This window comes from Serpula lacrymans (assembly GCF_000218685.1).
Source record: "Serpula lacrymans var. lacrymans S7.9 unplaced genomic scaffold SERLAscaffold_8, whole genome shotgun sequence".
Classification (NCBI taxonomy): domain Eukaryota; kingdom Fungi; phylum Basidiomycota; class Agaricomycetes; order Boletales; family Serpulaceae; genus Serpula; species Serpula lacrymans.
The window spans coordinates 2,160,618-2,295,972 of record NW_006763297.1 but is presented as its reverse complement, the minus strand read 5'-3'; the positions used below and the strand labels follow the sequence as shown (position 1 = coordinate 2,295,972).

At 45.4% G+C, this 135,355-nt stretch overlaps 42 protein-coding genes across 42 annotated transcripts; 22 read left to right on the top strand and 20 right to left on the bottom strand.

Annotated features, from left to right (window-relative positions):
* Positions 1-397: 397 nt before the first annotated feature.
* On the top strand, positions 398-1,712 carry SERLADRAFT_470781 (uncharacterized protein; the record flags this gene model as incomplete). Its single annotated transcript, XM_007319775.1, has 5 exons — positions 398-601; positions 659-894; positions 961-1,054; positions 1,116-1,243; positions 1,305-1,712. The coding sequence occupies 5 exons, from the start codon at positions 579-581 to the stop codon at positions 1,574-1,576; spliced, it is 753 nt and encodes a 250-aa protein (XP_007319837.1).
* A 108-nt stretch (positions 1,713-1,820) lies between these two features.
* On the top strand, positions 1,821-3,590 carry SERLADRAFT_470778 (uncharacterized protein; the record flags this gene model as incomplete). The annotated part of the gene is made up of 7 exons (XM_007319774.1): positions 1,821-2,025; positions 2,081-2,194; positions 2,253-2,381; positions 2,439-2,610; positions 2,667-2,976; positions 3,032-3,341; positions 3,412-3,590. 5 exons carry the CDS (start codon positions 1,903-1,905, stop codon positions 2,750-2,752), a joined length of 624 nt encoding a protein of 207 aa, XP_007319836.1.
* Positions 3,591-4,197: 607 nt separating this feature from the next.
* Positions 4,198-5,604, top strand: SERLADRAFT_470775 (uncharacterized protein; the record flags this gene model as incomplete). The annotated part of the gene is made up of 5 exons (XM_007319773.1): positions 4,198-4,462; positions 4,519-4,570; positions 4,632-4,740; positions 4,793-4,849; positions 4,903-5,604. The coding sequence occupies 5 exons, from the start codon at positions 4,284-4,286 to the stop codon at positions 5,565-5,567; spliced, it is 1,062 nt and encodes a 353-aa protein (XP_007319835.1).
* On the bottom strand, positions 5,568-7,021 carry SERLADRAFT_450362 (uncharacterized protein; the record flags this gene model as incomplete). The annotated part of the gene is made up of 2 exons (XM_007319772.1): positions 5,568-6,771; positions 6,830-7,021. The coding sequence occupies 2 exons, from the start codon at positions 7,019-7,021 to the stop codon at positions 5,770-5,772; spliced, it is 1,194 nt and encodes a 397-aa protein (XP_007319834.1).
* Positions 7,022-23,440: 16,419 nt separating this feature from the next.
* SERLADRAFT_470763 (uncharacterized protein) lies at positions 23,441-24,761 on the bottom strand (the record flags this gene model as incomplete). Its single annotated transcript, XM_007319771.1, has 6 exons — positions 23,441-23,779; positions 23,833-23,953; positions 24,008-24,112; positions 24,169-24,285; positions 24,335-24,477; positions 24,545-24,761. 6 exons carry the CDS (start codon positions 24,734-24,736, stop codon positions 23,645-23,647), a joined length of 813 nt encoding a protein of 270 aa, XP_007319833.1.
* Positions 24,762-24,920: 159 nt separating this feature from the next.
* SERLADRAFT_409226 (uncharacterized protein) lies at positions 24,921-27,111 on the top strand (the record flags this gene model as incomplete). Its single annotated transcript, XM_007319770.1, has 13 exons — positions 24,921-25,261; positions 25,314-25,404; positions 25,456-25,469; positions 25,528-25,545; positions 25,604-25,643; positions 25,700-25,786; positions 25,846-25,895; positions 25,947-26,004; positions 26,059-26,143; positions 26,199-26,260; positions 26,319-26,505; positions 26,558-26,793; positions 26,851-27,111. The coding sequence occupies 13 exons, from the start codon at positions 24,921-24,923 to the stop codon at positions 27,109-27,111; spliced, it is 1,530 nt and encodes a 509-aa protein (XP_007319832.1).
* A 70-nt stretch (positions 27,112-27,181) lies between these two features.
* SERLADRAFT_470759 (uncharacterized protein) lies at positions 27,182-28,476 on the bottom strand (the record flags this gene model as incomplete). The annotated part of the gene is made up of 4 exons (XM_007319769.1): positions 27,182-27,691; positions 27,752-28,084; positions 28,142-28,207; positions 28,266-28,476. The coding sequence occupies 4 exons, from the start codon at positions 28,435-28,437 to the stop codon at positions 27,411-27,413; spliced, it is 852 nt and encodes a 283-aa protein (XP_007319831.1).
* A 22,448-nt stretch (positions 28,477-50,924) lies between these two features.
* Positions 50,925-51,374, top strand: SERLADRAFT_392923 (uncharacterized protein; the record flags this gene model as incomplete). Its single annotated transcript, XM_007319768.1, has 2 exons — positions 50,925-51,031; positions 51,108-51,374. A coding segment is annotated over one exon (185 nt), but the record flags the coding sequence as incomplete, so codon positions are not given.
* Positions 51,375-55,292: 3,918 nt separating this feature from the next.
* On the bottom strand, positions 55,293-55,741 carry SERLADRAFT_392921 (uncharacterized protein; the record flags this gene model as incomplete). Its single annotated transcript, XM_007319767.1, has 1 exon — positions 55,293-55,741. The coding sequence occupies one exon, from the start codon at positions 55,704-55,706 to the stop codon at positions 55,536-55,538; it is 171 nt and encodes a 56-aa protein (XP_007319829.1).
* A 2,644-nt stretch (positions 55,742-58,385) lies between these two features.
* Positions 58,386-59,756, top strand: SERLADRAFT_349434 (uncharacterized protein; the record flags this gene model as incomplete). The annotated part of the gene is made up of 7 exons (XM_007319766.1): positions 58,386-58,611; positions 58,694-58,762; positions 58,828-58,897; positions 58,955-59,138; positions 59,205-59,351; positions 59,435-59,564; positions 59,632-59,756. 7 exons carry the CDS (start codon positions 58,386-58,388, stop codon positions 59,754-59,756), a joined length of 951 nt encoding a protein of 316 aa, XP_007319828.1.
* Positions 59,757-59,949: 193 nt separating this feature from the next.
* On the bottom strand, positions 59,950-62,106 carry SERLADRAFT_470753 (uncharacterized protein; the record flags this gene model as incomplete). The annotated part of the gene is made up of 7 exons (XM_007319765.1): positions 59,950-60,176; positions 60,260-60,819; positions 60,935-61,098; positions 61,188-61,348; positions 61,436-61,476; positions 61,535-61,766; positions 61,846-62,106. The coding sequence occupies 7 exons, from the start codon at positions 61,882-61,884 to the stop codon at positions 60,123-60,125; spliced, it is 1,251 nt and encodes a 416-aa protein (XP_007319827.1).
* Positions 62,107-64,548: 2,442 nt separating this feature from the next.
* On the bottom strand, positions 64,549-66,363 carry SERLADRAFT_470750 (uncharacterized protein; the record flags this gene model as incomplete). The annotated part of the gene is made up of 6 exons (XM_007319764.1): positions 64,549-64,682; positions 64,741-65,215; positions 65,288-65,347; positions 65,491-65,677; positions 65,753-65,920; positions 65,997-66,363. 5 exons carry the CDS (start codon positions 66,267-66,269, stop codon positions 64,839-64,841), a joined length of 1,065 nt encoding a protein of 354 aa, XP_007319826.1.
* Positions 66,364-66,455: 92 nt separating this feature from the next.
* On the top strand, positions 66,456-67,264 carry SERLADRAFT_470746 (uncharacterized protein; the record flags this gene model as incomplete). The annotated part of the gene is made up of 3 exons (XM_007319763.1): positions 66,456-66,988; positions 67,057-67,145; positions 67,213-67,264. The coding sequence occupies 2 exons, from the start codon at positions 66,547-66,549 to the stop codon at positions 67,101-67,103; spliced, it is 489 nt and encodes a 162-aa protein (XP_007319825.1).
* A 432-nt stretch (positions 67,265-67,696) lies between these two features.
* SERLADRAFT_450352 (uncharacterized protein) lies at positions 67,697-69,022 on the top strand (the record flags this gene model as incomplete). Its single annotated transcript, XM_007319762.1, has 4 exons — positions 67,697-67,727; positions 67,792-67,988; positions 68,039-68,206; positions 68,254-69,022. The coding sequence occupies 4 exons, from the start codon at positions 67,697-67,699 to the stop codon at positions 68,869-68,871; spliced, it is 1,014 nt and encodes a 337-aa protein (XP_007319824.1).
* A 913-nt stretch (positions 69,023-69,935) lies between these two features.
* On the top strand, positions 69,936-71,137 carry SERLADRAFT_439364 (uncharacterized protein; the record flags this gene model as incomplete). Its single annotated transcript, XM_007319761.1, has 4 exons — positions 69,936-69,963; positions 70,022-70,224; positions 70,285-70,455; positions 70,514-71,137. The coding sequence occupies 4 exons, from the start codon at positions 69,936-69,938 to the stop codon at positions 71,135-71,137; spliced, it is 1,026 nt and encodes a 341-aa protein (XP_007319823.1).
* Positions 71,138-71,886: 749 nt separating this feature from the next.
* SERLADRAFT_470743 (uncharacterized protein) lies at positions 71,887-73,378 on the top strand (the record flags this gene model as incomplete). Its single annotated transcript, XM_007319760.1, has 4 exons — positions 71,887-72,051; positions 72,107-72,309; positions 72,355-72,525; positions 72,578-73,378. 4 exons carry the CDS (start codon positions 72,024-72,026, stop codon positions 73,199-73,201), a joined length of 1,026 nt encoding a protein of 341 aa, XP_007319822.1.
* SERLADRAFT_450350 (uncharacterized protein) lies at positions 73,377-74,932 on the top strand (the record flags this gene model as incomplete). Its single annotated transcript, XM_007319759.1, has 5 exons — positions 73,377-73,770; positions 73,827-73,902; positions 73,959-74,359; positions 74,419-74,603; positions 74,664-74,932. 5 exons carry the CDS (start codon positions 73,671-73,673, stop codon positions 74,826-74,828), a joined length of 927 nt encoding a protein of 308 aa, XP_007319821.1.
* A 316-nt stretch (positions 74,933-75,248) lies between these two features.
* On the top strand, positions 75,249-77,147 carry SERLADRAFT_470739 (uncharacterized protein; the record flags this gene model as incomplete). Its single annotated transcript, XM_007319758.1, has 6 exons — positions 75,249-75,408; positions 75,432-75,649; positions 75,700-75,749; positions 75,807-76,083; positions 76,137-76,255; positions 76,323-77,147. 5 exons carry the CDS (start codon positions 75,433-75,435, stop codon positions 76,512-76,514), a joined length of 855 nt encoding a protein of 284 aa, XP_007319820.1.
* A 644-nt stretch (positions 77,148-77,791) lies between these two features.
* Positions 77,792-78,207, bottom strand: SERLADRAFT_392899 (uncharacterized protein; the record flags this gene model as incomplete). The annotated part of the gene is made up of 2 exons (XM_007319757.1): positions 77,792-77,880; positions 78,044-78,207. Coding segments are annotated over 2 exons (253 nt in total), but the record flags the coding sequence as incomplete, so codon positions are not given.
* Positions 78,208-78,575: 368 nt separating this feature from the next.
* SERLADRAFT_370890 (uncharacterized protein) lies at positions 78,576-81,499 on the top strand (the record flags this gene model as incomplete). The annotated part of the gene is made up of 11 exons (XM_007319756.1): positions 78,576-78,779; positions 78,832-78,905; positions 78,971-79,170; positions 79,218-79,412; positions 79,475-79,583; positions 79,638-79,756; positions 79,817-80,064; positions 80,119-80,673; positions 80,727-80,990; positions 81,040-81,325; positions 81,387-81,499. The coding sequence occupies 11 exons, from the start codon at positions 78,576-78,578 to the stop codon at positions 81,497-81,499; spliced, it is 2,367 nt and encodes a 788-aa protein (XP_007319818.1).
* A 1,584-nt stretch (positions 81,500-83,083) lies between these two features.
* On the top strand, positions 83,084-85,077 carry SERLADRAFT_470729 (major intrinsic protein superfamily membrane channel protein; the record flags this gene model as incomplete). The annotated part of the gene is made up of 10 exons (XM_007319755.1): positions 83,084-83,343; positions 83,412-83,607; positions 83,667-83,790; positions 83,847-83,880; positions 83,934-83,992; positions 84,048-84,242; positions 84,297-84,335; positions 84,387-84,597; positions 84,646-84,772; positions 84,828-85,077. 9 exons carry the CDS (start codon positions 83,459-83,461, stop codon positions 84,907-84,909), a joined length of 1,020 nt encoding a protein of 339 aa, XP_007319817.1.
* A 65-nt stretch (positions 85,078-85,142) lies between these two features.
* On the bottom strand, positions 85,143-87,235 carry SERLADRAFT_450345 (uncharacterized protein; the record flags this gene model as incomplete). The annotated part of the gene is made up of 5 exons (XM_007319754.1): positions 85,143-85,648; positions 85,715-85,973; positions 86,032-86,222; positions 86,279-86,539; positions 86,601-87,235. 5 exons carry the CDS (start codon positions 87,145-87,147, stop codon positions 85,383-85,385), a joined length of 1,524 nt encoding a protein of 507 aa, XP_007319816.1.
* A 1,059-nt stretch (positions 87,236-88,294) lies between these two features.
* On the top strand, positions 88,295-88,717 carry SERLADRAFT_392888 (uncharacterized protein; the record flags this gene model as incomplete). Its single annotated transcript, XM_007319753.1, has 1 exon — positions 88,295-88,717. A coding segment is annotated over one exon (187 nt), but the record flags the coding sequence as incomplete, so codon positions are not given.
* A 78-nt stretch (positions 88,718-88,795) lies between these two features.
* Positions 88,796-90,738, bottom strand: SERLADRAFT_439356 (uncharacterized protein; the record flags this gene model as incomplete). The annotated part of the gene is made up of 10 exons (XM_007319752.1): positions 88,796-88,856; positions 88,924-89,159; positions 89,218-89,538; positions 89,594-89,694; positions 89,758-89,837; positions 89,896-89,952; positions 90,010-90,044; positions 90,115-90,258; positions 90,323-90,413; positions 90,491-90,738. The coding sequence occupies 10 exons, from the start codon at positions 90,736-90,738 to the stop codon at positions 88,796-88,798; spliced, it is 1,374 nt and encodes a 457-aa protein (XP_007319814.1).
* A 32-nt stretch (positions 90,739-90,770) lies between these two features.
* Positions 90,771-92,109, bottom strand: SERLADRAFT_470720 (uncharacterized protein; the record flags this gene model as incomplete). The annotated part of the gene is made up of 4 exons (XM_007319751.1): positions 90,771-91,113; positions 91,199-91,346; positions 91,400-91,640; positions 91,703-92,109. 2 exons carry the CDS (start codon positions 91,476-91,478, stop codon positions 91,216-91,218), a joined length of 210 nt encoding a protein of 69 aa, XP_007319813.1.
* A 2,071-nt stretch (positions 92,110-94,180) lies between these two features.
* On the bottom strand, positions 94,181-98,834 carry SERLADRAFT_450341 (uncharacterized protein; the record flags this gene model as incomplete). The annotated part of the gene is made up of 12 exons (XM_007319750.1): positions 94,181-95,376; positions 95,435-95,553; positions 95,611-95,733; positions 95,789-95,995; positions 96,047-96,928; positions 96,995-97,431; positions 97,484-97,606; positions 97,665-97,768; positions 97,830-98,326; positions 98,394-98,499; positions 98,554-98,729; positions 98,783-98,834. The coding sequence occupies 8 exons, from the start codon at positions 98,832-98,834 to the stop codon at positions 96,492-96,494; spliced, it is 1,932 nt and encodes a 643-aa protein (XP_007319812.1).
* Positions 98,835-98,935: 101 nt separating this feature from the next.
* SERLADRAFT_470713 (uncharacterized protein) lies at positions 98,936-102,114 on the top strand (the record flags this gene model as incomplete). Its single annotated transcript, XM_007319749.1, has 17 exons — positions 98,936-99,212; positions 99,292-99,383; positions 99,505-99,639; positions 99,695-99,773; positions 99,843-99,959; positions 100,020-100,077; positions 100,130-100,192; positions 100,248-100,347; positions 100,412-100,509; positions 100,568-100,798; positions 100,856-100,932; positions 100,992-101,097; positions 101,155-101,361; positions 101,423-101,569; positions 101,629-101,709; positions 101,757-101,828; positions 101,885-102,114. 17 exons carry the CDS (start codon positions 99,178-99,180, stop codon positions 102,029-102,031), a joined length of 1,845 nt encoding a protein of 614 aa, XP_007319811.1.
* A 131-nt stretch (positions 102,115-102,245) lies between these two features.
* Positions 102,246-103,276, top strand: SERLADRAFT_392869 (uncharacterized protein; the record flags this gene model as incomplete). Its single annotated transcript, XM_007319748.1, has 4 exons — positions 102,246-102,343; positions 102,394-102,644; positions 102,762-102,892; positions 102,955-103,276. 4 exons carry the CDS (start codon positions 102,341-102,343, stop codon positions 102,978-102,980), a joined length of 411 nt encoding a protein of 136 aa, XP_007319810.1.
* Positions 103,277-103,385: 109 nt separating this feature from the next.
* On the bottom strand, positions 103,386-104,675 carry SERLADRAFT_392868 (uncharacterized protein; the record flags this gene model as incomplete). Its single annotated transcript, XM_007319747.1, has 6 exons — positions 103,386-103,501; positions 103,559-103,659; positions 103,711-103,772; positions 103,826-104,106; positions 104,167-104,541; positions 104,611-104,675. The coding sequence occupies 6 exons, from the start codon at positions 104,644-104,646 to the stop codon at positions 103,472-103,474; spliced, it is 885 nt and encodes a 294-aa protein (XP_007319809.1).
* Positions 104,676-104,875: 200 nt separating this feature from the next.
* Positions 104,876-105,266, bottom strand: SERLADRAFT_470702 (uncharacterized protein; the record flags this gene model as incomplete). The annotated part of the gene is made up of 2 exons (XM_007319746.1): positions 104,876-105,019; positions 105,083-105,266. The coding sequence occupies 2 exons, from the start codon at positions 105,264-105,266 to the stop codon at positions 104,994-104,996; spliced, it is 210 nt and encodes a 69-aa protein (XP_007319808.1).
* A 505-nt stretch (positions 105,267-105,771) lies between these two features.
* SERLADRAFT_470701 (uncharacterized protein) lies at positions 105,772-106,328 on the bottom strand (the record flags this gene model as incomplete). The annotated part of the gene is made up of 2 exons (XM_007319745.1): positions 105,772-106,217; positions 106,275-106,328. A coding segment is annotated over one exon (264 nt), but the record flags the coding sequence as incomplete, so codon positions are not given.
* Positions 106,329-106,401: 73 nt separating this feature from the next.
* SERLADRAFT_470699 (uncharacterized protein) lies at positions 106,402-107,578 on the bottom strand (the record flags this gene model as incomplete). The annotated part of the gene is made up of 4 exons (XM_007319744.1): positions 106,402-106,597; positions 106,667-107,063; positions 107,116-107,213; positions 107,277-107,578. The coding sequence occupies 4 exons, from the start codon at positions 107,563-107,565 to the stop codon at positions 106,572-106,574; spliced, it is 810 nt and encodes a 269-aa protein (XP_007319806.1).
* A 128-nt stretch (positions 107,579-107,706) lies between these two features.
* On the top strand, positions 107,707-109,090 carry SERLADRAFT_392855 (uncharacterized protein; the record flags this gene model as incomplete). The annotated part of the gene is made up of 8 exons (XM_007319743.1): positions 107,707-107,762; positions 107,822-108,027; positions 108,084-108,102; positions 108,155-108,259; positions 108,313-108,603; positions 108,652-108,712; positions 108,768-108,885; positions 108,941-109,090. 5 exons carry the CDS (start codon positions 107,739-107,741, stop codon positions 108,370-108,372), a joined length of 414 nt encoding a protein of 137 aa, XP_007319805.1.
* Positions 109,091-109,152: 62 nt separating this feature from the next.
* Positions 109,153-110,555, bottom strand: SERLADRAFT_470687 (uncharacterized protein; the record flags this gene model as incomplete). Its single annotated transcript, XM_007319742.1, has 7 exons — positions 109,153-109,380; positions 109,476-109,628; positions 109,679-109,762; positions 109,821-109,859; positions 109,926-110,048; positions 110,202-110,231; positions 110,316-110,555. The coding sequence occupies 7 exons, from the start codon at positions 110,478-110,480 to the stop codon at positions 109,336-109,338; spliced, it is 639 nt and encodes a 212-aa protein (XP_007319804.1).
* A 148-nt stretch (positions 110,556-110,703) lies between these two features.
* SERLADRAFT_470686 (uncharacterized protein) lies at positions 110,704-111,178 on the top strand (the record flags this gene model as incomplete). Its single annotated transcript, XM_007319741.1, has 1 exon — positions 110,704-111,178. One exon carries the CDS (start codon positions 110,816-110,818, stop codon positions 110,990-110,992), a length of 177 nt encoding a protein of 58 aa, XP_007319803.1.
* Positions 111,179-111,763: 585 nt separating this feature from the next.
* On the bottom strand, positions 111,764-112,159 carry SERLADRAFT_470684 (uncharacterized protein; the record flags this gene model as incomplete). Its single annotated transcript, XM_007319740.1, has 1 exon — positions 111,764-112,159. A coding segment is annotated over one exon (206 nt), but the record flags the coding sequence as incomplete, so codon positions are not given.
* Positions 112,160-112,436: 277 nt separating this feature from the next.
* On the bottom strand, positions 112,437-113,642 carry SERLADRAFT_416268 (uncharacterized protein; the record flags this gene model as incomplete). The annotated part of the gene is made up of 5 exons (XM_007319739.1): positions 112,437-112,637; positions 112,693-113,015; positions 113,092-113,167; positions 113,225-113,514; positions 113,573-113,642. The coding sequence occupies 5 exons, from the start codon at positions 113,640-113,642 to the stop codon at positions 112,437-112,439; spliced, it is 960 nt and encodes a 319-aa protein (XP_007319801.1).
* SERLADRAFT_392844 (uncharacterized protein) lies at positions 113,631-114,066 on the bottom strand (the record flags this gene model as incomplete). The annotated part of the gene is made up of 2 exons (XM_007319738.1): positions 113,631-113,730; positions 113,790-114,066. The coding sequence occupies 2 exons, from the start codon at positions 113,999-114,001 to the stop codon at positions 113,670-113,672; spliced, it is 273 nt and encodes a 90-aa protein (XP_007319800.1).
* Positions 114,067-114,867: 801 nt separating this feature from the next.
* On the top strand, positions 114,868-115,255 carry SERLADRAFT_470683 (uncharacterized protein; the record flags this gene model as incomplete). Its single annotated transcript, XM_007319737.1, has 2 exons — positions 114,868-114,995; positions 115,058-115,255. 2 exons carry the CDS (start codon positions 114,919-114,921, stop codon positions 115,200-115,202), a joined length of 222 nt encoding a protein of 73 aa, XP_007319799.1.
* A 203-nt stretch (positions 115,256-115,458) lies between these two features.
* On the top strand, positions 115,459-116,332 carry SERLADRAFT_470681 (uncharacterized protein; the record flags this gene model as incomplete). The annotated part of the gene is made up of 2 exons (XM_007319736.1): positions 115,459-115,688; positions 115,760-116,332. The coding sequence occupies 2 exons, from the start codon at positions 115,640-115,642 to the stop codon at positions 115,999-116,001; spliced, it is 291 nt and encodes a 96-aa protein (XP_007319798.1).
* Positions 116,333-117,249: 917 nt separating this feature from the next.
* SERLADRAFT_356705 (uncharacterized protein) lies at positions 117,250-126,421 on the bottom strand (the record flags this gene model as incomplete). Its single annotated transcript, XM_007319735.1, has 39 exons — positions 117,250-117,399; positions 117,453-117,656; positions 117,715-118,032; positions 118,092-118,351; positions 118,405-118,448; positions 118,505-118,668; positions 118,720-118,925; positions 118,979-119,018; positions 119,071-119,183; positions 119,236-119,433; positions 119,494-119,571; positions 119,622-119,892; positions 119,942-120,061; positions 120,112-120,144; positions 120,196-120,324; positions 120,378-120,403; positions 120,460-120,527; positions 120,580-120,915; positions 120,964-121,026; positions 121,076-121,313; positions 121,368-121,455; positions 121,509-121,762; positions 121,813-122,460; positions 122,514-122,528; positions 122,582-122,765; positions 122,818-122,850; positions 122,904-122,946; positions 122,996-123,021; positions 123,077-123,207; positions 123,261-123,329; positions 123,381-123,457; positions 123,510-123,651; positions 123,711-123,796; positions 123,849-124,151; positions 124,204-124,364; positions 124,433-124,640; positions 124,691-124,740; positions 124,796-126,181; positions 126,236-126,421. The coding sequence occupies 39 exons, from the start codon at positions 126,401-126,403 to the stop codon at positions 117,346-117,348; spliced, it is 7,035 nt and encodes a 2,344-aa protein (XP_007319797.1).
* Positions 126,422-126,568: 147 nt separating this feature from the next.
* Positions 126,569-127,149, top strand: SERLADRAFT_470677 (uncharacterized protein; the record flags this gene model as incomplete). The annotated part of the gene is made up of 4 exons (XM_007319734.1): positions 126,569-126,638; positions 126,707-126,914; positions 126,976-127,058; positions 127,081-127,149. 3 exons carry the CDS (start codon positions 126,911-126,913, stop codon positions 127,147-127,149), a joined length of 156 nt encoding a protein of 51 aa, XP_007319796.1.
* Between the last annotated feature and the right edge of the window lie 8,206 nt (positions 127,150-135,355).

Below are 135,355 nucleotides of genomic sequence, written 5' to 3'. Positions count from 1 at the left end.
GTTAATATAACATTGTGGATACCGTATCAGTAAAACAAATGGACCAACTATGCCTGTCAACATACTTGGATCACTACACAAAGGCCTTATGCAACCCTTCTGTACTACTGTGTGGGATGCATTATTAATACCTATTTTACTGTTGTAGGTCATATGTCGACGAATCATGTCTTACAAATAGCTCCGCAGACCTTTGCGAGAGGTTGTGCTCGTTTACCCTTTCGGAGAGGTTGGACCGGATTAGCGGTGTATAAAGTGAAGCCTTGAACGTTTGAACCCCGGGGCTGACGCTGTTTTCGTGTTGTATTGTGCTATCTAGTGCACTTACCATAGTCGTCGCTGAGTTTGATATCCATTAGCCATAGAAAGCAAACATGGCACGCGTAACGGAATATGCCGGTAATTCAAAGACCTGGTTTCGCTGATCACTTTCGTTGCCTTGTCAAGCAAGGTAACTTGTTTTTGCACCCAATTTTTCAATTATCTTCTCTTCACTTTTTTCTTCCATTCGACATATTCCCTAACAGTCCACATACCGCTCACGTTCTCTCTCACATATCTGTTTGTTAGGATCCAAAATGTCTTTCTTCAACTCTATAGGGTACTTTTTCCTATTATCGGCCAATTTTAACCATGTTGTTCACGAGTTGTCATATAGGCGGTCAATGACCAGGGCACCTCGCGGCCCAAAGCGATCTCCTACCCCAACCTCTTCAACATTCGCCGCAGCAGACATGCCTCCTCCTGCAGTGCCTTCATCTCCGGTCACGTCATCGCCAAAGCCTTTGTATCTCTGCAGTCCTTTCGTTGAAGCAGCTTTGGTTAAAGGCAATTTCAAGACAATCGTAGTTCTACCGAAGTATGTGGATATTATGGAGTGGGTTGCTGTGAACGGTGTGTACCCTCAAGCTGAATCAGTGCTCTATCTAAATACATTATCTACGTCGTGCTTGGTCTTAGTATTCGATTTTTACACAAATTTGAACGAATTTTACGGGGTTATTGCGGAATGTTGCACTCAGCAGTCTTGCCCGACGATGTCTGCTGGTTCTGCGTAAGTCTTTATCTCCTCGTCGGCTTTGCTTTGTTGATTAATCGTGTTTCTGTTTGTGTAGACTTAATTACACGTGGATCAACCAAGATCGTAAAAGTGTTCATTTACCGGCGCCAACCTACATAGATTACGTCATGACCTGGGTGCAGAACTTGTTAGACGACGAGAATGTTTTCCCAACAAAGTCTGGTGAGTCTACATTGAAACGCGTGTGTTTACGAGATGACCATTGACTGATTATTTCTTATAGGCCACGATTTCCCACAATCGTTCCCCTCGACTGTCAAGCATGTATACCGTCAGCTTTTACGCGTCTTTGCACACATATACCACGCGCACTATCCCCAGATTCTTCATCTCCGATCTGAGCCGCATTTCAATTCACTATTCGCCCACTTCTTAGCATTCGGGCGTGAATATGAACTTTTGGATATCAAAGATGTGAAGGGTGCAGCAAATGCTCCGGTAGGTGCTGGAATGTTATGGGAGAAGTGGAAGGAGGTAGGAATCTTGGAAGGATAAAGATTCTTTCTGACATTGATTATGACGCTGATATTTGCGATGCTTGGGTATTGGATGACTTAACATCAGTCTGCGACTGTATCGGATGATTTTTTTTGTACTGTGTATAATGATACCACTGTCTATGTTCGTTAAATTTTGTCTTCAGCATAAAGTCAGTCAGCTCAACCAAGGACTCGGCTATATGCCATTAAAGGCGAATTATTTGCTAATATTTGTATCTATTGCTCAAAGGCCTTAGAATCAAACAGCCTTGTCGTCATCACCATCATTCTACCATTGCATCATTTGAGTGTTATTCAGTACTGTTACCAGTATTCTACAACATGGATAGGAGGAGTTTTATATCTGAAGAAGAAAGGATCCCGGATCATTCCCATATATTGCTCATCACAACAGGGAGTGTAGCATCAATCAAAGCTCCCCTCATTGTCTCAGAACTTCTACAAGTTCGTCGTAACCGCTGAGCTCCGTCTCTTCAGCTTCTCATGAGGGATTATGTAGTATGCAAACGTAAAGGTTGAGGTTGTCTCGACAACGAAGTCACTTTCATTCTTTAAAGCTGCAGATGTAATCGAGGCAGGCTCGAGGGTATGGACTGACGAGGATGAGTGGTCGGTTCGTTTCTTTCCTTCCGCCCAGACCCGCGAGCTACATACCTGACTTTCTCTTTCAGGATGACTACAAAATTGGAGATCCTATCTTACACATTGAACTCAGACGATGGGCTGATCTTGTGCTGGTCGCACCGTGCTCAGCCAATACGCTGTCGAAAATCGCACACGGCACATGTGATAACCTCGTTGTACGTATTTGTCTTCTTCTAAAGTAATACAAGTATGAGCTTATTCGTCTACTCTAGACATCTCTTCTACGGGCTCTGGCTCCAACAACTCCCACGTACATATTTCCAGCTATGAACACTCTTATGTACGAACATCCACTCACTGCAGAGCACGTTCGTATCATCCGCGATATAGTGCGCTATAAAGTCGTGGGACCGATAGGTAAAGGATTAGCATGCGGAGATATTGGTATGTCTCCTTACCAGACAGCTTCTTAGCAATTCAAATCTCATGCGCACACACAGGCCTTGGTGCTATGACAGAATGGCGGGATATTATTAGAATTGCCGTTGATAAGCTGCAGTTGATTCGAAAAAGCTCTCAAGTTTAAATACAGCATATTCAATGATGCGAAAGCATTGTAACATTTAATTTAGTAATCCTATCAGCCTGCTAACTCTAAGGAAATGTTGTGGAGATCACTTCTTTTTCTTTTCATCCTACAATCTAGAAATGGACCTTGCTTCAATCAGACACCCATTTCTTAACTTCTTCAGGTGATTTTTTCCTTGCAAATACATGGATATGGGCTAATCCAGGAACACTTTGAAGCCTCTGATGGACCCTTCATTATTCGAAGAGAATGATAAAGAACCGATGAAAGACTTACCGGAGGATTAACAAACCAGGCTGTCTCCCACTCTCCCTCGATCCACCTCCGTTTTATGAAATTATTCACTTCTAAGCCAGCTCGCTTGACCTTCTCTTCCTCTTCGTCGCTCCCTCTCGGCGACGTCACCAATTTGTCGATTGTGACTCCCCAATCTGTCAGAGCCGGGAGGCATTGCGGCAGTGTAGATGGCGAGGGAGGAGGATCGATGGAGCCAGTGAAGCCCCACAAGCCATCCTGCTGGATACGTGCATCTATAGAATCGGATACAAATTTTGGATGAAAAATGGGCACACGAGTCCAAACTAAGGTATGTTCGATCTCTGGAGGTACTGTTAACACATTCTTGATCAGAAAGTATGCACGATTTACAAGGACAGAATACTACCTGAATATGGCCAGTCGTTTTGGATGATGCTGATAAGTTCGGAATCAAAGGGTATACCAGCATGGAAGTACTCTGGAGCATCTTTCGGTAAAGTGGGGAGTGATTGTATATTTTTCGACGAGGCGCTCTGTGCTTCTGCTACTAGTATCATTTGTCCAATAGCTTGCTTGTCCACTGGCAGTACTGACTGAAGGAGTGAGAGCGTGTCTGGTTTGCCCCATTGCAGCCGATGGTTAAGAAGGTAGTCAACTATTCAGGTTGAATTTTCCCGTTGAATACTATGGTGTTCTTCAGAACATATATACAAGAAATAACCCACCCACGGAACCATACTGTTCTTTGATGCCCTTCACCCATAAATTGTATCTTTTTTGTAGGGATTTGTCCCGTTTTAGAAGGCCGAGATCCCTTCGCAAAGAGTTACAACAAATTCCAGAGAAGTCATAGATCCAGAAACCTACCCAGAATTCACAAAAGTCTTCAGCTGATGCCAGGTGAACTTTGCGGGATAATGATATAGCAGTTCCTCTTTCGTTGGTGGTCCAGAGCGGAGAGGAATGTCGCTATGCGATGGGGTATTATCTGGAAGATCGGTCCCGTTTCGTTCCATCTCTTATTGAGATACGCTCTATCTTTCTATAATTTCAAGGTGAAGGGCAAGCGTTCCAAGCGCCTGTGAGCTAAATTCGTTATCTAATCTTATCGCGCACAGGTTCCAGAAACTCCGAAATAGCTCCGAGTTCGATCCTGCTCACCGAGCGTTCAATTGTAACCTCCCGCTGCTCAAATAGTATCCTAGCAAAAAATCTCTGCATCTATTATAACCATCACTTAAAACCATTTGCATATCGGTGGAATCGCAATATGTCTCGTCCATATGGTTCATCTGCGCAACCTTCGCGAGGGGCAAAACCTCGAGGACGTGGAAGGGGTCGAGGGGCTGGATTGGCAAGTAGCGATACATGGCGCAAAGGAAATACGCGGCCTATGGAATACATCGCTTCAGTTAGTCGAAGTAGCGGCTTAGAGAAAGATGGAAATGCGTAAGTGCGCTGATGTTGATATCCTGGCTGGTCCCCTAAGGAAGCTCAGCATACAGTCTAAAAAACTTCAAAGTACAAGAAGAATATAGACAATTCATCGATGAGAAGGTCGCTTTCAAGCATGGATCGAAGAAGACATATTCTAACGTATTCTGTTGTAATCCATTAGCTAGGCGCGTTTTGGACCGAGTATGTCAACGATAGCGGAAAAGCTAAACAGGATGTCAATCGTTCACGACTTCGCAAAAGCAGCGAGGAAAATATATTGATATTATTTCGTGAGCATTAATGGAGCTACTAGAGATGGTGTTTTTCACAGCATGATTCTAGGCAAGCTGAGAGAAGGTATATTTTCCTCAAAGCGAACCGATCGTTTTGCGTTGGAAGGTAAGCCCCAGAGATGTTTCCTCCTTGCTCCACTGATGGAGTCTTATAAATAGCCTACGAGACGTCGTTATTCTTATCAGTCATATTTGCTTCGCCCATACAGACGACCGCAGTTATCTCGCATCTAGTTCCAGACTTATACCTCTCTTCCCGTCCCCCGCATCAACACCGCCAGTCGGTGACATTAATCTCTCTCTTGCATAGTCTTGTTGTTTCCTATCCATCACAGCGCCATTTTAATCAGTGTCTAGTTCGCCTTGTCCCAAATTTTCTTGAACGACCCTCTGATGCACATACCTGGATAACCTCACTAGCTCAGAGTCTACGGTCGCTAAACTATGTCAGGTTCGAGGGATTAACAAGCTCATCTGTCTTGTCCCAGTTTCTCGATCGCCCTCTAAGCAACAAAACAGGACTTACATCCGATCCTGTTGGCAGTGGTATGCCTGATCTAGCCCTGTTGACACTCGTCGATCATCTTCGCAAGAGAGCTCGTGACAAGACATGGACAATGATTCGCAGTTCTTATCGAGAGCTGTCCTTACACAAGGAAGGGGGCGAATGGCTGTCCAAATCCTTAGCACTACCACCGACATTGCCTAGGGATACTGAAATCACTTTAGAGGAGTGGATGAAGGGCAGGTATAAAGATGGTCATGTAAAACCAAAAGAGGGTGCTGAAGGGAAGTGGATCGTTTGCAACTTGCAGGTACGGTAGAACACTTCAAACATGTATTTTGTAACATGGTAATATTCAATGGCGACAAATGATAAACCCCTGCAAAAAGAAATTCGCGTGTATGTAGGTAAGGTATACGCTTATAGGTATATGTAATTTCTTGGTACAACATCATAAATGTACAAATGTACAACACTCTTCACCCAAGTCACCCAAGAATTCTCCTTATAAAAATGGCCTTTCAACCGATGCTAACTTTATTCAAAAGGTCCGCGAGAGCGTCTGCTGCCTTATCTGCTGCACTTGGGATGACATCCGATTTTGAAGGCGCTGTAACGTCTGCCTCTTTTTCTTCCTCTTCTTCCTCTTTTGCGGCCTCCTCATCCTCTTCGTCCTCGTCGGATATAAATAATTTCCCTCCTCGTTGCTTTAGGGTATCGGCTATTGTATCAAGATTTTCATCGTCCTCTTCCGCGTCATTCCATTGCAACTCCAGAGTTTTGATGCTGGATAAATGGGTAGAGATGGCATCGGCGAGTAACGCAAACGTTTGCGCCTCCAGGTTATTGTTCTGGAGCTGCAGAGACTGTAGTTTTATATTGGAACCAGTGGTAAGAGCTTTCAACAGAAGAGGTATTTCGCCTTCGTTCGAGAGCACGCAATCAGAGAGGTTGAGAGTTGTAAGATCTGGCCATGAGGACAATGCATCGGCCCAAGCTTTAACACCCATCTCCGAGCCGTCTTCGGTGAATGTATTATCTTGAAAATCGATATGTTGCAAAGCAGGACACTTGGATAAGCCATTAGCAAGAGCTGTCATCCCCTCCATCCTGATACCATTCTGCGGCATCCGTACATCTGTCAAAGTGCCATGTGCAGCGAATGCTTCCGCCCAGGCTGTCGCTGAGCCATTTTCCAGACGATTCCGTCCACAGATAACAGTGTGCAACTTCGATGTTTTCCCTTCTGCTTTACTCAGTCTCGCAGACTCGTGTAACGCGTCCGCAATGACAGCTCCTCCAGCAGGGCCGAGTCCATTGTTGGTAAGTCGTAAGATTTGGAAGCTGTGGTTGTGGGTGAGGAATGGGACCATGGGGTCGACAGATCGACCTCCAAAAGCATTATCGCTAAGGTTGATTTCTACCAACGATGTCTTGTCTTTGAGAGCATCGCAGATCGCAGACAATGCGAGGGGTATTTCTGAGATCAGACGACCGGTAAAGATATCAGCAAAGTCCGCGACCTGGTCGCGTTACCCGGCCATTAGCAAACTAATGTTATCTAGATCGCGAGACACTCACCTTAAGGACAGAGGTCTTTTCGAGAAATTCTGCAAGAGCTTTAGACGCGTCGACACCAATTGTGTTTCCACCTAGATGAATCCCTTCAATAACTGCAGGATCTACGTCCTTTATCCATGGTTCGATATCTGCGCGAGTATCTAGCTTGAGCCCCTTGCCATGGAGAGATAAGATTGTGGATGCAGTGGCCATAGCTCAGTGGTGTAAGTAATGGTTCTAAGAGAAGATAGCTGCAATTGCAAGGTCCTACTGAAAATTGATAACCAGACAATCTGATCGAGTGTCAAGGTGTAGTCCTCTTTGGGAACTATATTCCCACGCATGCCTTACGCCAAAATGCTGGATCCTCCTGTTCGTAAACTTTTTGTAAAGGCTCCGAGGCCTTGCACCTCAATTTTCTAATCTACTCGAGTGCCCAAACTCAGAGTAAATCTACGACATGGCTTTCACCAATACCGTCCATGATCCACTTACGATAAATCTCGCAAAGCAAACCCGAGCATTGCTTTGTTGTATCCCCGCAGAATCAATCTATGCACAAAATGTTATACAAGCTTCGTCTCCAAAAGATCTCTTGTCTACGCTTTCTCGCCTTCTGGCTGTCCCTGCTCTTACTTTGCTTGTTGCAAAAACCTTCAGACCACTCCTCCTTGATCTTTGCGTCAGATGGTTGCATGACGACGATGATTTGGAAAATAGGTTTGCTGCTCTCTGTCTGCTCATAGAACCTCACGAAGAGATCTTCCCGTACGTCCCATTACTATTTTTGCTCCCCTTTTACTGGACTGAAGTTCCATTTTTTCGCAGTGTATTTTCAGTATTTCTGCGAAAACCATTTTTTGAGAATGGACCATTGGATTTTGTTATGGCCTCACTGGCCCCTGGCACTCTTGACAGTGCTCGCTTACACAGAGTATTACTCGCATATTATCGACTTTTGCAGGCAAATCGCTTGCTACCTCATCATCGGATTTGGTCATTATCCCCTTTGTCAGCTCTTATCTGGACGCCTCACCCCGATACAGGTGTACGTTGGCTTGCCATCCGGTGTTACTCGCTGCAGTCAGGTATGGGTGAGGCAGAGAGAGAGAAAATTGAAACTTGTGTATTGGGGGAGATTTGTGGCGTCGATTGCCCCATTACATATGAACAGAACACTGACGGAATTGTAAAAGAACTCGATGGTTGGTTGTTGCCGACATTGGAGACCAAGAGGATTATAGATGCTAGAAATGCCCTCATAGAAGACGACCAAAACTTTTACACATACGAAGATGGCGATATATGCCAACCCTTACTTGATTCTGACTTGAGGTAAGGTAATGTGTATGTCAATTTGCTTTCGCTAATACGGGTCACTTCAGTCGTTCTACGGCGAATATACATGGTGTATTTCTCCTCAGGTCTTCAGTTCCATCCGAAGTATCCCCAACTGTGGTTGCTACGCCTTCGGCCATTGAATCTTTACGCGTAATTGCACTGCATATTTCATCATGTCTTCCTATTTTGTTAACTTCCGCCCCATCCTCCGGAAAGTCGCTATTCCTATCTTACCTCGCGTCTGCGTTATATCCTAGTACGAAAAACAAGATAGTGACCGTGCACTTGGCTGATACCTCCCTTGATCCTCGTTCTCTCCTCGGCTCTTACGTGTCGTCACCCACTCAGCTTGGAACCTTCGAATGGAAAGATGGTATTCTAGTTCGCGCGATGAAGGAAGGAAGATGGGTCGTGTTTGAGGATATAGACCGAGGCAGTAGTGAAGTGCTAGGTCTTATCAAGCCCTTGGTGGAATCACTTGGTCTCGGGAATTGGATTGGGTGTCGCGCAGCAATGGAGGTGCCTCATCGTGGACGAGTAGAAGCAGAAGAAGGTTTTGCTATATTTGCCACCCGATCGGTCATGTCCTCCAGAAACGACAGTTTCCCGAGCCCCTCATTTTTTGGTGCACATAAATTCCACGAAATTAATGTTTCTTCGCCTACCGCCACCGAGGTGAAGGCGATAATTGATGCCCAATTTCCCAAGTTGGCTGGATCTACTGCACAGGCATTAATTGAACTGTGGGGATCTGTTAGGTCCCTAGGTTCGACGGCATCTGTCCGTTCTGTGGGCTTGCGTGAGCTAGAAAAATTTTGTCATCGCATTGAGACCCTCCTACCACCAAACCACCAGCCCATGGACATCGAATTCACTCCGGGAGGCCCCGCTATACTAACTTCTGTCTTTCCTAATCCGACAATCCGAGAGGATATCTATCTTGAAGCGCGCGACGTGTTTTTCGGTGCCGGGACTTTGACAGCATCAGCCCGTGCACACTGTGATCGCATGGCTGATGTTGTTGCTGAGCATCTTGGACTTGATTCTGATCGGCGTCGCTGGGTCCTTACTGGTCGAACACCTGACTTTGAAGTTGAGAAAGATGTAAATGGCCAATCGGTTTCTGTTCGCGTAGGGCGAACGCGCTTGCTAGCAAGGTCTACTAGAGCATCCATTATGCCTGCTTTGGAGAGACCTTTTGCTATGCATAAGCCAGCTGTGTGTTTGCTGTCTCGCATTGCCACAGCTGTATCACTGGCAGAACCTGTCCTTCTAACAGGAGAGACAGGTACAGGAAAAACAAGTGTTGTGACCCATCTTGCCTCTCTCTTGCGTCGTCCACTCATCTCTCTTAACTTGTCTCACCAAACTGAGTCTTCAGACCTATTGGGTGGATTCAAACCTATCGATGCAAGAATACCTGGGGCTATCTTACAAGAACGTTTCTTAGAACTCTTTGGTCGAACATTCAGCTGGAAAAAGAACGCCAAGTTCTCAGACACTGTTCGGAAGGCCGTGGCTGATGCCAAATGGAAGAGGGTGGTAGGACTTTGGAAAGAATCTGTCAGACTAGCAAGAGACAGAATACATGCCAGACAAAATGAAAATGCTGCGTAGGTTTCATTCACATAATTAAAAGGGCAAGATGGCTAATGAGGGGTTTATTACAGCGATGATGTTCATAAGAATGTAGATGCAGATGCTCCACGCAAAAGGCGCAAGGTAGAGGCAACGTCTCTTCAGGAATCAGAGGTCGCTTGGTCCGCATTTCAGGAGGATGTAGAAGAGTTTGAAGTTCAGCATACACAAGGCAAAGGTAAATTTGCATTTGATTTTGTTGAGGGGCCCTTAGTGAGGGCTCTACGGTCCGGTGATTGGTAAGACAATTTTTTGAGTTTATGTGTGTCATGTAATTGACGGTCGGTGACTTCGGGGTAGGATTCTACTGGATGAAATCAATCTCGCTAGTCCCGAAACTTTAGAATGTATAACCGGACTTCTTCGTGGACCAACGGCCTCCATCACTCTAACTGAACAAGGCTCTCTGGAACCCGTCCCTCGGCATCCCGATTTTCGACTTTTCGCCTGTATGAATCCAGCTACAGATGTTGGCAAAAAGGATCTTCCTCCAAACATTCGATCACGCTTCACGGAGATCGACGTTCCTCCACCTGATGCTGATCGTGAAACCCTGTTGAGTATTGTTGCACAGTACATAGGTCCAAGTGCAGTGGGCGATAAGGCTGCCATCATGAACGTCGCTGAATTCTATTCTGCTGTGAAGAAGCTCGCAGAGGATCGTCAAATTGCCGATGGGTCAAACCACAGACCCCATTACAGCATGCGCACTCTTGCACGTGCTTTGACTTTCGCAGCTGATATAGCCAGCGCATATAGCTTGCGCAGAGCGTTGTGGGAAGGATGTTTGATGGCTTTTACCATGGTGCTTGACCAGCCCAGCTCGGAAATTGTAACTAATTTGGCACAGAAACACGTACTCGCTGGTGTGCGTAATCCACGATCGTTGCTGTCGAAGGAGCCATCTGTTCCGAAAACGCGCCCCCCAGAAGATTTCGTTAAATTTGGCCCATTCTACCTGGAAAAAGGTGGACTGACCATTGATCCCTTCGACGACTACATTATCACGCCTTCTGTCGAGAAGAAACTCGTAGATTTAGCTAGGATTATCATCACTAGGCGATTTCCCGTGTTGATCGAAGGTCCGACATCAAGTGGGAAAACGAGTTCGATCGAGTATCTGGCGAGAAGGACAGGCCATCGATTCATTCGTATAAACAATCATGATCACACGGATATTCAAGAATACCTAGGTTCCTACGTCTCCGATCCAAATACTGGAAAGCTTGTTTTCAAGGATGGCCTACTTGTCCGTGCTCTGCGCAATGGAGATTGGATAGTCCTTGATGAACTTAACTTGGCGCCTACTGACGTTTTGGAAGCTTTGAATCGCTTGCTAGACGATAATCGGGAACTCATTATACCCGAAACTCAAGAGGTAATTCGCCCCCACCCACACTTCATGCTTTTCGCCACCCAAAATCCCCCTGGGGTATATGCCGGAAGGAAGGTTTTGTCACGTGCATTTCGCAACCGCTTCCTGGAAGTTCATTTTGAGGACGTTCCACAAGTAGAGTTGGAAACCATTCTATGCCAAAGATGTCGAATCGCACCGTCGTACAGTCAACGGATCGTTAGTGTATTTCGAGAACTTCAGAAGCGTCGCCAATCTGGCCGTGTTTTTGAGAGCAAGCAGGGATTTGCAACCCTGCGGGACCTCTTCCGGTGGGCAGGGAGAGACGCTATAGGGTATCAGGAGTTGGCTGAGAATGGATACATGCTGTTAGCCGAACGTGCACGCAGAGACGACGACAAAGTTGTGGTGAAAGAAGTAATCGAATCTGTCATGAAGGTTCGAATCGACGAGAAGGAGATGTACAACTTTCGGGATGGGATGGACCATTTTGTGGACTGTCCTATTCCCTCAAAGTCTCAAATAGTCTGGACAGCAGCAATGCGGCGCCTGTTTGTGCTGGTTGCTCGGGCTTTGCGTTTTAATGAGCCTGTACTCCTGGTTGGAGAGACAGGCTCAGGCAAAACTTCAGTTTGCCAGATATTCGCAGAGATCACTTCCAAGCAGCTCTACGCTGTAAACTGTCATCAAAATACAGAAACTGCAGACCTTATAGGCGGTTTGAGACCCATTCGCAACCGATCGGGAGCACAGGCCGAAATTCTCCGCGAAGTTTCCGTCATCCTAGAACGCCTCGGTTTGACCAATATGGAGACGGATGTCCGTGGCTTGATAGAGCGGATCGCTGGTTTACTGAATACAGACCTCGACGCTACGGTGATCTCGTCTTTAAAAGATCTGCACCATAGACTCCTCCAGACCACCTCTATCTTTGAATGGAATGATGGTCCTTTAGTCGATGCTATGCGCAATGGTGATGTTTTCTTGCTCGACGAGATTTCATTAGCAGATGATTCGGTATTGGAGCGTCTCAATAGTGTGCTTGAACCAGGACGCACTATTGTTCTTGCCGAACGAGGGGGCGACAATATTGACTATTCGTCTATCCATGCTGCTGAAGGTTTCAAACTTATGGCGACTATGAATCCTGGAGGTGATTACGGAAAGAAGGAGCTGTCACCTGCTCTGCGCAATCGCTTCACCGAAATATGGGTGCCCCCAGTAGACAACCGATCTGATCTTCACTTGATTGTGGAGAGTTCTTGGGGTTATGACATCTTTAAGCCTTACACGAATCACCTCCTAGACTTTACAGAATGGTTGCAAGAAAAAATCGATCGTTCTGTCTGCAGTTTGCGTGATATATTGGTTTGTCGCTTCACCTTCATAATTCTGGTGGTGACTCATTCGGCTGTAGGCTTGGGTAAACTTTTCAAACGCTGTGTATTCCACTGAAATCACAGGGCATATTCAAATGGATGCAATATTTGTGAGTACGATTTAATTACTATTGATTATTCCTCATCTCAGTCCCCGGACGGACAGCATCACGCAGCTCACATGACATTCATCGATGGCTTCGGTTCTCTGCCACAGCTTAGTGGCTATTCGTCAGACGCACTTCGTGAGCTAGAAGCAGAAACCATATGCAAGCTGCAAGAGCTCGTACCGTCTTCAGATCATGATGGATCGCTGACCTTTGCGCGCGATTCTTCAAAACTGGTCCAACTGGGATCTTTTGCTATATCGAAGGGACCAGAAGAGCCTAGTGTACACAATTTCAGCCTTCAAGCTCCTACAACAAGAGAAAATGCATCACGGGTATTAAGGGCGTGTCAGGTGCCGAAGCCTATCCTCTTGGAAGGTAGCCCAGGAGTAGGTAAAACGGCTTTGATTACTGCCCTCGCCAATATAACTGGTCACCATTTGTGCCGAATCAATTTGTCGGATCAAACGGACTTAATTGATCTCTTTGGTTCAGACCTTCCAGTAGAGGATGGCCAACCAGGGGAATTTGCCTGGAAGGATGCTGAATTCTTGCGAGCAGTTCAGGAAGGTTACTGGGTTTTACTTGATGAAATGAATTTAGCCCCGCAAGCCGTACTCGAGGGTCTTAACGCGATCTTAGACCATCGTGGATCTGTCTACATCCCAGAGCTCGGTCGCTCTTTCAACCGTCATCCTGCTTTTCGTGTCTTTGCAGCTCAAAATCCTTTGCATCAGGGCGGTGGTCGTAAGGGTCTTCCCAAATCATTTGTCAATCGGTTCACGAAGGTATATATGGAAGACCTCTCGGCCGATGATTTGCTCCTTATTTCCCAGCAACTTTTCCCGGAGAGGAATGCCGACATTCTGCGCGCCATGATTACATATAACACTCGTCTTAATCAAGAGGTCGTTATCAAGCGTTCTTTTGGCCGAGATGGTAGTCCGTGGGAGTTTAATCTGCGCGATGTCATTCGATGGGGTGAACTTCTTCGATCATATGGCTTTTCCGGACAGCCTATCGACTGCCTTCGTAACATCTACCTTAATCGTTTTAGGCTTCCAGCTGATCGCGAGAGCGCGAGGTTACTTTTCGAGGACATATTCTCAGTATCAACCTCACATCTTACCTACGCACCATATCCATTTTTGTCTCCCTCGCATTTCCGAATTGGTCGATTCGAGATGGCTCGAAAGAATACTACTTTACTTGCCCGCCCTAGGTGCGTGCTGCAAAGTCATCTGTCTGCGCTCGAATCTATTGGTACCTGTATTTCGCAATCTTGGTTAGTCATACTCACAGGCCGGCATAGCACCGGTAAAACCGAGTTATTGAGAGTTATGGCTAACCTTACAGGAAACCATCTTCACGAGCTATCCATCAACAGTGCTACCGATACCATGGATATCCTAGGGAGCTTCGAACAGGTCGACCATCATGCGCGTGTGTATCGACTTGCCGAGCAGGTACTCCTGTTGGTCGAACAAACTGCACGATACTCCTCAGGGTCGGCGGTGAGCTATACAAGTTACTATGAGCTTCGAAAAACTATCCAGTTTTCCTCCTCCAATTTCGTCCCGGTGCATCGCATTCTTCAGTCAGTCGCAAGCGTCCTTCATGACTTCGATCTGTGCGTATCAGGCGACAGAGCTGGGCCCTGGACTTCCAAAAAGGCGGAACTGGAATTGCAAATGCAATGTTTAACTGCAATGCCCAATGCCATTGGTCGATTCGAATGGGTTGATGGTCCTCTCGTTCAAGCCATGAAGGAAGGTTTTTGGCTTGTACTTGACGGGGCTAATTTATGTAACCCTTCAGTCCTCGATCGACTCAATTCTCTTTGCGAATTAGACGGTGTCCTGGCACTGAGTGAAAGAGGTTATGTTGATGGTAAAGTACCAATGTTGAGACCTCATCCCAATTTCCGGCTTTTCATGACTGTTGATCCTCATCATGGAGAGCTATCGCGAGCCATGCGCAATCGTGGTATTGAGACTGCAGTGCTAGGGGACTTCACCGAGGAAGACGAGAGACGGCTGTGTGATTACTTACGTTTCCCTCAAACTCAACGGATGAATTCTCCTATTGCCTTTGCGATGTATGAAAGCGTTCGGAGAGGAATATACTCTCAAACACCTTTCCAGGTAGTAGGGAACGGATGGCCTTCAGGAAGTTCTGTGGATCAAGATGTCGCATCCTCATTTTTGGGCTCACATGCATCTTTCTTTGCTTCGTTGCCATCACCACCACCATCATCAGTCGAGAAAGAGGCGTTACCTCACTTTCTTGTCCGCGCTGTTGCTCCCAACTTCATCCCCATCTGGCTTCGTTTCTTGCATAGCCTCGATTTGAAGATGCAGGCCGATCTTGCGCTCACGCAGACCATGCTACGCGATTTCCTAACCTCTGGTTTATCCCAAGTAATATCATCTATGAGCAGAAGTTATGTTTCTTTGACCGGCATGTCACCTAGTCTGGCCGAATATCAGGTCAGTATCAGACGTCTAGTAGTTGTTTAGCTCGTTCTTCGAAGTGGAGTACTGATTATGTATTTACGAGGAATTAGCCCATGGACATCCACATGTTTTGCGGTGAGCCATGCGCTGTAGGGAATCTAGAGAACGAGCCAACTACACATCGCAAAATTCTACGAATGATGGGGCTTTTTGTGGCACTAGTCGCTGAACAGTTCGAGGTTACAGAAACTTCAAAAAATCGAGGCATTGCATCGCAGGAGGTGGAGTCCTTGCCAAAGAAAGATAAAGGTGCTTCGCAACGGTTACATGATGCATTAGGACTGGTCCTGCAAGAATTGCAGACGACAGCAAGCGTGGTTCTCCGCGACTTAAGTCATGATACGCAACTAGACATGGTGAGTTCGTCATGAAGCCCACTGAATATGTTGCTCACAACTCCTCAGGAAAATTGCGAACTTTCAATAAAACTTCTCCCATACGCCAGATATTTACGTAGCGCGATGTTTCAAGAGTCTTTCGATCACTCAGCTGTACAAGTGATATCAAAATGGATGGATGATGCACTACGAGGGTCTCGACCAGCATTTTCTCGCTTAGCTCATGCTGCTCGCCTACTTGAGGATGCCGTCTCCCTTACGTCTGGGCAGGGTATTTCTCAGATCTGGTCGACCTTTTTCAATCGGAAAGCGTCAAGTATACCTTCAAGTGACCTTAAGCGATTAGAGAACGCTGCTTGTTGTTTAACAGAGACTCGCGACAACGGTAAGTCATTCATAAGAGAGTGATCATATTGGTTAATTTGAATGTTTTAGATATTCGCCGTGAAGTTCTTCACCTGATGGCCGCAAGCACCGTTGATACCATACCACTATCCAAGGAGCAATCGATCATCACAGACTTGGTGGATAGACTCGGCCAGGTCAGTAAAGTCATCATATCCTTTCTCTGTCACTGACATCAGGAGTACAGCACCTGTCAGATGATCGGAACGACAGATCACGACAATGTCACGATGATCCCTGCTTACTCATAATAGAGCTCTTTGTACTATCTCAAGCAAATAGCGATTTATCTAGCGTAACGATATATTAACTCTTTGCCGTGGAAGAGATGCTCATCAACCAAATATATAGCTGATGGTGTCGTCAACGCGTCGCCTCGTAGACAGCGCCTGTCAAGACAACCGAGCACATCTTGTCCGTTTCATCGAGTATCAGCAATTGCTTTGGAGCAGCGACGCAGAGGGTATGTATTCTACTGCTGGCGTAACAATAATAAAGCTTACCCCTTTTAAAAGTTCCACCATCACTATTTGCTCGATTGTATGTTCAATGGCTTGGAGCCATTTGGGTTGACCGTGCCGCAGAAAATGTGGGTAGCTAGCTTTTTATTATGGATGGGATAATGATCTTGCTACAGGCTACATTTGCCGCACCGGATTTTCTCTTGTATCCAATGCATCTCCTAAATACGCATAGCAAATGGCAAGTTCTGATTTTCAGCTTTACTTATAACGACACTGAGATTTTTGAGCAGTTGCTCGAAAGATACACCATTGTCGTCAATGAAGGAGTATGAGGCATCTCTTCAACACCACCTGGAACAGACGTTAATGCACTGCAGTATCTCTACCACTCGCATCCAGCAGCTGTCTATGCTATTTTTTTCCTGTGTACTGCTGGTGAGCCTTCAATCTGCGTGGTTTCCGAAATGTCTTCTCAAGTCATGGGTAGATTTCTTCTTGTTTCAAGGAATCTTTTCCTGGTGTAGTCTTCTCAGGAGTGCATCAGCAGGGAGAAGAAGGATACATAGCTCCCTTGACAACTTTGCTCTCTTTTTGCGAACAAGCGACAAACAGTGCTTTTTTGCGAGCCTTTCAACGTTTTCTCAAGCCAGCGCTTTACCATATGGCTACTCAGCATCAGTCAGCCTCGAACGAACTGTCTGCATTGGGACGATGTTGGATTGCACTGAGCAGGTTCATTCTGGAATTATTTGTTCCAAACGTTCCTGTTGACCCTTCATCATTCATACGCTGTTCCTCTGACTTCTGGCGACATGAAGAAGCTCTATTGCTGCACCAACTGAACCTGCACTTTGACTTAGAACGGCAGACCACCTCCAACGGATCGAACAGTGTTATTCGTCATTTGAATGACAGCCTCGCAGAAGTCCGCGAACGGCTAGATAACTATTCTACGGACATTCCTCATAGGCCTGATATAGCGCGATTGCATATGTTTTGGTCCGAGGTTCAGCAGTTTCTTGCTCACGTATTATCTCCGCCAAAAATTGACGCATTACTTCTTCACTTGGAATCCGGCGACCCATCTACATTTGTTCGGGAAGAAGTGGTCCAAGAATCCATTTCCGCGTTCTGTCAACGGCTAGACATGATCTACCCTGATTTTCAAGACATCGCCATCGTTATTCAACTGGCCTTGCTGCACATGCGCCTTGGTCTACGGCTCGCTCGTTGTTCAGCTCAATTGAGCGCTGACACTGCTGCAGAACCCTCAGCGAAGCTTGCAAAAGCTCTGATCTCCTTCCCTTCCGTTCAAAGTGCTGATATGCTCCGTACTCTAGGAGAGAGCACTCCACACACTTGCATGAGTGCCCTTGAGCATATCCTCTTGAATCTCAGTGCTACTGCTGTCAAGACCTCCTTAGAGGATATCACAGAGTACACGGATGATATAGAGCTTGCATACGAACAAATATTCAGATTGTGGAGGATCGATCGTACTCGTGCCGATGGACTGGATAGAGAATCACAGTCTTTATATCGCCGCAGTGGCCTTGATCACGATGCCACCGCTGAGGCAGTAGCAGAAGAACAAGATTTTTTAGAGTTGTTCCCTACCTTCGAGGATGTGCTAGAAGAAGAGAACCAATCTCGCTCCCAAATCAATTATAAAGAGAACTCTTGCCTAGTCAATGTCCTCCAAGTGGAACAACTGTTAGGAATTCACTACACTCTCTTTGAGCTTCCCCCTGTCTTCGACGTAGGTTTTATGTCTAGCACGTCTGTCAAATTTCGTCAGGCACGGAGAGTTGCATTGTCGTCATTGCTAGAAACGAGCTCTTCATCTCTCCCTGACATATTGGACAGCATGAGTTTACCGTTACAGTTCATGCTTCTCCAAGACCAGCTTTCGGAGCTTAAGGAAGCGCCGATCCCTTCCAAAGCCTTCAATTTCTATACGGATGCCAACTTGATCGAGGCGCAAAAAGCTACACTTGTTCTTGAAGCGCTTCGTACACGTCTGACCGTGCTGGGTGAAGATTGGCCTGACCAGATGGTATTACAGCACTTGAAAAGTCGCTGCGAAACCATTTTGGCTTTTGATTTTAGGTGCCCCATAGCAAAGATCTTGTCTGCTCTGGAGCAGCTACTTGTGCAGACCAACGACTGGGAAATGTACGCGCACCGGGAAAACAATCTAAAATCTCATCAGCATGCCCTGACCTCGCTTATCATCGACTGGAGACGTTTAGAGCTTTCGTGCTGGCAGACGCTTTTGCGCTCACATTCAGATTCTTTTGCGAGTACTGTATCTGAATATTGGTTCCATCTGTATGAAGTCACTGTCCAAGGAACTCTGGCGGCCGTGGACGAGGGTTCAGAGGTGTCTGCTGACTATCTTCGTCAACTTACCAATTTGTTGGATGATTTCATTTGCTCAAGCCCAATAGGTCAATTTCAACCAAGGATGCGGCTTTTGGCATCATTTGGTTCCTTCGTTAGCAAACTCATGGTTACGAAAGCGAAAATGTATGGATCAGCCTTGGAGCGTGTTCAGCTCATATTGAAGTCGACATGGAGGTACTACCAGCTCTTCTCGTTACGTTTGTCAACGTATTTGGAGGACCAGCGATCCACCCTCGAAAAGGAGGTAGAAGGATTCATCAAACTTGCAAGCTGGAAGGATGTCAATGTGCAGGCCTTGAAACAGAGTGCTCAGAGGACGCATCACAATTTATACAAGATTATTCGCAAATACAGAGATACACTTAGACAGCCCATTGCCGATCGACTGTTACCCGTGTTCGCAGGAGATGGCGAATGTCAACTCATGGAGACTACGAGGACTCGTCAATCCTCACCACCCCCTTTACTCTCGACTTCGTTGTCAATTTCCGGCAAGCCAGCGCTACTGGGACCAGCTTATTTGACTAATCTGGCTGGGACTCTCCAAAAATTCGAAACGTTTATTGAGAGTCGTGTCCAGACCTTCTTACAGCAATACCAGGCCCAGGTTGTCGATCAAATGGCTGTGGACGTTATCGTGACCTCCCAGAACTTGGCCAATGAAGTTGTTCCACCAAGTTTGTCCCAAGAGAAAAGGAGGAAATACGGTAAAACAATACTCGTTCGGAAGAGGAGAGCTTGGAGTGATCTTTTGAAGGAGCTGAAGCGAATGGGACTTTCTGCCAATCTCAAACCTGAAATGCTCTGCCTGCTTAGGGATGATAGCTGGATTCGCCAGCAACCGATTATGGCCACAGCTTCAGATTCTATTTTCGTAGAAAAAGGGGAGGTGTATTTCGATCGCCTACGTGGGGCTCTTCCTAGCCTTAGAGCTCTGCTTCCAAATCACCATTCAGATATAGCTACACGCGATTTACTGAGAGGCATAACCTTATTGGAATCGGGCTACTCTTTAGCTTTAGACGGTAGAAATCGGTATGTGCTCTTTTTTAGCTATAGAAAAGCTCTAATCTTGTCCTTAAGGTTGGCACGAACACTGGCCAGTTTCCAAGAGCTCCATAAAATCTCAAAGCGTCTTGAAATCCTTGCGCAAGCTCCCAAGTTCACCAAGTTTGGCCATTCGTTGTTCGCTGAATTAAGATCTATTTTGAACACATTAAACAAGGCAAGTCATGCTCTGGATGAACTTGCTGAAGGCGTAGAGACATTCGATAATCTCAACACGGAGTGTACTGTCACTGCGCTTGCAAAGAAGGCCAAGTCAATTTGCATATGCACAACCGCATTTCGTGAGCGCTTCAAGGCAATCATGTGTGACATAGAGTTGTCGCCCTGTCCCATTTTACTAGAAGGTGCATTTCTATACCCTCTTCATCCCCTTCAATGCTAATCAGCTCTGGTAGACGAGCACATGTTCGTTCTGGATGTAGTGCGACATCTTCGTGGTCTGCCTATCCAACTCAACGAAATGTTAGCAGCAGAGCCAAGATTACATTACCTTTTACATCCCGTGGAGAACTGGATCAGCGAGCAGGGTATTCCAACACTCCTTCCCTCGGATCTATCCAGAACCCTTGAAGGCAATGAGACCAACGTATTCATCGACGTCCTATTAATCAACGTGCAGACGATGTTGTCACATTGCCCCACCACTTGTGAGGTCAAGCCTTCTGAGCCGACTCCAGACGGTTTCATTCGCAATGGCTTACGCATCATGTCACAATTTACGAGCCTTTTGGACGTCAACGGTGTGGTAGAGAAAGTGCGTACCGCCGCTGACCAGCTTTCAGGCAGTTCGCAGTCAGACACCCAGGAACGGCTTAAATACATACTTCCTTTCTTACGTCGTTACACGGACTTTGCTCAGGAACAACTCATGGCTCTTGCTGAATGGATCAAAGCGCTCTTTAAGCTTTGTTTTGTGTTGTGTTCTGTCATGCATAACGTAGCAAAACAAGGGTTTTGTACACCTCCTGACGTAGAAGACTCTGGCTCGGGTCCTGACTCGGGAGAAGCTACTGGTGGAGTAGGATTGGGAGAAGGAGCAGGGTCGGAAAATGTTAGCAAGGAAATTGAAGACGAAAGTCAAGTAGAGGGACTCAAAGGTGATGATGCAGAAGATGCTGCGCAAAAGGAGCACGGCGATGACAAGGATGCCATTGAGATGGGGGATGACTTTGGAGGAGAAATGGAAGACGTACCGGACACTGGCTCCCAAGACGAGGGCTCAGACAGCGAGAGTGACCAAGAATTGGATGAACAGATCGAAGATTTAGGTCCATCAGACCCTTCTGCTGTTGACGAGAAGCTTTGGGGAGACGAGTCAGGCCCCGATTCCAACGAGATGGATCAAACACAACAAGATCGTTCCACTGCAAATGAGGACAATTCCGATGTAGTAGCAAAGGAGGAAAAGGAGGAAAAGCAGCGCGATAAGCCAATAGACAGCAAGAAGGAAGAGGAGACTCGGGAAGGTGATTCCATGGACGATGTTGGTGACGACGCCGCTAACTCGGAACACGACCAAGAAGATAAGGATAGCGATTTTCCTAATGCCAATGGGGCGCCCATCGACAATCACATTCCGGATGCTGACACACTGGATCTCCCTGAAGATATGAAACTGGAAGATGATCTGCAAGGACCACCGGATGCCGAGGATATTGCTAGTGAAGACGAAGGCCAGCTAGATGAAAATACCGACGTGCCTATGAAGGATGATACTCCTCATGATGGCTCAGAACCGCTGGATGAGGATGATGTCATGGAGCCACCACACAACATGGAAGGAGACGATACTCGAGATGAGGGTGACAATGAGATGGACGCCGGTGCCGTTGCTCAACCTGACTTGTCAGCAGGCGAAGGGGAATCAGGAATGGATGATCCCACGCAAGGTCAGGATGGTTCAACCGAACCCCAAACGTCTGGATCTTCTGGAGAGATGAAACCTGACGACATGGAGCCGAAGGCATCTGAAAACGCGCTTGAACAAACTGGGTAAGTCAGGACTAGCCAGGCCTACAATATTTGCTTATTATTACTTTAGGCAAATGGAACCAAGTGGACCCGAGGAGCAATCTCGGAACGATCTACTTGATGCGTCCCAGGCAGTTGAAACGTCCACATCGGCTACTCAGCGTGGCGAAGGATCTTCTCAGGAAAGCAACGACCTTGCAAATAACCCTATGCGGAATCTTGGCGATGCACTCAAAGAAATTCAGCAGAGATTCCAAGAAATATTTGATGGCGATGCTTCCGTCAAAGAGCCAATTAAACAATCTGATAAACCTCCTGACCAGGTGGAATATGATTACTCCGAAAATGTCGACCACGATATGCAGGCGCTGGGACCTGCAGGGGAGGAGCAGGTTGCTAAATTAAATGATCTGAAATTAGTGGACCATGATCAGCCAAAAGATGAAGCCGGTGCAGCGATGGATATGGATATCTCTCCCACAGAACAGCAGGAAAAGATACAACCAATTTCCTCGCTTCACGCCAAACCTTCAACGGAGGGAGTGCAGGACGATGTGGAAGGAGCTATTGCTCAGATAGAGTCACGCAGTAATGGCTCCAAAGAACCTCTCCCTTCCGTACCGGACGCGTCTCTAATGAAAGCCGAATCGGACATGGATGACTCAGAGGAGGTCACCTTTGATCGTGCTGAAGCCGAGCTCAGGACGTGGCAAGCACAGAGTTACTCTGAAGACGGAGCTGAGCGTATCTGGCGGTTATACGAAACGCTTACCCATGATTTATCCTACGCCTTGTGCGAGCAATTGCGACTAATCCTCGAACCAACAATGGCAACAAGACTCAAGGGTGATTACCGTACGGGCAAGCGGCTTAATATGAAAAAAATCATACCATACATTGCTAGTGATTATACAAAGGACAAGATATGGCTCCGACGAACGCGACCAAGCCAACGGGAGTATCAGATCCTCATTGCACTTGATGACTCTCGTTCTATGGCTGAGTCCCACTCAGTTCATCTAGCTTATGAGACTTTAGCGCTCGTGTCGAAGGCCCTCAGCCGGTTGGAGGTGGGCGACATTGCGATTGCCAAGTTCGGGGAAGCAGTAGATATCATCCACGGATTTGATGAAGGTCCTTTTACCGACCAAGCAGGAACAAAAGTCGTCAACGCATTCCGGTTTGATCAAAAAGCCACGAATGTTCTGTCTCTCGTGGAGACCAGTCTGAAGGTTCTTGAAGTCGCGAGAGAGGGTCGCTCCATGCGCTCTGCCTCTGCTGCCGATTTATGGCAACTAGAAATAATAATATCCGATGGTATTTGTCAGGACCATGATCGACTACGTGCTATGCTCAGAAGAGCCGCAGGACAGCGGGTTATGATTGTCTTCATCGTGATCGACTCCCTTCATTCTGCTGCTGGTTCGACTGACAATCGCACATCCAGCGAGTTAGCTGGTTCACAGAATTCGATACTTTCCATGAATCAAGTGGCATACAAGATGGTTGACGGGAGGATGGAGCTGCAAATGGAGCGTTATATGGATTCTTTCCCCTTTGATTACTATGTCGTTTTACGCAGCGTCGAGGCATTACCGGAGGTCTTGTCGGGTACATTGAGACAGTTCTTCGAGCGGATTTCAGAAGAGTAGAAAATGTTTTTTTTTTGCGTGCCTGTGAACAGTGTTTTTCAGTTTATGTACCTCTATAGAATGTCTAAAACTACGTATATATGCTATTGTTAATTATCACTATAGTTCTTGAAATGAGCAGCTGTGCCGGAGCGTGTCCCAATGCAATTGAGGTGGGGTGATAAGGTTAAAGAGTGTACAGAGAGAATTATAAAGAACTATAGCTTTTTTTTCGTTGTCCGTTCTTGAGCCCATATTTTTTGCTGGAATTCAAGTAAAATAGGAATGAAATCCCACAAACCAAAGTCAGGCCAATATGTGTCTACGAAGTGTATTTGTGTATTTTCGCAGCACTAAACGCAAAAGTCAGTTTTATGGCGGACGAGCGGTATAAGTGGATGCATACCTGCCACAGTAGGTAGTCACTCAGTCTCTTGACACCACTCGTTCTAACTAGGATGTCCAAAGGAGGACTACCCACGCGAGATGTCATTAACTGATCCTCAATGTCCTGTTCGGTGATTTGGCTTTGTATAAATGCATGAGATTAAGTACGGAGAACAAATAACATGAAGACTTACGGGTCATCACCTTCACCAGCGTCCAGCGATTTGTTAACAGCTGCCTGTACTGCCATTGTTATCTCGTGCCGCGAGGCATATGGCATGTGGATATTTAGAATTGCTCTATAATAACCGCATGATCACCTTCAGAATTGATCAAAGAAAAAAGTAGTATTCACTTGTCGTTTTGTCGCGTCATATTCTCCGCCTTCGTTACGATGTCCTGTACATGAGCAGGCAAAAGGGCTGTATCACCCAGTACGTTAAGCCGTACGCCGTATTCATCCAACAGCTCTCTTTACACCGTTGATCACCCAACATGAAGCTTTCAGGGAGTGGACATACCCATGTTCACATATTTTTACAAGTTTTTCCTCCGCCAAAGCCATTAGCGCGTCTACTTCTTCCTTGGGACGCTTAAAGTTGTTTATGGCAAATGCATATACGCTTACGCAGCGAACATTGAGCTTTAAACATATTCCGAGAATCTGGCAAACGTATTTAAATCCATATGAGATAATTTGATCCCGCGTCTGAACACGACAACCAACCTACTTTTTGTAGAGTAGTAAAGCCCTCAGCGTGTCCAACCTGAACCTTGTAACCCTTCTGCCTAGCATAGCGTCTGTTTCCATCCATCACGAATGCGATATGGCGTGGAATGGGACCTGCAGCGAGGACGGCAAGGATAACATTCTGCAGCTGGAGCCATAACCACGAAAGCCACGTCTGCAGGAACGCGAACATGGTGGACTCGATCTAGTATGTGATCGTGGGAATTTACACGAATAGGATGCTTATGTAACGAATACAGACCAAAAGCAGTCAAGTCTAAAGCGATACCATACTCGTATTCCTCGGTTCTTCTTCACGTCCTCTGCCTTTTACCTCTACAGTGGCCCGCACAGCTCCCCATTGTGTAGCAGAAGAAATGTCTCACCCAAATACCAAGAAAGCGAAAGCGAACTCACCGGCGACTGAAGACGAGCTCGTAGGTCTTCTGGAAGATGCAAACCTACCAGAATACGTGCAAGGTCAACCATGCGACCTGGAGGACCAGGACAAGCCCCAGCCCACTAGATCTTCTCGCGAAAAGAAATACGCAACTATCGCAGGTGTTCTCATAGCACTCATATTTGGTGGCGCTCTGGCCAAGGTTCTGTCCACTTTACGTGCGGCATCTCCCGCTCCTGGTGCAGACGACACACTCTATTCGAATGGGACTCACGAGTTCAAGAAAACTGTGCTCATCGTATCCATAGATGGCTTACGGTACACTTAGCTCTTAATACCATTGATGATGCCTTTTAAAGTTATCTTTTAGGGCAGACTATCTGGACCGAGGCTTTACACCCCACTTGCTCGATATCAGTAAGAAAGGCCTCAGAGCTAAATACATGAAACCTATCTTCCCAGTAAGTTTGAGCCGTCAGTATCTTGTGAGACGTGGTGCTAAATTGCAATAGACTTTGACGTTCCCGTGAGTATCTTATCTTTCACACACACGCAGAGGATTGACATAAAGTTATCGTGCTAAGCAATCACTGGGCATTGATGTAAGTCAGGAACAATATTTTATCAATTCTTCATTACTTATATACTATTTTTGCGCAGGACTGGGCTATATGCGGAATCCCATGGTATCATTGCCAACGTAAGTTCTGCAGCATATGGGGCGACTGTTGAACTCAATCATTTGACTCCGTACAGAACTTCTGGGATCCTGTAATTCGCAGTGAATTTGCATACAATCGTCCCGAGGCGTCTTGGAATTCCTCCTGGTGGTTCGGCGAACCAGTGGGTGCCCCGAGAGCTGAATATTCAACCTAGTTTTTTGATTGCAGCAATTTTTTTAGATGTGGGAGACAGCAGAGAAATCTGGTGCGATAACAGCTAATTTAATGTGGTTAGTGGATTCGCCAGAACTACCTGCGCATATACTTATCGGTTTACGCAGGCCTGGTCCTCCAGTGACAACATCGGGGTGTTCACCTACGTACTATATTCCTTGGAGGGTAATTATACCTTTTGCTGATATATTGAAGTTGTTTCTGAAAACCTGTATGAAGAACCTAGTCCCTCTTCAGGAGAAGCTCGATCAAATTATGACCTGGATAGATTTTCCTCTTGAAACAAGGCCTCAGCTCATCATGGGTATGTTTGATTTTCATGCGCAATCTAACTTGTTTGATTAGCTTATTGCACTTAGCATACGACCCTTCTCTGGACCAAGCTGGTCATCTCACTGGTCCTATGTCGGCTTTGACTAACGTTAGTTGCTACTCTTTAACTTTGAGATTATTTTTCTCATTCAAATTTCATAATAAAGAAAACGTTAGCGGAAGTAGACATTTTCGCGAAAGATCTTCACAACTCACTAGAGGAACGAAACCTCACGGATATAGTCGACATTATTTTCGTCAGTGATCATGGTATGACTGACACCAGCCACCCCGAGTGGGTCTATCTTGATGATATTCTTGGAGAAGGTTATGACCTAATTGAGCACAGTGATGGTGCGCTGCATTCCTTCCGTAATAACTTATATCTGTTTAATGGCTTATCCAGGTTGGCCATCTGCCGGATTGCGCTTCAAACCCGGAACTAACGAATCTAAATACCTTGATATACTCCTTAATGAAGCAGGTTTGAACCCCGGACGGTTTGACGTGTTCACCCACGAAACGATGCCAGAGCGGTATCACTTTGCCAATCACTATCGTATCGCCCCTATCTACGTCGTGCCAAACATGCATTATGCTCTGACAAACAGAGTGGAAGGAGAGAGCGGTGTCTCCAAAGGGGTAAGTAGAATCCTGTTTCAGCCTGAAGTCACCTATACATATTTTGCTGCTTTACAGAACCATGGTTATGACAACGATGAGCCATCTATGCGAGCCATGTTTGTCGCGCACGGTCCATTCTCCCATGGGGCAAAGTCATCCCTTTCTTCTCTGTCCGAGTCTGTGGAAGCATGGGACTCTACGTCTGACGATCACTACATCATGAAAGGGTTTGATAACGTGCAAATCTACAGTCTCGTGATGAGGTTGCTTGGTATCGAGAACACGGCAAGCACGAATGGGACCAGGAGTTTCTGGGACCCCTACTTCAAGTTTTAACATATTCACCATGAGCCTATGTTATGATACCATCTAGATGTTCTTACAGTAATTGGATATCCAGTTTATGAAGCAACGGCTACATTTATTGGCTATCGGAGATATGTACTTGGTCTCACAGAAGAGAATGGGGGCATTGAGTCCCAGTCATAGGTGAATCTGAACTTTCTTACTACAGTAAAAGATTTAAGGAAATATGCAAACAATGAAAAACATCACTAGACGTTAGGACTTTCGTTATCGTATACAGCAGCCAACTTGTCATGTCTTCCTCTCCAAAGCCTCCTGAAAACTAGCATTTACTGCCCCTCAGCGTCGAATACAGTGTGATGGCCCCCCATGCCTCCTACTCCCATGTGTTCACCGGTGGCAGTGGGAACGTACGCAGCTTCCGGAACTCCAGATTCGTCTAAGCCTTCTGCAGCCTCTATGATTTCATAAAGCCGGGAAGCTACTTCAGGTGGAGGTACTCGGCCACCAAGAATATCGCGGGCAGGGACATTGGATCCATAGAACTCGCGGTTAGCATCTGCCCTTTGAATCAAAACTGTTCCTTCCAAAGACAGGCCAGCAAAGAGACCTGCAAGGTGAAAATATTCCTAGTTTGCGTTTTACTAACTTTGGATCGTACGCCACTTACCCTTTGATTTGGAATAAGAGAACATTGGTGCTGGGTGCGCCAAGCTTGCCTGTACACTTCCTCCTGTACCAATAGGGCCCGCAGCAGCGCTGATATTCCCGCCAATCGTGACATTACCGCCGATTGAGAACGCCCTGACTGCATCCTCGCTATTGAGCACAACCACAAAATCCGTTATATCTGCGCCAATTTGTAAACCCCAGCCAAGACCTCCTGTAGCTATGCATGAAGGGGCCGACCAAGAGCCATCGGGAAGTCGTGCAATGACGATTCCCGAGCCAGCTTTACCAGAGAAAACAAATCCAGCCTTGATGACTTGGAACACGGCAAGTCCTGTTACACCTCTGTTGAAAACTGCTGCACTGCATTTATCTGGCGGTTACTGCTCACCTCGCGCACGCTGTAAGACAGCCTTTGGGATAGAGTTCAACGCAGATTCAGGGTGATCAGGGTCAGCTGCGATAGGTCGAAGTAAATACTCGCACTGTAAGTGCTGTAAGGACCACAAACGTACCCAAGAAGCTGTCTAGGATCTTAGCCGCCTTCTCTGCTTCTCCTGGCAAACCGAATCCTTGTACAAAGTCTCTTGATCCAGTGGCGACTTTTGACGAGCTATCCATGACGAAGCTCGTCGCTTGAAGGCCAGCTTTCTGCGCACCTTTCTTGAACTTGTCAAACATAGACATTGTGGACAGTAAGTACTGGACTATGATCAGGAATTGCCCACAGCCCTCAGGCTCGCTCTATGACACGGATTACATAAGCGTACAGCACAGATTAGCGTCATTTTCGGGGTTCCTATATTCTATTTATTGAAGGATGATCTTGTGAAACCATATAATCTAAATATACTAAAGTATGGTCCTATGAAACTATAGTGTGTATTATTGTATGGTTTTAATATACTGTTTACTGAAGTATGGTCCCATACACCCATATTATTATACTATAGTATTAGTATGGTTCTGATACACTGTTTACCCAGATACAGTTATGAAACCATAGCAGCGTATTACAGTGTGGTTTTACCACGCCATTTATCAAAGTATAGTTGTATGTATCCATATCACTATGATATGGCTTTAATACCCTATTTCCATGGTATAGTTTTGGAAAACCAGATGGTTAAATTCCAGTATAGTTCAAGTAAACTATTTATCTAAGTACAGTTTTGTGCAACTATATTATTACATTTGGATATAATTTTCACAGCCCATATCAGGTAGCATTCATATGGTGTGTATAAGCCAAAGTATATAAGTTTGGTTTGTCTGAACCATAAGAATTAATTCCAGCGGTGGTGATGATGAAGACTATTGTTGCTAGAAAACCATACACAAAACATACTAACAAACAATCTCCCAGATCCCATGGAACTTGTTTATGGGCTTTGCCTCCTAGAACGATGGGTGCTCTGGTTGTTCATGGGGTGGTGAGTGTTATGATCCTTCAAAGCAAAACCCAGAGATGTGTGGGTTTGGAGGAGGAGAGATAGATGGAAGTTGGTAGATAGGGCCTTTTTGCTGAATATGGGGCTGAGATGGATATAGGCAAACACTACCTTGCTAATTGTAGCACAAGATAGGTTTGAGAATGACAAGCATCAAGAAAAGCACTTTGGCTATATAGCAGAGGCAATACTATATATGCTATTATAGCTCTTATAGTACTATAGCATCAGAAAAAACATTTTGGCAATATAGCAGAGGCAATACTATTTATACTATTATAGCTCTAATAGCACTATATAGAAAAGGTGATACTATTTATGCTATTATAGCTCTCATAGTACTATAAGTTTGAGCACACATAGCACCAGTATAATATTATATAGCTAGCCAAGGCATTATAATGGCTCTTATAGCAATAATAGCCTATATAGCTGTTGAGACCATAGTACATATTTATAGTAATGTTTTGTCCAAGTATAAGTTGTGGCAGTGTGTGAGAAAAATGACAAGTCCATGAAGGTCAATATATTGCACATGTATAGTATATTTTGTAAGCCTATACAGTGTAGTGGATAAATGTGTGGTATGTGGTTGTAGATTGATTGGTCAGCAAAAAAGCGGACCAACAGGTTGAGAGTTCAAATCTTGGGTGTGTGATTATTTTTTTAAATCAGCCACAAGTTCTCTCATAGCTCATATAGTCAGCCATATGCTATAAGTGCTATAAGTGCTATAAGAGGCTATAGCCAACTATAAGAGTACTATAAGAGCACATTGTTCCTGAACAGATGTTGGGGTTTCTATTGTAGCTATGATCACTATGACAGCTATATTTGCAACTATAGTACTATTAGAGTCTATATAGCCAAAGTGTTTTTCCTGATGAGATGACAAGATTCCCAGTGATAGCAGGCTCCTGATGCACAAATTTTTGTGCTCAAAAAGACTCTAATCAAAAGGGATGATAGTGACTTCAACAGTGGAGAGTGATGATGACAGCAGTTAACAGTAGTAGCAGTGGAAAGTGTTGTGACCACACTGGATCACAAGTTGCAGTAGAGTAGTGGACTTGAGATTAGAGGACAAGTCTAGTTTTGATTTTCTTTTGCCATAAGGTAGAATACAGGGGTTTATATAGTAAAAGAAAAGAAGGCTATACTGTGCAAAAAGAATGAGAAAGAACATGAAGGAAGGAATATGTGCTGACAAATCTTGTGCAGGTAGTACAGGATAAGATTGTTAAAATAAGGAAAAGAAGAGAATAAAACAGTAAATGCTGTGTATAGCGTTATAGTTTTGTACAGCCATAAAATAAAGTCTAATAGCAAAAGAGAGCAAGAAAATCATGATGTTATAGAAATATGCAGTAAAAAAAAGCAAGATAAAAATATCACCAGTATCAACACAGTTCCCTTGTTATCAGTTCGGCATTCTGAAAAAATATGTGTCCATAAAAATGATTCAAAAATCAAGAATAATTGCACTGCAAATTGTGAGGCAACGTTAAACTATAACAAAATCAATACCCATCTCCGACTGCGCTTGCAGGGAGTAAGAGGTCCGATGAGCTTGAGGTCAACAGATACTAGTAAATATAGCAAGTAGAGGACTTGGGAGTAAACTCAAGGATTTCGGTTGAGGAGTAAAGCGGGTAAATCAAGTAATAGAAAGCTAAAGAACTATACATGAGATGTGTAGGGTTTATATAGCTAACTGTCCGTCCCTCAGATTGAAAGAGGAATAAACAAAAAGTGGTCTGAGGAATAAATCGACCAATAAGAAAAAGGAATAACTATTGTATGACTTTGAATGATTAATCAGCAGGTGAGAGAGTTGTACTAATAATAGGTGTTGTCACGCATGTTCAGGAACCGTATCCTCATGATGAGGTACGATCCTGACTAAAGCGTCTATTAGTATATCCAGGCACTGATGGGGCTTGGAGCTGGTTGGCGAAATGCCTACTACCAGTCCTTACTCAGTGTGCTGGCTGGCTGGGAGTGATACCCAGTCTCTGATCTGTGATATAAAGTGGTAGTGATGGTTGAGAAAGCCTGTAAGGGCTATGAGAAGTAAAATAGCAAACAATACCTCTAGCCCTAGAGCTAGAGGTGTAATGGGAAAAGTGTTCGAGAACCAAGACATAGAGAAGATAAGAAAATAATAAAATGGTCCTTACACAAATGAATGTCCTACCAAAAAAAAGGAACTGGAGCCACCAGTTCACCACCTAGTCCAAATCCAACAGTTCCATGGCCTTACCAATGGTCTGGTTGTAGTGGACCACCTGGTCAAATGAGGGAGGCAGTGGAGTAGTTCCAATCTGGAACAGGTGTGTCCCAGGCAGCATGTGACAACCCTAGCTGTAGCAGGGGCAATGGACAAAAAATAAGTGTACCCAAGCAAATGGGGCAGCAATGTACATGGGCGACGCAAGAGGATGGACTGTTTCCAGCTCAAAAACTACCTAGCCGTGTTCTAGCCAGGCAAGATAAGTTACTAATGATTTGATAGTATGTGGTGGCAGATCAATGTTGTGGGGGTGGATCAGCTGCCAAATTTGGACCGGCCGCTGAGGCTTTGCTGAAATCAGTAGTGGCATGTGGTGGTTGACAGATTGGCGACAGAAGTGGATGGAAAGAGGTGTCAGATGTGGAGGAGGTGCGAGGAGGACAAGTAGGAGGAGTGTGGAGGTGACAAAAAAGTGGACAATGGTGGGGAACCAAAAATGACTGTCTCATGAGAAAAGAACAGATAGAAGAGGAGGGTACATAGTGGCACCAAGTAAGGGAAGGAGAGTAAGGGAGGCAACAAAAGTGAGGGCACAACTGTAAGGACCATTTTATTATTTTCTTATCTTCACTATGTCTTGGTTATCGAACACTTTTCCCATTACACCTCTGGCTCTAGGGCTAGAGGTATCGTTTGCCGTCTTACTTCTCATAGCCCTCACAGGCTTTCTTAACCATCGCTACCATTTTATATCACAGATCAGAGACTGGGTATCACTCCCAGCCAGCCAGCACACTGAGTAAGGACTGGTAGTAGGCATTTCGCCAACCAGCTCCAAGCTTCAATAAAGCCTGGTTATACTAATAAACACCTTATTCAGGATTGTACCTCATTATGAGGATACGGTTCCTGAACACGCGTGACAATCCTCTATTATTAGTACAAGTCTCTCACCTGCTGATTAATCAAGTTAAAAGTTGTACAATAGTTGCTCTCCCACTTCAGTCACCCCCAAAACATAAGCATTTAGCTTCAACTATCTGTGTAAATGTATAAAGCTAAGAGCTTGTTTTTCCTGGTATCATCCCAAGTGCTCCAGCAAGGATGGGATCATCCCAGAAGTGGGATAATACCACCCTTCTGGGATTTTCCCATGGTATCAGACCATTTGTTATGGTGGGATAATCCCAGACATTTGCCACATGTCACATGGTGTCAGGGGGGCTTTACTGCAAAAATAGTTCCTGCATAAATGTAGCCAACATCAATACATTATCAATAGTACTAATAGCCATGAAGCAGAATACAATACTACCTGCTTTCATCATTTATAACATATATACAAATTTCAAATGGTGTTTACTCTCAATTGAACCTTAATTTGTCCAGCTTCTAGTGTAATATCATATACTATAGATTGATGGAGGAGACTTTGACCAAAGGTTAGTGTAACTAATTGTGACATATAACCATTTACAAATTAACCTGATTTAATTCAGTTGATTAGGAGATAATTCAACCATATCTCTTTTCCTTAACTGACTATATAACTTTGTCATTCCTACTTATCATATAATTTACTGCATATCACAAAGTAGATTTATCTACCCTGGATTTCTATCAATGTTACTTAAAATGGCTTATAGTCAAAGGAATACAAGATGTTTGACAATACCAAGCATATACATCTGCAGGATTACAATACCTCTCATTCAGGCTCATCCAACTTTAAATAATGTAACACTCTTGCAACCAGGCAAAGATATGTCACAAATCCATTTAATGTGCTGATCCAAAAGATATGATATTTTTTTGAATTGTGCAGCTTTATCCAAGTGCCTGAACTGAAAAATGCACAAAGATACCAGTCCGAGTAAGTACTACATATTCATTATCCTTCCCTCTGCTGCATCATTGTCAAAGGCAGAACATGTCTTGCATGAGACAAATTGCTGGCTCTTTGTGGCAGCCCAGCATCCACAAGCCAACACCCATTTTATCCACTATATGTCCCCACGCATACAATTGATTATAAATTTTTGTGAAAACAAAAATGGCTGAAAGGTGTGCTCTGCATGCTGATGCAATTTCATGTGACTTGGGATGAACCTACGTGAGGGCTACTCTGAATCACTGTCCCAGTTCAACCTTAGGTTCATCCAGGTCCTACCATAACATAATAGTTGGTTTACAAACAAAATACTGCAACATGTAAAAAATAGAAACTGCTGGAAAAGGACAATAATATTTTAAGCTGCTGGGAACTTACCTATGATTATATGTTACAGAATAACCTTAGTGCATTTCAGGAGTATTTTCCCCTGTCATGCTGAGTCACCAGCAGCCTAAGCATGCTATTCGATAATTCTGTTCCTGTTGTGGGATCTCCCTGTCCTATTCTGACTCAGGGTGATCTTGTCCCCTGCTTGGATTTGTCTGTGATGTAGTGAGATGATCCTATGTAATTTGGAGATTTTTCTAGATCAGATTGAACTGGAATGATCCCATCTCTTTCCAAGACTTTCCTTGGCTGGTTTGGGATGATGCTTTACCCTTCAGGCATTGGTCCATATCAAATTGTGATGATCCCATCCCATTTGGTATTTGTCCACATTTAACTGGGATCATCCCCTTTTTTGCTGGGATTTTCCCAGATTGGTTTGAGATGACCCTATCCCCCTTGGTATTTGTCCATGTTGAACTGAGATTTTCCCAGATTGATTTGGGATCATCCCATCCTCTTTTGGTATTTGTCCATGTTGAGCTGGGATCATTGTAAAACCCTTATCCCCTATACCGAGTTAACGGAGGGACGAAGGCTTAAATCAGACAAGTAGCGTTTCAAGTAGCGATTGAGAATTAATCAACAACTGAGGAGAGTATGTACATGATGGTCTACTATATATATGTTTCTGAAAGTCAGCCATGAGGCGCTGACTGAGCTAACATGCAGTAGCCATGAGGCGCTGACTGATGTTCTTTGTAATAATTCTAGACTCCTGTCACGTGGTGGTCACGTGATCTGATATAACTACGTATTATGTTATCCGCGCTAAAGCAGCAGCTTAACATATCTTATCTGTCATGTGATCAGATATAAAAGAAAAGGAAAAAGAAACGAGCGCTTAGACTAGCGCTTCTGGTTCAAGTCGTGACATTACCCCCTCCTTAGGACTTTCGTCTCGAAAGTAGGGGTCCATCTTTCCGTTTTCCCAATTAAACAATTGTTTCCGGACTCTAGTCGTTGTGAAGTTTTCAAAGGGTTGGAAGTGTAATTGAAATCGGATTCGTCGAGGTGCACTAGGGTTGTTATCGTGGAACGTTTTTACTTTATCGGGTGAGTTGTTTAGATGTTGTTCGGGTTCCCACGTGCGTTCCTCTTTTGGATAGTTCTTCCAGTGTACTAAGTATTCCAATTTCCCTCGTTTTAGACGTGAGTCTAGAACTTCTTCGACTTCGTATTCTTCTTGTCCGTCCACTATTACCGGCGGTATTGGTTTAGGTTTCTGTTGGGAAGGGAACTGTGCTTCTCTGTACGGTGTAAGCTTTATCTCGTTGAAAACTGGATGAATAGGCCGCCATGTCGGTGGTAGCGCTAATTTATATGCCGATTCGCCTATCTTTTCCAGTATTTCAAACGGACCGTGTCTCTTGTCGTCCAGTTTCTTAGCTGGTCGATCTGTTGAGATATTGGTCGCTTCTACGTACACCTTATCTCCTGCTCTATATTCTACCGCTTCTCTTTTCTTCTTATCATACTGCTTCTTCATCTGTTCAGCTGCCTTTTGCAGCGATTTTTCTGCTCTCTTCCTTGTTTCTGTCATTCTCTTTACGAAATCTTCTGCGTTTTCGTTCTTTACCCCCACTTTCACTACTTCCTGTGTTCTTGGATGATGTCCATGATTCAGGTAGAACTGGCTGTATCCCGTCGCAGAATGTTGTTTGTTATTGTAAGAGAATTCTGCTAGGGTAAGCCATTCTGCCCAATCATCTTGTTTGTGGTTTACGAAGATTCTGAGATACTGTTCTATCTCTTGATTGATCCTCTCCGTCTGTCCATCCGTTTGTGGATGCCAAGCCGTTGATGGGTTCGCTTTTATCTGAAGAAGCGTATGTAGATCCTTCATGAATTTCGAAACGAATTGCGGTCCCCGATCTGAGATGATCTTTTCGGGTATGCCATGGTTCCTGAATACATGATCTCTAAATAGTCGTGCCACTCCTTCTGATGTGATCTCCATCTGCGTGGGAATTACCTTGATCATTTTTGTAAACCGATCTACTACTACCATTATCATGTTATATCCATTTGATTCTGGTAGCGGTCCGATCAGATCTACTGATATGATCTGCCAAGGTTTATCCGGGATCTCATTTGGATGAAGCGGTGCTGCTTTCTTTTTATGGTCTGTTTTGGTTCTTTGGCAGACTTCGCATCCATCTACGTATCTCGTGATATCTCTGTCCATATAGGGCCACCAGTATTGTCGAGTAATCAGCTCCTTTGTCTTATATCTTCCTGGATGGCCTGCAATAACAGAGTCGTGGTTTCGTCGGATAATTTCTTCCCTTAACGCGGCATCCTTCGGTACATAGATCCTGCCTTTGAATACTATGCAACCGTCTTCGTCTAGCCAACCATCCTCTCTCCTTTCTATCTTTCCTTTCATCTTTTTTATCAATTCATCTACATTTCCTTTTCTCTTTGTAATCCACTTTGAAATCTCTAATTCTTCCTCTTGACTATCTGCGATCTTTTGTCTTTGTTCCGGAGAGAGAGTCATTCTTACAAATAGTTTCTCATCCAGTAGTATGACGTCTTCGTTGTCGTTTTCTCCTTTGTTATGATCTGATCGCCTTGAGAGAAGATCTGCTTTTATATGCTTCCTTCCTGGCATATGATGTATCGTGAAATGATACTGGCTCAACTCTGTCATCCACCGCGCCTGTCTCCTGTTCAACTTCTTGGGTTCTTTGAAATACAGCAGATTTTGATGATCTGTCCATATTTCAAATTCCTCTTCTGCGTCTATTAAGTAATGCCTCCATTCGTTAAGTGCCGTCATGATGGCAAGAAGTTCTTTGTCATAGATCTCGTAATTGCGTTCTGTGGGGTTTAACGCTTTGGAGAGGTATGCAATTGGCTTCCAGTCATCTTTTTGTCTTTGTGATAAGACAGCACCCATAGCGAAGTCACTACTATCTGCTTCTACTTTGTATTGGCCATGTGGTACTGGGAGAGCTAACACCGGGGCTGAAGCTACACGTTGTTTTAATGTGTTAAATGCTTCTTGTTGTTCATTTCCCCAAATGAAGTCCTCTTTTCCCGTTAACTTGGTCAATGGTTTGGCTACTTCCCCGAAGCCCTCTATGAACCTTCGATAGAAATTTACAAATCCCAAGAATGCTTGTATGTCTTTCTTGTTTTTGCATTCTGGCCATTTGCTGATTCCTTCTACTTTCACCGGATCCATGCGAATTTCGTTTTCTGAGATGATCAGTCCCAGGTATTCCACTTCTGTCTGTTCGAAATCGCATTTTTCTGGTTTAAGATAGAGATGATTTTTTCTCAGGATTTCTAACACACGTCGCGTCGTTGCTCGGTGCGTTTCTATATCCTTTGTGAATATCATGATATCATCTAGATATATGATTACTAATCCTTCATCTATCAACTCTCTAAAAAGCGTGTTCATCATCATTTGGAACGTGGCGGGGGAGTTTGTCAGTCCGAAGAACATGACTAGTGGTTCGAATAATCCCCGATTTGTCCTAAACACCGCTTTATGCTCATCTCCTTCTCTCATTCGGATGTTATTATATCCCCATCTTACATCCAACTTTGTGAAGTATTTGGCCCCACTCAATTTGTCTACTAGTTCTCCGATCAACGGAAGTGGATATCTATTTTTGATGGTGATATCGTTTAGCTTCCTATAATCTTGAACTGGTCTCAACTTCCCGTCTTTCTTTTTAATGAAGAAGAACGGTGATGCGAATGGGGACTTCGATGGTCTTATCCGTCCCGATTCTAGATTTTCTTTTAGGAATGCATCTAGTTCTTCTTGCTCTCCTCTTGCCAATGGATAGATCTTGCAATCTAGGGAGTGATCTCCCGGTATTAGTTCGATTGCGTGATCCCATTGTCTTCTTTCAGGTAGTGTGTCAAACTCCTTTTTATCAAATACGTCTTTGTATTGATGAAGGTGTTTTGGCACTATCTTTTCGAATCCTCCTTCTTTTCGATCTTTACCTGCGGCTTCTGCTAGCTTCTGTGCCATTGTGCCTTGGGCTCTGATATGGTAATATTGATTGTCGATCGTGGCATCCTCGAAATTATGGAGATTCACCTGTATCATCTTCTCATCTTCTCGTAGTTCCTCAAAGAATACTTCCGGATCCTCCTCTGGATCAGAGATTCGGATCCTTGGTCTGCATTCTTCAGGACACCTTTCAAAGGTCAACTTCGATTCTTTCCAGTCTATTTTAGGATTATGTTTGTTCAACCATTCATGTCCTAGAAACATTTTTCCGTTACCCAGATTGGTTACGGCAAGATGTATCTTCTCGACGTGTCCGTCGATTTCCATGAGCAGTATTACAAATTCATTGATGGCTCCGTTTTTATTAAGAGTTCCATCTGCATTATAGACTGGAATAGGTCTCGGTATCTTCCTTGTCTCATATCTTTTGTCTTTCACAAATTGGGAGTCGATGCAACTCCCCGTGCATCCACTGTCCAATAGTGCTTCGACTATTTCTGATTGGAGAGTATCTAATGTAGTAAGCTTACATTTTACGTTCATTTGATTGCCTTGGGTGCCCCTAATGTATTTTTTTGGGGAGGCAATTTCTATGATCGCTTGTATAGCTTCTACCTTTGGTAACCGGTTGATTTCTTTTATCGTTTCCCGGGTTACTTCTCTTGCTCTCTTTTTATGTGTCCAGGCACTTAGAATCCCAATGGATCTTTCTTCCTTTTGGTCTCTTAGCCTATCTACTACCCACTCTGGGGTCCAAACTTCTGTTCTAGGTTTTTTTAAAGGGGTTCCTGACCTTTCTTCTACAGTCTCTGCTGCGTTTTCCTCCATAGAGTTCGCCGCATCGGGTGTAGGAATCTTAGGTTCTATCGTAAATGCTGCGCTTTTTAGTGATTCGCCCGCCGTCGGAACTGCGGATGTCTTATCACTCTGCGCCGCTTTTACTCTAGTTGCATCTTTTTCGTTTCGGATTTCTTTCTTTGTCTGAGTGGAAATAATTTTATTGTCATCCGCGCTAAAGCTGCAGCGTAACAATTCTGAGTCACATGTATCTACAGTCAAAGGAAGAAACCGATTCGAAACATCTTTAGGCTCAGTCGGTCGATGCGGTACCGCTGGCCTCTTTAAAAACCCTCAAGGAGTTTTTCCCTTTCTTCTTTCGTCATCTTTTCTAAGAACTCTCGGACATTAAATTGTGGCTTCCTTTTTTGTGCGTCTTTGCACTCGAAGCTTCTATGTCCCTTTTCTCCGCATCGGTAGCATCGTCCCTCCGTGCGGAATTTTGCCTTGTCGACTTCCATTCTTTCTCCGCTACCGGTATAGGTATATCCGGTTCCGTCTTTCTTCTTCTCTCCTTCTTTCTTTTGTTCCGAATAGGGTTTCTTCCCAGTATCGGAACCTTTCTTCTCTTTTTCTCTCTCTCTCCAAATATAGTCTATCCTGATGAGTTCCCTTTTCCACTCTTGGTAATCTCTTGGAATGTGCCCGCCGTAGATCACCCTATCCACTAGCGGCTTGTTCATATTCCTTCTGAGTAGAGATACTAGGAACTCTTCATTTATTCTATTTGTGTATCCCGCCCATCTTTTCTTCTCCTCAAACCTTTCAAAGAAGGCTTGGGCGGTTTCATTGCCCTGTCTCAGGGTCAATATTTCGTTCTTGGCAGTTTCTTTTTCAAAACTGTCCTTGAACCTTTCTTCCATTTTGTCCGCAAAATACGGCCAACTTCCGTACGTGTTTGTAATATCGAGCCCCAGCTGTTGGGCATCGACTCGGTTCTCTAGCCAATCGGTCCGGAAGGCCGCGGCTTCTCCTTCTTTCATGAAAGATAGCACAAAGCTTATCTTCTTTCGATCATCTTCGAAATGTAGTAATAAGGACTCTCTAAAGGCCCTATACTTTTTCTTATCTCCGGAGAAGTTCTCGGGTTTCTCCAGTGCCGTTCTACTTCTTTCCACCTTTTCTGGAGGTGGCGGTATCTGTTTCTTTAATTTTCTTTGCAAGACGCTCACTTCTTCGAGTGCCTCGTCTAGCTGCGATTGGTAATGCATTTGTGTTTGTCTTATCGCCTTTTCTACTTCTTGTTTTACGTATGCTTCCAATCGCGCTTCTTTCGGGGGGGGAGTGTCTATTCTGGGTAATGCGTCCATCATTTCTCTGGTAAATGCGCTGTCCGTGCTGTTGGATGGCTCGGGCAGATCGCGATATTCTAGATTGGACATTGAACGTGAGTTGGGGAGGAGGGGGAGTTTCGGATTTGATTAAAGGGGATGGTATTCTGATGGGTTCTATTTCTGGTAAAGGGAATTTCCCTTTGAATACGTAATCTTGAGAGTAAATGTGTTGCTCTCCGATCCAAATGTAAAAATCTCTACTAAGCATAGAAAGGAGTTCACCAGTGATAAGCTGGATCGATACACCGCTTTCTAAGATCCTAGTAGTCTATCTATTCTCTTTGAGTCAAAGTGGTCCTCTTCAGCCCACTACTGACTATGTAGGTATGGTAACTATTTTTGTATTTTACGAATTTTATGTAAAAAGTATAGTGATAAATTGGGGTCCGAACGGTTGTCCCAATGTGACCAGCTTATTAAGCTTTCAGTCCTTCTCCCGACTGGCGGACGCAAATGCGCGGCCTGGTCAGAGGAAATTGAAAATGAAACTAGGTAAAACCGAGAAAATCCCAATGGTTCCACACCAAAGAGATTATAGTGATATAAATGTATTTATAGGGGGATGGTTACAAAGGAGTCTTGGGATGAGGAAGGTGATATGTTGGCGGGAAAGAAAGATAAGATGGTGTTGGGGCGAGCGGGGATGTGATGGAGTGGAAGAGTAGTGGTAGTTTGGGTTGAGTGTTTGAGTAGAGTTAGGATGAGTAAGATGATGATGATGGTGACGATGATGGTGGTTAGGATTGTTGCTGTTATATTCATAAACGGTACTTGTGGCAGTTGTTGATTGTGTAAAACCCTTATCCCCTATACCGAGTTAACGGAGGGACGAAGGCTTAAATCAGACAAGTAGCGTTTCAAGTAGCGATTGAGAATTAATCAACAACTGAGGAGAGTATGTACATGATGGTCTACTATATATATGTTTCTGAAAGTCAGCCATGAGGCGCTGACTGAGCTAACATGCAGTAGCCATGAGGCGCTGACTGATGTTCTTTGTAATAATTCTAGACTCCTGTCACGTGGTGGTCACGTGATCTGATATAACTACGTATTATGTTATCCGCGCTAAAGCAGCAGCTTAACATATCTTATCTGTCATGTGATCAGATATAAAAGAAAAGGAAAAGGAAACGAGCGCTTAGACTAGCGCTTCTGGTTCAAGTCGTGACAATCATCCCATCTCTGGCTGGGATTTTCCCAGAGTAGATTGGGATCATCCCATCCTCTTTTGGTATCTGTCCATGTTGAGCTGGGATTGTCCCATCTCATTTGGTATTTGTCCATGTTTAACTGGGATCATCCTATCTCTTGTTGGGATTTTCCCAGATTGGTTTGGGATCATCCCATCCTCTTTTGGTATCTGTCCATGTTGAGCTGGGATTGTCCCATCTCATTTGGTATTTGTCCATGTTTAACTGGGATCATCCTATCTCTTGTTGGGATTTTCCCAGATTGGTTTGGGATCATCCCGTCCTCTTTTGGTATTTGTCCATGTTGAGCTGGGATCATCCCATCTCTGGCTGGGATTTTCCCAGAGTGGATTGGGATCATCCCATCCTCTTTGGTATTTGTCCATGTTAAGCTGGGATTTTCCCAGATTCAATTGGGATCATCCCATCCTATTTTGGTATTTGTCCATGTTAAACTGGTATCATCCCATCTCTTGCTGGGATTTTCCCAGATTCAATTGGGATCATCCCATCCTATTTTGGTATTTGTCCATGTTCAACTGGGATCATCCCATCTCTTACTGGGATTTTCCCAGATTCAATTGGGATCATCCCATCCTCTTTTGGTATTTGTCCATGTTAAACTGGTATCATCCCATCTCTTGCTGGGATTTTCCCAGATTCAATTGGGATCATCCCATCCTATTTTGGTATTTGTCCATGTTCAACTGGGATCATCCCATCTCTTACTGGGATTTTCCCAGATTCAATTGGGATCATCCCATCCTATTTTGGTATTTGTCCATGTTCAACTGGGATCATCCCATCTCTTACTGGGATTTTCCCAGATTCAATTGGGATCATCCCATCCTCTTTTGGTATTTGTCCATGTTAAACTGGTATCATCCCATCTCTTGCTGGGATTTTCCCAGATTCAATTGGGATCATCCCATCCTCTTTTGGTATTTGTCCATGCTTAACTGGGATTTTCCCAGATTGGTTTGGGATCATCCCAGATTGGCTTGGGATTATCCCATCCTCTTGTGGTATTTGTCCACATTGAGCTGGGATCATCCCATCCCTTTATGGTATTTGTCCATATTGAACTGGGATGATCCCACCCCCTTCTGGTATTTGTCCATGTGAGAAGTGGGTAACCCCATGTTACGTGGGGACATGTACAGATTTAACTGGGATGATCACACCCTATTTCAGGGATTTGTCCAGATCAGTGTGGGATGATCCTCAGTAAAAAAAATCAAAAGTTGGGCAATGTCAATGGTCAGAATCAGTTTTGAAGGAAATTACCTGAGTTCTACATATTGCCATAAAAATGATAATCCAAAAAGAGTGGTGTGAGACAGCATCACTATCATATGAGAGACAGAGAATGTTGGCAGAAACCTTACTTGGCATGAAAAAATATTTTCCGGATTCATTTCAATTTCTCAAGAATCTAAAAAAAGAATACCTTTACAGCACTCAGATTCTTTGTGGACTTAGATACTGTACTATACACAGTCAGCATATAGGCACCAGTCACCCCTTAGACCTTCAGCTGGTAGCTCCCAGAAATGGCACAACTCAAGGTATTAAATACCTAAGCAGTGCCTAATTAATCCTCACACTCAAGTCATCTAGTGTAGGAGTATCAAAATGGAGATCTTGTGTATTATACTGTACATAGCAAGCATCCCCGTCTCCCCATAGACCTTCAGCCAGCAGCCCCCAGGAACCACTCTCAGAGAATGTACAATATAAGGTATCAAATACCTTGGTAGTGCCACAAAAGTGGTAAATTCATGTTTTTGCAAGAACATGACTTTATGTTTCTTTTTACTATGTTTTACTTTCTACAAGGTCAGGATTTTCCTCACAGAATATGCCAGATCTAGTGTAAATCTAATATTCGATGTCCTTCTGCAGATTACTTTGTTGTCACAGCATTTGTGTTGTGTTTCCTAGTTTTTACTTCAGTTAAGGGTATAATAAACCTTGCAAAAAAGCAGAACTCACATATCACATCTATCAGCAAGGACAACAGCATCTTTCTAGTGTATGGTTCCTGCAATTGATTATATCTAGAAATTGATAATGTTCCACATTTAAAAAAAAGGGAATGCTTCTCCCCAAATTTGCAGTAAGCTACAATGAGGAACTTGTAACTCATATATTTCAAACTAGTCTTGATTATATTGGGCTAAAGTACCATTATTCAGGTGGAAAAGACTGGAAATATCTTCACTAGTTGGCCCAGCATTCTCACATGTTAGTATTAGCACCAATCCCCCTGATACCATGTGACATGTGACAGGTTATTGGGATTATCCCATCTGAGGGATAATCCCACTATGGTACATGGTCTGATACCATGGGAAAATCCCAGAAGGGTGGTATTATTCCGCTTCTGGGATGATCCCATCCTTGCTGGAGCACTTGGGATGATACCAGGAAAAACAAGCTCTTAGCTTTATACATTTACACAGATAGTTGAAGCTAAATGCTTATGTTTTGGGGGTGACTGAAGTGTGCTCTCCCCTTTTTCTTATTGGTCGATTCATTCCTCAGACCACTTTTCGTATATTCTCCTTTCGGTCTGAGGAACGAACAGTTCACTATATAAAGCCTTACCTATTCATGTATGGCTCTTTAGTTTTCTATTACTGAATTTACCCGCTTTACTCCTCAACAAGAACCTTTGAAGCTTACCTCTCAAATCCTCTACTCGCTATATTTACTAGTGTCTGTCAACCTCAAGCTCATCGAACCCCTTACTCCCTGCAAGTGCAGAAGGAGACAGGTTTCGTTTTTGTTATAGTTTATCGTTGACTCACAGCAACTCAACCCTTATCTTATCCTTCCATATCTAATCAAATAGTAGTAATATTTACCTTATCCTATCATGTGACCTTAAGTCATGTGATTACTTACAAAGCACCTCATGAAAAGCTCATATTCATCAGTCAGCACCTCAAGGCTGACATGTGTCCTCATATATATAAACAGTAGCTACTCAATGTACATACCCCAGCTTTTGATTTATTCTAAATACTATTTGCTCAACCACTTGCTGCAATTTAGTGTTAACTCTTCTGTTTGCTTGGTATAGAGAGTCAGCATTATAAATGTGTAGCTAGTGGCAACACAAAAAATTAATGCTGAAACATGGAAAGTACCAGATAGAAAGCAAAGGTAGGTGTGACTTGATTGCCTGATAGGGTGGGTGCTGATCAGCCACAAGTTCAAAAAAGGCAATATTAATTACTATTCCACGTGGCACTGTGCCTGTGTGGTGCAAAGATGAGTCTTTTTAATATTCACTTTGTTAATGACACCTGTCCATGCTACCAATCAAATTTGGTGCATAACTCTGTGAAGAATATAAATGTGAGGCAACGATAAACTATAACAAAAACGAAACCTGTCTCTGTAAGGACCATTTTATTATTTTCTTATCTTCGCTATGTCTTGGTTCTTGAACACTTTTCCCATTACACCTCTGGCTCTAGGGCTAGAGGTATCGTTTGCCGTTCTACTTCTCATAGCCCTCACAGGCTTTCTTAACCATCACTACCATTTTATATCACAGATCAGGGACTGGGTATCGCTCCCAGCCAGCCAGCACACTGGGTAGGGACTGGTAGTAGGCATCTCGCCAACCAGCTCCAAGCCCCAGTAAAGCCTGGTTATACTAATAACACCTTATTTAGGATCGTACCTCATCATGAGGATATGGTTCCTGAACACGCATGACAATCCTCTATTATTAGTACAAGTCTCTCACCTGCTGATTAATCAAGTTAAAAGTTGTACAATAGTTACTCTCCCTTTTTCTTATTGGTCAATTGATTCCTCAGACCATTTTTCGTATATTAATTCTCCTTTCGGTCTGAGGAACGGACAGTTCACTATATAAAGCCTTACCTATTCATGTATGGCTCCTTAGTTTTCTATTACTGAATTTACCCGCTTTACTCCTCAACAAGAACCTTTGAAGCTTACCTCTCAAAAGTCCTCTACTCGCTATATTTACTAGCGTCTGTCGACCTCAAGCTTATTGAACCCCTTACTCCCTGCAAGTGCAGAAGGAGACAGGTTTTGTTTTTGTTATAGTTTATCATTGCCTCACAGTCTCCTTCTGCACTTGCAGGGAGTAAGGGGTTCGATGAGCTTGAGATCGACAGACGCTAGTGAATATAGCGAGTAGAGGATTTGAGAGGTAAGCTCAAAGGTTTTCGTTGAGGAGTAAAGCAGGTAAATTCAGTAATAGAAAACTAAGGAACTATACATGAATAGATAAGGCTTTATATAGTGAACTGTTCGTCCCTCAGACCAAAAGGAGAATAAACGAAAAGTGGTCTGAGGAATAAATCGTCCAATAAGAAAAAGAGAACAACTATCGTACAACTTTAACTTGATTAATCAGCGGGTGAGAGATTTGTACTAATAATAGATGTTTGTTACGCGTGTTCAGGAACCGTATCCTCATGATGAGGTACAATCCTGATCAAAGTGTTTATTAGTATATCCAGGCCTTAATGGGGCTTGGAGCTGGTTGGCGAGATGCCTACTACCAGTCCCTACTCATTGTGCTGGCTGGCTGGGAGTGATACCCAGTCTCTGATCTGTGATATAAAGTGGTAATGGTGGTTAAGAAAGCCTGTGAGGGCTATGAGAAGTAATATGGCAAATGATACCTCTAGCCCTAGAGCCAGAGGCGTAATGGGAAAAGTGTTCGAGAACCAAGACATAGAGAAGATAAGAAAATAATAAAATGGTCCTTACAATGAACTGGAAAAGAGTGTTTGGCAAGCAGTTAGCAAATTATTGTCTAAATCAGGGGAAACCATATCTTTAGCCTTTGTAGTATGCCTATCAAACCTTGCAAGTGATTGCTTGAATTGTACGGCAGATTTGTGGTTGTTTTGGGCTCTGTGTGTTGATGTCATATCCATACCAGAGAACAGGACTCTAGCATCTCCAAAGGAGATATTTCCTCAAGTCCAAACCTCCCAAATCTTTGGTATTCTCGGGATTACACTTCTTATGGCCTGCCAGTCAGCATAGCCCCGTGCCCCATATGGTACTCCAGACTCCCATTCCAATACTCCTACACTGGACTTCTAGTCCGCCATACACTTTCCTGTGCACGTTCTTGTACTCTTTATGGACTCTGTAGTTTAGACCTTATGATACACTCCTTGCACATATGTTTCTCTCTTGCTAGATAATTGTCCGCATGGAACTCTATACCTACATTACCAGTTACTCCTTATGAGCCCCTACTCCTCCAACAGTATATAAGTTGTAGCTCCTGTACTCCATTTCTGCAGTTTGAATATCAACTAGATTCCCTTGCCTTTTTACAAGTCCCTTTCTAAGTCTCCCGATCCTTCTCCGAATGATCTTTACTCTGCTCCCTTTTTATCCTCTACTCTCCTCCGTCCATTCTGTCAAGTTAGGGATTAAGGTCCACAGAAGCGCCTAGTGCATGAGCTAAGCCAATTCCCCACCTTGTACTCCATTACCCCCTACTCCATCTCCATACTCCATAACTCCAACACTCTGTAAGGTCACAGTTCTGACAGTTAATCCAGTTCTGCTTCACTGAAATTTTTAAAAGTGCAAATACCATGATCACTTTGTCCAGCTTGTAAAATTGCTTCACATATGTTTACAGTTTGAATTATCAGGGGACAATTTTGCAACCATTCATGCTGGATTTGAGACCTGGGTAGAGAAATATGAGAAGTATATTATGACATTGTAGCAATATTTTCTAATATGGGATATTGATATTAGGGCCCATCAATTAGATATCACTATCAGTACTCCCCTCAACACCTCAGTACATGTCCCATCACTATTCATATGTTATCACATATTGCCAACAGTATTGAAGCTTCAGGACCGGTGTGGATGTCTTGGGCTTTCCCAATGGAAAGATTCTGTGGATGTATCCTACCTTCCATCAAAAGTCACCAGCATCCATACCCATCTATTGCTCACTTTATAGTCAATGATGCAATGCTCACTCAAATCCAGCTCAGGTACAATTTTGGAAGAGTTATAATGCTGATGTTGCAGGCCAGTTTCACCATGCATCCTGCAAGTAAACATCTCTTGTTCAAGTAGTACTTGATCAGACTATATTTTCCCTTAGCTCCCACCTGCATTCTTCTTCCCTTGAGCTCAAAAATTCAGCTAGATACTGTCTATAATAAGGTTGTTGCAGCACCTACAACTTGCTTTGACAAAAATGTCTCAGTCATCAAGCTACATCTCCCAATCAATCACATTGAACAGTGGGGCAAAGTAAAACACCTAGAAGAAGGGGATACAATGATTTCAAGTGCTTTTTTCAGGCCATACTTTGACACACACAATGTGACATTTGTTAGAGTGAGTGACTACCTTCTGTGAGAAATTGATTCTTCTAATTGTATTCCTGCTATGTTTTGGTTCTCTCAATCCTTTCCGGTTACTTTTTGAGCTATCAGATTAGAAGTCACTACTGGAACCCTTTTACTCATTTCATTTCATTTTATTTTTCCTTTTCTTTTCATACTTGTGTTTTATCATACTGACAACATAGGAGACCCTTCTCTTGTTCACAAGAAGACATCCCAATGGCATAACTCCAATCAAGAGCTGTGTGCAGGAATACTTTGGTGAGAGACTAATTAGCAATACAGACTGTAGGACCGAGTTAGTTGTGGGTAAACAACAGGAGGACTCGCTGAGGAGTCTCCTTGATCTATTTGGGTATTTATACTACTACAGACTATCTGTACATGTATACTATACAGTTGATAAAGGCAGTGGCTGATGATGTCATAGGGTGCAGCCCATGTGACCAGCTCCACTATGTGAGAGATTTGTAGCTAAGAATAAAAAAAAGTAGTGCAGTGCGAGAAAGTGTTGTTTGAACAAAATGGAAAGTGCCGCATGGCACAGCGTGCAAAAACTACAGAAGAAAGTTGAAGTGGAGAATAAAATTTAAAGGTCCAAAAATTGTGCATTGTAACAGACTGTGACTCAGCACCTTCCCATGAGGTTACTGGTACAGCCAATTGCACATCCCTTACTAAGGACTTTTCCCACATGACCAGTAATTACAAATAAGTTGTATCACTTCTTTCTCTTTTCTTTTTGGTTAGTTGCCTGGTTAGGCTATTTTCTTAATTTTTTTCCTCTTTTGGTCTGGCCCTTGTTATCCACTATATAAGGAGTAGATATTTGATGTATTATTTCCTTAGTTCAATATTGGTTTGGATTCACACTCATATTGATACTCTTCAAACATTATACTCAGCTCCATCACCTTATCACAAGAACTTGGCCTGACATTGGCTTTGTTATATAGCTTCATACTAGTTGCCTGACACCTTTGATCTTGCAATTTAAGTGCCAACTTGGTGAAAAGTGTGAACACCCCGCAGATAAGTACACTCACTAACACCGTTGAATGCTTGTCTACAAGAAGAAGACCTATCTTGGTCGATTACAACATATATTAGTTGTTTCTCTCCCCACAATGCCAATTCTCAAGGTTTGCAAGTCTAAAACCATAATCTTGGCCACTATTACTGTTAGTTTTGGTGATTCTGCACCTTTGTGCTACCTATATATTTTCATTCCTTTCTCTATCTATTCTTCTATCATTCACTATTGATTGTGTTCTCTATTATTTCGCCTTTATGGCTGCTTTGTTTACCTTTGTTTACAAAACTTCGGACAGTACTGCAGAGTCCAATGCTTCCTATTCTCTAGTTACTCACATTGGACTCTAGGTACTGTATACCTGTCATACTCTCTAATAATATAGTTACTCACATTGGACTCTAGTTCCAGTCCCTGATTGCTCTCAGCAAGTGGCTAGACACTTCCTTCAAGCTTTGTTCTTAATAGGTTATGAGCCCTGTGCTCTAGCCATCTTCCTGACCTCATATCTCACCATCCAAGTGTCCTACTGCTTATCCATCGTAACCATTGTCTTCTGGGACTCTTATTATCTCATCCATCACCTCAGATTACTCTGATCTCATCTTGATCTCCAACAACAACTCCTTGTTGCAAGTTACCCCCATTTTGGACGTTTTTTTGGTCTTATCTGCACCATATCCATATCTCGCCCAATCCTTATCTGATCGTCCTGTAACTTCTACCATCGTCTTCTACGGCCTAAATAACCCTAGGAGACCTGTCAGAGCGGTTGGATTTGAGCTGGATCTTTCTGTGAGCCTTCATCATCATTTGATCACCTTTTGGCCCCCTATTCCATATCTCCACATCCTGTGCTCGGATCTTGGCCCTATTTGAGCCATCTACTACCCTATACTATTGCACTTTACACCGTCAATTTGGGGGCAATCCATCCACTCCATCATCCTCTGTGAAGTTTGCATTTTTGGCACTTTCACCCCTATTGGACTCCTATTGCATATCTCCACATCCTGTGCTTCACTTCTTGTGATATTTGGGCCATCTATTACTCTATAAAGACGTTCCCTATACCTCTGATTTGGTGGCAATCCATCCATCTTATCTGTCTCTGCATCAATTTCGACTTTTTGCCCTATTTTTCGCTTTTTGGCATATCTGGTGTGTGCATAAAGCTCCAATCTTCTCTACTCTGTCCATTATCAGATAGAACAAGCCTATAGACTGTGAAGCTCGCCTGCATTGCCTCAGTTTGCTGTTGCCTAGAGCCTCTCTCAGTCTGCGGTGTTTGGGGAGCTTAAGTCACTTTGTTGACTCATATACAAGCCCTATTAACCAACACTGTCTCGAGGCGATTTCTCTGTTAATATCAGTGTGGAATTGAAAGGGGAACACAGGCGTAACCCTGTAGCAGCACTAGGAAGCCTTAGCACCCTCCTGGATCGCTTTTGGACGCTTTTTGGACCCTATTTGGACCTATCCTTGCACTTTCTGACCCTCTCCATATCCTCTCTCTACCGCCTCACCATCTTATCTGCTCGCCTCCTACTGTTGCCCATTGTCTTTGCCACTATTCCATCGCCTATAGCCGTCTCCTACATCATTTATCATTGCTCTATTGTCTTATACAACACCCATCATGTCTGACTCTGATCCCAAGTTCCATCCCTTGTCTGGCACTAACTACTCCCAGTGGAGTGGTGAAATGCAAGCTTGGTTGATGACCAAGGGACTGTGGAGGATCGTCTCTGGCGCTGAAAAGTGTCCTGGGACTGACGCTGAAGCAATGGAGAAATGGGAGTTGAGAGCTGAAAAGGCTGCTGGTGCATTATATCTCAATGTCACCAAAGAGCAGCGCATCCATCTTGATGGCATCATTGATGATCCTGTCAAGATCTGGGAGAAACTGGCAATTGTGCACGTCTTTAAGAAGCCTGGGATGAGATTTAATGCCTATGATGACTTCTTCTCTATCAGAAAGAAGGAGGACGAGTCCCTGCAGTCTCTTATGACCAGAATTGACGAAGGCATGCATCAGATTCAAAATCTTCGTCCTACTGGCTTCTCATTGTCTGAATTGGACGATGAATTGACATACATGGCCATGATTAGGGCGCTTCCTGATCAATATGCCCACTTCACTTCATCTCTACTACTTTTGGGCACCTTGGACAAGACCCAGCTCAGGGATGCTTTCCTTGCTGAAGAGGTCAATCGCCGTCGTCGTGCTGAAGTCGATTCTGCCTTGCATTCTTCGTCTACCACTGCCAATAGCACCTGCACCCATCCTAACTGCCATCATTGCAACCAATCCACCACCTCTACTCGCGTTCAGTGTGATTTCTGTGGTTTACTTGGTCATACCCAAGACAAATGCCACAGATACATTGCTAGTCGCCAACAGGCAGTGGAGGGTGCTAAGAATCGCTACAAGCGTGGCAATAAGGCTCAGGCAGGCTCCAGCAACTCTCAGAATACCTCTCAGCAGCCCAAATCTTCGCCCAACAATGCCAATTCATCTACTGTGGTCACTGAATCAGCTGGGAATGCAAGTCTTCGTTCCATTCATCCCTCTGATCCTCATTGCCCTCTCCAACTTGATGCTGACATTGATTGGAATGCAGACACAGGCGCCACTTCTCATATGACACCTCATCGTCATTGGATGCACCACTATACCCCATATCGTGTGCCAATCAAGCTGGCTGATCACACTGTTGTCTATTCAGCTGGTGTTGGTACTGTGGTGTTTAATCCTGTGATGAATGGCAAAGTGGCTAGGGCTGTGGAATTCTCTAGAGTGCTCCATGTACCAGATCTTCGAAATAATCTCCTCTCAGTCTTGTATTTAACTCGTCAAAGTGGTTTCAATGTCACTATTTCGTCTCATTCCATGTCCTTTATGCGTGACAACACTCTCTTGTTCACTGCAACTATCAATGACAACAGTGCAGCATTCCTTGATGGATCTACTGCTGCTTGTGTTGAATTAGGACATTTTACTGCGACTATACCACTTGATTTGATGCTCTGGCATCGCAGATTGGCTCACCACCATCATGCTGATGTCAAGAGACTGATACAGAGAGATCTGGTCACTGGGCTTACACTGGAATCCAAGGCTGCTCCTGATCCTGTCTGTGAACCGTGCTTGTCTGGCAAGATGCATGCCAATCCATTCCCCTCATCTGATACTCGCTCTGCTCATCCTTTGGACCTCATCCATTCTGATGTACACCAAGTCTCTTCCCCCACATTCTCTGGTTATCGCTACTGGGTCACCTTCATTGACGATCACAGTCGATTCCGTGTTGTTGTGCCTCTCAAGGCCAAGTCAGGTGTCTTTGATGCTTTCAAGAGATTCAAGGCTTATGCTGAGACTCAATTGGAGCGTAAAATCAAGGCTCTGAGCGATGACAAAGGGGGAGAGTACATGTCCAAGGAATTTGAGCAATTCACAGATGACCATGGGATTGTCAGACAGCATACCACCAGGAATCATCCTCAGCAGAATGGTGTGGCAGAGCGAGCAAACAGACTTCTGACTGAGCGTATCACTGCCATGTTATCAGAGTCTGCATTGCCTAACAGCTTCTGGGGTGAATGTCTGTCCGCTTTGGTGCATGTCTGGAACAGGTGTCCCACTGATGCAGTGGCCCATGCCACTCCATTTGAGTTGTGGTATGGACGCAAGCCTGACATGTCTCACCTTCGCGTTTGGGGCTGCACTGCCTATGTGCATGTGCAAAAGGACAAAAGAGGCGTCTTTGGCTCTCATATGGAGAAATGTGTGTTCATTGGTTACCCTGAGGGATACAAGGGATGGAAATTCTACAATCCTACCACCAAGCACACTGTTATCTCTGAGAGAGCTGATTTTGATGAGCGCTACTTCCCTGGCTTGAAGAGGTCTTCTGACAATGTCCCACCTCCACCTCCCACTCCACCTTCGCTATCCATGCCATTGGGCCTGATTGAGGATGTCCCTGCACCAGGTCCAGGGGGCAATATGGGCCCACCAGCTGCGCTTCAGCAGCCTCAACCATTGCCTGACAATGGGCCTCATTTGGACCTTGATGCAAAACCACCTGTGAATCAACCTCCTGAGCTTCCAAATCACCCTCCTCATCGCTCACCTTCTCCTGACTTGCCTATTGCACTGAGACACCCTGTAAGGGCTAGGAGACCACCTAGACCATGGTGGCTTCAACACAGACAACCTACTCCTGCCATTGAGAGTGATGACAGTGATTCTGAGGCAGTTGATGATGAAGTGGCACACTTTGGAGACTCTGCTGAGCCTAGGTCATTTGCAGATGCAATGAAGCGTCCTGATGCAGATAAATGGAGAGAGGCAGCCATGGAAGAGCTTCAAGCTCATGAGCACAATGGTACTTGGTCACTAGTGGAACTACCTCCTGGAGTCAAGGCTATTGGTGGCAAGTGGGTCTTCAAGATCAAGCGCAACTCAGATGGCACTGTTGAGCGCTACAAGGCCAGATATGTGGCCAAATGTTATAACCAGCGCCCTGGCTTTGATTTCCTCGAAATATTTGCACCTACTGTCCGCATATCATCCATCAGAGTTGTCCTTGCCATTGCAGCCATCCACAACCTCCATTTGCGCTCCATTGACATTTCCCATGCATTCCTGAATGGAGTCATGGATGTCAAGGTCTACATGCATCAGCCAGAGGGATTCCATCAGGGTCCTCGCAATCTTGTTTGCCAGTTGGACAAGGCCATCTATGGGACAAAGCAGGGAGGCAGAATGTGGAACCAGAAGATGCACACTGTGCTTGAAAAACTCGGATTCAAGCGTACTTATTCAGACTCTGCCATCTATGTCTTTAACAGAGCTGATGTGCACATTATCCTGCCTGTCTTTGTTGAGGACATGACACTGGCATCCACTTCTACTTCTGCACTTGACCAAGCTGTCAAGGACCTCTCCCTGCACTTTAAGCTTCGTGATCTTGGCCCTACTTCTTACCTACTTGGCATTTCCATCACTAGAGACCTAAGTAATCGCACCATCTCCCTCTCCCAACATCAGTACACTCTGGACATTCTGGAGCGCTTTGGCATGAAGGACTGCAAGCCTGTGTCCACTCCCATGGATCCTGGTTTGCGCCTCACCAAGGACATGTCTCCCAAAACATCCAGTGATGCTGCTTTGATGAAGGACATTCCCTACCTTGCTGCTGTTGGTGCTCTGATGTATCTGGCCACTACCACTCGTCCTGACATTGCCTACACTGTTGGAGTCCTTTCCAGATATAACTCTAATCCTGGTCTTACTCACTGGAGCGCTGTCACGCACTTGTTCCGCTACTTGCAAGGCACCCTTGATCATTCCCTTGTCCTTGGTCCTGATCCCAATTCCACTGAACTCTTCACCACTTTCTCTGATGCTGATCATGGTGGTGACAAGGACTCTGGTCGTTCTACTGGTGCCTATATTGTCAAGATGGGATCTGGTGCTGTCTCCTGGAGCTCCAAGCTTCAGAACATTGTTGCTCTGTCCACCACTGAAGCAGAATACATTGCTGCTGTTGAGGCTGGCAAAGAGATTTTCTGGATGCGAAATTTGTTGAAGGAAATGGGCTATCCTATCACCTCTCCTTCCACCCTTTATATTGACAACCAATCTGCCATCTCTGTATCCAAGAACCCTGAGCACCATGGTCGGATGAAACACCTTGATCTGCGATGGCATTGGTTGAGAGATGTTGTTGACTCTGGGCAGATTGCTCCTACCTTTGTTCCCACTGCTGAAATGCCTGCAGACTTGTTGACCAAGGCTCTTGCCAAGCCTAAAGTGGAAGTGTTCAGGAAGATGATGGGACTTATTAGATCAGGGGGGAGCTGATGCTTGGGAGGTGCAGCATCAGGGGGGAGTGTTAGTTTTGGTGATTCTGCACCTTTGTGCTACCTATATATTTTCATTCCTTTCTCTATCTATTCTTCTATCATTCACTATTGATTGTGTTCTCTATTATTTCGCCTTTATGGCTGCTTTGTTTACCTTTGTTTACAAAACTTCGGACAGTACTGCAGAGTCCAATGCTTCCTATTCTCTAGTTACTCACATTGGACTCTAGGTACTGTATACCTGTCATACTCTCTAATAATATAGTTACTCACATTGGACTCTAGTTCCAGTCCCTGATTGCTCTCAGCAAGTGGCTAGACACTTCCTTCAAGCTTTGTTCTTAATAATTACTATGTGTAGCATCGAAGCAGTAGATCCCCTTGATGTACACTATTACACCAAACTCAGCCCGCTAGAGGTAGAGGATATAACCTGTTTACAGTGTGTTGTTGGTAGGGTATCTGTTGGCCAGAAGTGGGCCATTACCAACAGGAGGGGTGGTCTTGCTCATGCATTATACTGTACACCAGTGATGACAAAGATGAAGGCCCTTGATACATATTTTTGATACAGGTAACTGTATACTACACATACATAAACATATACACTACTCATTTTTCAGTTACAGGCTTGGGTACTATTAGAACCATGACCTTACGGAGTACGGAGATGGAGTAGGGGGTAACTGTGAGGCAACGATAAACTATAACAAGAACTAAACCTATCTCCTTCTGCACTTGCAGGGAGTAAGGGTCCAGTGAGCTTGAGGTCGACAGACGCTAGCAAATATAGCGAGTAGAGGACTTTGAGAGGTAGGCTTCAAAGGTTCTTGTTGAGGAGTAAAGCGGGTAAATTCAGTAATAGAAAGCTAAGGAGCTATACATGAATAGGTACGTCTTTATATAGAGAACTTGTCCGTTCCTCAGACCGAAAGGAGAATATACGAAAAGTGGTCTGAGGAATTAATCAACCAATAAGAAAAATGGGGAGTAATTATCGTACGACTTCTGGCTTGATTAATCAGCAGGTGAGAGACTTGTACTAATAATAGAAGATTGTCACGCGTGGTCAGGAACCGTATCCTCATGATGAGGTACGATTCTAGATAAGGCGTTATTAGTATCACCAGGCTTTACTGGGGCTTGGAGCTGGTTGGCGAGATGCCTACTACCAGTCCCTACCCAGTGTGCTGGCTGGCTGGGAGCGATGCCCAGTCTCTGATCTGTGATATAAAGTGGTAGCGATGGTTAAGAAAGCCTGTGAGGGCTATGAGAAGTAAGATGGCAAAGGATACCTCTAGCCCTAGAGCCAGAGGTGTAACGGGAAAAGTGTTCGAGAACCAAGACATAACAAAGATAAGAAAATAGTAAAACGGTCCTTACAGTAACAGAGTATGAGGTGGGGAATTGGCTTAGCTCATGCACTAGGCCCTTCTGCGGACCTTGGTCCCTAACTCATAGGAATGGATGGAGAAGAGTAGAGGATAAAACGGGAGCAGAGTAAAGATCTTTCAGATAAGAACTGGAAAGACTTAGAAAGGGACTTATAAAAAAGCAAGGGAATCTAGTTGATATTCAAACTGCAGGAATGGAGTACAGGAGCTACAACTTATATACTGTTGGAGGAGTAGGAGCTTGTAAAAAGTAACTCCATGCAGACATTTATCTAGCAAGGGAGAAACATTTATCATAAGGTCTAAACTACAGAGTCCATGAGGAGTACAAGAACATACGTAGGAAAGCATATGGTGAACTAGAAGTCTGGTGCAGGAGTATTGGAATGGGAGTCTGGGGTATCATGTGGGGGTGGGGTACAGGATTATGCCAACTGGTAGGTTATGAGGAGCATAATTCTGAGGATTTCAAAGATTCAGGAGGTTTGGACTTGAGGAAATATCTCCTTTGGAGACGCCAAAGTCCTGGTCTCTGGTATGGAAATGATAGGTACACATATATATGCATAAACCCCAGCATATAGGCATATAGCTAGCCCTGTATATCTTAGCGGACACTTTAAATTTTGTAATTGCGAATGGGTGGGAATTAAAGGTTTCATACAAGGTCTGGCATAGACATTGTCATCCTGCCAGCATCTGCTGGTGCTGTTGGCTCCTGCTGAGGCATTACATGACCTTGGCAGAATTTTGTTTTGTTTTCATGACGACCAGGACAAGGGGACTGATATTCTGGATGGGTTTGATCAAATTGTGCACACTTCTGCTCAAGGTCATGGCATTGTTGCCAATTATCCTCCTCTTCAAACAGGCCTACAAACAAAACTGTTGGGTGGATACAAGTGTCCTGTGTGAACACCTATATATAAGATCTGTATATAGTACATTAGGGAAAATGAATAATGAACATACCCTCAGTTGTAGAAGAACCAACTGAGGGAAAGAAAGAGATAGCAAAGATGAATATGAACTATGGCGGTACAGTCACCTGACCTGATGGCATAAGGATTGGAATACATTTCTTTGAACATTAACATCCTGTTGTCCCCCCATCCTCTGTTTCTGGGCCAAGCAATCTGACAAAGTCAGATATTCACAGCTTTAAACACTTCATTGCATGGAAAAAGTCAAATGGCACTACAGCACGAGCAACTGTGCAGAGCATGACGAGCCCGAAATCAAACAAGGTCTGCATGATGTTTTTTTTTGGAGATTTGTTTTCTATCAACTTTTAAGAATTTCCCGATTTTTCTACATTTCTCACGTTATTTGTACTAATTTGTCGATCTTTCAAAATTTCTCTCGATTTTTGAAATGCGACTTTTCACCAGGAGTTAAGTCGCATAGGTGCAGGCGACAAAGCTTTTAGAGAATCGTTAGCTCTCCTAGATCCTGTTAATGCTACCCTCTAGGCATTCATGGTGTGATAGTCTGATCTTCGCTTTCCTAGCCCATTTGACACCAGGCGCATAGTACATAGGTATCTATTCTGTACATTTGGCACCTCGTAACGGTCCTCGTTACATCCTAACACATGTCGCAATTTGAAGGATTCAGTGAAGTATCTCAAGAAAACCTTGTCTGGAAGTTGCTTGACGGCGTTGACGCAATATGACAGATAGGACCGTGTTGGATAAGCGTGGCACTTGCGACGTACCGTTGTAGGCATGCATTGAATTGAGTATAAAATACTTGTGATGGGATCAGATAGATCAACATTGACATCATTTCCGACAAGTTTGTAACTACAGACTCTCAAGGTTCTCCAAATCAAAGCTGCAGCCACTTCGTAGTCGGTCGCGGCGTCTGCCGAGTCAGCTTCGGATTCGTTCGAATGTTCAGTACTGTCAATGGCCATTGGCTATTCAGTGTACCACGTTAGCGAATGGGTGCGCTTCCAATTCACATCATCGTTGCTGGCACTCTATCAAAAGCAGCGAATAAGCTTAGAGCCGACCATACAAAAATATCTGTAGTCTTCATCATCATCATCAGTGATCAGGTCGGATTAGGAATTGCGGGGTCACTTGACCACTGTCCCCAGGACATCTGCCTGCATCACCCGTTCTCAGGTGCCTCTGAGTCCCCCGCGTCGCGTGGTCCAATGTTCTTTATGGGTTTCCCCAGGCTTCTTTTCGACGTATTTGAACTATACAATGCTTGTGATTCTATCCTCCAGTCCGACCGTTCATTTGCCAGCCCGAGACGGTGAGTTGTTTACGCCAAAATACAGGTCAAGCCTTGCTAAGGCTCGTCACTTGATCAAGTTTCCTTGGCTAAACTACCTCTGTCTTAGCACTTCGGTACCTTGCATCATATGGTGCAAGGCTTAATTCCCAGTCACGTCCTTTCGCTTGATGGGAATGGCGGTGCCACCGCATGCTGTCTCTTTCATCCTGCCGTGTATATTGTACTACCATCTCGCCCCAGTTCTATAAATTCAGGTTGTCTTGGATGTAGGAATGATGTCGCACTGCGGTCTTATCTGGGCTGGTTTAGTATTCTCGACGTAGATCTCTACTCTCTACTCCTAATACTACCCAGTCAAAAAGTGGACCTGCGCTCCTGTTCACTATGCACACCATTGCAAGCACCCTCCTTGTTCCCCTCGCTCTCTGGAGCTTGGGTGCACTCGCCTCTCCTGCAGCAGTTCCCTCCGCAAACGCGCCAGTTCGGCGTGCACAAGTCTCATCCCTCACACAAATGACATCCACTCAGTTGAATGACCTCGCTCCGTTCACAGAGTTCGCTAGAGCAGCCTATTGTAGTCCTAGCATCGTAACTGGCTGGCAATGTGGAGGTACGTTGTTTTTTTTATTGTTCGTCCGTTCATTACAGACTAGTCTGCTACATGGTAACTAATATTCCATTTTACTGCGTAGAGGCATGCCAAGCAGTGCCTGGATTCCAGGTTTCGCTTACTGGTGGAGACGGCGATTCCATTCAGTATTGTAAGAATTATGTTACACCGCCCATGAAATTGAATTCCCTTCTCACCATAATTCATTCGCACCAGATTATGTTGGTTATTGGCCTACGCAGAATGCTGTCGTGGTAGCTCATCAAGGAACAGACCCCACACAATTGTTAGTACAAATACACCTCAATGTTTTGATAATCCTGTCTAACTTTATCTGAGACAGTTTGTCCGACCTTACCGATGCAAACATCCCCATGGAGAATCTAGACCCAACACTCTTCCCTGGTGTAGACAGCAGTGTTGAAGTCCACAGTGGCTTCGCCAACGAGCACGCACAGACTGCTCCGGCAATCCTTGCGGAAGTGAAAACGCTGATAGCAGCCAACAACGCACAAAACGTCATATTGGTCAGTATATCTCGTTTCGTGGTGGTTTCTCAAAGTTCCGACTCAGACTCTTGTTGTATGGAATAGGTTGGCCACTCATTGGGTGGTGCCCTAGCCGAGCTTGAATGCATGTTCATGGCCCTCAACTTGCCTTCGAACATTGCGATTCAAGGTGTCACTTATGGAACGCCTCGTGTAGGCAATCCTGCTTGGGCTAGCTTATTTGACTCCAAGGTGAGTGGTTTAAATACCTTTTTTTTACATTACCGTATTTCCCTTTTATGGCCGCTAATGATCGACCTTTGCACCCACTTCAGATCACAAACTTCATGCGGATTAACAACGAGAAGGATATAATCCCTATCGTCCCAGGTCGCTTCTTGGGATTCTCACACGTTCAAGGCGAGGTGCACATCGTCTCACCAGGTGATGCTGTCGAATGTCCTGGTGAGTATACATTGTCAAATTTTTCCTGATCGGAAATATCGTTTCTGACAGCATTGAACCCCACTAGGTGACGACGATGCGACAGATGGCCAGTGCACGATTAAGACAGTGCCTAACGTCTTTGAGGGGGACATTCTGGACCACCTTGGACCATACCAGGGTATCTACATCGGTACTATCTATTGCACATAGTGGTAACGCGGTCCGCTCTTCTTGAAATTCCCTGCATGCACATTATTTTATCTGGGTGTCGAAGTTCTTCATGTGAAATTACCAATTTTTTTTTCTCGAGGGACTTTTCTGTCGCGCCGATAAGACAAACCCGAGCATGTTTTAAAAAGAACGGCTGCCATTGGCTTATACATCATTATCTGCAATTTCTTTCGCTGGACTGGAGTCCAACCACATATGCCAGCATGATTCCAGTGCCGCGCTGGTACGGAAAGATTTAACGTTTCAAAAAATGTATTGACACAGCTTTTGTATAGTTTGACGATCCACTTAATCAAGATACAATTCACAATAATGGGTTTAAGAAAGGACTTGTGCGAATCAGTTTCATTCGGATGATTCAAGTTGGAAGTTGGATTGTGGTCGAGCCCCGAGATTAGTCTGTAATTCATCAAGCGTTACATGAGTATTCTGACATCACCAGAAAAGACAAGTCTTGTGGATGCTCGAAAAATATAGCTTGCCTTTTCGTAAATCTTTTCAATCCATTCCATATTTGCAATCGAGTCTTCCCTACTTACCCATGTCTGTGGCTCACGGCCCCGTACCTTGTCCACAAAAGCCTCGAGCTGATAGCGATATGTCGACCACCATTCCTCGCCTTTCTTCTCATTCTGGTCTTCGCTGGTACCTTTATGCGTAGCTGTACGAAACGAGTACACTTTCTCTGTCCTTGCTTTTCCTTGTAGTGGGCGAATTTGGATGTAGTGATATATCACGGGCATAACGAAATTGAACATTTCCACTGATCCTTGCTCACATTCGGCAAGTACAAATATGCGTGGCATTCGCGGAAGAACCCCTAAAATCCAAGGAGTAGCGAAGTCTGCGACGAGGGTGGCTGTTACTGGTTCCTCGGGCTGAGATTCGGGAGGTGACGAAGAGGGTGAGGCTGAAGGGAAGGTCAAATTCACTGCCATGCCCGTGTCAATAAGCGTGTTTCTGCGGTAGACAGTCGCCTTGGCGTCATTGACGGAAATTGGGTTCGCAGAAGTGAGATAACGAAGGCAGCTCAGCGGGTAGCCTATGCGTGAGACGATTTGAATAAAGTAGTAGGTTTAGCAAGGTCATATAGTGAGCATACATGTGTGTGACATAAATCAGCATACATAGATAGGAAGGTGAAATTTCAAGCTTACAGCCACAATCCATCATCGCCCCACCTCCTAAATTGTAGTCCAATCTGATGTCATTTCCAGTAATAATGCCTTTGGGAATAGCCAAAGATGCGCTGATATGTTTAATTTTCCCAAGTTCACCGCTGTTAATTATGTCTTTGACTCTTTGAATGGCAGGGTGGAACCTGGTAGCATAATATCGCAGTGGAGGCAAGAAATGAGATTGGAATGCCATGGATTCACTTAAAAAAAAACGAAAGACAGTAGGACATACCGATAATGAAAGGCTTCAAGGAGGATGAGCCCTTTATTCTCAGCAAGGTCAAACATCCGCCTCGTCTCCTCGGCTGTATCACCACTTGGCTTCTCGAGGAGAACATGTTTTCCAGCTGCAAGGGCCTTCATAGTCCATTCATAATGCAACCCATTTGGCAGCTTTTTCAAAGACAGAATTAGTGACTCTTACGAGAAGGTAGAATGGTGGGGACTATTATACAGGGTGTGAGAAGACACGCAACCTACCGGATTGTATACAGCATCAATTTCTGGATCATCCAACAAGGCTATATTCGCACGTTTATGATCAGCATAATGGATTATACAGCAGAGTGCCAGTCTTACCTTGATAATTTCCATACCACTTCTCAATTCCGTACTTTTCGGCAAAGGCCTCAGCACGTTTAGGGTCTCGCGCAGCAATAGCATATACAACGACGTCAGAATGACTTTGAGCAGGATTGATAAGTGCTGCCGGAGCAATAGCTGCGGCGCCTAAGATCCCAAACTTGAGCGGAGCAATCTGTGAGCCTTGTTCGCTAGTTGACTTGAGTACTTTTGGCGGGCTGAAGAACGCCTGCGCATGAGTGACAGCTCGTCAGTTTGATAGGCAACATATACACATCCAAGTATGGTGAAGATCATCCCAAACTTACGGTATAGTTCCGTTTGAAGAGGCCGATGATAGAAGACATGATGGAGGATAGTTGAATCGTTCTCTAAACCTTGTTCAGCTTTTCCTGATATTCCTGGCGACGGCCTTCACACGATATGCATGCAACAACCAATGACCCGGTCTTCGACGCCTATGAGGATAGACCTGGTATTCACAAAATAGGTGGTATTCAGCGTTGGCAATGAATTGGTAACGATAGTAAGAGTATATTCCGGCGAGGAGGACTCGTCATGCTGCGGCTAAGGTACCAAGGCGCTATAAGCCATAACTTAAGAATGTGATATCATCATTGGGTGCGGAGTATGAGTATGAATATTTACACTCCGCGATGGGTCAGCTTATGCCTTTTGTTTTGTAACATGACAATATCTCGCACCGTTGGCAGCGTCTGAAAATTCAATCGATTTACAAATACTCCCAGGTTGTGTAGCGACTGGTCCAATAACTGATTCAGAATGTCATAGGAACAGTGAGCATGATGAACTTCATGGAGCTGTTCTATGACATTCTGTTATTGGAACCAGCCGCTGCACACCCTGGAGTATTTGAAGAAGGTATATCAATGTAGACGCAAAACTTCTGTAATAAAACACCTACAAAATACGAGTTATCCTGTCTGGCTGTTCCTTTTCCCACCGAACCGTTGTTGCTGTCATATTCGAGCTCTAGACCTCTACCATTACGCGTCTGAATCAGCAATGTGGACAGTTGCTCGGTGTAGTTAGTACTTGTTTTGTTTTCTTTCTGTTATATTCTTCTCCATTTAATATCTTCGCTGATCTTAAAATACGCAGCAGTGGTCGATCTCGTTGTCGTATAAAACTGGGATAACAAGCGATATGTGCAATATCAGCCCAGGAGAAGGATGCTGATCTTCATTATTTCCATGTGTAATTGGATTATACAGTAAAGTCCTCCATGCCAAGCTTAGTTCCAGTCGACCCTTCCGATTTAATTCGGTAAACACGGAAGTATAGGGCGCGAGGAACTTCTTGCGAAACATCTGCCACGCTCTTATACGCAGTGGATATTCTGGAACACATCTCAAGGATTCAAGCTCGCTACATTTTTCACTTTGTTTTATTGACGCAATGCCAATTCCATCCGCCTTTCATAAAGTACATCCTTGGGATTCTCACAAACAATGGCACTGTACAGTCGTACAGCTGTGTTGAATCTCTGCGGCATGTCAATAGAAAGAAAATCGCGTGGGACGCCCTCGAGGAGCAGTTCAGCACATCCAAGATATATATTTAATGTCCTACTTCTCGTGGACAATGCTATACCTCAGTGTCAGACGGACATCGCCGACACAAACCTCTTACGCCCGATATTCAAGCGATCCCCTCGGTAGGCCTTGTCATCAATCTCTTTGGCCCAGGCTGGCTTTCGTAGCGTCCACACTGCAATCGTTTCTGATCAAGAAGCAAAGAAAACGTTCCAGTTTACCCAATGTAGGCAAAAGGTATCTTCGATCGCGGCAAGATCGGACCATGGTCTGATACTGTGGCAAGTATGCCGTATACGACATGGAAGACAATATCAACTCACTAGATCCAAAGTAGTAGCTCTGTGGTGACCATGCCATGTTAGCATGTTTGTTCGCCTTGGCGGGTGCTCATAGAAACTCTTGCGAACTAGCCGCGCAACTTGATAGCATCTTGCTGTACCTTCGCTTTTGCCAAGCCCCTATTTCCGACACTCCGAGGAAATATCAAAATCCTACAAACCAGACGGGGGGTTACTGCACACCACCCCAATACTTTCATATGCTTGACTATCCACGTATTTCCCAGCCCAAAAACAAGACGAGACTCGTTTAAGATGCGTGCCTCGGTCTTCTTGTATGGCTCTCCGTCATCAAATTTCTTCTTGGGACATCGAAATACCCTTGTATCGCTTAACGATGTCAATTTCTGGTAACTCATAAGCATTTATTCGACTCCATCACGAATCGACGGCTTTGAAATCGCTGCCGCAGGATTGGGTAGAAACGTTACCACCATGCCGGATAGTGGGTGCATCTGCCAGTGGACCATCGTTCTTTCGATTTAGTCTTCTGTACTGGCGGGCCGGATTGTGGTCGAAGCTCTTTCAGCGGCTTACGAGAGGCGGCAAAACATATTCTGAGCTGGTTCTTGAAGCTTAGAAGGATTTAAAATCGGACATCGTTGACAGCCGTTTCTGATGCGGACGAGGCGAACTAGTCCAACATGACATCACATCCAATGCCAGGTACATAAATAATCCTGAATCTAAGTATACCCAGTCGAATGGTAAATGGACGATAACAAGAATGATATGGTAGATTTGACTAACATTCATTATACTAACGTTAACGCCAAATGCTTCTCGATTACAGATTTGAAAATGCCAGTAAAGCCGACTTCTCGGGCTTGTCACAATCCCACACTTTCTAAAGGCATGGAGATTACTGGGTGGATGACTCGGGATTCTTCAGATACGTAATGATAGGGAACTCTGCACAAAGTTTGCGCCTCAAGAGTTCGAGGAATTTGACTCCATTGGGCGTGACCTTCGATTAAACCGCTCAACCAACTCATGGATCAAGTTGAGTATAACGCGGGATGTGTATTTCTGGACTCCAATCGATCCACTATGTAATGCTGTAGCCTTGTGGTAACTGTAGGGCTTTCTGCCCACGCCTTTCATTTCGTCCCCAAAAGGCATAAACGTAGAGATGCAATTTCTTGAAGTATTGTACAGATGCCGATATCACATAGAAAAGATTCACGACAGGAATGCGGCGGGTCTTACCCGACAAGCAGAAACGTGCTTAGAGAGATGAGAATGTCTCTGTTAGATTGATGTAATAAGTTACAACAGATACAACATGTGGAAGTATCGTGCTTACGCAATGCACCAAGCTCCGAGATGAACTTAAAACGTTTTTTCATAAAACGTGTTGCTGTACCAATGATCATGAATAATCTATATTTCCTACACCTCTATTCACCTTCCAGTATTTCCCCCAATACGCCCCCTGACTTGCTCGAAGGCGCGATACATGTCAGCCCCTGCAGTCGAGGGAAGACCAAATAGTTCAAGTATGGCCGGGATAGATTTACGCGTTAATAGAAGACGTTGAGAAGAATTGGCAGCAGCGTTCGTTTCATCAGCTGGAGGGGGTGTTGACGATGATAATATTGATCCATCGGAATTAAGAGGGGGGTCACTGTCGAAAGGTAATGGGGTGGATGACGGCGTTTTTGGGGAAGTGCGCAAAGTAGAAGAATGTGCCAAGTATAAACTATCAAGCTCCTCGCTTGGTTTTGGTACGATTAGATTACGGTCGAGAAGGGATGAGAGGTATTGCGATGCTCGATAGGCTTATCGTGATGGGAACAGTGAACGATATCGGTGAAAACGTAATGACCACTATATGAGGGAAGAGTGCTTACCTCTATAATGGGACCATGAACGCCAAACACAGAAGAAGAATGGAAGATTGGGTATCACAGCTGCCAAATATGTATTAGATATGTTCACATTATTTTAATGATTGTTCAAGCCCAACGAGCGAAAGAGGGGGTGCATCCATATGCCGAGCCATAATCGCAACGAAAGACAAATCCTACGAGATATTAAGGATAGAATAACTCACGGATAAGCATGAAAGGCGCCGTGAAAGGAGCAATAATCATCCATGCCCAAAACCCTCTACGATGTCGAGGTATTCGAGTGGTAAGAAGGGCACGAAGATGGATAATGCAAGGATGCGTAAGTTGAGAAGCAGCCGTTGTAGTTAATGATGTATAGACAGATGGAGGGTATATGAGCGAAATGTGATTCTAGAGGATACCAATAAGTCACCATAACCAATATAAAAATGAAATCACTCGTTTACGAGGGATCATATTACTTACATCTTGACTTTTTTCTATATTACTACCTTCTTGTAAATCTTCTAATTTCTGCCCAGTGACGTCAGGATGTGGTATAGAAGGCCCAAGGGACGGGTCAACACTCTTTAAAGCAAGCTCTTCAAAGTCAATCCTGTCGACAAGGCGTTCACCGTACTCGTAGGTCTTTAACTATGACACAAAAACAGTTATCCACGATCCTTTGTGAGAAAGCAGCAAGCCAGTTGAAGGGGAAGGTGAATAATACCTTCCAGGTTCCTTCGGGTGCTTTTCCAAATCCAGCCCATACACCCGCAGCTTTGGTTGACGCTCGTGTCATCAGCTGTTTTATTCTAGACTGACCATTCTCTTGGGTTCCGCTTGTACTTGAAGGAATGAGATGAAAATGATAGTAAATTAACATTCGGTTTGGATTGTATATAGCATTCGGGTTTGACACCGCCTCGGGCGGTATTTTGGGTCGAGCAAGTGGAAGAGCCAAGATTCGCATGGAGCGTATGGTTTTTCGTACTGAAGACATGATCTGCAGCGTGAAACAAAGTAAAAGAGACCACTGGGATATTCAAGCCTGAAAAACAAGAATGGGACACACGCCGTCGTTTCGACGACGCGTCGCGATAATTTTACGGCACAATTCCGGAAAGCACGTGCCCGGTGGCGCGCAATCCAAGTCTATCAGTCCCTCCGAGTCCGAGTCAACGCAATCAACACAAGGCAAGTTTCAGCTTATCTACGACATCCTTTGTTTTATAAGACATTTTGGACATCTCAGATTACACTAAAGCCAATATACACCAATGAATTCTCCAGAACCAGGTTCCCCAATATCTTCAGAATCGTCGGGCTCCCCACCACCTGATGAGTATCAATTGACCCAACTCTTACGAGAGCAGCAGCAGCAAGTACAACTAGGTGCAACTGCTTCCCAAATGTACAACAACCTATCTGCAATGCTTCCAGGGTCCAGCTCATCAAAACGGCGCTTACCTGGTGGATCTGGCTTTGGTGCAGCCTCTTCGCATAGAGATGCTAAGACAAGGAGGAGGGAGGACGCAATGGGTATACTCGGGGGATCTAAAAGATCCGGAACTGACCCTTCAAATCCAAACATTGGAGGCGGTGGCATCGGTGCAAGTAACAGCAGTGTCGGCGGCGGCGGATGGGCGCGAGGGGAGCACGGTGGGAGGAGGGACAAGGAAGATTTTATTGACATTCCCTTGGCAGAGCAGTTGCGAAAAGGTCAGAGAGAAAGTCTTGGCTTTTGACGACAATTCTCATACTTTTTTTATCCATATCTTCATTCGTAGAGTTTGGCGATCCATTCCAGGAGAGTTTCATTAAAACCTTCAGCTAAATACTCTGTTCCAATAGTGCTACTAGTTGTGTTGTACGTCTGGTAAGCCGCATTCCTTCTTGAATGGTTTCGCGTCTTGCTTACTGTTAGAGATCACATGTTTTCCCAGTTTCGCGTCTTCATATTTGTCCTCTATCAATGCATTACGTTGTATCATCTATCATCATCAGGAGACTTGTTTTCGGAGAAATCAGCTGACATCTATGTGCTGAAAAATAACTTGCGATTGTGAACCATACGCAAACGGCTTTACTTGCTTTAGCTCTGGGGAGCTGATAGTTGCTGAAATTATTACCTGCCATTATACTGACCAATGATCTCATACTTCGCTCAAACACAGGTCGGGGTGCGGCCCTGCTACGCAACGTCGATTACACCAAAGGTTAGTCTATAAGTGCTTATCACTGTTTTATTCCAGTGCTCGTCCTCGGACACGCTATAATAAACAATCTTATTCGGTATCTTCGGATCGATCGTTCATATGACTGCCCAGCACCGACATTCCGCCGCACTCGTTTTACATATACCCCGCATCCGTCGTTTTACCCCGCAACCACAAACACCGCGATCACAACCAGTTCATTGACTCTAAGATGTCTACCAAGGAATACAAACACCTTACACGTCTGTTGGCCGAGTTATTCTATCGTTATGGGTTCACTGCTTAACCGCTCTCCATTTGTTTTAGCGGAACAGATCGACCATTTCATGGAACATGGTTTCATTATCGTGAAGAACGGATTTACGAAGGAGAAAGCTGAAGAGTGGACTCAGAATATTTGGGTCAGACTGGGTTTGGATCCTAATGACAAGGCAACATGGGATCGGGAAAGAATTCACATGCCTTGGCACAGACGGGAAAACGTTGCTAGCTTTGCGCCAAAGGTGATTCATCCGTCATGAATACATTCTTCATTCGTTCTCAAGTAGAGCAGGTTTGGGAGATCATGAAGGAGTTGCTAGGTGGGGAAGAGCGCATCGACCAGCCTAGTGGATCCTGGGGCGACTCGTTCATAGTCAACCTTGGCACAGACGCATTAGAGAGACAGGACGCTCTTGACCCTCGGGACCTAGACAACTGGCACGTCGACGGTGACTTCTTCGTAAGTCACTCTCCCCTGGTATTGGATTGAACTAATATTCTAACTAGGTGCATTACCTCGACTCTCCGGAACAAGCCCTCCTTGTAATCCCCGTTTATTCTGAGATTAAACATCGTGGAGGTGGCACGTTCATTGCCCCCGAGGGTATTGACATGGTCGCGAAGTACCTCGCAGCTCACCCCGAAGGTGTACTTCCCACTGGAATGTCTTTCACTCCTTCGACTTCCACATATACCGAGCCCAAGGACGATCCTGGTTATTACTCTCATCTCGAGGAGGTAAAGAAATGTAATAAGTTCTTTGAAATCACTGGAGAGGTCGGCGATGTCGTTCTCTTGCATCCCTTGATGCTCCATTCTGCCTCAAAGAATCATCTTCGCATACCTAGGATCATCACCAACCCGCCAGTGTCTTTGAAGGAGCCATTTATTTTCAGTCGAGAGGATCCCAACGACTTCAGTCTGGTGGAGAGGAAGACGCTCAAAGCTCTTGGTGTTGATAAACTGGATTACAATATCACTACTGAGAGGAGAAGGATCGTGCCCAGGAGCAGAGCGATGAAGGATAAGTTGAAGTTAGAGGAAGAGAAGAGGTTGGCAGAACTTGCTGCCAAGAACGCGAACAGTGGCATCTCCGTAGCCCCTACCCCCATTCAAGTTGCTTGATCTAATCTGTTCACAGATTTTATGTACATCATTATCTCTCTTCCTTATCAGAAAGCTGGATGTTTGTTGAGATGTACCATTAGCCATGTATTTCTTCTGTAAGACTATTGCTATACGAATGTGATTCGAGTCTATACTGCGGTTTCAATTGCAACCGCAAGGACTGAGAGGTCCTTCCGTTATCCCCGAAATGTAATTTTCTCCGAGTCTAATTGCCGATTGTGGGGCAATCATACTCAGCGCTCAACGGCGTAGCTGCTGCAACTTCAAATTCGAACATTACGGGACACGTACAAGTCCAACCTAGTCTCCTCTAGGCATACCATTTAGGAGGAAGACAGTCGTTCCTCCTATCAATGAGTCCAACCGTGACTCTGACCATAACATAACCGGTTGTAAACTTGCGTTGGCAGCCAGTTGTCTACTCAGGAATATTTTGACTCGTTCTATCTACCCCGACTCCCAGGTTTATCCGCATCCCTGATTTTATCTTGAAAACGGAAATCTTTCAGGGAGTCAAACCTAGAAAAGAACTATTTGTCTCCATTTCACAGACTGCTGCTCAATAATAGGGAATCGTTTCCAGGGGGCTACATCATATCAATTGGATTCGTATCAACGATAGCTATCCTAGTCAAACCTATCTTGTGCTGGTGCTAGACCTCTTGGACATAAATCAAATCCATGAGGGATTTCCTCGGTTGTGGAGGTTGCCAGTGTCATCGGACCTTATCCCCATCCCAAAGTTGTCTACTATCTCAAGCGCTAAATTCAGAGCATCTGTCCTCGTGCCTTTCAAGGTATCCCACGGTTTCCCTCACTTGGAGCAGATTCAAGTTATGCTTCTCCCTAAACGAAGGGGAAATGTCTGGTCATGAGTTATCAACCTACCGAGTCCACTGTACGTGATCGACCAGACCATTAGGCCGAGAACATACTGGTGAGCAGGATCCGACTTTCCTCCGGCCTCATTTATAGGCCTCATCTAGCAGCTGTCTTTACCCTGCACTCAACAAGTATTTCACATTCGCTCTGCACAGTATATTTTACGAGCGCTGGTCAATATGGTCCAAGAATACAAGTACCTTACTCGTACGCACCATATATTCAGCATCAAGTGCATATGCTGACATGTTGTTTCTCTGAAAAGCGGAGCAAATTGATTTCTTTATGGAGAATGGATACGTTGTAATCAAGAACGCATTCTCGAGGGAAAAGTCGGCCGAATGGACGAAGGATATGTGGACGCGTCTAGGGTACGACCCGAATGACAAGTCGACGTGGCCTAAGGATAAAGACCGCATTAACATGCCATCACATAACCGAGAGGATGTATCATATTTTGCCCCTAAGGTAATTTAATGTCATTTTTACTAGAATATAATATACTTGACAGCCGTTAATCTAATGCAGGCATGGGGAGCCATGCTAGAGTTGCTCGGCGGAGAAGACCGCATTGCTGAGAGAAGTGGATGGTGGGGTGATTCATTCATTGTCAATCTGGGCTCCGATGAAATCGAGCGGCAGAAGGAGCCTGTTGATCCCAAGGACCTTGATAATTGGCATGTCGATGGCGACTCCTTTGTATAGTTGCATGTTGCTCATTTTAGTGGGACTGGACTGACGATTCCGATAATCTTAGGTGCATTTCCTTGACTCGCCGGAGCAGGGCTTGCTTGTCACTCCCATCTTCTCCGATATCAAATCTCGAGGTGGAGGCACATGTATTTGCCCAGAAGGCATTACAATCATCGCGAAGTACCTTGCCGCACACCCAGAAGGTGTCCTTCCCACGCCTCGCCTCTGTTTTACCCCCTCTACGTCGACCTATGCGGACCCGAAGGACGACCCCCACTTCTGGTCTCACGCGGAAGAAGTCAAGAAATGTAATAATTTTGTGGAGGCCACTGGTGAAGTTGGAGATGTGATCCTCTTACACCCCTTCATGCTTCATTCAGCGTCGAAGAATTATCTGCGCATACCGAGAGTTATCACGAACCCTCGTATATCTTTAAAGGAGCCGTTTAACTTCAACAGGGAGAATCCTGACGATTATAGCTTGGTGGAGAAAAAAACACTCAAAGCCCTCGGTGTGGATAGATTGGACTTCAAGATTACGACCGAAAGGCGCAGTATCGTACCCCTGAGAGTACAGATTCAACAAAAGATGCTGGAAGAGGAGAAGCAAAGGCTAGCTGATTCAGCGAAGGCGAGTGTTGCTCCGAACGTAATCACTATGGCCCCTACCCCCATCTCTGTAGTGTAATGGAGTATAGGACATCAACAATTTATTATTTATGTATCACTATGAACACTTGCAACTTGTACTTGACCCTTGAATAAACTTAATCAACTGAATAAGTAAGAGATAAGATAAGTAACAGTTGAATCTCAGACCTCAGACAGACCAAAGCTTGGCGGAGTTTCAATTTAGACACTACAGTAGCTTCGTACTCTCAAAAATCACTCTAGCAGCTGCTACCTTGCCGTTTGTTTTTTTGGTTCTGATATATGACCACAGTATCGAAAGTTTCGTGTTACATAGAAGAAAGTAGAAATCGCTACCAAAAATCGACCTCTGGCAAGGCTTCAAGTTATATCACGAAGTGTTGTCGTTTGCAAGGCTCGACTTCAACATTCAATTTGTACTTGGACCAACGGGTAGTCGATTCTCATATATTATGATAGCCATTTGGAATGTATTCGTGAAGCATACAATGGTATGACAGCTTTTCCCACAAACATTGAGTCCAGGCGTACTGCGAGCGGTTGCTAATTATCCAACACCTTCAGCAAGACCTCCGCGGTCTTTGACCTTATCAATGGACTTGATTATAGTAAGCACTACTTTTCCAAGCGCCAAATCCGAGTCTTTGGTCCCCGTGGTCTTCAATTGATACCATGGTTGGCACGGAATTCCGCTCATCCCCAAACTCAGTGAAAAGGTTTGATCATGGGCCTTCTACCGTGCAATTAGCTTTGAAGTCGCTGTGCGTGACCTTTAATTTGGTAGTCGGACCGAATCACGTCTAGTAAGCAAAGCCCGACTTTCCTCCGGTCCCATTTATAGATCTCATCGAGCACCTGAATTTACCCCGCATTCCCCGCAATAACACACCTTTACTGCTCAGCATATCGTACAGGCAATCACCATGGTTGAAGGATACAAGACTCTCACTCGTACGCACTATGTGCTCAGGGTCAAGTGCGTACGCTGACATGTTTCTCTGAATAGCGGAGCAAATCGACTTTTTTATGGAAAATGGATTCGTCGTAATTAAGGATGCATTCTCGAGGGAGAAGTCGGACGAATGGACGAAGAATATGTGGGTTCGGCTAGGATGCGATCCGAATGACAAGTCAACATGGCCTACAGACAAAGACCGCATTCATATGCCATGGCACAACCGAGAAGATGTGGCATCGTTTGCTCCCAAGGTAACTTATCGTTCTTTGGTTGAAATATACCTCATATTTCTGTAGGCTTGGGGGGCCATGTTAGATTTGCTCGGTGGCGAGGAACGTATCTCTGAGAAGAGTGGATGGTGGGGTGATTCGTTCATTGTCAATTTGGGATCTGAGGAGCTTGAACGCCAGAAGGAATCTCTTCATCCCAAGGACCTTGATAACTGGCATGTCGACGGTGACTTCTTTGTAAGTGTGCATATCACCTATACTAATGTCACTGAGTTGATCACCATATTAGGTTCATTTTCTTGACTCGCCAGAGCAGGGTTTGCTCGTCATTCCTATTTACTCCGATATCAAACCGCGTGGCGGTGGCACGTATATCTGCCCAGACGGTATTGACATGATTGCCCAGTATCTTGCTGCCCACCCAGAGGGTGTTCTACCTACGCCTCGTCTCTGCTTTACCCCGTCTACCTCAGCTTATGCGGATCCGAAGGACGATCCCCACTTCTGGTCTCACCCAGACGAAGTCAAAAAGTGTAATAAGTTTGTCGAAGTCACTGGTGAAGTCGGAGACGTGGTGCTCTTGCATCCTCTTATGTTACACTCAGCTTCGAAGAACCATCTGCGCATTCCAAGAGTCATCACGAACCCTCCAGTAGCTTTGAAGGAGCCGTTCAATTTTAACAGGGAGAATCCCGATGATTATAGCTTGGTGGAGAAGAAAACGCTTAAAGCCCTCGGTGTGGATAAACTTGATTTCCAAATCAAGACCGAAAGGCGCGAAGTCGTTCCTCTAAGGGTGAAGATCCAACAGCAGATGCTGGAAGAAGAGAAGAAGAGGCTCGCTGAATTAGCGAAGGCAAATGTTGCTCAGAACGTGATTACTTCCAATCCGACCCCCATCGCTGTGGTTTGAATTTGAAGGAAGGATGTCGCAGTCCAGGACATTGCTTGTATGCCTGATTCTATATGTAATGCAAATGTGTATATCCAACGATACTAGTACCAGTTCGATTTCTGTATCGCCACAATTATGTTGCGATCTTGTATCGAAATTTGATCATGAATGTATGGACAGCTTTAGTGGCGCTGTGGCCCAGTGGCGTCCATAGCCTAGCTTTTGTTCCAGACATGCTTCATATCGCCTCGTTGTGTGTTGCTCATCGACTTCCGCATGTTAAGGATTCTCTAAAGCTTATAACGTAAAGATTTCACCTGGTAGATCAAATTGGTATTCTGCAACTGGTGCAAGAGCAACCGGTAGTACCTCTCAACTTGGGCGCGTTCCTGTCCTACACATCAGTGCATTTCAGACCTGTATCACCAGTTACCCGCTGGTAAAGAAGATACCCTCAACTATTTCCCACTAGAAGTCAAAGCTTACGATGTCTTCAAATGCTTTTCGAGATCTGTTGGTTATGTCCTGTGCTATGGGGGTAGCCTCGTTTGGAGTAGGCATTCTTCCGATGTCATTCACGTTATCAAGTGCGTACATTATCTGATGATCACTTTGCTGACCCCTGGAATAATGGAGATTCTAGAGAATCATATGGCGAAACTGTCGACTTTTGGGACAGGTCTTCTCGTCGGAGCTGCACTAGGTGTGATTATACCAGAGTGCGTGATTTCTCCTGTCCCTTTGTGAACCACAACCGACAGCTGATCCTGTTCAGAGGGATTGAAGTTGCGGTCGCTAATAACCTTGATGAAGTACCGACTTCCATCATCGCTCTATCCATGATATTGGGTTTCACTTTCATGCTGTTCATAGAGCAATATGCTGCTCCACACGCTCGTCCTCTATCCCATCAGGGCTCGCCTTCTCGACAACACACTGAAGTACACTTTGATATAGATCTAGAAGAACTAGAACAAGAAGAGGGTTTGGCGCAATCCACTTCTAGACCCTCGCGCAGTCCTCTCCATATCGAAAGTATACGGCGAGCGTATCCATTGTCAATAGGGCTCGTGGTACATGGCTTAGTCGATGGTTACGCGCTGGGAGTATCGGCACTACATTCTGAGTCACCTAACCTATCACTGGTGGTTTTTCTGGCCATTATTATCCACAAAGGTCCGTGTCCATCCCGAATTTGAACGACAAGAACGTGGCTGACTGAATCTAGTATTTAGCACCGACCGCGCTTGCTCTGACCACATCACTACTTGCCTTGTCGCTGCCCCTTGATGAGTGCAGAAAGCATCTGACATTTTTCAGTCTTTCTACACCAATCGGTGCAATCTTATCGTATACAACGTACTATCTGATAAGCTCGGGGCAAGACGACATACAGATAGGCTCTGCGCTCCTCTTCAGTGTAAGGCGGAAATTTATCCTTTCACTTGTGTTGCTGATGCTTGTTGTTACAACTTGTTAGGGCGGAACATTCTTATATGTGGCCACGGTCCTACAGCCCGTCTCTGAACATTCACCCGAGTCCTCTCCTGATGTCATCAGCAAGATGTCACGCACGTTGTTACTTGTTGCTGGAATGTTCCTTCCGCTTGTCATCACCAGCGCTTTAGGACGCGATCACCATTAAAATAATGAACGGCCGCGATAGATTTTCCGTTATCTTCTGAATACTACTTGTAACGATTATTTCAGCTCCCTGCAGATTCAACGCAATGAGACACGAATCAGGATACTCTAACAATGACCCAAGACAGATGCAGCACTTTCAGGTACTAGACCAGGGTGTCCGAGGAGCAGTGTGATAAGAACATATCAAGAGGCCGCCGCCTTTGTATGGTGCAAGGCGGTGGCCTGGTGGAATGATAGCCAAGCGGCAGTCTCCCGTATAGTAGTAGGCGGTCAAAATATTAGGAGGAAGACAGTCATTCCTTCTCACCAATAGCTAAGAGCCCAGCTTGAATGTTCCGGTGCCAGTGAATGTGTAGATTACTAGTAATACAGGTGTGAAGCAGCCGAACTGAATATAATATTTCCAACGCAAAGATTCATATGTTCATTATAATTCATTTTCTTTTGAGCTCAGTGTCTCAGACGTCTAGCGCCGGGTGCCCACTAACGTTAACGGCGTAAAAGCTAATTTGTGTGTCATGTCAGTCTCTCCTCCACCGTCAAAACGCGCTCGCCACTCTTCTCCAGACGCCAAAACAGATGGCAAGGTTTACATGTCAACAATGTCCTCCACTACTCTTCCCCCATTGTCTCTTTCGATTCTTGGCGTCGAACCTCTTGATGAATTCATACGGGAGATTGCAGATTTCGTGCACCATATGATTATGACCAGACCAGGTGGCGGGAGCGAAGCAAGAGTTGAAGTGGAGGCGAAAATCGGCGTATTGAGAGATAGGATTTCTGGTCAAAGACTGGCGCTTCCAGTGTTGGTTGAAACGAGTGTGCATGTCCTCGTCTGAATTTATGATGGAAACTGACTATAAAAACAGTCTTAACGCCAAATGACATCGACCTTCGTTTTGAGTCAAACATGTCCGCCGTACGTCGATGCTTTGTTGGACCTATAACCTATTGTTTGCTTATTGTCGTGTCTTAGAACCAACACAAGCACTTCAACACTCTCCTCAACGAATTAATGCGAATATCAAACCAGCCCTCACATCCATCAAGCCCTTTGGAATACACCCATTTAAAAGTGATAGATTCATTTTTCCCATCCGATCATCAAGATAGAGATAAGATCAGAGTCACTCGCGATGAAAACACTGGCAATGTTCTTGAATGCGTACGAAAAGTGAGGTTAGGGGACCTTAACATTTACAGTCCAAAGAGATTGGCAGATTGGCGCATAAGCGTGAACCTTGAGATTCCTAGTATGTCCTTATCGAATCTAATCCACAGCGCTCATTCACACTCTTTTTTTCAGCACCCCATCCAGTTGGTACTCCAACTTTCACGAGAAGAAAAGACAGAATATGCTACTCACATGAAGAATTCAACATCGATTTAACTCAGGTTAAATCTAGCATATCACATAATGCTCCTGTAGGTCTCCTCGTCTTTCTTATTCCCTATTTCTCAACTTCTTTTCCCGTTCATTATTTTGTATCAGCCGGAGGTTCTACACGAGTTAGAGCTCGAAATTGCTCGCCCGGCCTTACTTTTATCTACAGCATCTAAGCGCGGGGATCCGAACTCACCCGAGCATGAACGTAACGCTTTTGACGAGCTGATTCGAGCTTTCGTCAACAACGCAAGGATTTTAGTAAAAAATGCCAACGATGGATGGCATCGAGCACAGTAGAATGTATAGATTCCTTAGAAGTAAACCTAAAGCTACGGACAACAACGCGATTTCGCGAGCACATTGAAGGATATACATATGCATATGATGTGAACTAGAGTATCTGTACCATTGTACATTATCCAAAGTGTTTAAATTGCAGCAGTCAGCACCATAAACTACGATAGCAAGGGTATCAAAACGCGCAATCTTAGTTGCCCGTCTTACAAATCCACGACCTCAACCAGATCCCCGTCCTCCAAATCAGCATCTCCGATTTCGGTACTGGGGTCCATTTTCTCACCATCGATCATTAATCTTGGAGCAGATACACCTTTTTTACTTTTTACGCCTTTCTTCCGAGCATTCTGTTGTGTGACAGATAAACCGGCCGCCTTGAGGAATGCTTCGACAATAGCACCGCAGGTAGCTGTGGTTCTAACGGTAAGGTTGATCTGTTTAGTAGTCGCCGAACGTAAGACAAGTTTGAGCTTGTCACCGCCGGTGGACTCTGTGTCTGTACCCGCTCCATGTTCGTCGTCAGGAGCAGGTGAATGAGGTTTAGGTCCACCAAACTCGTCGAGTGACGGAGAAGGGGGTCGCTTGTAGCGATTTGTGCGGATGTACTCGTGAGTCTTCTTGTCACATGCCTCTATTAGGCATATATGAGCACAACAAATAGGGAAACGGAGGCACGTGGGTAAAGTGAGTCAACGCACCTAGTTCCCCTGTTGCCCATATCCTTAAACTATGTGGGGTTGCGGACGAGAATACTCTCTTTCCATTGTGACTAATAACCAAGCTACTTGCCAGGGTATTCACCATATCCGCCAGTTCTTCAAACAGAACCTGAAGGGTATCGTGCTGCAGAAAGGATACCGCTAAATTCGGTGTCTAGATAACTTTCGTAAACAACACACCCTTTTTAACTTGAAGCCCCAGACGTGCATTTCATCCTCGACGTTTTCAGGGTGAGGTCGCCACTTAACTGTGATTGTTACGATCTCTGGGCCACCGACCTGTTCAGGTTCGTTTGTCTTTAAATGTACTTGACTGCGTATGGATTGCGCAATTTTAGCAAGTTCAGGGTCCAATACTATCGTATCTGTGGAATCGTCCCCCAAATACGTCGGAGAAGCAGGACGAGTGGGTGAATTCAATGTTTGTCTAGAACGCGAAGAAAGTCAGTCCAGGGGCTAAACGACAAAAGGGAACTGACACGTACCGCACCAAATTTTTAGCGGTCTGAATTTGATGCATCGTGAGCGCTGGTGGTGGTGTGATGGATCTTGATCGACTTCGCTCTCGCTTTCGTTTGAGAGGTGATTGGCCACTCCCTTCGCCTTCCTCAATGACCTCCAGCTCGTCGTCATCGTCAGACGTGAGACTAAGAAAATCGAGCAACTGTCAGTCTTAATAACACTCAGTAGAGAAGGACATTGGATTTCTCAGAGATATTTCAGGTCAGACCATCATAGGATAGTCAGCTGTCTTTGCTCTGCAGTATGCCTCTATCTACAGTAATATTATCCAGAGCTGCATGAACGTACAGAGTTGTAACATCAGTTTGCTGCCAAAGCGGGATCGATGTCTCTCTCTTGGACCTTTTCTTGTATCTACGCTTTGGAGTAGAAGTATTCGATTTGCCATGATCATCATCTTCGTCTGACTTGTCATCGACTATGGGTCCAGCGTTTTCTACGATTTGTGACATTCATATTTAACAGCTTGTATGTGTATCGAGCAAGCAATATATGACTGAGGTACTGCTCACCCTTGACGCGCTTTTCGAGATTCTTCCAGTGCTGGGCTGTTCTTCCACGATTGCGCATGAAGAAAGCATCCTCGTCCTCAAGCTCATACTGGCCTTGACCTGATGATGTTGTTGCATTCAATGAATGCACACCGGGCGTCGGTGTCGGTGGAGGACCGATGGCGGGTGTTCGCGCTACAGGACGCGGTCTTGGTCGCGGGCGAGTGCCTGAATTGGACATGGTTAAAGGCAAGTTTAATGCGTGGGAATTTTGAATATGGCGCAGGAGGTCATTCTCGGTCACGCACCCGTCACATCACACCTGTACCATGGCAGACTCGCCCATTATCTTCAAACGGACAAAAGGAAGGCCAGGACAGAGAACAAGGGACGTATCTCCAGAAAGGGGACAAAATGCTCCAGCAGCTGAACAAGGGGGCGGGGAATCACCTATAACATTAGCATCCAAGCTCAAGAGCAAAGCCAAGCGGACGAAACTCAAGTCAAAACTCAGTTTTGGAGAGGAAGATGAGGTCCGCGTGTTTCTTCCCCACAAAGACTAGTGCTTACTAAAGGGAAACATAGGAAGAGAGTGGGGACGCATTTCAGATCAAAAAATCTAATCTCAGTCGAAAGTTAACCCTCGGTCAACATCCTGCGTACGCTCCTAAACAACGTGCCCAAGTCGTCGGCTAATAATCGTGTTTCTGATCGTGTTCCCCAGACAAGCTCTCCCGGCGACACTTGATCAAGCAACAATATCCACTAGAGTAAACGGGGCACCAGTGTATGACCAGGCTTATTTGTCCGAGCTTAAAGCTAGCACGCCAAGTAATAGACCCCCCCAATCTGCTGATGAGTCCTATAATATCGATGCATCAATGGAAGTAGAGACCCTTTCAATTGACACCCGAGATATACATGGTAAGCTGGTCACTACATGGTGTTGCGTGTCTACTCATCAATAGTAGGTGACAGTGACAATGTGATTCCCTCTGAATCTTCAATAATAGCGGCCAAACAAAAGCGCGACCGCTTGCGTGCTGTAGGTCCGGAGTCTGACTACATCTCGTTATCAGTCACAAAGCGCGATGATCTGCCGCAAGGTCCTCATCCTGAAAGCCGGTTAATGCGGGAAGAGGACGAGTTGGGTGAAGGTGAAGACGGTACGTAATATGTTGGGATTATATGCGCGATGGTCTTGAACATAACTTGTCACTCTCCAAAGAGTATGCTGTATACACCGGTGCACAAGAGAGAATTGCACTTGGAAAAAAGCAAAAAAAAAAGGAGGCTTCAAATCGAAGAGGCGCGATGGTAGAGATGATAGCCGACGCGTGCGTTCATTCCTTTATTCCCGACATGAAAATATGTAACAATTGAGGTCTCAGAGAAGAGGAAGATGAAGAAACTATGGAGTGGGAACAGGAACAGCTGCGAAGAGGTGGTCATACCGCGGCAGATTTCATGGCAAAGGCTCCAGAGAAGCAAGTATACAAGGCTGCACCAAGTATGACCCTTGAGTGGTTCTGGACATTTTACTCACTGTACTGATGACAATACTTACTAGTACCACCCTCAACTGCCATACCTGCCCTCGGACCCGCGGTGGATCGTCTTGCTCAGTCCCTGGCAGCATTGACTACATCCCATGCCAAGAACACTGGCACGATGTCGTCATTGGCAGACGAACTTGATCAGCTGAGTTCTCGAGAGACAGAATTGAGGACAATGATTAATACGGCTGAAGACAAGAGGAGCTGGTTTGTTGCGTTCAAAGAACGAATAGAGAGCATTGCCACGTTTCTCGATGAAAAAGTAAGACACTTTCCGAAATTAGTGGCACTTTCTCATTGGGTTTTACTCCAATAGTTCCCCCAATTGGAAAAACTTGAGGATGAACATGTCTCGATCCTCGGGGAGCGATGGGATATGTTTAGCCAGCGACGGCGTGCTGACGATGAAGATGATCTATCTTTTGTGTTCGGCATTCTCCCTGTTCAGGTTCAGCCAGAGTCAGATGAAACCGATGAGCTCGGTCGTATTGTACCTAGATCTAATCCCGCGGTGCTGAGGCGCGAGCGACAAGGCGCCCGTATCTCTCGTCGTACTCGAAGACAGTCCAAGGCACCGCCTAGTCAAGTAAAACAAGAGGAAGAAGGATATTCAACTGATTCGTCTCTGCCTCCGTCAGACTTTGAGGATTATAGAACTGCTATGCAAAGATTACTGACTGACGGCCAGAGTATCCTGTCAGACGTTCGCGCCGACGAATTCAAAGATCCCAGATTGGGACTAGCTAAGTGGTTTGGTGAATGGCGCGGGCGTTTCGCCGATAGCTATACAGGTGCCTGGGGTGGCCTTGGTCTGGTAGGCGCTTGGGAGTTTTGGGTTCGTTTAGAAGTTCTTGGCTGGAATCCTTTCGAGGTATGTATGCAAGGTACAAATATCGTTGTTCTACAGTAGACCTTATTTTTCAGGTGTCGAAAAGCTTAGACGAGTTTACATGGTACTCGTCCTTGTATGACTACTCTCGGCCACACGATAAAGACGACGAAGAGCCAGAATTGGGTCCAGACGGTGATTTGGTCTCAGCAATGACCTCGACAGCTATCGTGCCTCGCGTATGTAAGTTGATTGAAGGAGGTGCTTTCGATCCGTATTCGGATAGAGATACTCGGAGAATAATAGACCTTACTGAACAAGTGGAGGCTTCCATTGGAGAAGATAACCACAAGTTCCAGGTAAGCATCACCTGGGGTTATCGGCCGCCCATTGACACTTTAGATCCAGATGATTTTGAAATCTGTATATACCGTCTTCGAGTCTGCCGTTATCGCCACGGAATCCCTATTGGCTCCTTTTATCGCGCAAAACAGGCCGGCTTTCGACCCCGAAGCAGTTCCTGCGCGTCAGCGCTTTTTGTCTCGTAGAATCAAGCTTCTAGAGGCAATTGTACGTTGGAGGAAGTATACTCGGGAGAAATTTGGTATTGGTGAGTTATGCGCAAAGCTAGTGAGGAATTGTATATTGCCTGTTGCAGAGAGTGGCTGGCAGGTAGGAGGGGAAGAAAAATATCGTCAGGTAATTTTCTATTATAGCACTACCGGCCAAATCTACCCTAATATGTTACCTTACAGGCACTGGCTATATTGCCACACGAGTTTGTTCATTCAGTAAAGTCTTATTTGGTCTCCTGACCGCAGCACCACCAATGTATAATTTGTTCACTCTTCTCAAACCTATCTCGTAAGTCCTGTGAAGCTTTTTCTTTAGTACTTCTGCGCGATATCCCGAAGTCCGAGTGTCCTGTCATCTCTGCATGGGATGGCCCAGGCGATAGTGCAGTGGATGAATTTTCACATTCACAATGCCACATTATCGCCGGCTCACCTGCTTCGGAAATAGATATGAAGCCTCAATGGCCGTCGCGCACTGTCTTTTTTGACGTTTGATTATTCTCCTGCGCGTGCGGCTCGTTCCGCTGTCAGACATATGTGATCTAGCCAAAATTTTACGGATGGGTTTGGATGTAACATACCCTTTTCTGATTGGGATAGGCCCACGACGGGTTCTCTCACATGGCCTAAGTTCTTTGCTTTGCTATCAATCTCCAAATACTGCACGGTAGAACTGTTTTAATCTTTCTTTCCGTGTAGAAATTCCGTTTCAAAGTTACGTGGTTTACGTCGTCGATCACCATTTGCTCGTCGGGACTCCATGCTTCGCAGCTGACCTTCCAAATCGTACAGCCCCGTCTTGTCCTTTTCAAGTGACAAGTCCCTGTGATCGTGCACATACCTGGAGATGGCGCCCGAGGATCTACTTCTTTCCGTCTTTGGTGGTAAGGAATATGCGTTAGATGCGGAGAAAGATGAACGCACAGCGTATCTGCCAGGGTCAGTATCACGATCATAGTTCATAACGCCATTCATTCATCTAGCCTACTTTCACACCACGGGCATTCCTTCCTCGAGGATGATCGTACACTCTGGTGATCGATAAGGCGAGGGGACGTTGTGGTACGAGTCCGCGGCTTCAGTTATCGTTGTCCTAAGTCGCCGTGCAGGCATATATAACACTGACATATAGGCTCGAATTGAACTTAAGCTGTTTCAATTAGGAAGTTCATGTTGTTCCTGGTGAATCTAAGATCGGCACTTGTTGTTCTACGGATGCTGGAATAGCCATGTAATGTGCTTCCGTGAATACACCAGAGGGGGGTCTATTACTGGACTATTTCGAATTCGTTGCCTTCACCTCAGATGACCGCTCCGACCTCCTTGGCCTTCGATCACGTCTTTCCTTCTCCTCTATCTGCTGTGTTAAATACTGATAACTTATCTACAAGGCTCACCTCGTATTTCAGAATCAACAACCATCAAAATTATAACTCTGGACTGGTGCCAGAGGTACATCTTGAAATGCGGGGATGGTCCCGCTTTACGTTACAGGTAGCTTAATTAGGCAGGCAGGAAGCGTGACACTCCGCTCCGAATGATCAGGACGCGTTTTCGGCAGATGGTTCCAGTCTGGTCACTTTCAGATTCCTTGTCACGGCTTTATCCTCGCGCCGTAAGTCAGCCATTAGAGGGAATGAAGGAGCGGCGTTATCATGATGGCATCACCATGAGGTATTTTTTTTGGTGAGGCTCCATTGAACTTGTGACTAATATTTGGACTGCTATGACAGAGTACGTTTCTGGCAAGTATCGGAGGCTGTATAAAGTCTAGATCCAATTGGCCTATAGGAAAACTTCGATTACCCTTCATCTTAGTCTGCTTCTTGCCCCTGTGCCAATATTGGCTTATACTCGGCTCGGAGGACGCAATGAGTTGTTGTTTCGGAACGTAATGCACAGTGAAGAACACAACATGCTTTCGACGTTTCAACGCTCGATTGGTTAGAAGGTCCGCTTTAGGTAAAGAGATTAGGAGGGAACAATCCATGGAACCGCTTGACGAAATAGGTCATAGATTAGCCACATGGCCCAGTAATAGTGAGCTTCATCATGTGCCTCCTATTTCCTTCCAAGGATCAACTGTCGGCGAACTTCGTCATGCACGCGGGCTCGGACTCCGGCCTTGTTAGCCAGGTATGTACGTTACCATTTTATTCATATGACAAAAGCACTATAAGTACCAGACTGACTGTTTCATCCCTGCAGCAAAAGCTCCACTAGTTCTCTTCTTGTAGCTTTGTATTATTACCATGTCCGAATCTATCAGCGAGAAGCCTATTATCCAACGACGTTCAGATGCTAGCAGCTGCTCATATTCAGGGAAGGGGGACGCAGCCATCGTCGACGTGACCGAATGCGACCATTGCACTCGATATCCCAACAGATGGTGTAGGATTCGGTGAGACACCTCCCTTCAGTATGCTTCTGGGTATTCATCCACGCTTCTCTGGTGCTTAGGGAATATCTTCGCGAGCCTGCTGCTGAGTTCTTCGGAATTATGTTTCTGATCATATTTGGAGTCGGTGGCGATCTGCAAGTCGTCTTATCTTCAAATCCAAATGTCGCGCCTACGTCCAAAGGTGTAAGTTATCCCAGAAAATTTGGGACAAAGCCTATGCTCACCTTCGTCTTGTGTAGAGTTACCTTTCACTCAATTTCGGATGGGCAGTTGGTAAATAATTTTTTTTATCTTTTTATTACGCAAAATTGATATGCTCTTGGTAGGTGTTGCTCTAGGCGTATACGTTTCTGGTGGAATATCCGGTGGTCACATAAACCCTGCTGTAAGTTTCTATTTACGTATTTCAGACCTTACTTACTCATTGTACTCCTTGGTAGGTTACTTTGGCTCTTGCAACCGTTCGCAACTTCCCTTGGAAAAAAGTACCTATTTACATGGCTGCCCAACTTATGGGAGCCCTTTGTGGTGCTGGCATTGTCTACGCCAATTATTTCCATGCTATCGATCTATACGAAGGTGGCCCAGGGGTCCGCACTGTCCCTGGTACTGCAAGCTTATTCTCTACTTACGCCGTAAGTCATCAAGCGTATTAATCACCATCTACTATCTTGACGTATTATACAAAGTTGGATTACATGACTCCTGTGTCATGTTTCTTCTCGGAAGTAAGTAATCTCCCTATCGCGACTGAATAACTGACTCATAGAATACACTAGTTCTTGGCCTCTGCTGCACTAATGATGGTCATTTTGGCCATCACTGACAAAAGAAACAACCCCCCAGCGCCGGGACTTGTCCCAGTCGCGTTGTTCATTACAATCCTCGGTATCGGTGCTTCACTGGGTATGGAGACTAGCTACGCTATCAATCCTGCTCGTGACTTAGGTCCGCGCTTGTTGACTGCGATGGTGGGATATGGTAGAGATGGTACCTGTTTCACATCTTCTGATTTGCTTTTGACTAACCTAAGATTAGTATTCACTTATCGGAGCCAATACTGGTTGTGGTGCCCCATTTTAGCTCCATTCCTTGGTATGCAGTTTGGAGCCTTATTCTACGATTTATTCCTCTTCACGGGTTCTGAGAGCATTATCAATAAGCCGTACGTCTTCTCCCGTCTCCTAATCGTTGCTCCTTCTGATAGGATATGTTCGCAGTGATGCGGAAACTCAAAAAAGACATCTTCACGCATGCCCTCAACAGAGAAACAAGGTTCCCGCCGGTGCGGACAGTGTTTGATTTTTATTGGTGATATTTGGTTGGTACCGTAGGTTTCATTTCTTATGATGGTCGGACTATTTACGAATTCTACGATATGGAATGCCTCTGGAAATGATTGGTCACGTCACCTGTAGCACAGGAATGTCATTTGCTTTATTTACATAATACGAAATGCATCTTCGAACTCCCCGACGGATGGGAAGTGAAGCTTGAAGGGTTAAAAAGCGATCAGGCCATCAGTCGAGCTCATTGTCACAAGTATGTAATAATTCACAAGATCTTAGGTAGAGGTACAACAGAGATAACAGTGCGACAGGTGATGGTATTGACAATGGGGATAACCAGTGAAGATGGGCTGCCAGAGCGCAGTTGTTGATAGATTCTCCGAGCACGTCACGTTATTGGCATGTGCTACATAAATTTTCTTGACGGAAAGCCCCGCACCTTACCAGCAGGCGCTGCCGCTGCAGCTTCTCTCCTTCGCGCATGACCTACCACTGCCGCGCCACCCGTCCGACCATCCATATCAAACCACAAGTGCTTACGGGGATAAGCAAAAGCCAAATCCCCACATCCCAAATGATCCTCTTTCCAAGTCTTCGTCTTTGCATGGCAAGCTCCTTACGCTGCAAAAGAAGGTCAGGAGGGGGACGTGGCACTTGAGGGGTACGCGGCGTATTTGGTTCTGAAGCCTGCGTTGGTGGAACAACGATGGAAATGGGGCGTCTGAAGAAGTGCGTGATGATGTGTATCACGGCTAAGGAGTACCCCGTAGTTAGTCTCTAAAAACAGAATATCTTCTGGAAGCTAAATGCCAACATACCTGGTAGCAAATAGGTCCCTGCCAGAGACAAAAATAGGGTGATGTCGCTCATAGGACCCGCGATAGCGACGGGTATCAGACTCAGAGACAGAATGACAAGACAGATGAACATTTTACTCAAAGGTACTTGAGTAATCCTCCTTATCGTCATTGAAATGGGGATAGAAGGTATCATAACGATGATGGAAGGAATTGAAGATAAAAGAGTGGTGGCCTCTAGGATAGAAATCAGGGCGTCGAACATAGTATGATTCACTTCCTGCGCTCAAGGCGTCAACAGGGTCTGGACTGAACGGCGAACTGAGGAATTTGCTTACTGGCATGTTCTGGACGGCTGAGAAAAAGGTCAGCGGCAGAAGGAGGAGAACGGCGAGAAGCGCGGATGATATGCTAAGTACAGTAAATGATCGTGATCTTTCTGTCCTGGAAGCAAAGGTCGCTGGTCCTGCCTTGAGGGAAGCATACAAAGGGACCGTACTAGTTGTAGTAAACGTAAATGCAAAGTTGGCTACAAGTTTCCATATGTGAGCATCACAAAAAGAGAACGCTGAATAGGAACTCAACTAATACAATTCCAGAGAGTGCCTCTTTGCAACCAACTTGGGTTAGGACGAAGTGTACCTTTAGCATGTGCATAGGCTACAGAGACTAGCCAAAACATGTAAGAGATTACAGAAAGCCATGTTGAGAATATGACAGGTTTGGCGGCCAGAGATTTGGATAGGGACACTGTAAAGACTATCAAGCCCGATGCAACGGTAATGGCGACCTGTGAGCCCAGTGACGACCATTCAGGAAGTAAAGGAAGGACTGCATCCATAGATTCTTGATTTGGGCAGGTTCTTATTAGTTCAAACTATCATAAATGTCCTATTGTTCCACTAACCACGAAGGTACATTGTTGCCAGCAGAACTCTTAACAATCCGGCTACAGAGGTTGTGACATTGCGTATGATCTCTCTTCTGTATCTCTTACGTCTGCCCCTTGCGAAAACCTCGGCGAGGATGTCTTCGATGGTTGACTTTCGAATGTAGCGACCAAGGAGATACCAGATACGACGACAAAAGAGCGAGAGTAAGGCGAAGGATACAAGACAAGCAAGTGCGTATTTTAGCGGGATATTTCCGCTTGTAATGTACATTGCACCAAGCCTGAGGTAGGGCGATAAAAGATATACAAATATGGCAGACGGTGCAAGGGGTGGTATTGCCAATCTACGGATCTCGGGCTGTTGGTCCTGTTCCTCCTCAGTCTCCTCTTCGCTGAATAAGCCATATGGATCTGAGTCTTGGCTGGTGTCTTCTGAGTCTGGCAGTAGAACCAAGGCAGAGGAAGAGGCGTTAACAAGACCCGAATAAGCGGATGGAGAATGGGGTGACGAGGGCGACGAGGGCGAACTGATGCTCTCTGAGGAGCGATGACTGGAAGGCATTCCGGACGCCAGGATGTGGGGAGAAAGAAAGAACAGTCAGGACACCTGCAGCCTGCTGCTTGCAGTTATATATTCATACAAGTTATCTGACCAGTTCAAGTTGCGCAGCACTCAAACTCTTAATGCCCGTGCGAATATATCACGTGTATATACCGGCAGAATGCGAGCGGGAGTAATAATTGAATCAGCAAGTTGCCGGTCACTTCAACTTTGCATCCATACCATCACCAACCATTGTTTACAGTACCATTTCCTGGACTTTCCTTGGGCTTTCAAAGGGCTCACGTCGGATTCTCTGCTGGCCTGCTTTTCTGGCGCTCAACTAGCAAAGTCCATATCGGGATGAAGACCAAGAAAGATCCTGTATTTGCTGAAGATTGGCAACTGCAACTGCTCATGAAATCGCACCAACAAAGACGGCGGCCAACAGAGGAACAGAAACATGAGCTTGCTGTAACGACTGGCCTGTAGGTCTTTTATATCCCTACCGCCTGACTGATGCATAGCCAATGGCCTCCAGAGACGAGGGCTGGATCAGGAACTGGTTTTCGAGGCAGAATTCAAGATCTAGAAAGGCAAAGCACAGTCTCCAAACTACCCTTGAACCCACTAAGGCAAAGCAGGCACGATCTGCGACTCCGTCTACGATGCTCCATACTTTCCATCTGTCTTCTAATGAACCTACCGCTGGCGTGCACCATACCGTTGGTATCCATCAGATTCCCTCAAACTCGCCGGGAATGCCTGTGATCAACATGCAAGGGTCTTCTTATCTGTTCTCTGATGTACCTTCTGGAATACAGCAAGACCATGGCATCGCCGTCAATACGCCAAGCTCCGACCCACCTCGATCTTTCACCCAATCCCCTTCATTAGGTTATATCCCAACAACGTTTCCTCTGTCCCTTTTTAATACATCTATAATCTCTTCGGATCGATGCTCTATCGATAGTGATATTTCTCCAAGTACTGGATTATCGACTAATCAGTGCTATTCCAGGGACCCCCTCCACAACAGATATCCGGATTTTTCCAAGTTTTTCCTACCGTCGATTTCGAAAGGCTTCCAGGATTCGACGGTATACTTTGAGCTTTCCCAAGTTAATCTTTCACCTGTCCTTCAGCACCCTCCTTACAACTGCAGCCCGGAACTCTCCTTTGGCTCTATGCAGTCTGAGTCTACAACAGTATTCCAGAACTACGGACATGGCACCAGGCGTCAACCTCCACCACCGTTATCGTACACTGCACGGTTATCCGATATCACAAATATGGCACAGTATGTCCGTGACACGTATTTGGCCAACGCCAAGGCAAACAAATCCTGCGACGATGCTCAAAATGGCCATATGAATAACGGTGCGTATAAAATGATATTAATCATGCTATCCCTGACCTTGAGTAGACCTAAGCGCTGCAGTGGAGAAAAACGACATGACCGTGCGGAACGAAGGTTCTGTGTGTCCTAGACTTGTGTCTCCTCAGGCTGTACTTGATGTTAAGCGCGATGATCATGAAGACAAACAGTGAAAAACAGCGGTCTTGTATGCAAAATGCCCTACGTTCTTCCACTAGTAATTTTCCACATAGAGAACTCTCTTTATAGTATTTAGCCCATATTGTAATTTGTATTCGTTATATCAATACATTACTTTGTAGCATCAAGATTGTGGAGCTCGTAGGTCATCAAAACCGAATCCTCGAATAGTCTAGAATACAATTCGTTGTCCCAAATGATACTTATACAAGTGTTGACCCGATGTAGCCCACAAACACATGCCCTCTTTCTCCTCGGCAACTTGTAAGGCCTGCACGGGACTGGTAAAAGCGGTCTCAAAAGGATTGGTGATCCAGTTAATGGGAGATGAGGGAGATGAAGGCCCAGCTGATGTGGAAGTCGTCGAAGATAAAGAGGGGTGTATGAGTTCCCCTGTGCGTAAAGACCAAGCGCGTATACGTGAGTCTTGAGCGGAAGCGAAGATAAATTCTTCGGCAGGATCTACATCTAAAGCCTAAATTACCAAATGAACGAAATTAAGCTTGGCTAGAAAAATGTATAACGAAACCCACAGTAGCGATTGTCCAAGAATTGACGTTCCCAGCGAAGGTCATGAGAGGAGTCCTACCCCGCGAATAGCGAAGATCGTATGTCCCAAGCTTTAGAGTGAATTGTTTGTCACTTCCTGAAACAACAAGGAATGGCTTAAAAGCACTCACGCTTCCATCAATGTTGCCAACTAAAAGTTGCCATTCGCGAACGATCCTGAGGTTAGTTATAGAATTCGTTGGTGATAAAAACACATCGTCTAGTAGGTTTTGCCCTTTCGGCGTGTCGATACGCAGGTCAAAGCGGCTGATGGCCCCATTCCGTGATCCGGTATATACGAGGTTCTGGTGGCCATGTGGGCTTGGGTGTTCAATTGATAAAGCGAAGAACAATTCTCACCTCCTCTTGTTGGACGGCAAAGACATCACTGTGAGTTTTCAGGAAGCGCATATTGCTTGGGTCATCGATGCCTTTAAATACGACAGCTTGCTTGTTTGCACCTGCAAAAGTCGACGATCCTCTTTGAGAAGTCAAGTTCCATTGTAGCAAGCACAAGTAGATACCTAGCACAAGTTCTGAGCCTCGAAGACTGCTTGTCCATATGTCGTGAACAAGGTGATCACCGGGTTTGATGACATGCACACTGCATTGTGCCACGGGGTGATCAGTGGGTCAAACGCCGAGGTGAACGGGCGGCTTACTTTGAGGTATCCAATGCTTGGAGGAGGATTTTGCAATTTGGTCCAAAGGACGTGGCGCTGTTGATCGTTGATAGATACTGCAAGGAGCTCTCCTCCGACAACAACGTAACTTACGCGCATCGAGAACCAGAAATAGATATGGACGATATCTATTTGCAAAGTGAGGAGATATTCAAGTTAATGACGCCCTTGGCTATGCGGCCTTGAGCTCCAGCGCACCGTTGATGGGAGATTGAACTCCGGCGTCCAACCTTGCGTGGAGTAAAAACCGAGCGCGTCCCGACCTTCGTCAGCGCTGAAGGAGTAGAGCCAGCCACGACTGTCTCCGAGAAAGCTGAGAATGCGCCCGTCTATTGACGTTGTCTGGTGTGATTTTCTTTGCCCATCAGACAAATTCCAATGGGTGGGTCACGGTTTGAATGCAAACCTTGAAGGTAGTTATGGTTGCGTGAGACAGCAAGGGAATGATTGATCGCGTCGCCTTTGATGTCGAAGCAATGTGTGAACATAGGACTCCACTGTCAAGAAATTAGGAACATTGTGTTGATAAGCTCTCTCAGTGTAACTGTTCATTGCAATATCGCTATTTACGCACTGTGCACCTCTCTCCTTATCGATACCACGTGTGCTCGACCTCACAGATTCAGTTACATGATAGTGTGTGCTCCTTCGCCGTCTTTTTGAGCTCCTGTCGCTGTCATCAGAGCTCGTTGCAGGCAAAGGTCGTACTGGGCGTTCTGAATTGGCTAGTCCTGTGTCGATTTTTGGCTTTGGCTTGGATGAAATGGGGAAATACCGATTTCTTTCGGCGTCCCAATAGAAACCAGGCAACTCACGAGGCATGAGAAAAAATAAAGGCGGATGATGATGGTTGTATTCAAAGATGGATCGAGCCGCAGACTGCTGACGGTTCCGAATTATTTACAGTATGTACCTGACCCAAAAATTGCCCAAGCCCAGTGACCACCTCAGTGACACTACTGGACGCCGACGAGGAGCTCGACGTTAACTCATGACCAGCATATAGTCAACATTATACCAGTCATAGGGCTTGGGATCCTTCTTCTCGCATCCGAATTGCCAGCTCTCCAATGATCTACATTCCTTGAAGCGAGGCAAGGAGCTCCGTGTATGGGTACGGTATTATTGTGCAGCTCGATCACAAATCAGGTGTCCAGTCTGACTCTCTTGATTCATAATAAAACGGGATTTGTTTCGCTACATACCGTAATGATAAATTCTGTCAGGCAACTCGAAGAACCTGGAGAACGGGCGCTGCAATATAACTGTAACCAGAACTTACCAGGAAGCTCACGCGAGCTAATTTTCGAGAAGGCACGACGACGGCCGTGTTTTGCTCCCGTTCACGTTAATTGGGCAGCTTGGTGCTGGTAATTCCTCGGACGAAGGTAGAAGACGACAACCCACTCTTGGCTCGTCAGTGATCAGCTCTGTAAATCAGAATAAGCCGTGTGTTTTTTCACAAGTTGCTTCGGAGACTTACTTGGCAAAGAACATAAGTGACCAATGTCGTGCGGCGTTAGCGTCATGGCTGGTGCTGTATTTTGACTGTGGACAGCCATCTGATCTTCGGTTACTTGATAGCGCCCTTGTTTAATTTTCAGACATATCAGAGTTGTTCCCAGTCGCGACAGACACAGCGCATCATGTCTGGGTGACAGCCTGTGTTATCTCTGCATATGTGCAGCTGGATACATGTTTTACTGGAGATAGACGCTACGCAGCTGCAAGAGAGAAAACAGCGAATAATGGGCGATGCAGGGAAGAGAAAAGAAAAGAGGCTTACATTGGTTGTCAAGGCAAATGACCCTGTTTACATAAACACCGAAGTATACCACAATTTATAGTTTTGGTGTGCTTTCCGTTAGCCTGCATGCAGCCAATCCCCATTATACATTTCCCTTTCTCTTTTCTACACTCATTACTACGCCTTGAATGCGCACAATCTCTCACTAGACATACCCTTTGATCTGCACAACATCACCTCTTTGCCACCGAACTTGCAGCGACATCATGGCCGTTACTGTGTCGCCAAAGAACGAACCGGACGCGCTGGCCAGTTCGTCTAAACATTCGATAACCTACACAGACTCGTTCGGCAATATCTTTGCTGATTCCCCCACCATCCTCCCGTTCGTCAAGTCAGCCAGGGACAAGTCTACAGTGGATATCGTTTCTGATGATTTTCTGGTCGAGGATCCCCACAGGGTAGTGTCTCAGGTTCGCGTCATACGGCCTCATGTTGATGCACCCTCGGTAAGCGTTCACGTCTGATAATCATAATCCTTTGACTTCATCCTACACGTTGCACTTTCCTTGTCTTTTATGGTACTTTTTTTCAGCCATATAAAACCGTGGAAGCCACGGCTGCTCAATAATCAACGGAATGATGGATTTGTCTGTCATATTCCCGCTTTAATTACGTCAATTCCGGTTATCACTCTCTTTAAGTTTCTCCATGACATAACTTACAAGTCAAAATGCCCCTACTTAACCCGTCTGACTCGATTTTATCCCAGATACACGGATCTTCTCTCGGAGACTTACCCAACCTTCCACCCTCAATGGGTGACCACGAGTTGCCACAATCTCCAGACCCGAAACAGCCTACTCCCAAATCTAAACCAAGTAGCCTTCGCGAGAAGGTTAAGTTACCCAAAACACGTCCTTCCTTACAATCAATGTTTGTCCCTGGATTCCTCCAATCTTCGTCTTCCTCAGCCGCGAACGCGACATCTCCTCCTCGAACTGTCGCGTCTCGTGCCCGCTCCCAATCTGCTGTAGCGTACCCTTACGACTACTTTAGCTATGACCATTCCGCAGCTCCTCCACTACCCACGGATGATTACAGTACACCCTCTTTTTTGCTAGACGACGACCCATTTGCAGCCCCGTCCGTCCAGCCAATTCATAATACATCCACACCCACATCCGCCTCCTCCTCTGCCTCCAGTTCTACCGCAACCATTGTCCCAGAGCCCGAGTCAAAGCCACTCCCTCGTATTCCTCGTTCTCATCTCTCACCTACGTTACCAAGCGAGAATGATGCAACAACTTCCCAACTCACCGTCCCACCCGATTTTTCGACTTCTAGATATCCCGTCCTTGGTCCAGCTGTCCCGCGCCCCAAGTCTTCTGGCAACAGCCAGGCGCGACCAGCGCACACGAGACCCGCGTTCTCACCTCGTCCCTCCCTACCATCTTTACACACATTAGCCAGTATGAACGTTGCTGTTCCTAGGAAGGTATGTCTAGAGAGTTTTGTAAGTTTTTCAGCTGTGATTGATATCTTGCTTTAGGTTCGAAAAGGGACAGTTGGTGCACGATTGCCTCATGAACCTTGGAATATAGGTTCTAGGAGGAATATCGTTTCCGGCGGAAATGATGTTTTCGAAAGTCAAGGTGTTGACGCCGCACCTCCAGGTGACGGGATTGACTTTACTCTTGGTCTGAGTGGCGAACAGTCTATTACGCCTTCTCCTCAAACTTTGTCGGACCACCAGGAACTTCATTTTTCTGATCATGATTCTGATGAAGGCACACAGGTTCCCCTTCCCTCTGAAGATTTGACACAGGATAGTGTTCACTTATATGACACGTCTTTGGATTCAACACCCTCTCTTTCTTATACCCCTTCGGGGCCATCTTCCTGCACGCTCTCACGTTCATCAATAGTGTCTGGTGACTCTTCTTGGTCGGCTGCTGGTGACCAAAATAGCTTCTCGCTTGAACACGAACCACGACCTGATATATCGAGCAACCTTGAGGTTGAGGGTTACCACTCTGACGCCAGCGATCCTCTAGGCTACCACTCGAGCTTGGACTACTATACACAAGCGTTCATCGATTCCGACTCAGTTGCAGATCCCCGTTACCTGTCAAAGCCTAGATCACGTTCGCCCGAAGTTGGAATTACCCCATACACTTCCATGTACTCTGTTGACAAGTCTGATAGCGAAATCTCTCCGACGGCGCAGCCTGATGTGTCTGCTGGGATGGGTCAAAATGCCGTGGAGCTGCCTGTGAATGCTCGTTATTCGCAGCCCAATTCGGCAGAAGTAGATGCCGTACCCACAGATGGAGCCGGCCGAGACACGCGAAGTACACACGACCAATACGGTCAGTCAGACAGTTACCGTGGTGGAGAACGCGGCGGTGACAATGAGGGAGGTGAAAACTTCAGCAGGCGGGGAGAGGTACCTGGAGGTTTTGGCGGTGGCCGTCGTGGGGATGATGACGGGGATGGCGAGGAAAAGAACAGGCGCTATAACGACCGTTCATCTTTCTCAAGTCCATCTGATTACTCTTCTTCCTCAGAAGAGGAAGCGGGAAATACCGAGTACTATAGTGGGCTTGAGGGTATTGCTTCTACTCATCCAGAGTCTTCACACTCTTTGGTCACTGGCTCTGACAATGGTACAGACGATGATGTACCACTTGCTCAACGCATACCCACTGCGCTGAAAGCGCAACGCACTATTCGGAAACAGGTTAAGGATGAGAGGGAGCAGCGAAGGATGGAGCGTGCAATGAAATCACGAGGGCCCTCCACGCATTCATCAGCTCCGCCTAAGAGTGCCCCGATCATACCGTATCGGCCACAATCCAGCTCGCAAGAGGCTGCACTCCATGCTTCACAGTCGCTGCGTCGGGAACGAACACGTCCCAAGCCAGCTGCAATGGAGCCGTTTGCCCCTGACGATCTCGCAAAGAAGCTGCAATCTCTTCAGAGTCTGCGCACACCCCCTGCTACTGCACCTCTCAATTCGAAGGAAGCTTCATCAATGGGGTTCCCTGGTTGGTCAGGAGACTCTGCAACTCGTTCCAAGAGCCCTAACCTTCCCACGTATGATCAGCTCGCATTTTTGCAGAGACCACCGCCTCCATCAACTCCTTCGGTAGAAACGCCTCCAGAACGAACGCTGAGACCGATGAGATCCTTCCACAGGTCAGGTCCCAGAAAATCGGACCCGCAGTCAGGACATGAAGGTACATCTTCACAGTCGATCGGACGAAGTGCTACCACTGGGAATCGAAGAGCCGTTGACGATTCATCGGTAATGCGCAGTACAGAGAGTGGTCGCGTCAGTCTCGACAAGTCTGGTAAAATGATTAAATCTAGTGATGTTGCTAGGAGACCTACGACGAGTGGTGGATACGCATCTACTCGTACTTCTTCTGAGGGCGATCTCGACGTTCCAGTACATCGCTCCACACAACGTCCTCCTGTCCCTCCACTTCCTCCGGCGGAAGTGTTATCTGCCCTTGCTCAACAGGCACCTGCTAAAACTCAGGCTACACAGCAAAGGATATTCATTGGTGGTATGCAACGCTTTAGCATGGTAGAGCTTCTACCAGGTACCAATGCAGGAGACGTTGTTGACCTCATAGCGAGCCAAGGGGCGCTTGAGGGTGCTACAGGATGGATGCTTTGGGAAATGGCTCAAGACTTTGGCATGGGTAAGCATCCAACGATATTGTAAAAGTTTGGATGCTCATGACATACGTCTTTGCGTAGAGCGACCTATAAGAAGTTATGAACTTCTGTCAGACATTTCAGCTTCATGGAACAAAGACAAGATGGTCAATGCATTTGCCGTTAAAACGACACCTCTAGCTCCGCTCTTAAGTCGTTCCGTGAGTCTCACCTCCACATTCGTGTTGTTCCACTTTCTAAATTACACGTTCACCTAGGCTATACCGACTCTTTCTCCTACCTGCCGAGGATATGTTGAGTGGGAGAGCAAACGAGGAAAATGGAGCAAGCGTTGGATGGAGTTGAGGGAGCACAGCTTATGGCTCTCAAAACGCGACACGGTATGATTTTATAATTTAGCATGAAAGACTGGTATTCTGATCAAAACTACTACAGGGCAAAGACGAGACATTCCTTTGCTCTCTATCTAATTTCGATGCTTACTATGTTACTCGGCGCCATAAGGCACCCAAGCCATTCGTTTTTGCCGTGAAATCAACGGACAATCTAACTTTATTCGAGGATGCATCAGACTATCTCCATGTATTCTCATGCAACCAAAAAGATGGCGAGAAGTGGATGCAGGCTATTCTTGTTGCCCGCGTAGGTTACCTATTTTCTACTGCATCTTCGGGTCTACTCACAGAGCTACAGTCATATGTTCTACATCAAGAGCGCAATGTGTTGTTTACAAAAGCTACAGGATTGAACGTCAATACCAAAGGGCTTTCTCGAACTGCGACAAGGAAACAATCGTCAGCGTCACGCCCTACTCAACCTTTGGTCAATGTAGCTACACCATCGAGTGCATCTGCCACTACTGGTCTCTTCTTTGAGCCTGGCTCACTTCTAGCCAAACGAAAAGGAGATGTTCAACCATAACATGTCCATTCGTCCATTCGTTAATTTCTAGTTTTGCGTTGTTTGCAGTCGTTTGATTTATGTTAGTCTCACATTTTGTTCATAATACAAGGAAGGATGTATAGATTTGTATAAAATGAACTAGGAATGAAATAAAAATTACCTACAAATGGAATGATGCTAGCTAGATACACGAAGGCTGGAAGAACATGGGAAGAAGCGTCCTATAAGATGACTTCTAATCTGAAGTCTTTTGTTTCTTTTTCGCCGGCTCGACCTCCTCGTCTGCTTTTGGCTTCGTGACAGCTTTTGGTTTTGGTTTTGGCTTAGGCTTGGCTTTAGGTTTCTCTTCATCTACATCCATAGCCTCATCACCACTTCCGGCGTCCTTCTTCACCTTGGGTTTCGGTTTCGGTTTTGTTGGGGCGGCTTTCTTGGGCTTCTCTTCGTCATCCTCAGCATCGCTATCCGCTGCTTTTGCTTTTGCCTTTGCCTTTGCCTTTTTTGCTCCAGTCTTGGCAGTACCATCCTTCTTCTTGCCCTTCCCTTTGGTTTTGCCACCTTTAGCAAGTTCTCGATCGCCACTGGCGTCTGAAGCTGTGACGCCCCCATCATCAGAAGAGTCGCTGTCAGTCGGAGAACCCGCATCAGTCTCGGATGCTTGGAAGTCCTCATCTAATATTTTCTTTCCGTTAGCAAGCAACATTCATCCTGACAGATTGTGCCATAATGTGGGCTTACCTTCTTCGCTATCGTCATCTTCGTCTCCGCCGAGTCTGGGTTTCGGCATCTCATCTCCGCTGCTGGCCACACTTTGCATCTCTTCGTCGTCGTCGTCGGCAGCACCTGCAGCCAGCATCATCTCCACATCGGGTACCATTTCATTCTTGATTTTGATTTTCTTGTCCTTCAAGTACGATTCTGTTGGCTCGTGCTCTTCTTTGTTGATAGATGTAAATGTGTACTCAGGGCCACTCTTCGTCACAATCTTCAAGTCGAAAGTTCGAGCGGCTGTGGCGCCCATACTTGCACCGACACGCGAGAAAACACATTGATGTATATCCGAAAGCTCGACTAAAGTTGGCTGTTTGGAGACGAAGAAAATGTATTTTTCGAGCATGAAAAGATCGCCCTGTACTGCTTTGAGGTTTGCTTTGATACCAGGGTGACCGTCGCGACTGCGGTAAAAAGGTTGAATATATGCTTTTACAGTAAACATGGTTTACGCACCTTGAGAAACTGCCAGAACCAATGATTTTCTTCTTCGAAAGGGCACGGAATACACCAGACACCACTTCGAAGGTAGGGTCCTCATAGTTCTTTTTAAGTCTATCGTACTTAGTGATGTCTTCTCTGTATACACATACACATAAAAAGGTTGACAATTAGGGTGAGACAATAAGAAACGTACTCTGACATATTCAGCTCCGCTGTGGTCTCTTCTTCCCTAGCAAACTGCATAACTAAATATTGGTATCGAGTTTGACCTTGACGAATGGGAGTGCTTAAACCGAGCTACGTAGGATATATGAGATATCAGGAACTTCCTCTTCACCATGTTGGAATCGAAACTTACGATGAATAGAACATGTTGATCATCCTTGGGTAGCAGGAACAACCTCGAGATGCTGGAATAGAGAATCTTGTAATCGTATGTTTTACCTCGGAGCCGCAAGAAGTCTAGGAACATATCCACATCGTAGCGACCTCTTGGTGTTAAAACAAGCACCTCCTCGAAGCTGAGTACAAGATCCCCTGTGACCTGGCCAATGTCAGCTTTATCTTTAATAGCATCGTGGAAGGCTTGGGCAGCGCTCGTTTCCTCGTCTTCTTCTTCTACATCTGACTTTTCTGACCCAGCGTCGGAACCACGCTGGCGAGCATGAGTTCCAGGGACGTAGAATCGTATTTCGACCATCTCATCAGGAGCAGATCGAGATGGTTTCTTACCACTTGACGATGGAGCAAATTCAAGAGAGACTTCAGTGCGACCTGCTATGTTGGAGTTGGCCACTTGACGAAGTGGTAGTTCGAAAGAGGTTTTGTTTGAAACCAAGAAAGCTAGGTCCTGGCCTTCAAAAATTCAACAACAAGGTAGTTAGTTGCACAATAAAATGAGTTATATGAAACAAAAAGAGACCTTGGAAATCGGTAACTCCCCAGTTCCAGCCCTTGAATGAAACATCTCTAACTTCCAGCGTTACGCCAAAGTGCTGCTTCATCAGCCCCGCTAGCTTGTCATGATCCTACAGAAAGGAGTTTGATATTAAAATTGCGCTGCTGCAGACGCAGATACCTACTTCTCGGGCGAAACCATCGAAGGTTTCACGTCTCCTGTCTTTCATATCGATACGAAGCTGGAAGTTACGGGCGACCCGCAACCACTGTGCCCATTTTATGTCTCCTGAAGGCAGAGCTATTACTCCTTCGCTTTCCTCGCCCTTCCAAGCCATCCCACTGGCAGCCACACGAAATTCTGGGGTCATGCAAGTTCAACAAACAAGTTAATCTTTGCCAAGTTGTACTTACTGCCAACTTCCTGTGCGATGCCATGATATATCTTATCGAATTGGGTGGTCATGATGGACGGAAAGCCTTGCTGGTGGTGGATTGCAATAAAGAGTCAACGCGCAGGTTGCTGACAAACTAACGCGTCGGCGCGTTCCAGTGTTTCTGGTCTCTGAGTCAAGCTTGTCTTCCTTGGTCCCGCTTGCTCCAATACCCTCAGAGCCCTATTCTGCCTTTCTGTGTTAACATCATTTGGATATTCACCATCATTGTGACCTTCGAAAGGACTGAAGAAAACATACGAGAGCTAACTATAGGTTACCGAGACCAGTCAACTTACCAGCTTTGAACATACTTCAAGCTTGGGACATTCACGAGCAGTAAATTGAGCACTTCCGTCCTACAATTCTGTTTCCATGGATTCAACACAAGAGCGGACGTTCTGCAAGTGGTCTGTGAAAAAATACCTGTCTACGGCGCTCGTAATGCAGGAAACTCATAACTGCTTTATGGTTTGCCTACTTGCCCAGGTTAAACACCAAACTAGAAGCTCAGGGATATCCTCCGATGACTTCCTTGGTGCAAGATCTCTCTGATGGTGTGCGGCTGATACAACTCATGGTTAGGGAATCGTGGTATTGGTGTGTATATATGCTGATAATGAATGATCTACTCAGGAGATTATGGGTAAGATTCCTCGTGATTGGTTATTCAGAATTATGGTGACAATCTGAGAAATGGACATATTATAGGTGATACATCGTTGGGACGATATAACAAGAATCCCCGTATGCGCGTGCAGAAGGCCGAGAATGTGAACAAGGCTTTAGAATTTATCACATCCAGAGGAGTCAAACTTACCAACATTGGACCAGAAGGTTTAAAAGCATTCTTGGTCCATCGTTCTACCAGTCTAAAACCATGATGCGATAGATATCATAGATGGAAACTTGAAGCTCATTCTTGGCATGATTTGGACACTCATTCTCCGGTTTACTATTGCAGATATCAGGTATTTAAACCGTATTGCGGTAAATATCTTCAGTACCTTTCAGTGCTGATCAATGTTTGATACTCGCAGTGAAGAAGGTCTGTCTGCCAAGGAGGGTCTTTTGCTCTGGTGTCAACGCAAGACGGAACCTTACAAAGAAGTCAATGTACAAGACTTCTCCCTCAGCTGGTCGGACGGGCTCGCCCTGTAAGTAATGCAACTACTATGTCCTTGGTTTCTATCTTCACGCGTAACGTCTCATTCCAGCTGTGCCCTCATTCATTGTCATCGACCTGATTTGCTGGACTATGACAAACTAGACAAGGTTTGTGACCTAGATCCTCTTGGATTCGAAGATCGTAATAGTTCTATGCTAGTCTGACCGACATGGTATTACTCGCCTTGCTTTTCAAGTAGCAGCAGATCATCTTGGAATCCCCGTGAGTATATATGCGCTAAATATCTTATTATTATGATACATATCTTTTCTTGCAGCAATTATTAGAAGTGGAGGATGTCTGCGATTCCAGCCGGCCTGATGAACGTAGTGTTATGACTTACATTGCAAGTTTTTTTCATGCATTTTCTACTATGGGTAAGTATCGCTCCGTGATCATATCCTTTGCATAGAACTTAATTTCTTACGATGTCATCAATAGACCAAGCAGAGACAGTTTCACGTCGTGTCGAAAAGTTTGCCGAGTTGATGCAGTCAGTATGGCTAAGTAAAAATGATTATGAACGACGCGTTCGGGCGGTACGAACACAATTATCTTCCACATCTCTGTACTCCTCAGTTTACAATGACGTATCAGCTTTTAAGCTCCCTGATCGAGACACAGGACGAGTGGGCGGCCAGCCAATTTTCTGGGACTTATACAGATGCAAAAGAACATTCAGCTACTTTCACCACCTATAAACAGACGAACAAACGTGCATGGGTTACAGAACGACAAGACGTTACTTCACTTTTTGGCAATATTCAGACGAAACTCCGTACATATGGACTGAGAGAATACGTCCCTCCTCTTGGGCTTACACTTTTGGTAAGCTATCATTCATCTTGATCCTATCCCTTGACTTGTCGATTTATCACAAGTTAGGATCTGGGTGACGCTTGGGACGCATTGTTAGCCTCTGAAGCAAAGCGCTCCAGGGCAATCAATGCTCAAATACGACAGTGAGTCAAAGTAGCAACTCATCTTTATTCGTTTAGGGATCCTGATGACATCGGTGCAGAATCAAGGAGACTCTACGGAAACAGTTCGCCGATATCGCAAATGATTTCGAACAACGACTTCATGTTGTCTCGTTAGAACTATCAGCTGTTGCTGGTCCTTTAGAGGTAGGAGTTGTTGACCAAGATAGACATCGTATCCCCTTTACCGAAATACCCCAAAAGACTCAGCAAGAACAAGTACGGGAAATTCAAACCCGAATACCTGCCCTGTCGGATGCTCTGGTCGATGTAGCAAATGCTGAGTCTGCATGTATTGCTGCAAATGTTGAGGAAAACGACTATACCGTGTTCACTTGCTCAGACCTCGAATTCGAGTTAGAGCTTCTTACTCAGAGCATTGCCAAGAAAATATCATTCATCGATAATCAGGTGCGAGGATTCGCCTCGTCTAACTTCATTCGCATCATTTATTTCTATCCTGTGGGTATAGATCGTGTCTCGCAACATGACCAACTTGACTCCTGCACAACTAGAACAATTTGAGAGCACGTTTCGCTACTTTGATCGAGACGAGACCAATACGCTCAGTTTGTCCGAAACAAGCGCAGCATTGGCGAGTCTGGGTCTTGTATACTCTGTAAGATACATTTACTTTTTGCGTAAGTGATTGGTCACACCTGAGTTCTCTTTACACAGGATGAAGACATGGATTACATCTATGACCAGCTTGTGCTGGACTACGGAGCAATCACATTCGAAGCATTCATCAATCTATTGGCAAGTCTCTCGTCCCGTGGAGCTGTTTCTAGCTAATGCGTCTATAGGTTGATATAACTGAGGATCAAACATCTCCGGAGCAGCTGCGGGAGGCATTCCGCGGTATTGCTGGCGACAAGGTCTGATTTATTTATTCCAACTTTATGGCAGTACATTTGCTTACAGCCTTCCGTAGCCATTTGTAACTGAGCTTGATCTGCGGCTTGCGCAGTTGCCTGTTAGCGCCATCGATTACCTCCGTGAAGTGATTCCAGCTGATCAGAGTGGGACCGGAGAGCCAGAGTATGATTATGAGGCGTGGCTAGACAACGTGTTTGTATAATTTCAGTTCAGTTTAACCAAACAAATATGTCGAGAACGCCTTTCGTACTTGTTCCTGCAATGAATGCTACGCAGTTGGCCGCAGCCGGAGTGTCGTGACACAGCTCGTGATAGATCAGCCTATAGCTAGTGTGCTGTGCTCGGAGCACCATCTTGCCCGCACCCGCAGCGGCGCACTGGGCTTTATTAGGTCGGAGTTATCTAACGTGGCAATCGCCGCTTGAGAGTAACCATCTCTCTCTGATCGCGATACAGCTGATAGCTTGTCTCACACTATTACAATCCTCACCACCCATAACATTTATCTATCATGGTATGTACCACAGAACAGCGTACTATCCTCACTTATGCTCACATTCACAGGCATCCGGCGTTGGTGTTAATCCGGAGTGCCTTTCGGCATTCGAGACACTCAAGCTGGGCAAGAAGTTGAAATTCATTGTCTTCACGCTCAACTCGGACAACACAGAAATTATTGTTCACAAGACATCAGACTCGCCAGACTACGACGAGTTTCTGGCCGAACTTCCCGAGAGGGAGTGCAGATGGGCTGTTTATGACTTTGAGTACGAGAAGGGCGAGGGCAAGAGGAACAAGATTTGCTTCTACTCTTGGTGAGTACATATCAGCCCTAGTACCTGTGCTGGTATTGGTCCATTGATCAATCGATTACTGATCTATCCAACGCTACACTCTTCTGTGTGCGGTTTGGTCTTTCCTTTGTCCCGCAGGTCTCCCGATGATGCCAAGGTCAAGCAGAAGATGTTGCTCGCATCGTCTAAAGATGCCCTGCGGCGATCCCTCGTTGGCATTGCCACAGAGGTGCAAGGTACCGACTTCAGTGAAGTGGCATATGAAAGCGGTACGCGTTTCTTGTCATGTGTGATCTGTGCAAAGATTGCTCATCATCTTAATTGATTGCAGTGCTAGACAAAGTTTCTCGCCGTTAATTGCTTAAATACACTCATATCATATCATTCTCCTCAGTTTCTTCGTCTTCGTCTTCCCCTCGCCTGTTGTCTCTATACTCCCCTTTGTTGTACTTACTCTGATCTCGCGGACAGCTTGAAGTCCATCAAACAAATCAACAAATGTAGACTTACTACACCTGATATAAATCGACTGTCCCAACGCGGGCATTATTGTAAATGCGATCGGAGTGGTCTCTTCTCTCCTGGACGTCATAACGCATTATGAGCGATCTCTGTCAGATCTTATGCTGTAATCTATAGCCTAACCCGCTTATACATAACTAGAACGTCTTAAGTTCAAACTCCATGAACTTGGTGCTCGCGGATCTTCTCTGTTTTCTTCACGGTGTTTGCACGACTCAGCAGAAAAATCACCCCATAAATGCAGCAAATAGTGGTTCGGGACCAAAATGAATGTATAACATGTCCAATTACGTTCGGCCCACAATATGTTATGCTACAATAACACTCTATGCCTCGAAAATGAAATGAGCACCAACCTGCATAATAAGTTGTTTAGTGAGATATCGTATATCGTCAAGGCTGTTTCAACTTACTTTGTGAGTGGGCCCGGTAGCAGAAAGGTCGTTTAGTCGTTGAGTGTCGAGGGCAAGACCGAACGAGGCTTTTACACCAGGACGAAGAGTTTGGGTGTAACCTGCCAATAATGTCAGTTGTTGACCGGACTCAGAAACAGGTCATCACATACCGAGGGCCAAAACACCAGAGTTGTTGATCTTAGCCTTGATATATGCGGCTGAGTCGAGGAAACTAACACAAGGGAGTGAGATATTCATATCTGTTATTACAAGATTATAACTTACGTCTTAGCACCGACTTCGAGGGAAACACCTTGAGTGGTGGCCTTGGTGTCGTAGACAGCTTTAGCACCGGCCTCGACGTCAGGGCTGACGCGATGGTAGTAGCTAGCAGAGTAGGTGCTCAGGTTACTGAGACCGTGGAGGGTAAGAGCATATTCGCGAGCGTTGTAACCAACAGCAGCAGCGTAACGAGTGATCCTGCCCTCAGTCACGTTGTATGCGGCCTCAGCACCGAAAAGGAAACCATCACGTCCGACAACAGTATCAGCGGTGAAAGTGGGACCCTAACAAAAGAAGCCATGATCAGCAATGAAGTATGCGAGCTAGAAAAAGGAAACAATTACTTTGAAAAGATCGAGGGTAGCCCGGGTGTGCACACCGGATTGTTTGTAGATGGCGTTAAGGAGAGCGGACTTGGAGCCCTTTTCAGGAAGGAGAGCAGTGCTAAGGTCGAGTTTTAGACCTTTTGCCATGTAGTTCTCGAGCTCGAGTTGACTGCGCAAGATATTCGAAGTGGTCCACGACTGGGTGAATACAAGGCCGTTCTTGAAGTCGGCATACTTGGCCTCGATGTCGCCATTAATCGCGTTGGACTTCTGGTCCTGCTTGCCGCTGACCTTGAAGGTCACGTTGGATGGCGTTTTGGTTTTAACCTCGAGAGAGGTTCCCTGGAAGTAGTAGTCCTTCCCCAACAAATCATTGGAGGACTTGCCGAGGTCCTAAAAATTGAAAAAGTGGTGTAAGCATCGTATCGAGGATACTAAATGCACTAAAGCTGTAATACGGACCTTCCAGGATGGGGGTACGGGCTGAGGGAGAGACATTGTGGTCGTGAATTGAAAGATAGAGCGTTGGCGAAAAGGGAGAAAAGCGGGGAGGTTTTTGGGCGGAACGATCCGTGGGAATATACACACGTGGCGTCACATCCGATTCCGTCCACGTTTCGTCGAGAATCTAAATTTGGCAAGTCTCCAAGAAAGACATAGCCCTAGCATACTGTGCTCTTACCAGTGTTCTAAGCAGAAATACCTCAGGAAATGAAGTGCTGGAATTAAGTAAAAATGGATCGATTGTTGGCCCCATCAACACGTGGCTGTCTAAGAGCAGTATCTAGTGGTATGGGTACACTAGAACTTGTACTTCAACCTTGAAAACAAAGCATACAATTTTCCTATATGATCTGGAAAAGGTCAAACGCTACAAATGATGCGTTGTTGAGTTCATCCCGTTATAGCAATTTAACTTTAACGGTAAGCTTACCAAGCGGAGGAAGTGAACGGATTTGTTCGTACACAAGGCTGCATCCCTGGCAAGTCACTTCAACCGTGTATGTCGCCTTCTGACCACACCTAAACCTCGGGGTCGGGGCGTACAACTGCCAACCTTCTTCTAGCTCTAGCTGGCCAACTATCTCTTTCTCAGGCATAAACGCAACCGTGCCCATCAACGAAACCCGCTCAGGCCGTGTATTCCAAGTGATATTCTTCAGTGGCTCAGATGGTGTGGTAACGTTCCAGACTTGGAATTCTTTGAGGTTTCCAGAGGAGTTGTAGGTCTTGTTGGCGGCGGCACCTTCTTCTGGAGTGTTAGGTAAAGCAGCGCCGATATAACAATAGGTGAATCTCGAATGAGGCATAACCCATTGGAAGAACATGGAGTTCTAGAACGGGTGGATGGAATCAGCGAGTTTGTATTGTATAGTGTGTTATCTTGTTCACTCACGTCGTCATCTATCACGACATGTGAATCGGATGTATAAACTTCATCAGGCGCGGCTTTATTTGCTCGAATGATAACACGGGGAAACCAGACAGAAGGTCCTGCACACGGTCAAGAAATCATAGGAATGCTCGGGTACACTGGCGACACAAAAATACACAGTACATACCGCCTTTGAGCTCATCTACAAGATCTAAAGTTCCATACTGGTCTGGTTGGCGCAAACCCTGCGCGCTCCGCGGACCAGGAAGTTCTACACGCGTGGAAGCGATGAACAGGGCACCAGCGCTCAATATCGAGATCAAAGAGAGACCTATCGTGGCCCATTGTGATAGTCTGGATGGGGACTGCGACACATTTAGGCTCGAGGGGTTCTCCGAGTCTATCGCATTGGATTCTCGTAATGGTTCCTGAAGAAAGGGGTCTTTAGTGCCTTCTTCTTCATAGTCGTACCCATGGTCTTCTGACGTCTGGAGTGGTGCGTAGGAAGCCATTGTCTGGCGTGGAACCACAATGCAGGTGAGAGAGAAGGGCAAGCCGATGATGGATGATTATAAATATATCAATCATGATGGGAGGCGAGTAACGGCACAGAACGGTCAATTTAATAGATACATGACAACTTTGGCACTGGTGTCAACCCGGCTGAGACAATGAAGACCGAATTGATCAAGTTCTGCCATCAAACATCAAAGATATCAGAGGCTCATGCATAGGCACAATGTCGACTCACTGGATATCCGAGTTATATTGGTAGGAACTGTTCATCGTATTTCAGTCTTTGATGAACTCACCAACACTGACTGTCTTTGTTCCCAGATGTTTTCTATGTGATCCGTGAATTTAGAGAGATGATGGTTGGTGCAAGGAACAATTTATGAGTAGATTGTACTTCGTATTTTATACACGTACAAGAACTGTGATAGTCGTGGAAACCGGTTATGAAAAGCACGACATGACTTTGCGACATCTCTCAAGGTAAACCACCGAAAGCCATTCATACAGCGCTGTTTGAAGCGCGCAGATTGGCCTAGCCAATCTGGAACAAGTCGAATGCTACAGATTGCGCATCGTCGAATTCAGCTTTCCTTCGAAACTTAATTAATATGACAATGGCGAACTCACCCAATGCAGGCAGCGAGAGGATTTGTTCATATTCAAGGCTACATCCCTCACAAGAAACCTCGATCGTGTACGTTTCCTTCTGACCACATGCAAACCTCGGCGTCGGGTCGCTCAGCTGCCAACCATCTTCCAAGTCTAACTGATCTATCATCTCTTCCTCGGGTAGAAATGCGACCGTCCCCATCAAGGCAACCCGCTCAGGACGTGTATTCCAACTGAGGCTCTTCATAGGCTTGGACGGCGTGGTAACGTTCCATACTTTGAATTCCGTGAGAGACCCTGAGGAGACGTAGGTCTTGTTGGCAGCAGCACCCTCTTCTGGAGTAGGTACGGCAGAACCAATGTAGCACCGAGTGAACTTGGATGCGGGCATACGGAACTGGAAGAACATAGAGTTCTACAAAGGCGAATCAAGAGGGGGGCGCCCAAGAAGTCCTGAATTTACTCACGTTATCATCCAGCACGACATGTGGGCCCGATGTGTAAACTTCATCAGGTGCAGCTTTATTTGCTCGAACGATATAACCAGGAAACCAGACAATTGGTCCTGCATACCAAAGTTGTATGAGTATGGAAATATAGATTAGATAACAAGACTGATGCTACCCACCTTTCTTGAGCTCTTGTGTCAGATTTAGAGTGTTGTACTGGTCTGGCTGGCGCAAACCCTTCGCACTCCGTGGACCAGGAAGCTCGACACGCATAGACGCTAGATACAGTGCAAAAGCACATAATACCGAGAGGAGAGAAACCGCAACAGTCCCCCATTGTGCCCATTTTGATGTGGGCTGTTTTGAATGGGGAATACTGTTGAGCTCGTCCTGAAGCAAAGGATCTTTGGTACCGTCTTCGTCGTGGTACCCGCGGTCATCTATCTGGAGAGGTTCGTAGGCAGCCATGTCTCAAGATGGGGAAGCGAGATAAGGGAATGAAGGAAAGGACATTGTGAGGATCCCCAGAGACATGGAGGAGAACCTGTTGACAAGGGTGGCGATGACTAATCATCATGATATCCTTTACCAGGTCGCTGACAGCGCCTTGCCACTGGCATCGTTATCTTTCCAACACCTCGATGGTGAAGTATATTACAGGCGAAGTAAGTATTCATGTCAAGTATGGCTGCGTACGCTTTACCATGTTTACAGATCTTTTCAGGACCTTGCGAAGATCGTCAAAAGCGACCAGGTGCCGCACAAAGACTATCTCATCGTTGATGTGCGCGACGACGACTACGTGGGCGGAAATATCAAGGGTAGTCACAACTTGCCCTCGGCTGATTTTCTGAGAAGTGTGGATGAGCTCGTTAGGAAGACCAATGATGTGCCCAAGGTGATCTTCCATTGTGCTCTGTCTCAAGCTAGGTGCGTAATTCTCGGCACAGCAAACGATAGGCATATCTGTAACGTTGTATTCGTAGAGGACCCAAGGCTGCACGAGTGAGTAAATATCGTATTCGGGTGATCCAGCAAGGCTTAGTGTCTATGTCAGATTTATGAAGAAACACGGAACATGTTACAAGATCAAGGAAAGGATATCCCACATGAGGTACTCATTCTTCGAGGCGGGTTCACGGAATTTCAAGCGCAATTTAGGGTATGTAAATGCTAGTGTTGTCTTACTCATCATGCGACTAACACTCGTTGCAGGACGACCCAAAGCTTGTGGAGAATTGGAATGCGGAAGTCTGGACATCAGAATGGAGCTAGATTAGCTGCACGTATGAAAGGATAAGAAGTGTATCATTAGCTGATATGGTAATAGAAACGTCGTGGTCTCGTTGTATCTAGATCGAAATACTACCCTCGTCCTACTTTTATGACTCTGGAGCGTTTTCTTTCTCATTTCCTTGGTTCTGCTTGACGAACCGCTTGGGCATGTCCTCGACAACACGCTGTATTTTTCTGCGCTCAGTCTCTATATTGGTCCTGCAGATAGTCCTGGACAGAGGTTATTCGCGCACACAATGTTTAAGGTTAAATGCATACCATGTGCCCAGCGATATCAGCATAAATGTTCCAACAGCCCAATTCGATGCAACGAATGGATCTACAGTCAGTCCTAATTAGTGGGGAGCATGCAAGTCGAGCAACACTTTACACACTGGCACTGATAGCCCTGATAACACCCACACCCACACCACTTGCTATTCCATTCAAGAGGCTGTTACGCGCACATGGTACTTCCCCGAGATGCTGCAAGTCATCTGTGACAGATATTCTCTGTCTTTGCCAGCTCGCGGTCAGTGCAGTCTCTTTTAAAAGAGAGAAACCTCACCTTTGTGGCTAACCAGACATCCTGCCAGTAATTACCAGTGGTTTCTGTTTGATAGATAGGCCTTTTGGGAGAGCCAGAAGGTGGGCTCGAGGGTGACGACTGGGATGTTGACTCGGAAGACATGAAAGCAGAGGTTCTCACGCTGTTCTGCTACTTTAACTTCCCTAGGGGTTACACCAAACCCAGGCCCTTGCACTAAACATTTTCTCAAGCCAGAATTTGAGCCAGAATGTATTGATTTACTGTGGTGACATGCAGCACTATTGTGATAACCGAACTGATAATTGAATTTGCTCCTTACCAGAACATTTCTATCTATGCATTGTCCCGTGCTGAGCAATACGCTCCAATATATTAAAGCATAGCCTGTCACCACAAAATAAAACGCAGAGGCCTTATTGCTCAGCTTCGGGATCAGCTTTTTTAGGGGGAGTATCAGTCTATCAATGACAATGCCAGAAAGACACGAAAACCAGGGCGAAGGGCAAGGTCAGTTTCTGCGTCATGGATGTAATTGAGGGAGAAAGGCACTTACGACAGCCTCCGCCCTTGCCTGACCGATATCCGTGGGCTCGTTTTTCTCACCTTCACCTTCAGCAGCACTGTCACTAGACGCTGCTGGAGCAGGTTCGCTATCCGACGAAGTGGCCTCTTCAGCTACTTGGGCATCTTTGGGTGAGTCGGTGTTCTAGGACTGATGTTAATGACAGGGAGTAGAAAAGTCAAGTAAAGACATACAAGAGCGTTCTGAACCGATTCTTGGATTTCCTCGCCAGAGGCTTTTGTGCCTTCGTCATCAGTCATGGAGTTGTCCTCTGCAGGCTTTGAAATATGAGTGTTAGTTTACCTAAGAGCAAAAGTCACGAAAGGGGAGTTGTACCTGCGATTCGACGGCTGGCTCAGCATCTTTAGGCGAGTCCTGTGTATACATACACCATGAACGTCAATGACGCGTCTCACTTTTGGCATGCGAGGAAAGACATACCTCAGTCTGTTCAGTCTCCTCAACGGTAGCGTGGGTCGCGTCTTCGGAGTGAGCATGCGAAGAATGGTCATGTGCGTCACCGTGACTAGATTTGCGGGCTGACGGCGAGAGCAGGTAAAGAAGCTAGTCGGGAATAAATTGGTTGTTGAGGTTAGATTCAATCTCGTGAATTCGCATAGAAGGAATATGGAAACAAGGAATATATATATAGGGAAGAAGAAACACGTAGTACGAAAAACACATAAAGTAAAAGTAATTCATGATTGATCGACTCACAGCAGGCCCAAATAAAAGTCCTGACCCGACCTGTATACCCCAAAATTCACAAGTCATTAATGTATTTCCATTGCGTATTTACTTCCTCTACAGAGGGACGAGAACAGCGCGTACCATCCAAGGAGTATCACTGCCCCCACTCGATCCATGTGCACCACCGGTGCTCGAGCTCATCGAACGCTGGCTGAACACCGTGCGAGCTGACGTGCGGGCCGATGGGGCGCGCAATGGGCGCGAAGAGGAGAGAACGCGTCGAGCAAGACGGACAGACGTCGACATCGTACTAGGAATACGATATATAAAAATTAGAAATAAAAAATGAGAAATGAGGGAGGAGAGGGCGGTCTAAGGAACACGGAGGTGTAATTACGGGACTGGGCAGGGTGTGAACTTTTCCCGTGCTCGAGGCGGAGCAGACCGGGTTTCATTACATAGATATGCCGATGATGTTCGGCTTTGCTCACTGTCTTTTATGAAGCTGGACGTCGGACAACAAATAGTAGGAGTGAAGGATATGATTTAATATGACAATGGTATGTGAAGATACAGTGCGAATTCAGCAAGAGAAAACAATTATGGGACTCGTGTGTCCCATATAGTCCAGGTCTAATACGATGTCCAGGAACAACATAGCGAAGCACAAAAATACGTTCCTAGGAGGCCCGACATACCTACCAAACCAAACCTCGTCGATACAAATAGACCAAGCGCATAGTCGCCATGAAGGGATCGGAGTCAACGATTGCATCGGAGTCCTGAACAGAGAAGTTTTGCATCATCAGAGAATCTAGGCCCAGAATTTCAGGTGTTAGTCCGTCGACGAATGGAGTGTCGGTTTTTTCCAAAGGTTCCACAGTCGATAGGCTGCTTGGGTTTATCGAACCACAAGTGGTATCTTCACGTTCGAATACATTTTTGGGACCTCTAGGACCCGATAAGAGCCAAACAACATCACAGTTGGGAAGTGAACCTAAGCTATTCCCCGACACGCCGGGAAGAGCATCCAATCCGGTGAATGGGAGAGGTGACAAAGAAGAGCGACCTCTAATTCCAGTCGAGAACTTCGAAACTTTCTGCGGAGGACTTGAGCCAGCTGGGAAGGGAAGGAAGTCGTGGAATGTATCAAGGTCGTCAGAATCTTTATGCGCGGATAAGAGAGAAGGAGTTCTTGCGCTTGTTGTGGGCAGCAAGTTTTGGTGCGCATCAGGGGTATATGCGCTTTCACTCGCAGGGAAAGGCAGGTGGACCTCTTCTTCCATCGCTGATCGTGGAGTTGACGTTGCTAATGGTGAAAGGAGCAAAGGAGGAGACTGTCGAGAGAACTTCATATTTACGTTGGGACTGGGAAGCCCACCGAATACCTCGACAGGCGATAGAGGGGGTAAGAAAACGGGAGCGAACGGATGCAAAGTAGTGGCAGAATCTTCCAATTTTGTATTACCTGTGTAGACCTGAGGACTTTCCACGAAACGCGCATTCTGCATCTTGATACCGCCCCGACATTCCAATATGGGTGCAGAGAGCGCCTGCGAACTGGCGGCTGGAGTTAGAACTGGCTCAAACATCTCGACTTTCATAGTAGCTATACTATCGTGCTTCGTTGCGGGATGCTTGTGTGCGCATGATCCACGTTTTCTGCGTACCCTGCAAAGCCAGGAAAGGATCCACTTCTTAGAGCTGATCGGTGCATGATAAAATCAGAATCAGCAAAGTAATAATATACACGCATATATGCAGGTCAGTATGAATCAATTAATAAACTGAATGCACAGCAAGATAGGGAAATAATGTATGGACACGTACAGGCCAGTCTCTGCTACGAGATCGTCGAGCTCCTGTGGGGTGAATACAACGACAGAGTAAATATCCTTTTGAGCACAAGCAGTAGTGAGGACTTTGAGCTGGTCCTTTGTAGCGTAGACACGATTCAGCGGTGTCGTCGAGGGCATGACAGAAGTGGTAAGAAAGGCGCGACAACGGAGCTGACCTCTGTTTTGCTTGTTCGCAAAAACCCGACAGCACTCTGGCTACGGCTCCCATCACTGCATATTCATAGCGTACTCATTGAAAATGGAGAACTTGCTGGAGAGTAAGGCGAGAAGTACATTAACGGTTGCTATACACATGCATTTATGCAATAGTAGTAAGTGTCACAAAATATCAATACCTATTCTACTAATATATATCCCACCTTTCACAGGTTTACATGTTGTACAATGTCAGTCAACGTCCCAATCAAACCTCGTCAGCGCTGGCAGCAAGAGAAAGCTCTCCCTTCATATTGCGCAAGTCGATGACAGCGTCGCTCTGACTGACATCGGGGATCGTCGGTCTACTGGGCCGACTTGAAAACATTATCGTACTTTCCTCCGCCTCATCTTTCGTCCACGCTCTTCCAGAAATGACGCGCCAGACAATCATTTGTGGTGCTATACACTGTATAGACGCGGTAATCAGACAGTGGAAATAATACGGAGTGTGCACTACGCACGGTAAGCATGACATAAATTGACATAAACAGGATCTCCAGCCCACTCTCGAGTCCGCAAGTGACGAGGAACGCTATACCGAACAGGCTATACGGTAGTGCCGATTCGACGATAATGGCGGCAATGCTAAAGTAAACTCGTGATATGTGGGATCCAAGACATCTTTGCGCTCTTCGGGCATAATAGAGCATGCGCGCGATGATGATACAAGACACGAATACATTGAGGCCAATGCTGACAGCACAATATGCAATGCCAACCCTCAGCGAAGTGATAGAGCTGCCATTGAAAGAACCCGCTGTTTGTAGGATATATATGCCCAGGCCTACCACATTCACATTGGCGACATCAATGTTACTTCCATGTAGGTGCTATAATTCGATAGGCAACGAAATGCTCACCCAGCGTAGCAATCCATAGGAAGCAAGGGAATATGATGATGTAGTAATTACCCCATATAATCCAACATCGGGCGATCTGTTGAGGTAGGCCGTCGATCATAATAATCATCAGGTGTTAAGCACGTTAGCTTACCAACAGTCCGTCGCCTAATAAATTGAGTGCCACAAAAGCCGCTGTTCCCAAGGTCTCGTACCAAACAGATAGATTTTCATATGCATAATACGCATCTCCCCCTGGATAGTTGGCGTTAACGATCCACATCTCCTCACCAAAGACGGACTGCGTCGCCACATATATGGTAATCAGGAGTAGGAGCGCGGTACTGAAGCACATGAAAAATCTATCGGACTTCCTGCGATGTTCCCGTTTCTTGGCCGTCAGGAAGTTGTGCATGGTCACGAAATAAAGGACAAGTTCGATGCCTTCATACCAATCGATCAAAATTCAGTACAGCGTCGTAGATGCAACCCCATAACTCACCATACAAGATACAGTTGAAGCTATTGCCAATGTAGAACGAATTTTGCAAGGCAGAATTGTACGATGCCATTGTAAACCGACGGAATAGTGTGGGTGGTTATCCTGCAGGGAGCATGCAGCCCGAGGCCACTACCGCTATTAATGAATGGATGTCATGGGTAAAAATCTAGCCGAACTATAACAGGATCTAAGTGTTGATCAGGAGTAATTTTACCAGGATGTTGATGGTCGTAACGATTGATGAATGTGCACAGCTGGGTGCCCTGTAAAGCTGCATATCTTGGTATCATCTGGCCGGGATCCTCCTAGTGTCAAGTATATATCGCAACATATCAGGACTTGGCTCCAAGGACCAGCTATGATCAAATCTCTTATCTCACGAATGGCGGCCACGTTATCCTTCATTTCCCAGTCGCTGTCAAGCGTCATACCCACCGCTCGGCGAAGATTTACCCGGCAGGATAGACATGAATGAGAACCTTAGTGCTCTTTCGGCCCTGAAGTGAGTAGACTACCGACACTTGAAGCGCTGTGCAACTTCTAAGTCTGAATGTTTTTCTTCAGAACGTTAATAACATGACGACCGAATTTTGTTAATGAATATATATAGCCGCCTCTCGTAATCACAAGCTCGAATCGGTGCAGCGCTATCAGATCGAGGCTTTGTGCTTTGTGCTATGAGAAGACATCTAACATTTTGAATGCTGACAACTGCAATATCACCATGACATTCAGCCAAATGCTATATTCCTCTGGTGTACACGTTTTTCTTAACTGTTCCGAGGAAACTGGAACACTTTCCAAATCATTGTCATGATAGCACTAAATAAGGACATTACTATGGATCCCACCAAGCCTATTTAAGTGTTTGTCGGTGCAGCCGCTTATATTGACGCTCGTTTATCAGACCTACCACGCACAAGGCACATTGTTCTGGTGCCCCGGTTTCCAGTTGTTGTGTGCCCATATCTCAACTGCAACGAAACCCATAGTGAGTGGTCAATGTCCTAATTAGACCACGTCGAGAATGTAATGCATACCAATCACAGAGGATAAGAGTACACACACGAACTTTCTTCCAGTCAAAAACCAACACAGCTTCCAGTTGAAAGCCCGTGTGGCCAAAAGGGATATCGATGAAGCGCCATCGATGAACGTATTCCCAGTCCGTGGAATATTAGACCGAAAGGGATATCGTCGAACGGCGCCCTCGATGAATGCACTCCCATTCCGTAGAATATTCGACCCAAAGGGATATTGACGAAGCGTCCTCGATGAATGTACTCCCAGTGCGTAGAATATTGGACACGCATGCGTTCCAATGATCGTCAAGCGTTTACAACACCATGCGAACCTTCACAAGCTGCACGGCGCAGTACCAAAGTCGTGCATCAAGCAATGAATTGGCGGATGCTCCCGTATAGTACGCAAATATCATGATAGTCGCCAGTCTAACTCGTGATGACGGAGATGTTTAAACTGCAGCCGAGCAGGGTGGGAGTGGCACCGAGATCACGGGCAGCTCTGGGAACATGAGAAATGTGACAAGACCTGTGGTCGACGACCATCTAGCTCTCTAGATGGATCCTCCCTAAGAATGGCTCGCGTCTTAGACACGGAGCGGACTTGAGGATCGGCATCATGATGAAAGCTGCGGGTGTTATACTGCAGTAGCACGGTGGTCATATTCGATATGCAGGCACGCAAAGGTTCACACGTTTTATGGGAACATACTCTGAGGTGCCAAAACTTAAGTGCTGGAGTCATGCCCATGATGAGCTTGTTGACCGGGTGCCGGGAGAGCGAATCAGATATAGGAATGAAGAAGTCTTTTCAATGCCCGCCTAGCTCAATCGGATAGAGCGTCAGACTTTTACGGCGGGTTTGACTCCTGTGTCATCTGAAGGCTGCGAGTTCGACCCTCGCGGTGGGCTATATGTTCTATTTTTTTCTCTTCACTTTTGTTCACCACGCTCAGTGGTTCCTTCTTGACGATATCAGATCCCTATCAACAGTATGATAGTATAGGTTTGTTTGCTAAACAAGTAGGTTACTATTTATCAAGAAATGACGTTGCTGAATTCCCAGCTTTCTGATAACGATCTTTGCAAAACTCGTACGTCCTTTCTGCTCGAGATACGTATTGACCATTCAGTCTGTTCAACGCTCCACACAATACACGTTTAGGTCCCTCGGCACTTACATGGCTATTGAAGGCCATTTATACAGCGGTCATTAAGAATCTTAAAGCTCTTCGGTTATATACCACAATCCATCAGGACGTATCACAGATAGGACTGCCAGGCCTTAGAGGAAAGACTGATCCTGTCAACAAAATCATGGTATGCTTTCGACCGTCCGCATGGGGACGACTCAAGTCCGAAGAAGTTCATTCGAAAGAGCAAAATCGTCTGTGTCTTTCCGCATGACTCGATACACGTGAAGGAACGATCACGAGCAGGTCGTAGACGATCGGTGACTTCGCAGCCTGAGGAAAAAGGAAGGATGTAAGTTATAGTGCCCCCCCCTCAAAATGGGCAGGGTTTGTATTGATGGGGAAAGTGAACAAGTACCTGTACGAACCTCGGGGTCAGCGGCAGCGCTCGTCAGGTCTTTGATTTTAGCTCTACGTCACAATATGAAACACCGAAGTCAGTGTGTTTTAACAGTACAGGAAGAGAAGAGAGAAATGATCATGGGTCGGTTCCTTCAACGTTCCACAGCAGTCGGAATACATAATAGAATATTGTGTCTGAAACGCAGCCAGCGGGTGAAATCAGTAGTAAATGAATGAATCCTGTCAAGTGTTTGATACGTGAAGAATACTTACAGGCAAATTCGAAGATCAACATGGGTATAGCAAGTAAACGACAATCCTGGACCGTGTCCCACCGAGGTCGGCTGTTGCGAGTCGGGTCATTCTGACAAGATCAATGTGGAGTACAACATTGTCAGGCACATCCAGAGCGTTTCATGGTAATTCATTCAGTCGCGAATCCAGCCGCATTGAGTAGGGACCATCGAGTTTACTGTTTAACCGCGTTTAGTGACCATCCATAGAGGTCGTAAGTCTATCGTCGCGATGTCAATCTGATTCATACAAGCGATGGTCCTGATAACATTTAGTTCAAGTTACTATGCAAAAGTTTGTGCTATAGATGGACAGTATTCAGGATTGTTCGCAACATCATGTGATAGGGTGGGTGAGGGCCTTCCTGAACGATCAAGCAAAGGGATTGATTCAGTGCACTACCAGGAATGTAATTGCCCGTGAAAGCCGTTCTGCAGAACTAAAGAGTTGGAAAGTCGACCAAAAAAAGTAAACCATTGCATTAAGAGGGAATCGAACCCCCGGCGGGTCGATGGCAACGACCCAGGTTACCACTACCCCATTAATGCATGTTTTGTCCTGGAAGATTGCATTATTCTCCCTCCCTAGGTTGAACAAGAGAACTATTCTCTCTCAGACGTTTTCAGCAACCCACACAACTATCAGACCTGCAAGATTATGATCTCTTGATCTAATGAACGCAGTCGTGGTACACTTCATAAGGTTCATTCGCAAGACTGCACTGGGGCGCCGTTACAGTAGACCTTGACGAGGTGTCTGACTTGTACATTTATCTGGGCGTCTGATTTTGGCTACATAGAACTCTGATTACACCAAATCTGTGTTGCTTTTAAACGTTCATTGCACACGTCATTGAAAGGTAATAACTAATTCTACATATAAGATACAAGTCTGATGAGGAGAAAAGGTAGGAAAGGATACATTATGCAAAGCTATTTTCAACATCAGCACTGTCATCGCCCTCCATGTTAGCGAACTGGTAATAGCAATGTCAGTAATCACCATCGTATTTGCACTGTGAACACTCACAGTCAAGAAAGCCGCAGGTCGGTGTTCCTCAGCCCAGAAAAGAAGAGGTGTATCCAGTGTCATCGAGTAGCTCAAAGAAGGAGCCCATAGTTGTGTAAGACCGATGCCGTAATTCCAAATCCTGCCCTCTGGGACTAGTGTCATGCCCAAAACTCGGTCAGAGAGGAGCAACTGTACACGTTCCGACATGTTAGGATTAAAACCCTGGATAAAATAATGGTTAGATGGATCTAAGAAAATAATTGTGTGTGGGAATAACTACAGGAGGATTTGCTGAATTGTCCACATTCTTCCTTCCCCACTCGAATCCAGGAACCGTAATCGAATGCGCAGAGAGAGAAACAGATCCAGGAGTGAAAGATGCCGTGATACAAATCGATGACGAGCCCCATTCTGGATGATCGGCCATCAACTTTGCTTGAGTGGTGACATCCGTTGGTGACAAATGTGGCAGTTCAAGGGCTTGCGTCTTAATCCATCCAAGAGGCTCAAGATCTTTCAGAAGGAAATCGTCCTTTGGTAGTTGAGATGGCAGTTCAACACTATTGTTACTGCCTCTTTGAGGCGCCCAAGCCACAGCCTAAACATCGAAAATAGATAAAATTAGCACACTGCAATGTGGGCAATGAGTTCACATACCTTGATTTCTTTTACTTGCTTATTGTCAGGTGGTGAGACACCATATAAGAAAGCTGCAACTTGAGTACGTAGGTCAGCAGCGCTGATGAATGCTCGTAGTATATTCTTTGGAAGAACGTATGTGAATGAGGCAGCATCGTCTTTGACATCGTCATTCGAGACATAGATATGCTGAAGGCGAAGGGGAAGATGTGTAGCCGAGATTGCTCGCACACGCCAGTCAGACTTGCTACTGAATACCTGCTGTTCATAGTTGGTGGCTAGAAGCGATTAGTTAGTATTGAACTGTTATGATGAAATATGAGAAGCTTACTTGTCACAGTTTGAATGGTGTCACCGTGAACACCTGTTGTTTGTCTAGAGAAGCGTCCCCGTCAATAATTTACTACGATGAATGCAACAATTAAGCTTACGTCTGAATTGCGGTAACTTGACTTTGTGCCTCGGTACTCTTCTCGAGTTCCGCCATTTGCTGCCGCTGCACTGAGGGGGCTGCAATTTCTTGTCCCAGGATGATGTCTCGTATTTCACTGGACGTTAAGGACGCGATATTGACGCTGTTCCGTTTACCGAAATCCTGAATTCATATATTAGTGAGAAAGCTAGTTGGATCAAGAAAAGTACGAACAGCCAAAATCAGATCTTTCATAGCGACTTCGACCTTAATCCACTCTTCATCACCTAATGAAGGCCAGACAAAATGCGGCTCCGTGATGGTAGATTTATCAGGATGTAATATGATCTTCGCTTTTTCGTTGTTTACGTGTAGGCCTCGAAGCAGGAGAATCAGACGAGAGAAGGCAGTATAGCTGGATATGGATTTTAGCCAGTCGTCTACAACGTTCCATTAGTACTCCAAACGTCACGGAAGTAGCAACTCAGCGCACCGTAAAGACTAAACAACACCATCTGCGGTTGCGTAGCGCGCTGTAAAAATACAGTTAATAAAAATTGATTCTCGAGAAACTAATGACCTTACAAGAATCAAGTCTCCAAATTTCTCCATCTTCATACAAGCTTGGAAAGGCAGTTGGAGTTCGCTACCCTTGATGACGATGTTGGGGAAATCTAACAAGTGCACCTCAAGAGGGTCTGATATGTATGTTAGTAATGTGGTGAATAAACAGGGGAATGCTGTGCGTACCCAACATGCCCTTTCTGGTAACTATGACTTGTTTGGGCTGTTCTTCAACAGGTAATGAGCGAACGAGAGCGGCGACTTCTTCGGCGGTCTTCCACTTCGCAAGCTGCCCAAGACGCTTCTGTCCAGCCCAAACACTGGTATGAATGACTTTCAAGAACAGTTGACCAGAGCGAGGGTTGAAAATGAAGATGGCACCATCTGAAGGTCAAAATTCAACAACACGATCGGAAGAAGTATAAAAAAGAATAAAAAACGTACTGATGGGCTTGGTCGTCAGATTACCCTCGAAAGTTTTGTGAATCGTCACACGGTACACATTGGTGTCGTCCACGAACCCTGCGTAACGTATTTAACTTGTAGGAGGTTACCAACGACAGGAAACTTACAGATAATTTGGTTAGAGAATAACTCTGAGTAGTTTTGGCTGTTCAGATACGGTTCTGTGGGCTCCGAGGAGTAAAGCTGAAGACCTTTCCGAATACGCTCACGTAATACGTGACAAGCGGGATTGGCTTTCATGATCTTAGCCATAGCCTGTTGGATAAGGGGTTTCATCCCAGGGAACCAGTTGCCGTAGGCGGACCACAGGTTGTAAGCCAAATCCATTCCAATCATGACTCCTGTAGGAGATGGGTAAATGCTCATGGAATCGGAGACCTGAATAGCAAATTTTAGATTCGCTATGATGGTAAATGTAAAAACATACATAGTCCAAGAATTTTGCCCGCGTATACCGCTCAATATCATGAGTATCGAAGTCACCCCACCGCAATTGAACATCAATCCAGTACTTGTTGCTTGTCGTGCCATCAAGGACGTCCTTAGTCTGAAACCTAGTTTTAGTGGGGTCCAAGCAGAAACGAGCAAACTACTCACGTCAGTTACCAACGAAGGACGCGATATGTTCCACTACAGGCAGTTAGCAGGGGACTCTAAGAATTGCAACGGAAGAAGCCTTACCTTGTAGGCAGAAAAGAGCAGAATGTCTGCACAAGAAGAATTCATCTTGTAACTCTTACGAGGGTGAATGGTCTCCTTCTGAACTGTCTCGATTTGTAGTGGCTCCAGTTCTTGGTCAAATACTTGACACTGGATTGTGATATTTAACTTAAAGCAAATCTACGAAGAAGTCAACAACGTACCAAATCCATGACCACACTCTCGTGAACTGTCAAAGTCAATTGGAATTATGTACGACGAAAATTTGTTTTGAATTGTGCTTACTCTTCTGCCACAAATGCGCACGGAAGATCTGAATCAAACTGATTTTCAAAGTGGGAATTTTACCATGCCTAGACGAGGGAGACTTAGTGGAGAAACTTACATCCTAGAAGATAGACATACATAAAAATACCAGTCAAATCAAGCTGCACTTGGAAACCGACGTAAACGTTGGCTCGGTTGATAGTTGGACTCCACCAGAGGGTGAAACGACGATTAGGAATTTGATTAAGACCAGACCGCTGAGCATTGGTAAGCTTTTTGTATCGCATAGATTCTTCGAAACCAGAAGCTTTCTCCCAGAAGAGACCCTCCCAAGTTGGGAAGTAAGTGCCCTTGAAGAGAGTGTGTTCCAGAATCCCCTCAACACCACCCAATGCTGCAATGACATCTACTCGGTAGTTGTTGAGCTGCCATAGTTTACCATCATGACGTTGCGAGGTCCACCAGAATGGATTACTGCAAAAAGGTCAGATACTCGCAGTAAACAAATGACTTATGACTTACTGTTTAAGCAATTGATACTGCTTCCAATCTGTCCTTACACGCCAACCACGGTCGTACGCCAGACTAATAATCATAAGCCACAGAAGGAACATAATACTGAAGTGGGACGTACGTATGACGGTCTTTTTGGAAGAGCGTGTTGATACGTGGAATACCGCGATCCCAGCTATCTTCAAGATCCTCGAGTGTGAGCCGTCGATTTTGAGCATTCGCTTCTTTCCTCTTCATGGAATATTCTGACCAGACACGAGCCGAATCCAAAAATTCAGCTTCCCATGGCTGAAGATAACGGTATAGATTGGGGATTAATTGGTCTTCTTCATGCGTCATTCCGGCTCGGAAATGGGTTACTAGGAGTAAAAGTGTCACAAGTTGCCCACGCCATTCAGATAAGTAGCACTGACCTCCGACATCTGTTTGTTTCGACCACCGTAAGTCACTTTGAGGAATCAAAACATGCCCCATAGAAAGCATTCCCAAACCGCCGAGTTCCTGAAATGTGACAAGATTAGATGACAATAGGGCACAATAAAGTCAAACCGAACCTTAGGCGTGTAAAACACGACTGGAGGGAAACGCGACGGCATCTTACTGTTCAAACCTATCTTGACACGCGTCTGAATCTTGTTCTCGGCTTTCACCAGTGAATCCAATAATTCGTTGGTATGGATTACTGCCTCCCGATAATACGTCATAAGACCGATAAGAGCCGTATTCCATTTGTTCACGATCTTCGAGAATGTCGTAGAACCGGAACTCATTAATACCTGCCTAATACGATTATTGAATTGCTGGACACCTAAGATAGGATGAGCAACGTGACTGTCAACTGAACAAGACGCGACTTACCATCATCAGAAACACGTAAAAATGCTTGAGCTGTGCGCTCCTTTGACTGTTCGTTAGTCAAGTTCCATACAGCGTCCTTCAAAGAGAACTGCTCTCCCCCCATAGTCCTGATCTTTGGAAGAATGCGGACCTCGAAGCCGCACATCGAGAAAAGTAATTGGGGGTTGTTTTGCGAGTACACGCTGACAAAAGTATCTTCCCACTCGATGGTTGTCAAAGACCTCGGTAAACTTTGCTTAACATTCCAAAAGACAGCTCGGCCAAGATTGACATCATGTTTGATAAGCCTCATGCGACAGTCTCGAGGCCAGCAGCGCTTGTTATTGTATCCGATCACGTTGTTGTTGGTTGGATCAGGGTTGGCACTGAGATACCTCTGAATGAGGTCACGAGCTTCATCTGCAGTGAAACGGAACAGGATATGAAGCCTGTCGACGTAGCGAGAGTATAGACGAATGGGGTGACGGGTCTCCGTAGCTGAGTCACGATACTGCAGGAAATTGTTCGGCATCTGTGGGGGTCCTGCCATTTCGCTGGCTCGTTGCAGGCCCAAGATAAGCAGATCAAGGACGAGACCGTAATACTGGAAGACGAATGCTGAGAACTGCAGACCACGAATGAGACCAAAAGCGTTTGTATGAGCCATATCTATTATCAACCAGGTTAGTGCCTTTATGCGCAAGTGTCAGACTGTTCCTGACCTTTGTATGTCAAAACTAGAGGGAAAAGCCCGTCAACAAAAGTAATATTGTATATTGAGAAAACGCACCAGTGTTGTTTTTAGCAGTGATATAATCCGCCAAGTTATGGTCGAGAATAAGACGAAGTAAACGATTCAATAGTGTCAAATCAATCTTTTCGTAAACCTTAGACAGCACCGTCTCCATCATCACATTGCATGCGCCTTCATTCGTTTCCCAAATATCAGTCAAGTTATTGATACCTTGACACCACTATAGACGGTCTGTCAGTACGGCCATATTATGTAAAGCTGGAACAGCCTACCTTATACACCAAAAGTGGAGGAGGTTCAGTATCCTGCAAGAAACATTTAAGACACTCGACACCCGAAGATTGAGACTGGAACATACGGCTGGTTTAATCCAAGCAGGGAACAGTCCTCTCTTATCAGCCCTAATATATGATCGGCATTTTGGGAGGATGGAAAAAAAGTGGCGCTTACTCAAAGAACAAGAATTGATCCAAATACTGAGATGATACATTAGCTTACACTATATTCACTCGTTAAATAGTCACAACTTACAGCATCAGTGATCTTCTCAACAGGTTCGATGTCGTAACATGGGATGAGCTTGTCGTAGGTATCAAAGAACTCGATCCCCGATTCCTTGAAAGCACGTTGAGTAAGCAGCAATCGCTTGATGCGTGAAAGACCTGATACGAAGTTTAGATAGCGGTACACTTAAAGTTGCACGCAAGAAACATACACTCGTGAGGATTGTCATAAGCCTGCTCGATGAGGGCCAATTCCTCACGCTGTGACTGGTTAAGGCGACCTGAACAAAAGTTATGAGGTATGATAGAGCAAAACGCGATTCCATACTAACCTTTAACAGAATAAGCTTCTTTAAGTTTCTCCAATGCCAATACCAATAATTTCGTGTCATGTTTATAAGACAAGGGACTGGGGAAACTATTAGCAAACATTACCTAGTGATCATGAAAAAGATACTAACGGGAATGGGATGGGAGCAAATTTGCGACTTTCCAGCCAGTGCACAGTAGCTGTGTATATAGCCACGGCCTCTTCCGCACTGATGTATGGCCCATCTTTGAGATAACCGTGCTGTCGCTCCTGTTCTGCCTTCAGATACAAACCTTTTTGAAGTGAACAACAATAAATAAAAGGCCAAAAACGAAAAACCATATGAACTCACGAGTCAGTCGACCAAGGTTCTTCTTAACAACAGCCTTGTCAACTGTCGCACCACGCCTTATACGTTCACGGTTGTAATGAGCAACACTGAACCACATCGATTAGATTGTTAGTGGCAAAGAGGTATATGCGGACGTACGAGCACCACCAATCAGCCTTGCTTTTGATGTACCGCAAAATGATATTTTCAATGGCAGTAGGCATACCAGGTACCTTCCAAGGGATGTTCGCTTTCCAACACCTCCAAGCTTCCGACAAATGCTGCAGAATTGTTTTCGACTTATTCTGCTTGATGGATTCCGGCATCATGTCCAATATGTCATGCATCACTGCAGCACGTAGCTCCAGATCGTAATGAGATTCTACACGCTGCTTGGTCACGGTCTTGGCAATGCCTTTACTATTACGTCCTTCGAACTGACGGGCAAGTAAATTGCCAAGCCTGATGTATATCTTAAGCACTTGTCCCAACAAGGTTATAGAAACGAACTCACCATCGCTCTAGAAGAGGTACAATTCCTCGCATGAAGAACAACCAAACACGCCAACCTGGTGCCCAGAAACCGCAACCAGGGCCTTTGCCGACGGGGCCAGTATTGAAGCGATAGTAAATCAAATGCTTCAAGTCCTTTGTCATCCGAACTTGCCTCATGAGCTGAATGATCGAATGTCATTAATATATGATACTAATCACCACTTTATTGTATGGAACTGAAGACAGACCTTGTACTTATAACGATACATGCCTGTTAAAGCACCTATATGCCCGAAGATATACTGCAAAGCATCGGCCAGCTGGAAGGCATCGACATTGCCCAAACGGAATTGAACATGAGCATCCACAACAAGCTTTGTAAGGCGCAAGATTTCGCGACAAAGATGGAAAGCATTTCCAAAGCGAGACTTCTTCCGCTCCTTGGTGGTCAATGTCCTTGAAATGGACGTCAGTGCAAATACTAGACAGCTGAACTGTTGGCATACTTGACAGGCTTGAGATTCATGTTATAATCCAGATGTAAGTAGTTCAAGTTCTACGATCAAGCCTTTGTCAGATTAGTACCAGAAGATAAACCTCATGGTACCTACCTTGCGGTGGATTAATAAGTTCAACATATTGTAACCTTGCCTACAAACTTGCAAGCCTGCTTCAACCCAGTCCAACTTGGTAGTCTGAAAGAATTTTGTAGCTTTCAACTGGCGGAAAAGGTTCTTCTTCGTCATAGCTTTATCCGGCCTTGATTTGAGCTCATTTAAAACGTAACATTTGAGAAGCTTCTGATACGACACGCGAACTTTTACCGGTTGATTCGGTGGACAATGTTCAAGATACCAACCCTTAACCAATGGAATGTCCTGCGCACGTCTCATCCGACCTGAACGACGGTTGTACGGTTCTGGAGCCCACCACAGAGCAATACCGTCGGCAGTTAAGTCATTCTCCAAAGGTTTTTCTTCGAGGAATGGCTTCACGTCTTCAGGAAGCTCAAAATCATCGTCTTCAGCCCCGTTGGGACCAAAAATGACATCTTCGTGAGAAACTAAAGGTGCGTTCTTTGGTGTAAATCCTCGCAGCGAGATAGGATTGATGAGAGGGTCGAAGTAAAATGCTGGAAGGTCGGGGTCATCCGTACGGATGTACACGTTTTTGGCTACATGATAAGGTGATAGATGAACGGACCGGGGTAGTGAGTTGTACAGATGAGGGAAAGCGACTTTGTACTCGGTGCGAATTTGTTGCCGAATAATGACTTTGTTTATGTCGTTGAATTCATTCCAATCTTCGTCAAACGCATCCATGTCGCGGTACAGAGGCTCGAATTTTGGTCCACCAGGGATGGCCATATTCAACGCCTTCGCGGTGAAGAATGACTTTTTATCGAAAAGATAGCTGGCATTGTTGTCAGGCTGATCTGAGAGAAGCGTTCGTCCCAGTCTGTACAGATTGGCCATGACAGGGAGAGAAAGTGACCAATATCTATAAGATGAACCGTTTACAGATGGGGTGTCGATGAGAGGCTTAGGGTCATAGAACCAGTCAAGTATTGGAGCATCCTCTTCTTCGTCAAGTTCCAACTGAATGGCTTCAAGAGGATCGACATCCAAGACATTGTCACCATAATCCAAAGGCGGCTCCTCGTCGTCAAAGGGAGGGAACCGCATACGCTTGAAGTGCCTACGATCTCGCTTTTCACGTCGCATTGCAAGCCACATGGTGCTCCATTGAGCATGATAAACCGGTTCAATGACACGAGGGATTTCGTTTACGAAGGTGATGGCACCAGTAATGTGATATAACACAGGGACTTCGCGAACCTGCTCCCATGGATAAGGAATGTTTTCCAATAGTTTCATAACCGCATGAGGAACGTATTTGAGCGCGCCAAGATGAACGCGCTTGTCATTGCGAAACTTGCGATTACTCATATCACCATGGTCCTTTATGATTTTTCGCACATGCTCGGGAGGTAAATCCTATGCAGAATGAGAATGCAATACAACCCGATAAAACGAAAAAAAAATGCGCACTTGTTTTCCCATGTCGACGAACCCTCCTTTGCGTTTTTCGCCGTATCTCTTTTTCTGCATTTGAACCCATTTTTGTGATTTTTGTGAAAGTACTTCAGGTGGAATGCGTGAGCCTGATGGTCCACTGAACCCTGACGGTGGTGGCAAACCAGGAGGCGGAGGGGGCATGCCTGGTGGAGGAGTAATGTACGTAGCGCTCATCGTCGTTGTTGACGGCGAAGGGTAAACTTGTTCGCTGACTAAATTGGGACCTTTTCCACCGACATCCTACATTTCGCACTCCGCTTCAAACCGGCCCGGTATTCTCACGCCTATGCTCCGAGTCTTATCCTCGACTCTAATGTTAGTGGAAGGAGGGTTTTGTCGCTCTCAAAAACAGCCTCTCTGTAGGGTTGTCTGTATAGTAAGCTTAATCAAAAAATCAAAATTGTTTAGTGCTCATACGGGAAAATCAATGTTTCTTTTTTTCAGCCACAATAATTTTTCAGCCACAATAACGGAAGACCACTGTAAGGTGGACAACACTGATTGAGAAGGAGAACACAGAATTGGAACCGGGCTGCGGTGGAAAAGAGGGAAGGACTGGTCTACTTTACGTAACGGCAAACAACTGGGTTATGTGGGGACAACAGAATTCCGGGATGTAGCTGTGGTAATGATGTGGCATGATGTCAGATGTGTGAGCCAATCAGCTTATACCCACCCCCTCCATCTCTTTGACATTTTGTTCTTCAATCCAGTTGTTGAGGGCTTGACAATCATCAATGTCCGCACGCCTCATCCACTCATTGTGTTTGGGCAGGAAGCCAAGCCAGCAGACGAGGTATTGCTTTTGTTCAATTGAGAACTTCTGGGAAGTGTCTAGCCACTTGCTGAGAGCTAACAGGGACAGAACTAGAGTCCAGTATAAGTAACTATATTATCAGAGAGTACAGAATGTGTACAGTACCTAGAGTCCAGTATGAGTAACTAAAGAATAGGAATACTGGACTCTGCAATACTAGTCCGAAGTTTTGTAAACAAAGGTAAACAAATCAGCCACAAAGGCGAAATTATAGAATGCTCAGTGAATACTGAACAATACAGCAAAAAAAATAAAGAGGAAAGTGATTTAGAAAGAAGGGAAAATAGATAGCACAACTAGGTGCAGAATCACCAAAACTAATACTCCCCCCTGATGCTGCACCTTGTTACGCACGAAGTGCTTAACAAAGTCTGAGGGTTCGTCGAGGTTTGTAAAGAGACTTATCCGAAGACAAGTTCGAGAACGTAGTTCTGAGTGGAGGTTTTCCAACGGGAGTTGGTCTTCTTCTGAATAGAAGTCTGATCTTAGGAGTCTAGCTTTGTAAGCGTAAACTGCGTAGAATCGTATTAGAGAATACTACTGCTGTTACATGGTATTTATAATGGAAAGGAATCGGTGATAGGAGTTAGGTCCTATCTAGGGCAGGTCCGTCTGTTGAGGACTAAGTACTATAATAGGTACTGTGAATGCGAGAGGAACGGAAGTGTACGTGAAGGAAATGAGTCATCGGTCCGATGGTATAACCGATGAGTAAAAAGAAATGAGTAGTCCTTAAATGTCCAATAGAGATCGTAACACACCTCCCAAGCATTAGCTCCCCCCTGATCTAACAAGTCCCATCATCTGTCTGAACATTTCAACTTTAGGCTTAGCCAGAGCCTTGGTCAACAAATCAGCAGGCGTTTCAGCAGTGGGCACAAAGGTGGGAGCAATTTGGCCAGAGCCAACAATATCTTTCAACCAATGCCAGCATAAATCAAGGTGCTTCATTCGACCATGGTGTTCAGGATTCTTAGACACAGAGATGGCAGATTGGTTGTCAATGTGAAGGGTGGAAGGAGAGGTGATAGGATAGCCCATTTCCTTCAGCAGATTTCGCATCCAGCAGATCTCCTTGCCAGCTTCAACAGCAGCAATATATTCTGCCTCAGTGGTGGAAAGAGCAACAATGCTTTGAAGTTTGGAACTCCAAGAGACAGCACCAGATCCAATCTTGACAAGGTAAGCACCAGTAGAACATCCAGAGTCCTTGTCACCACCATGATCAGCATCAGAGAAAGTGGTGAAGAGTTCAGTGGAATTAGGATCAGGGCCAAGGACAAGTGAGTGATTGAGGGTGCCTTGCAAGTAGCGGAATAAGTGCTTGACAGCACCCCAGTGAGTGGGCCCAGGATTGGAATTGAATCTGGCAAGAACTCCAACAGTATAGGTAATGTCAGGACGAGTGGTGGTGGCCAAATACATCAGAGCACCAACAGCAGCAAGATAGGGAATGTCCTTCATCAGTTGCACTTCTTCTGGTGTCTTGGGAGACATTTCCTTGGTGAGGCGTAAACCAGGGTCCATTGGAGTGGACACAGGCTTGCAGTCCTTCATGCCAAAACGCTCCAGAATGTCCAGAGTGTACTGATGTTGGGAGAGGGAGATGGTGCAATTGCTGAGGTCTCTGGTGATGGAAATGCCAAGTAGGTAGGAAGTAGGGTCAAGATCACGAAGTTTGAAGTGCTGAGAGAGGTCCTTGACAGCTTGGTCAAGTGCAGAATTGGATGTGGATGCGTGTCATGTCGTCAACAAAGACAGGTAGAATAATGTGCACTTCACCTCTATTAAACACATAGATGGCAGAGTCAGAGTAAGTGTGATTAAATCCGAGTTTTTCAAGCACAATGTGCATCTTCTGGTTTCACATCCTGCCTCCTTGCTTGGTCCCATAAATGGCCTTGTTGAGTTGGCAGACCAGATTACGACCACCTTGATGGAATCCCTCTGGTTGCTGCATGTAGACCTTTACATCCATGACACCATTAAGAAATGCATGAGAGATGTCAATGGAGCGCAAATGGAGGTTGTGGATGGCAGCAATTGCAAGGATAACTCTGATAGATGAGATGCGAACAGTGGGTGCAAATATTTCAAGGAAGTCAAAGCCAGGGTGCTGGTTGTAACCTTTAGCCACATATCTGGCCTTGTAGCGCTCAATGGAGCCATCAGAGTTGTGCTTGATCTTAAAGACCCACTTGCCACCAATTGCCTTTTCTCCAGGGGGTAGTTCCACAAGTGACCAAGTTCCATTGTGCTCATGAGCTTGGAGCTCTTCCATGGCTGCTTCTCTCCATTTATCTGCATCAGGACGCTTCATTGCATCTGCAAATGACCTAGGCTCAGCAGAGTCTCCAAAGTGTGCCACTTCATCATCAACTGCCTCAGAATCACTACTATCACTGTTATCACTCTCAATGGCAGGAGTAGGTTGTCTGTGTTGAAGCCACCATGGTCCAGGTGGTCTCCTAGCCCTTGCAGGGCGTCTCAGTGCAATAGGCAAGTCAGGAGAAGGTGAGCGATGAGGAGGGTGATCTGGAAGCTCAAGAGGTTGATTCACAGGTGGTTTTGCATCAAGGTCCAAATCAGGCCCATCATCAGGCAAGTGCTGAGGTTGCTGAGGTTGCTGAAGTACAGCTGGTGGGTCAATATCTCCCCCTGGACCTGGTGCAGGGACATCCTCATCCAGGCCCAAAGGCATGGGAAGTGAAGGTGGCAAAGGTGGAGTAGGAATGGCAGTGGTAGAAGTCTTTTTCAAGCCAGGGAAGTAGTGCTCATCAAAATCAGCTCTCTCAGAGATAATGGTGCGTTTGGTGGTAGGATTGTAGAATTTCCAACCCTTGTACCCAGCAGGGTAACCAATGAACACACATTTCTCCATGTGAGAGCCAAAGACACCTCTCTTATCCTTTTGCACATGCACATAAGCAGTGCACCCCCAAACACGAAGGTGTGATATGTCTGGTTTATGTCCATGCCACAATTGATAAGGAGTAGCATTGACCACTGCATCAGTGGGACACCTATTCCAGACATGCACCAAGGCACCTAGGCATTCACCCCAGAAGATATTAGGCAATCCAGACTCTGAAAGCATGGTAGTGATTCTTTCAGAGAGAAGCCTGTTTGCTCTTTCTGCAACTCCATTCTGCTGAGGCCTATTCTGGGTGGTATGCTGTCTGACAATGCCATGATCATCTGTGAATTGCTCAAACTCCTTGGAGATGTACTCTCCCCCTTTGTCATTGCGCAGAGCCTTGATTTTCCGCTCTAATTGAGCCTCAGCATAAGCCTTGAAACTCTTGAAAGCATTAAAGACATCTGACTTGGCCTTCAAAGGGACAACAACACGAAATTGAGTGTAATTATCGATGAAGGTGACCCAATATCGATACCCAGAGAATGAAGGGGAGGAGACTTGGTGTACATCAGAGTGGATGAGGTCTAGAGGGTGAGCAGAGCGATGAGAAGATGAAGGGAATGGGTTGGCAGACATTTTTCCAGACAGACATGGTTCACAGATAGGATCAGGAGTAGATTTAGACTCAAGTGTCATTCCAGTAACAAGGTTTCCTTGTGTCAATTTCTTGACATCAGCATAGTGGTGGTGAGCCAATCTTCGATGCCAAAGGTTTAAGTCAAGTGGAAATGTTGCAGAAAAGTGTCCCAATTCAACACAAGAAACAGTGGATCCATCAAGGAATGCAGCATTATTGTTGTTGATGGTTGCAGTGAATAAGAGAGTGTTGCCACATATGAAGAACATAGATTGAGATGATATGATGACTTTAAAACCACTTTGACGAGTTAAGTACAAGACTGAGAGGAGATTATTTCGAAGATCTGGTACATGCAGCACTCTGGAGAATTCTACAGCCCTTGATTCCTTGCCATTGATGATAGGGTTAAACACCACAGTACCAATACCAGCTGAATAAACAACAGTATGATCTGCTAGCTTTATGGGAACACGATATGGTGCATAATTGCGAATCCAGTGATGATGAGGTGTCATATGAGAAGTGGCACCTGTGTCTGCATTCCAATCAATGTCGGCATCAAGCTGGAGAGGGCAGTGTAAGTCAGAGGGATGAATAGAGTGGAGGCTTGCATTTCTAGCCGACTCTGCAACCACAGTAGAAAAATGGTATTTTGCACCAGGTATGGCAGATTGATTACAATGATGGTAGTTAGGAGATGAGCAAGAACAATGAGTAGGAGCAGAATATGAATGAGGAGTACATTTAGTTTTATCCATGGTATGGAAATGAGCTGGCAAAGCAGTGGAGGTGGATAATGGAGAAGGTCCAAAAAGTCCACGGGAAGGTCCAAAGGGTCCAAAAGAGTCCAAAAAAGCGGTCCAAAAGCGGTCCAGGAGGGTGCTAAGGCTTCCTAGTGATGCTACAGGGTTATGCCTGTGTTCCCCTTTCAATACTACACTGATATTAACAGAGAAATTGCCTCGAGACAGTGTTGGTTAAAAGGGCTTGTATATGAGTCAACAAAGTGACTTAAGCTCCCCATAATAAAACTAAGTGAAACTCAGCCGCTGCCCGAGAGGCTATAGAAATGACTGTATTATTTACCTAAGTGAAACTACAATAGATGTTAGTTTAAGGTGATCTCTAATAAATGTAATGTAACATACCTCAGCCGCTGCCCGAGAGGCTATAGAAATGACTGAGGTATTCCTATACTAAACCCCCTACTACTTATAGTCGGAGGTGCTACTCGCTACAGTATAATGACTCCTAGGAGTACAATTGTGCTCCTAGGAGAACAATGGCTGCTTTGGCAGAGACCGGGTTTATCCAGTTTTGTCACTCCCACTCGAGTGCAACCGTAGTCCCATAGCTTTAGAGAATTTCCAGTGTTTTTTGTGAGTGAGGGGTTTAGTGAGAATGTCTGCAACCATATCTCCTGTAGGAACATATCTGATTACTGCCTCTCCCTTTGATACTAAGTCATCTCGGATGAAATGATATTTGCGTTGAATATGTTTTGTGCGAGCACAGATGTTACGATAACACAATTTCCGGACATCTCCTTTCCTTTTTATTCTCCGCTTTAACTTTATACTTTAAGTGCCACGCGGCATTTCCCTTTCTCGCGCCGCGTTGCCTTTCTTTTACTTTTAGACTTAACTCTCTCACACAGTGGAGCTGGCCATACGGGCTAGGCCCTATGACATCATCAGCCACTGCCTTCATCAACTGTATAGTACACATGTACAAACAACCTGTAGTAGTATATATACCCCAATAGATCCAGGAGACTCCTCAGCGAGTCCTCCTGTTGTATACCAACAAACTCTCTGCAGCTTAAGGGGTAACCACTCCCTCTACATCTTCCTTATAGTGTGTTCTTGTGTGCGCCAGAGTAACTAACTCTTGGTTGTTACATTAGGACTCGCTCTTTCTACTCTCTCGCACGTGTGTGCAGAAGTCCCATCATTTGGGCACCCGGACTCCAGGGTGAAGGAGATTGGTTAGCGGTTAGGAATATCCCGTATAGCAAATAGGTGCGCTCCTAGCGACGGCCTTGTAGTGCTTTGGGAGAAGAACCCAAAACCTGTGATACGCGGCCCCCAGCGTTAAGGGGAGTACTTAGCTCAGCAGCTGGTGTGGAACCACTGTTGATTAGAATAAAAATACATAACTTCTTTTTTGAATACCTCTGACCAGGCCAGGCACTTGCCTCCGCCAGTCTGGAGAAGGGTTGACAGCTTAACAAGCGGACCACCCCCTGACAACCGTTCGGACCAGGGTTTATTACGTTTACATTTTATATACATTTTCAAATACTATAGTGTGGGTAGTCGGAGATTGAGATCCGATACTCAGCTGGGAAGAGGTTGATCCGCAGATAGCAAGCGGGGACCCCCAGTTACCTAATTTTTACGTTACCCAAAGAGAACAAGTCGACATGTCGTCGCAATCCCAAGATATGAATGCGCTACTGCACGCAATGCGTGTGCAGATAGCTGAATTAACCTCGCAGCTCGCCGAGATACAGGCCAACCCCCCTGTAGCAACCCCCTCGGTAGAGAAAAAGTTTAATAAGAAAGTCGAAGTCGTCGCTGACCCTGGCGCCTTCGAAGGAGACAGAGCGCGATTTGCCGAATGGTGGATCAAGCTCCAGATTTGGGTCAAGGCGAACTGGGACACTTTCGCCGACGATTTTGAGGTAGCCACTGCGGTGCTATCTCGCCTAAAAGGACCTGTGGCGGGTCGATACGCCCAAGTAAGACTCCAGGAATGCTACACCGCGGGTGTGTGGCCCACCTGGGACGATCTCAAAACAGAGATCGAAAAATATTTCAAACCGCAAGCTGAGCGTGACTGGGCGCGTCAGCAAATCCGTTCCTTCAAACAAGGAAACATGAGGACGGATGATTTCGTAACCCGGTTCCTGGCCCTCTCAATCCAAGGGGGTCTTGGCAATGAACACGCAGTGGAACTGCTAGAACGCAATGTGAACCCTCGCATTGCCGAACAGATCTATCTGCAGGATACACGAAGTGACAACTTGGCCCTGGCGGCTGAGGAAGTACGACGAGTCGGTAGAGCCATAGAGCTCTACACCATGCACCAAGGTGGCGGGTCCACCAAACAAAACAACATACCCCAGAGGCGCCCTGGGTCATCAAACCAACATCATAATCACTCTCACGGGTTCAAGCCGTTCGGGCTGCAGCCAGGACAGGGTGCTCCTATGGATATCGGCGCGGTCCAAGGCGGACAAATGCGCAGATTCAAGGGCAACTGTTACAACTGCGGCCAAGAGGGACACATGTCCCGAGACTGTAGAAATGGGGCGCAGGCTGCCCAACAAAAAAATAATCAAGGGCGCCAGGCGCGCCAACTAGAAATCGAGAAGCCGGACGATCGGCTCAACTCTTTGGCCGGTCGTTCTTACGACGAAATCCGGGCCTTCTTCTATGACCAACAGGTCAACGAAATGAAGGCTCAGGGAAAAGAATTCGGGGCTTAGGTCACTTGGGTGCCTTAGCTCCTGGTAAAAATGAAGTAAACCACAACAAAGTGGCCCCTGCTCCGGGGTGTTGCACGAGCAATAACGGAATGACGGGGATGGCTCCCCAATTTGTAAATAAGTTTTTAAATTTGTTATCAGAAGTATGTACTTGTATGAAGAAATGTAACTGCAATATTTATGATACTACCGCTGCACCAGCGTCTCCCTTGGAGCGTGGCCCCGGCGAGACAAACACTAGGGTGCTTGATTCTGGTAAAACAAAAATAGAAAAACATGTGTCATTCAAGATTCCTTCTTCTTCTTCTTCTTCTTCTTCTTCAGAGCCACCCTTTCCCGAAATCCCAAGGCGTGTGTTGATGCGCACGTATTTATTCCAAAAGGAGATCCGTTTAGACGTTGGCATGGAAAACCTTGCCAGGGGCAAAGTACACTCAACGAGCGCACTGCTTGATTCAGGCGCTAACGGGATCTTCATAGATCAGGTCTGGGCGGAGCAAATTGGACTCCCCCTTGTAAAATTAGAAACGTCTATTCCCGTCTATAACGTTGACGGTACGCTTAACGCAGGTGGCTGTATTACACACAAATGTTCTTTTGTGGTCGAATACCAAGGACACAGAGAACGAGTCACTGCCGAGGCTACCCAACTAGGGAAGATTAATTTAATCTTAGGCTGGACCTGGCTATTTAAACACAATCCTGAGATCAACTGGCAGACAGGGGTTGTCACATTATCACGTTGTCCCCAGGAATGTGTAAACTTGGGTAAACCAAATCATGTCCGTCACAATGAGCGTCTCGAAAAATTAAACGCTAGTCACGTTTACGAGCTCAGATCTTTAGAAAAGATCGACGATGATGATGATGAGGTAAAACCTGAGGAAGAGATTAAGAGGCTGGTACCTCCCGAGTACCACGACTTCTGGAAAGTCTTTTCAAAACACAAATCAGAGCGCTTCCCAGAGGCTAAGCCTTGGGACCATGCTATAGATTTGAAAGACACCTTCAAACCAAGGAAGGGACACATGATACCGCTCTCTGCTCCCGAAAGAGACGAGGTATCTAGTTTCATAGACGAACAACTTAGGAAGGGTTACATCAGACCTTCCAAAAGTCCTATGACGTCCCCGGTGTTCTTCATTCCTAAAAAGGATGGTAAAAAGCGAATGATTATGGACTATCGTTACGTGAATGAGCACACGGTTAAAAATGCGTATCCTCTGCCTTTGATTAGTCAGCTAGTGGACAAATTGGCTGGCGCCAAGATCCTGACAAAGATG